The sequence below is a fragment of the Pipistrellus hanaki genome, assembly GCF_964339955.1.
Source record: "Pipistrellus hanaki genome assembly, chromosome: 7".
NCBI classification, from domain to species: Eukaryota; Metazoa; Chordata; class Mammalia; order Chiroptera; family Vespertilionidae; genus Pipistrellus; species Pipistrellus hanaki.
This window is the reverse complement of record NC_140509.1, coordinates 7,172,060-7,315,806: the sequence shown is the minus strand read 5'-3', so window position 1 is coordinate 7,315,806 and position 143,747 is coordinate 7,172,060. Positions and strand designations below refer to the sequence as shown.

Here is a 143,747-nt window from a genome sequence, read left to right as displayed (position 1 = left end):
TGAAGACTGCCTGTCCAATTACAGCTGCCTATTAGATCCCAGCTACAGAAAGTCTTAAATCCAATTTTTTGCCAGTTTTGTTTCCACAATATTCAATGTCACACTTTAGCTGGGCAGAAGGTAAGAGGTTTATTATCAGTCTATGCAAGACTGAAGTTCAAAGCAAATTCAATTTTGCTTAAGGGAACATTGTAAAGTAACAATTCTTGATATTACATGCCTCATATGATCCATTTCAAACCATAGAGAATTACATCTTTATGTGTCACTGTTCCAAGACAAACAAATGTGAACAGCTAAAACATCTTAAAAATGCACCAAGCTTATGAAGTCTCAAACAAAACTTGAATTTTCTGTACATACTCCTGTCAAATGAAGTTATTTCCTGTACACCACTCATCTTGCAAACTGGTCTTCTATTTCCTCTCATTTGACCTAGATCGGCTAAAAAAAAAAAAAAGGCAGAAAAACAGGTTCCATATGTAACTTGGGGGCAGTGACAAAACAGCAAAAGATTTTTATGATATAAAATTATAAAATTATATCAAAATGGCTTAATTAGACCTATTTCTGGTTTTAGTACACTAACTAGTTAGACAAGGTCTTAAATAGCTCATCATTAAAGATCTTACCTACGAGACCTAGAGAAGGAACGAGACGGCTTGTGATTTCTCTCCCGAGACAGTGATCTCTCTCTTCTTCTATCTCTAGAAAGGGACCTAAGGACAGAGGAAAAGAAAAACAGGACCATTCAGGACTATAAACAATAAATATTTCCATAAGTCTGAAAACAAAGAGTTAGTTAATTCTAACTTAATACTGATTCCATGTAACACTTTACCCATTACTAAGAATTCATTACCATTAACAAAGTCATTTAGAAAACAGCACAGGCAAATAACACTGCCATTTCTGAGATTGTGGCCAAGTCATTTACCTGCTCCGGCTGCGGGAGAAGCTTCTCCGTCTTGGAGATCTAAAAGCAGAAACAAGAAAGTTAGGCTAACTGTCAATTAGTATTAATGGCGTGAGGCATTTCCCAACTTTTCAATCTCACTGTTGGGCCCAGTGATGTGCCGAAGAACTGGCACCCATCGTCAAAAAGAAAAAAAAAAAAGAAAAGAAAAAAAGGCACAGAAGGATTAAGGAACCAAAAGCTCAAGTGAAAAGCAGGTATTCCAACCATGGACTCACTTTAACAAAGAATGCTTCACAGCAGATCTGTCCAATGCAAAACTTCATGTCAAACTAACTTCACTACCCAAACACCACACCAAAATGTAGTCCCACAAGTAGTTCCAAAAACAGTACCATAAACCAGTATTTGGAACCCATGCAAACCTATAAGTCCATGACAAGACTTAGGTACCAGGTGGATAGTGTAATTGTGAAAACGCGCTAGGTGTAAATATTGATGCCATTAAGTGCTACATTAGAACTGCATTTGTGATTGTCACATTTAAGGGTGTGTTTAGACTTATCAAAATTACCTTAGCTCTTGGCCCACTTCACCCCCAAATTTTTAAAATTTTGAAAACTGTTAGTAAAACCATTTAAAGGTGATAGGAGTCAAATTTTTGCTAGAAAGGAAAGCTAAATCTGTTAGTAATTTAAATTTTTAGTTTGGCATCTCACACATGCAAATAAGTTTCACTTGAAGGTCTAGTTACATTATGAGTTCCCTATCACCCTTAAAAGTTTTATTCAAGCAATATATATGTACATTACCATTCAATTATGCACAGCCAGCCTTTGATCCAGAAAAAAAGAATTACTTTAAGCCGCTTACTCCTTATTTTAACCAGCAGTAAACTGTATAAGCAGGAAAAACTTACTAGTTTTGGGTTTCAACAAGCTAGAAATGGTGAGGTGAGGCTGCCGGACTGACGGCCAGGAAGAATTTGCTGAAAAGGTTTTGCCAGATGTTGCGTTGGATTTAGTTGGTTGGCGAAGGGGGTGTTGTGGATTTTTCCTGCTTTTTTGTTAGCCGAAGGCTGCTGCTGTAGTTGTTGTGAAGACATTTGGTAAATAAACAGCTGAGCTGATTGGCCAGGAATGTGTGGGCGGTCGAGGTGGCTGCTGCCGATTTGGTTAAGGTTGGAGAGAAGGCTGAGAGAAAACAGCATGCTCGGGAACCAAAGGGCGGTGCAACCTGGCGACTGGCCATGCCTGGGTCATGTGAAACGACACCAGCCAAGCTGAATGGGGCGCGCTGGTCACATGACGCTGAAAGGGCTAGTTGACTGGCTAATGCAGACTCAGAGGGTGGTGAGAAGAGACATGATGGTGACTCTGTAACGGGGTTCATTTTTATTAATAGATGGACCAAAAAGCACAAAAAAATGAAGAAAAAAAAACAAGCCATCAGTACAACCATCTATTAGCTAACAAATACTCTATTATGATGGGCAACAGTGTGTTGTTTTTCAAAACAGCAAAAGGGGCAAGATTTTGAACTCCTATCTCCTAGGACTTCACTCACCTTTAAGAGGTAAATTCAGTCCTTCAGAAACTATTTTGGAGATTTGAGGAGATGTGGACTTAGCATCCAGACAACACTGCCTGGTCCAAGAATGATGCCATTGTCAATTATAAAAAAACCGATCTCTCTCCTATTTGGGTATGAAGAATAGATGACTGGGATTACTTTTTTAGCCCCCTTTATTGGTCAGCGACATTAGTTTCAGAAAAAATCTTCAGAAAGATTTCTATTTTACCAGTTGTAACATTACTAAAACAGCTGCCTGATTGGTAAATATTACAATCGTGCTAATAGAAAACACAATTTTTTTGGTGAAGAGCTAGAGTTGAATGTAATGTTTTGTCATTATGGAGTCAAGAAATGGAAAAAGGCCTAATTGAAGTATAAGGGAAGACTTGGAAAGATGCACTAGAAGATGAACTAGAAGATAGATCCAAGATAGAAGTTACTGACTACCAACATGAACCTAAAGACAAAAGCCAACACTCAGCACAACTCACATACCCCAAACTACACCCAGCAAATGCTTCATAAAAACCTCCGGTCTTCACAATAAATTTAAAACCCACCAACAAACTTTTGAGAGAAATAACTGCTCCTATTACCTACTCCATCACACCAATACCTCTAGTCACGCTCTCTCTCAAGTACCTGCGGCGAGGTGGAGGACTCCTTCGCCGATAATCATCTCGAGGGCGACGACCCCAAGAGGGAGGTGGGCCTCGATTTCGACTTCTCTTTTCACCATTCGACAGTTCCACTCTGACTCGGCAGCCACATAGCGTTCTAGGAAGATAAAAATGTTATTACATTTAAAGCAGGCAAACAGACTTTCTGAAAGATATTAAAGCAAAAAATACTTCTAGCCAAAACTGATTTGGCTCCGTGGGTAGAGCGTCAGCATGGGGACGCCATGGGGACTGAGAGGCCCCAGGTTCGATATCGGTCAAGTGCATGTACACTGGTTGTGGGCACATCCCCAGTAGGAGGTGTGCAGAGGCAGCTGATTCTCATCAATGTTTCTAACTCTATCCCTCTTTCAATCAATAAAACATATATTTTTTTAAAAAGCACTTCTAGTTAGGAACACATTTGAATGCCTGCAGAATCTTTAACACCAAAACAGGTTTTAGTTCCCTTATTTTTTTCCTTAAAGGAAACCAACTTCTTTACATTTTATTGCTTTGTTAAGAGTCAAGTCTGATCATTGGGCTCAATGTTAATTTGTTAAGTGTGAAAACACATAGAATAGTCCTTAAAGAACTAGTTCATCTATACATCCTGTGTGATGTCTTCCTCTGAGGTCTGTCGCATCACTTGTTTATGAATCTCACCCTATATTTGCTCGTCTCTCCACTCCATCCCTGTCCATGTAAACAGCAATAGACGGGAGACGTTTGTACATTTTATTTTACATCACCCCTCTCCCCCAATTATCACAATAGTTGACATAAAAAGTTCCAACAGCCCTTACATTCCGATAAGCCAAAGACTGGGAAGAGGCGCAACCCTGGAAACTTGTTTCTGCAATCCGCTTGAGTAAACAAGCTTTTCTACAGCCAGCCTACTGAACATTTAACTTTAGGGTGGAAATCCAATGGTTTCAAATGCCAACCACATGAAGGGGGGAGGGTAACACCTGCTCCTATTAAAACTCGGACATGAGCAGCCAGCTAAGGGAAATTGCTATATAAGCCAGACTTCCTAAAAGAAGCACTCCAAGCACGCAAAGATAATGGTGCAGCAAACCCCATGTAAGCATCATCCAGCTCCAATCATCAACACAGGGCCATTCTTACTTCAAGTATGATTCCACAGCCGTTTTAGAATTAATTCAAAGGCGACAACAGTTGACTGAGAAGAATTTAGATTAAAATGTTTTGACAATTTTTTGGATGCAGCTATACACCCACTAAGAAGTGACCATTAAACTAAGGTGACCAGATGTCCCACTTTAACAATTTGTCCTGCAGCGTTTTAAAAAAAGGTCCTGATTTTTTAAAAAATTCTTTTAAATCTTTTGGACTTTTTTTTTTAAACGAAGCGGGACATCTGGTCACCTTACATTAAACTTCATTATATTCTTCAATGGCAACTGAATAAAAAGAATCCTCCTTATCTCCACTAAAACTGTTCGGTCCTTTTTTTATTGCCAAAAAAGGTGTACACAAATTTCCAGTAACATCAATTTCAGATAGCCAAGAAGCCACTCAGAATCATTATCCTAGAGATTTTTAAACGTTAAAAACATAAGCGATATATTTAAATCAAAGATCAAATTACCTCCCATCTAGCTCTCGGACAGCATCGGCTGCGTCTCGGGGATCTTCAAACTCAACAAAAGCAAAGCCAGGAGGGTTTCTGGCAACCCACACACTTCTGAGCGGTCCATAATAGCCAAAGGCTCGTTCCAATTCCGTCTTGTTACCGTTGTTTCCAAGATTACCCACATACACCTTACAATCCAATGGACAGGAATCGCGATGCATTTCTGTAAAATTAAAAAACGAAAACCAAAACATTGAAGATTTAATCAAATAATCTACACACAGCGAAACACAGACCCTTAGGAAAGACTGCCAAAATACTAAAAAAAAAAAAAAAAAACCACACCTAATTAAGTAAAATCACCACCCTCGAAACACCCATTTCTCCGTTAAATGCTGAGTTACAGAGGCCTGAGACAGAAGTGCACGGACCACGATCCCATCTATTATGAAATGTCCCAAAGAGGCGAACCCAGAGTCACGTTAGACGGGAATTAACGGCACTTCCAGTCGCCGGGGCAGCGACCCCAATCACCCCGGAGGCCGGTTCCGGATTAGGGGCTACCCCGACACCCCGGTTCTTCTCTTCTCCCCTTGGGCTTGCCAATTAAAAAACCAGCCCAGACACATCCTATTTGCGTGACTCCACCCTATGCCCAGGAGCTGAGAACAAACCACTGCTGGAGACTTTTAAAAAAAGAAAAGAAATTCTCTGAAGCCAGTTTCGGGCCTACGGGCTACCGGGCAGCAGCTGCAGAAACAATGCTGCCCCCGGAAGACGGGTTTACAAGACGGACTGGGTTCAAGGAGTAAAAAGTGGAGTCAAATTAAAATAACATGAGCATGTGAGTGCAGAAATAGCTTCCTGTGAATAGAATAAATTTCCAGCCTTTTCCCAGATTAAATCTTTATTATTGAAAATATTACATTATGCTCCCTTTTTTTCCTCCATTGACCCCTTCCAGCCCGCCCAGACCAACATTCCCGTCTTAACGAAAGCCCAGTGACAAAAAGCCTGGGAGCTTAAGAAAACGTGGGGCGGAAGAAAAAAAAGGCGCCATAAATTGAAAGGCCGCGCGGCCTGCAGGACGATTCCGGTTACCGGCTCCCCCGCTGCCTTAATCCTCGGGCAACCTCACCCGCCTGCGCATCTCCCCGCAAAGGCCCGCGAACCCCTTCCCTCCGGGCCGGGCCCCGCCGGGTGGGCTCCTGGCCCGCCGCCGCCCGCGCTGAACGTCACAAAATGGCGGCGGCCCTTTGTCTCCATCTGGCGCCGCCATTGAGCCCGGCCCCACCTCGGCGCTGTTCCGTCTCACTCCCCACTTCACTCCTCAGGACCCGGGCCCTTACCGAGATCTTGGGTGAGAAACGCGGCGGCTGAGCTCCACACACCCTCGGACGGCTCTTCGGCTCCCCTCCGCCCGGCTCCACAGGTCCCCTCTCCTCCCCGGCGTCCACGAAATGGCGGACCACCGCCTTCTCCTCGCCCTTATTTATACGCCATGCCGTAGTCACGTGATTGGACAGGCTCGCCCAATGAGAGGCCGAGGAGGCCGTGACGCAGCGGCAGCGAACGCGACAGGCCGCGCGGGAGTTGGGAGCGCGCTCGGGCCGCGCCGCGGGGTCTGCGGGGTCTGCGGGCCCCGCGCCCGGCGCTCCCGCGGGGCTCCTCCTCCGTCCCCCCAACCTCGGCTCCCGGAGCTCCTCCGCCCCCTCCATGCTCGTCCCCGAACGGGCCGGAGCTGTGGGCGCCGCTGCCGCCGCTCTCCTGAGCGGGCAGAGCCGGCGGCTCCGATACGATTGAGGTCCTGTCTGGATTCCATGCTTGACCCTCGCCCGCCGTTTGGCCGGGACGGAGACCATCGCGCTTTCAAACGTGCTTCCGAGTCGCTCCCAAGGTCACGGAGCTGTGGCCGCCGAGCCCCACACTGGTGGGCAGGCCCGGTCCTGCAGAGCCTGCCCTCGGGCCGGTTTCCCGCCTTTCGCCCCGGGCTTCGGCCGCGCCGGCGGCGTCCCGGCTGCTGGACTCCCCCGTGTGTGATGGGAACTCCGCGGCCGAGGAGCCCGGCAGGCCCTCGGGAGCTGCCACTGGAGCGAATAACAATAGGAGGAAGTTGCTGGGGATGACGGATTAAATCCTGAGCCCCCACACTAATGCCAGGAAGGGCGCCTCTGGCCTTCCCCCTGGAACGGGGGTGGGGGTGGGGGTGGGGGTGCTCCGCGGGCCGCTCCCGCTTCCCGCCCTGCACCCCGCCGAGCGGACAGAGCCGCGGGAGTGGTGAGCTATTGGGAGAAACGGGGCGATTGTGTTAGAAAACCGCCCAGATCTCTCCGGAGCCCTGCCCTCGGCTGGGGAGCGCGGTTCCCGCTACCGCCTTGCAGCAGAGCCTGACTTAACCTACAGCTAACCTGTATTTAAATATGCTCTGGAGAGAAAAACAACAGAAATAACCTGTGTTTGAAGTCACTAGCTGAAAGTTATGCTAATTATTTTCTTGTCTTATCTCTCCCAGACGTTTTCCTAGGAAGCCTTATCTCTCAGTGTGGCCCTAAAAGGATTTTCCTTAGTGGGGAGGGGAAAAACGAAGATTTAATCTCCCTGAGCCTTCGTTTTCTCTGGTGTGAAAGGGGGATTTCACGGCGAGGGGAGTAGGGGCAGGGGAACTCCATGGTGGAGCAGGCCCTGTGCCGGCCTCTCCTGGGAGGGGGATTCTGGCAAACCCTGGCTCTTCCTTCTGGCTTTTCTTTCATCCTCTCAGTGTTTTTCTCTCCTGGCTCCCCTAGGTTTGTCCTCACTTGCTCCTCTCGCCCGTGTAAGCTTTTCTCTTCATAATTTTTTCTTCTGCCAAAGCAAAGTCAGATAGTCCTGGATTGGGACCCCAGCCCCATTGCTAATTACAGCTAAAGTGCCTCAGCCCAGCCTGTGTGGCTCAGTGGTTGACCAGGAGGTCACGGTTGGATTCCAGTCAGGGCACCTCCCCGGGTTTCAGGCTCAATCTCTAGTGTGGGGGAGGCAGCCAGTCACTAATTCTCGCTCATCACTGATGTTTCTGTCTCTCTCTACCTCTCCCTTCCACTCTGAAATCAATAAAAATATATATTTAAAAATGAAAAAAAAATGAAGTGTCTTGAAAAGAATCTACCCATCTCAGAATTAATTTCCACCTCCCTTTCACTCTCTCTTAAAAAAAAAAAAAAAAAAAAATCAATGGGAAAAATATCCTAGGCTGAGGATTTACAAAACAAACAAAAAAAAACTCTTTAAAGATTTTTTTATTTTTTATCTTTATTGTTGATAGAAAATGCTGCCTCTTTTTAAATATCCCTTTCACATCTCAGTACGCATCTTTCCGTATTGCCCCTGTTTTTGTTGTGTGTGTGATGCTAGCTAGTCTAGCATGCATCTTTCAGTGGGGCGCTCTAAATTACTGTGCTCATGAGGACATTTTGAATCGCCTCTGGCTTGCCACACACGCTTTCCATCTCCGGTGACTGCAGCTAAATGAATTAGCCATTTAAACTCTGGAATATTTGAATGTTGCTTTGATTTTATTGGATCACCAACCATTCTTGTCTGAACCCTAAAAAACCAGATGCATTATCAGAATTTCTTAGTGGGACAGGGAATGGAGCTGTGGATTGTAGGGAAGGTCTCTTGGTTTTTCTTGGGGAAACTACCTTTCTCACAAGTAGACCATGTTACTGATGCAGGTGTGACTGGGCCCTACAACCCACTTTTTCCTGGGTAGGGAACTGGCCACTGCTGGTTAAATATGCCATTCCAGTTCGTAGCCCCCCATCCTCACCCCATTAGACATGATGAAAAATCCGATCAGAACAGTGACCAATTCCAGCATTGCTGCGAGGCCAGCCAGAGAGGCGTGCTCCTTTCCTCTGGGACCTGAGCCAGGGCAGCCAACCCGTTTCCAACAGGAAGCAGCAGCCTGCCATAGACCCAACCTAAGGCAGAGCGAGCTGAGAGATGGTAACAAGGAGCCCAGGAATTCCGCCTTTGGAATTCCCAGTTATTTGAACATTCGAGCTCTCTACCTCTTTCCCCAACTTGCCTAAGCCACTTTGACTTTACTTGCACACAGAAAGATTCCAAATACAGAAATTACTCTGACACACCTCTCCACCTCAAGTTGAGAACCGTGGCATTAAGTAATCTAATTCTAAAAAATTCATCCGTTACCAATAAACTAAATAGTTGTGTTTTTTTAATATAAGGGAAAAAAGTTACTGATGGCCAGGCATTAAGACCTATGTATAAGAATTAAAACTTTACTGTAGTTGACTTCAAGGAAAATCTAATAAGAGCTTAGACCATAACAATAGTTCCTTCGCTACTTGGCTCAATGTCCTGGAAAGAGCACAGTCAGCAGAGGGTTATCTGAGAGGCCTGGGCACGGGGAAGGAGCCGCACTGCGAAGGCAGGACTCCCAGAGGCAGCTCTTAGGCCCACCAGGGCAAGAACGGCCAGGGTTTCCGGGACCAGCAGGCGCTGTAGCTATGAAGAGAGGCCACCACGGCCTTACCTAGAGGAACTGCAGCACCCAGTGGTGGGGGTTTGCTTTGTTTTTTTGAAAGGATGATGGTCCCAGTTGGAAGAATGGACTACATTCTCTTCCCGTAGTCCCATCTTTTTAAAACAAGTATGTTTTTATTGATTTCAGAGAGAGAAACATCAAGGCCTGGGGGATCGAGCCAAAAACCTGGTCCTGGACCGGCAATCAAAGCGGTAATCTCTTGGTGCACAGGATGATGCCCAGCTGACTGAGCCACACTGGCCAGGCAGTCCCATCTTTTTTTTTCTTTTTTCTTTTTAATATTTTATTGATTTTCCTCAGAGAGGAAGGGAGAGGGATAGAGAGCTAGAAACGTCAATGAGAGAGAAACATCAACCAGCTGCCTCCTGCACACCCCCTAATGAGGATGCGCCCGAAAACAATATGCCCTTGACCGGAATCGAACCTGGGACCTTTCAGTCCGCAGGCCGATGCTCTATCCACTGAGCCAAACCGGTTTCAGCCAGTCCCATCTTTCAATGGTACCTTCTGCAGCCAAAGCCGTTTGGAGACCTGAGGGAAAGACACCTAGGGTGGTGCAACCCAAGAAGTCAGCTTCCCAGGGCACAGAGCAGAGAAGCTGGGGGAAAGACAATCAATGGCTACGCTGTTTAATACAGCAATCATCAGCATACGTCACCATTTCAGTCCAAACTGAGATGTGTTGTAAATGGAACACATATGCTGGATTTCAAACAGTATAAAAAGAAAAAAAATGTAAAATATCTCATAAAATTTTATATTCATTACATATAAAGATGATAACATTTTTTTATGTATTGGGTTAAAAACTACATTATTAAAATTAACTTCATCTATGTTTTTATATTTTTTTTACCTGTGGCTAGTAGAATACTTAAAATTATATGTGTGGCTTGCATTATATTTCTACTGGGCAGTGTTGATCTATCAGGGCAAATGGAAAATAACCATATTTTTTTCACACAATTACAACAAATAATCACTTAAAATCTAATTTTGGCCCTGGCTGGTATGACTCCAAAGGGTCTCAGGTTTGGTGTGATTCCTGGTCAGGGCACATGCCCAGGTTGCAGGTTCAATGCTAGGTTTGGGGTGTGTGCGGGAGGTAACCAATGTTTCTCATTTCTCTCTCTCTCTCCCTCTCTCTCTCTCTCTCTCTCTCCCCCCCCCCCCACCCCAACCCCTTACTTTTAAGATCAATTTAAAAAATTTAAAAATACTCATTTTAGCCATACAGTTTAACTTATATGTAGAATGTAAAAACAACAACAAAAGAACGAACAAAATGAAAATAGATTCATAGAAACAGAGATGGTTACAGAAGGAAGATGTGAGGGGATGGGTGAAAAGGTGAAGAGAAATAAAGTCAATAATATTGTGATAAACTTGCATGTTGACGATGATTACTAGAATTTGTGGAGTGATCACGTAAGTAAAGTATAGAAATGTTGAATGACTGTATTGTATACCTGAAACTAATATAACTAATATAATATTATATATAAACTAATAATATTTTAAAAATCAACAGGACTTTAATAAAATAAATTCTCAGGAGAAAATAAATAAATAAAGTTCCATATTCTGGAAGATTATGTGAAATAGTGTTTCTGCAAATTACATAGTGTTAAGCTTTAAAAAAATATTTTGATATTTTGAGATATCATCCTTCTATGTATTTTTATATGATTCCTTGAAAAAGTTTTTTTGATCATATTACATAATTAACATTCATTCATTCAAGAAGTATTTGTAAGTACCATCTATATTCCAAACACTGAGATGGGTTTAGAAGAAAAAGTAATAAGCCAAAAGAGAGCCTCAGGCTGCCAGTATAGGTCTAAGTTCCAATATAGAAGAAAATTAGAGAAAGAATCACACAGGTAGTTGTGAGATTATTTATGGTCTGGAGAGGGAAAAGGTGCCTTAAGAACATATCATAAGAGAGATTGGCCTGATTATATGAACCAAAGAAGGCTTCCCAGAGGAAGTGGTGATTGAAGCTTGTGAGAGGAGTGAGGTAATGTTCCTGAAAGAGGGTACAAAAATGTATAAAGTTTCTATAGTAAGTTAAAGGGATTAAAAAAGAAAGTGTGGCTGAGCACAAAAGGGAGGGAGAGACTTAAAATTTTATTAATACTAGAGGTCTGGTACACAAATTCGTGCATGGGGGGAGTGAGTCCCCTCAGCCTGGCCTGCACCCTCTTGCAAGCTAGGACCCCTCAGGGGATGTCCAACTGCCAGTTTAGGCCTATGTGATTGGGCCTAAACTGGCAGTCTGACATCTCTCTCAAGATTCAAGATTACCTGCTCCTAACCATTCATCTGCCTGCCTGCCTGATCACCCCTAACCACTTGCCTACCTGCTTGATCACCCCTAACCACTTACCTGCCTGCCAGCTCACCCCTAACTGCCTCTGTCTGCCTGCTTGATTCCTAACTGCTCATCTGCCTGCCTTATCACCCCTAACTGCTCACCTACCGCCTGATTGCCCCTAACCGCCTCTTCCTTGGCCCCTGTGGCAACTTTGTCTGGAAGGATATCTGGAATGACATCTGGAATGACATCTGGAAGGTCATTTGGCTGTCTGGTCTAATTAGCATATTACAGTTTTATTATTATAGATGTAAAATGTTCATTTTATACATGTATTTATTCATATATCAACAACTACTTACCAAGTGCCTATTAAATGCTTTCAATAAAGCAAAGAGAAGCCTGGCTGGTATGGCTCAGTGGTTGAGCATTGACCTATGAACCAGGAAGTCATAGTTTGATTCCTGGTCAGGACACATGCTTGGGTTTAGGTCTCAATCCCCAATAGGGGGCATGCAGGAGGCATCCAATCAATTATTCTCTCTCATTATTGATATTTCTATCTCTTCCCTTTTCCTTCTTCTCTGAAATCAATAAATATATAGATATTTTAAAAGCAAAGATGAATCAATCACAATCATTGTCAACAAACATTTATTGAGTATTATATTTCTTTCTGGAAGGCACAGAGAGATGCTATAACGGTATATTAGAAGTATGTGTACCAAGGAGACTTTCTCCCTCCTCCAATAGAAGATTCCAGGTGACAAATGGACTTTTTATTTAAGGAGGGGGGCTCTTTTATCTGGAAAGGCATAATGATTGATTTTGGTGTTTAATATTAAATTTATCAAAGTTTCAAATCTTCAATCCAATTTCTTTCAATAGTTAAAACAACCCTCCAATCATTGTGATTTTATTTTATGAAAATCTAATGTGTCCTTTAAATATATATATATTTTTTATTGATTTCAGAAAAGAAGGGAGAGGGAGAGAGAGATAGAAACATCAATGACAAGAGAATCATCGGCTGATCCTGCATGCCCCCTACTGGAGATGGAGCCTGCAGCCTGCAACCTGGGCATGTGCCCTTACTTGGAATCAAACTGTGACCTCCTGGTTCATAGGTCAAAGCTCAACCACTGAGCCATGCTGGCTGGGCTAATGTTTGTTAATAACATCAAAAATAACCATTGTCCTTAATAAAGTTTTAATTGAATCAGAAGTTAAGCAAAACTGCCCTAAAGCCAAAACCGGTTTGGCTCAGCGGTAGAGCGTCGGTCTGCAGACTGAAAGGTCCCAGGTTTGATTCCGGTCAGGGGCATGTACCTTGGTTGCGGGCACATTCCCAGTAAGGGGGTGTACAAGAGGCAGCTGGTCAATGTTTCTCTCTCATCGACGTTTCTAGCTCTCTATCTCTCTCCCTTCCTCTCTGTAAAAAATCAATAAAATATATTTAAAAATAAAAAAACTTCCCTAAATAACTAGCCTTACTACACACTTAATGAATGTAATTACTTTAAATATATCAAGCAATATTTGTAAATTTAATTTTCTGAAACATTTCAAAGGCCTATCATGGCTTACTTAAAATTCTAACAAGGAATATATACCATGTTCATTGGAAGACTTACTAGTAATATTGTTAAGATGACAATACTACCCAAAGCAATCTACAGATGCAGTGCAATCCCTATCAAAATTCTACAGGCTTTTTTTTTTTTCTTTCCAGAAATGGAAAAGCCAATACTCAAATTCATATGGATTTTAAAGGGGCCAAAAGTAGCCAAAAGTAATATTTAAAAATAAGAACAAATTTGGAGGACTTACACTTCACAATTTCAAAACTTACTACAAAGCTATATAATCAATATATCGTAGTACTAGCATAAGGGTAGATATATATAGACCAATGGAATGGAAGTGAAGGTACAGAAATAAACATATATAAAAGCCTAAGCCACCGAACAACAGAATAACTGATCAACCCATCACTATGATACGCACTGACCATAGGGGGAGCTGCCCCCTGGTGATTAGTGCACTCCCACAGCCAACCTCTCATGGCCCCTCCTCGACCCCCCTGCTGGCCAGCCAACCTCGTGCAGCCTCCCCATCTCCCCACCCAGCGGGCCTCCCGTAGTCCCTCCCCCCACCAGACTTCCCCCAATTGGCCCTGATTAGGAGGGCCAGCTGGCCAGCTTCCCAGGGTCCCTCCCACTGACCAGCCAGCCCCCCAATAGGCCTTGATCACTGGCCAGGCCAAGGGACCCCACCCATGCACGAATTCATGCACTGGGCCTTTAATATATCTATATAAGTAAACCCATAGCTAACTGATTTTTGATAAGTGCCAAGACTATTCAATATGGAAAGAATAGTTTCTTCAACAAATGGGGCTTGTACAACTGGATTTCCACATGCAAAAAAGAAAAAAATGAAGTTGGAACCCTTCTTTATACCATACACAAAAATTAACTGCAAAGGGATCAATGACCTAAGAATTAGATCTAAAACCTTAAGGTCTTATAAGAAAACATAGGAGTAAATCTTCCTGACCTTGGATTTGGTGATGGATTCCTAGATATGACAAGCACAGGCAACAAAAGCATAAGCAACAAAAGAAAAAAAATAGTTAAAATGTCTTCATCAAAATTAAAAATGTTTGTGAATTAAAGGGCATTAAACTGAAAAGGCAACTGTTGTGCAATAAAGAATGTGTCTGGTCTTTGTCCCAGGTTCCTGGCATTGAGCTTCTAAAACCCTTGGAATTTCCGGAGCAAACACATGATTAGGAGGTTGGGACTTCGTGCCAGCTCTACTTCTGTGGGGAGAAATGGGGGTTGGGGACTGAGTTCAGTCATTAGCCAATGAGTTATTCAGTCACGCCTTTGTAATGACACTCCCGTTAAAAACTGTGAACTGAAGTTCTGTGAAGCTTCCTGGTGGGTGAACACATGGGTGTGCGGGGAGGGTGATGTACCTGATTCTGTGAGGAAGGGCACAGGAGCTCTGCCTTGGGGACCCTTCCAGCCCTTGCCTCTGCATTTCTCTGCTTGGCTATTCCTGAACTTTTATAATATAAGTGGAACAGCAAGTCCAGTGGTTTCTCACCAATTATCAAACCTGAGTGGGAACCCCTATATTTTTAATGGCATGTTCAGAAGTGCTGGTGGTCTGGAGACCCCAGAAATTGAGGCTGGTGTCTGAAGTGGAGGTAGCCTTATGGAAACTGGGCCCTTAACACTATGGTGTCTGATGCTAACCCTGGTGGCTAATGCCAGAATTCAATTGCAGTACACCAGTTTGTGTTGCAACAGTTGGCATTGAAATAACAACCTACAGGATGAGAGAAAATATTAGCAAATCATGCATCTGATAAGGGTCTAGTATCCGGAACTAGTATAAAACACTTATAACTCAACAACAACAAAATCAAACAATCCGGTTAAAATGGGCAAACTACTTGATTAGACAATTTTCTGAAGAAGATGTATCAATGGCCAACAAGCACACGAAAAGATACTCATCATCATTAGTCATTACGAAAATGCAAGTAAAAAACACAGTGAGATACAACTTCACACCCTTTAGGATGGCTATAATAATAATTTTCTTAAAAGGGAAAATAATAAATGTTGGTGAGGATGTGGAGAAACTAGAACCCTCATGTGTAGCTGGTAGGAATGTAAAATAGCGCGGCTGCTGTGGAGTTAGCAGTTCCTCACAAAAGTAAACACAGGACAAAATGCTTATGACCTAGTGTTCCCACTTCTGGGTGTATAATGCAAAGAATTAAAAACTGACACACACACAAGTACATGTGCATGCATGTTATAGCAGCATCTAGATAGCAGCACCCATTGTAGAATATACATAAAATGGAATATTATTCAGCTTTCAAAGTCGCTAGCCCTCTTTCAGTCATGTGAGGGTACATGGAGAAGTTGGCTGTGTAAATGCTTGGACTGATGGTGGACTTCCCACCTCTAGAACTATGAGAAGTACACTTGTGTTTTATATAAGCCACCAAGTCTATGGTACTTGGTTATACCAGCCCAAACTAAGACATCTCACAAGTCAAATCTGTAGATAGGACACATCAGAGTTTCAACTCTGGACCAGGATATAGAACCTAAGCACTGACTAAATATTTGATGATATTAAGGAATTATTATTAACTCTAAAGGAATTATAATAAGATCATCTTTATGATTTTAGAGACGCATGCGGAAGTACCTATACAGGAAATGGTAAGATGTTCTGAATTTGCTTCTAAATAATAGGGGAATGGGGGAAGTGGATTGAGGATAAAACAAGGTTGACGGTGGATTCTTTTTTTTTGACTGTGGATTGAGGGAGAAAATGGCAGTCGAATAGCAGACCTTTCTTGCACCTCCTTCCAGGGCCAGACTGGAAATACAACTAAAACTGGGGAACATTCACCTGGAATTACCAACTGAGATCTGGCTGAGGAGGAGACATGAAGGAAGGGCAGAAAACACTGGAGACGGGTAGGAATGGCAAGGTCACCAGAGGGACTGACGCAGCTTCCACAGGCAGCAGGCAGAGCGTGAACAGGGATCTCTCAGCTATTGGAGCGTCATTTCCCTGAGAAGATCCAGGCCCCGAGCCCAGGCTGGGCTCCACACCGGAGCCCAGAGCTGAGACCAGCAGCCCACTCACAGCCAGTGTGAAGAGCGGCCTTGCTCCTGGCTGCTTGGGAGCCTGCAGTGGGTTGGAGGTAAAACCAGTTTCTTTTGTTTGTTTGCTTTTGTTCTTTAACCCCAGAGCACAGGAGTTTGCAGCCACTCACCTGAGGTTTCAGTGGAGGGAGGGTAGTGCAGACTGAAGGTGCCTGAGGAGAGGCTGGGGCAGAAAGCTTTTGGGGGGAGACCTGGGAAAGAGGCAGCCAGGAGATCTGCAGTCAGTCAGACACCCCAAAACAGAAAAGGGCCAATTTTTCCTGCGAGATACTGACCCTTTCCAGAAGCCACAGCTCAGGAAAAGGAAAAAATCCTGCCCTAGGTGATACAGCCCACCCCCACCCCCAGCACCGGCCTTCAGCCCCTGCTGGCTGTGTCCATTGGTTATGCTCACATGCATGCATACAAGTCCTTAGGTTGGTCTCTTACACTACCCCCTCCCTTTCACCTTCCCCCAAACCTGCCACTTCCCCTGCCTTCCCTCTGAGGTTTGATATTCTGTTCGATGCTTCTCTGTCTCTGGATCTATTTTTGTTCATCAGTCTATGTTGTTCATTATATGAGTGAGATCATGTGATACTTATCTTTCTCCAAATGGCTTATTTGCTCAGCATAATGCTCTCCACATCCATAAAGGCTGTTACAAATGGTAAGAATCCCTTCCTTTTTATAGCAGTGTAGTATTCCTTAATGTTGATGAACCATCATTTTTTAATCCACCCATCTGCTGATGGGCACTTAGGCTGTTTCCAAATCTCAGCTATGGTGAATTGTGCTGTTATGAATATAGGGGTGCATATATCCTTTCTGATTGGTGTTTCTGATTTGTTGGGATATATTCCTAAGAGTGGGATCACTAGGTCAAATGGGAATTCCATTTTTAGTTTTTTGAGGAAACTCCATGCTGTTCTCCACAGTGGCTGCACCAGCCTGCATTCCCACCAGCAGTGCACGAGGGTTCCTTTTTCTCCGCCTCCTCGCCAGTACTTGTTGTTTGTTGATTTGTTGATGGTAGCCATTCTGACAGGTGTGATGTGATACTTCATTGTTGTTTTGATTTGCATCTCTCAGATGATTAGTGACTTTGAGCATTTTTTCATATGCCTCTTGGCCTTCTCTATGTCCTCTTTCTTTTTCATATATTTTATTGATTTTTTTACAGAGAGGAAGGGAGAGGAATAGAGACTCAAAAACATCAATGAGAAACATCCATCAGCCTCCTCCTGCACCCTCCACTGGGGATGTGCCTGAAACCAAGGCACCAGCCCTTGACCAGAATTGAACCCAGGACCCCTCAGTCCGCAGGCTGACGCTCTTTCCACTGAGCCAAACCGGTTTTGGCATCTATATCCTCTTTCAAAAAGTGTCCATTTAGGTGCTTTGTCCACTTTTTGATTGGGTTGTTTATCTTCCTTTTGTTAAGTTGTATGAGTTCCCTATAAATTTTGGAGATTAAACCCTTATCAGATGTAACATTAGCAAATATGTTATCCCATGCAGTGGGCTCTCTTGTTGTTTTGTTGATGGTTTCTTGACTCTACATAGAGTCATAGAAACTTCTCCAAAGAGGACATTCAAATGGCCAAGAGACATTTGAAAAAAAAAAATGCTCAACGTGACTATCAGAGAGAAGCAAGTTAAAACAATAATGAGGTACTACCTCACACCTGTCAAAATGGCTACCATCAATAAATCAATAAACAAGTGCTGGCGAGGATGTGGAGAAAAGGGAACCCTTGTACACTGTGGTGGGAATGCAGACTAGTGCAGTCACTTATTCTTAACTCTTCCCCTCCCAAAAATAACACACTCGCAAAACCCCACACAGGTAACAGAGAAATGCCAAAATGACCCATTTTGCAAACATACAAGGTACAGCCATTACAGAAAACAATATGGAGTTTCCTCAAAAAATTAAAAATGGGCCGAAACCGGTTTGGCTCAGTGGATAGAGCGTCGGCCTGCGGACTGAAAGGTCCCAGGATCGATTCCGGTCAAGGGCATGTACATTGGTTGCGGGCACATCCCCAGTAGGGGGTGTGCAAGAGGCAGCTGATCGATGTTTCTCTCTCATCGATGTTTCTAATTCTCTATCCCTCTCTCTTTCTCTCTGTAAAAAAATCAATAAAATATATTTTAAAAAATTAAAAATGGAACTGTCATTTGACCTGGTGATCCCACTTCTCGGATTATATCCTAAAAAGCCTGAAACAACAGTCAGAAAGAATATATGCACCCCATGTTCATAGCAGCATTATTTACTACTACAATAGCTAAGATCTGGAAACAGCCCATGTGCCCATTACTAGATGAATGGGTTAAAAAACAATGGCACATTTACAACATGGAATACTATGAAGTTGTAAAAAAGAAGCATCTCTTACCCTTTGAGGCAGCATGGAGGGCTCTGCAGAGTATCATGCTAAGTGAACTAAGCCAGTCAGAGAGAGACAAGTACCACATGATTTCACTTAGATGTGAAATATAATAAACAAAATAAACTGATGAACAAAATAGATCCAGTGACACTGAAGCATGCAATAGACTGACATATTTCAGAGGGAAGGGATGGGTAGGGTGAGATTAATCAAGGAACTTATATGCATCCCCATGGACGCAGACAATACTGCAATGAAGGCCTGAGGATGGGAGGGGGACGGGATGGAGTGGGGAGGGGAAAGAGGACATTTGTAATACTTTCAACAATAAAAATAAATTAAAAAAAATAAAAATAAGCCCTCGCCAGTTTGGCTCAATGGATAGAGTGTCGGCCTATGGACTGAAGGGTCCCAGTTTGATTCTGGTCAAGGGCTCATGCCTGGATTGCGGGCTGGATCCCTAGTGTTGGGTGTGGGGGAGGCAACCAATCAATGATTCTCTCTCATCATGGATGTTTCTATCTCTTTCCCTCTCCCTTCCTCTCTGAAATCAATTAAAAAAATGTTTTTAATAAAAATAAAATAAAAACAAGATTGACTGTGAGCTGAGAATTGTTGAAGCTGGTAATGGGAATACAGGGCTCATTGTACTCTCCTGTCTATTTTTGTTTAATGTTTAAAATTTTCTCATAATTAAAAAATCAAGACAAGTTGGGAAAGGATGGAGGAAAGAAGCCGCAAGAGAAGAGCAGGAAGAAAAGAAGAAAAAGAATAATCATGCTGCTGATGTCATAATGGTGGGTATTTTATAGGTTACTGGGCATTTACCCTCAGGAGCTCAGCAGAGACAGGCTAGCTTCTAGCTTCTTCCCTTACCCCTTTCCTGCCAGCCACAGATCCCTGCTGCCTGGAGGGGGAGGCCCCGCTGACACTCACAAGACAACACATGTTCCTGGGAGCTCTCATTCCCAGCCCTGCCCACACTCGCCAGAAGCTCTGCAGCCACGTCTCCACTTTGGACTGAGAGCTGAGAGAGGCTGCGCTCCGTGGAGCCTGCTGGCCACGGCACCCGGTCTCTCCCCAGCCCACCCCAGCAGGTCCTGATTGCTGCTGAATGCTTGCCACGGATTAAAGAGTAAAATATGCCCAGATAAAGCCTTATTCTCTAGACCACATGTGTCAAACACAAGGCCCGCGGGCCAAATCCAGCCCGCCAGGCCTTGCAATGTGGCCCGCACAGCGCTGTCATCACTGCACTCCGCTGTCAGTTTATGACATTGTCAGTTTATGACTGTTCAGTAAACCATTCGGCCCGCGATTTAGGCTGGATTTTAGATTTTGGCCCCTTCTCTGATTGAGTTCGACACCCCTACTCTAGACAATGCCCTTCATGAGTTTTTGTTGTTTGTTTTTGTTTAAGGGGCAGGACCAGCAAAGGAGCGCCTGTTCATGCTGGTGTAGTTTACGGTTCTGTCAGGTTATTTATTCCCTCGCACTCACCACGCTGTGTGCTGGAAAAGTTGCCTCCTCTCGGAGCGTGCCACAGAGTCAGAAAGGCCGGGGAACACTGTGTACCTGAGGAACACTGGTAATGCTGTTGGCCATTTTGTTAAAACACAGCTATTCTTAACTCTGCCCCTCCCCAAAAAACACACTCACAAAACCCCACACAAGTAACAGAGCAATGCCAAAATGACCCATTTTACAAACATGAAAGTAAGAAATAGTATATATCCATAATAATAAAAGCATAATAAGCAAATTGACCGAATGGCCGAACAGCAGAATGACCATCCGGGCGACCTTCCAGACGAAGCCCGGACTCTGAGGGCCCAGCTGCCTCGGCCCTCGCAGCCCCGGCTGCCGCCACCCTCTGTGGGGCAATCGATGGAGGGCGGGGACCTCCATGATCAATCACCCCACAGAAGGTGGAGGCAGCCGGGACTGTGAGGGCCAAGCCCCTCATACAAATTTCGTGCATTGGGCCTCTACAGAGGTCTTTACTCAAACTTCTTCAGAACAGACTCGCCCAGGCCGTGGCATTTTGTGGAAGAGCCACATTCAAGGGGCCAAAGAGCCTCATGTGGTTCACGAGCCGCCGTTTGCCAACCACTGAGCTAGCCCGGTGCTGGACTGGACCCGGCTCCAACATGGAAAGAGAACTCTGGACACTGCTCTGATCTGAGCTCTACTAAAGCCCTAGTTACACTTCCTCCATGGCTGGACCAATGGAAATGGGACTTTGGAAACCGAGGGGTGAAATGCCACCGAAATAAAGCTTTTTACTATATTTCATCTCTCATGAGGACCTCCAGAAATTCTTATTCCAGTGGTATCTCCAAGAGCCCCACTTCCATGAGCAACCGGGGAGACAAGGCCATCACCTATCCTGAAACAACATGACCCTGACGTTGGTCATTTAGCTGAGAGCACTTGAGAAATTCTGTTTCCCTGACACTGCCCCCAACCAAATCCCTTTCTCCACATGCATCAACTCCCGCCACCCCCACCACACACAATAATTGCCCCCTGTGGTGTCCTCCGGGATGGTCCTGATTTATAAAATGTCATTGTAGCACTTGAAACAAGTGGAAACTGGGGTCCAGAGAGGTTAAGTAAACTGCTCAAGGTCACACTGTAAGGGATGGAGGTGGGATTCACACCCTCCTCTGGCTCTGAAGCCTGTGAGAACTTGAGGTTTGGAAAGCCACGATGCCCAGAAACTGTGGCCACTGGAAAGGCTGTGCTCAGATCTCCGGGGTGTGTGTCTGCTTCTCCAGTTTCCCACCCTCCTCCGGGAACCCCACGGAACTACATGTTATGTGAACAGATGTCCTTCCTCGCTGGGCCCGGCTCTCTGAGGTTCAAGTGCTTGGGCCTCCTTTTTTGACTTCAGCTTTGCCCATCTCCCCCGCAGTGGCCCTGAACTTTAATACCTTCCTCCGTGTGTTACCTTATTTGGTTCTCAGAGCCACAAAGAGGTCTGGAAAAGGATCCCGGCCAGAATTAAAAAAAAAAAAAATTGCTTGTGCAGTGACTCAGGCTCACGCTCTGAAAATCACAAACACAGGAAAACAAATTTGGCCTCAAAAGCAACGACCAGAAGCCGCTGAAGTGGGCAGAGTGGAGGCGCCAAGATGTCACAATGTTTAGTTTGTGCTTAATTCTGTGTTTTGAAATGAGTTTGTCTTTATTCAGCTCCCCCATGGCTGGCTGGCCTTCTTTCTTTCTTCCTTTCTTTCTTTCCTCAGTTTCTAGAGTTTACACACCAATCCCAAAAATTATAGATTGCTGGTGCCAGAGCTACACCTATGTTTAGATGTAGCTATTACAATCTCTTAAAGCCAATTCAGTGTCTCTCTTCTCTTCCTCCTCCTTCTCCTTTCTCCCTCCACGCCCCTCCTCCTCCTTCTCTTCCTCTCTTCCTCCTCTTCCTCTGTCTTTAATACTGAAACTCTACAAGGTAGATGTTCTTATTATCTCCATTTTATGGGGGAAAAGAGGAGCATAGGAGGTGAAGTCACTTGTCCAAGGTTCCAGAGCTCAGGATTTCCAGAGCCAGGGTAGCCCCTTGCAGTCAGGACACTGGCCACAGGCCATGCAGCTGCTGAGCCCCGGTCCTTAGCGCTTGCCCTACCCTTCCTCTGGCAGACCCCTTCCTCTTGCATTTCAGTTCTCTCCCTCCCAGTGTTGGAGTTCCCAGCTCTGGCTCCTCCTCCTCAGCGCCCTTCAGAGTGCTTCTCTGTACTGCTCGCTGCTGGGGGAGGCCTCAGAATCCCTCCTGCTCTCCGCCTGGCTCCCAGTGTCTCTCTCTCCATGAGGGACAGGTTCTTTGCTTTACCTCTCACGCGGTGCTGATTCTTGCACGCCTGAGCCATACGCCCCCATACCGCCCCTTTGCCTGGGGTGCCCTGGCCTGGGTTTCTCAACTTTTGATCCCAGCCATAAGAAATACATGTGACATCACGAACCAGTGCCCACGGGTACGTGATCCAACGCCAGGCAGTGTCTAGGCTGTTGCAACAGTGGTGGACAACACCACATTCGTGTTCAAGGTAGAATGCAGGTGCCAGGTCACCCCAGTTAGAATTCCAATCCAGTTTGTGTTCACACCCAGAATAGAGTTATTCCAAATATTCAGCCGTAGTTCAGCCTGGACCCTAGGAAGTCAAAACAGCCAGGGGAAGGCGGCAAGAGAGGAGACGGGGCGCTGTGGGCGGGCGGGAGGCAGGCACAGGGGGTGGTTCTCAGAGCAGCAGTTATTTACCAGGGAACACAGCAGTGTTAGAACATGTAACAGCTGCTGCCTCTGCTCTAAAGCCTTCCACCACCAGCTCTGTCCACTTCTTGCAGTGTCCCTCACCCACGCCACCATCTGAAATAAGCCTGCTCTCAGGTTCCTGGCTTTTCTGCCACTTGCTACTTTCTGCCCCCTCCTTGTTTGGAAAAGATCCCAAAGGTCACCCTAATTAATCCTGATTTCTGAAGGAAAAGCAGCCTGCTCAGACAAGCCAATGAGGGGGCTCGCGTGGCAAAGGCGTGCATTGTAGGGCTGTTGGTCCGCTTCCGCTCTGCACCAGCAGGGCTGGGCGCAGCACAGCAGCCTGAGACCCTGGTCCCAGGGCCTCGCTGCAGAGGAGGGCGTTGGTGGTGGGGCCAGGACACGTTTCTCAGCAGGCTCTGACCGTGGTACTGGGAAGCGGGCGCCCAGCACAGGCATATCGGGATACATCTTCAGAGTATCTTGGCAACCGAATCCATTTGTTTTAGAAGCAAACTCTTATCAGGTTTCTTGATTGTTGACTCAGATTAAGACCTTGAACAACTTCCTCAAGTTTCACTGTCATACCTTTCATATTGCAAAATGGGAAAACAAGAATGACCTTCCTGAAGCAAAAAGGTGTGTGAGGATTAAAACACCCCCCCCCCCTTTTAAAGTGGCAGTTAAAGGGAAAGAATTTTTATTTAATTCTCACCCGAGAATATGTGTGTGTTTAAAGTGATTGATTTTTAGAGAGAAAGAAAGGGGAGTGTGATGTGTGTGTGTTGTGTGTGTGTGTGTGTGTGTATGTTGTGTGTGTGTGTTGTGTGTGTGTGCAGACATGTGCGCACGAGAGAGAGAGAGAGAGAGAGAGAGAGAGAGAGAGAGAGAGAGAGAGAGAGAAATTTGTTGTTCCATTAATTTTTGGGAAACACTGGTTGATTCTTATTTAAAAAATATATTTTGTTGATTTTTTACAGAGAGAAAGGGAGAGGGATAGAGAGCTAGAAACATTGATGAGAGAAACATAGATCAGCTGCTTCCTGCACACTTCATACTGGGAATTGCCCACAATCAAGGTACATGCCCTTGACAGGAATCAAACCTGAGACTCTTCAATCCACAGGCCGACACTCTATCCACTGAGCCATACTGGTTAGGGCAACACTGGTTGATTCTTGAAATCTGGACCTTTGGATCCTAACTGCTCACCTACCTGCCAGCCTGATCATCCCTAACTGCCCTCCCCTGCCAGCCTGATCTTGCCCCCAACTGCCCTCCTCTGCTGGCCAATTTGGTTCTGATTGGTCAGGTTCTATGCCAGTCAGTGTCAAAAGCTCCACCTCCTAGGCAGCCATTGGCTCCCCACAACACCCACATTTGGTTCTGACTGGTCAGTTACTATGCCAGGCAGCATCTCTGGGCCTATCAACGGAGCCTGATCAGAAAGGCGGGGATGATCAGCAGCCCGGGTGGAGGACTGGAGAGAAATGGAAGCCCACTGCTGGCCAGACTAGGAGAGAAAGAGAGAGGCAAGTGCTGATCAAAAGCTGCCACAGAGGCAACAGATCAGTCCCTGCTTCTCTCTTCAGGCCTCTCTCTGGCCCTGATTTGCAGCCCCCTCAGAAATCAGTGCTGGGGCACCCCACCTGCAGCAGAAGCAGGCTAACTTCAAGTTGGTGGAGTGGCGGTAACTGATCGATATATTAGGGGATATATATATTTAATATTTAATATATTTAATATTTATGTAATATATTTTATATATTAGGATTCTCACACATTTCTTTCTTTCTTTTTTAAAATATATTTTATTGATTTTTTACAGAGAGGAAGGGAGAGAGATAGAGAGCTAGAAACGTCGATGAGAGAGAAACACCAACCCAGCTGCCTCTTGCACACCCCCCACAGGGGATGTGCCCGCAACCAACGCACATGCCCCTGACCGGAATCGAACCTGGGACCCCTTAGTCCGCAGACCGACGCTCTACCACTGAGCCAAACCGGTTTCGGCAGGATTCTCACACATTTCTAATTTAGATTATTTCAATGATGAGAGTTAGATGAGATTTTGGACTTTGAGCTAATGCTCTAATGGGTTGAGACTTTTTAGGACCTTGGAGAAAGGCAAACATATTTTGCGTATTAGGATGTACATAAATCTTTGAAGATCCCAGAATAGAATGTGGTAGACAGAATAATGGTCCCCCAAAGATTTCCACATCCTAATTCCTCGAACCTATGAACCTGTATATGTTACGTGGCAAAATGAAATCAAGGTAGTAGATGGAATGAGTGGAGCCCCCAAGGACACAGCCGAAACCCTCAGGAGTATCAGCTTCCTTCCTTCACTCCCGGGGCACCAGAACCCCTTTTTTACAGGAGGAAGAGAACACAGATGACCTTAAAAAAGAGACATTATCCTTGATTATAAGGGTGGGCCCAAAGTAATACAGGGGCCCTTAAAAGTGAAGCAGAGAGTCAGATGACTATGAAGAATGGCCAGAGCCCTGGCCAGGTAGTTCAGTTGATTAGAGCATCATCCCAATAAGCCAAGATTGCAGATTTGATCCCTGGTCATGGCACATACAAGAATCAACCAATATATGCAAAAATAAGTGGAACAACAAGTCTCTCTCTCTCTCACCAATAATAATAATAATAACAATAATAATAAGCTCTAACTGGTTTGGCTCAGTGGATAGAGTGTCAGCTTGCAGACTGAAGGGTCCCAGGTTTGATTCCAGTCAAGGGCATGTATCTTGGTTGTGGGCATACCCCCAGTAGGGGGTATGCAGGAGGCAGCTGATGCATGTTTCTCTCTCATTGATGTTTCTAGTTCTGTATCCCTCTCCTTTCCTCTCTGTAAAAAAATCAATAAAATATATTTAAATAATAATAATAAAGAAACAGAAAATGGAACATTCTGACAGTTGGCCTGATCTCTCTGAAAGTCAATGTCATGAGAAAAAGGATGAAAAGACATTCAGGGCCATAACAACCAGCTCAATGAGCAGTCCTGCACCAACATTAGTCTCAACAAATCTGCTATAAAGGACATTTATAGTGCAATTTGAGTATGGTCTGGATATTAGATAAAATGAAAGTTTACAAGAATAAAAAGAAAGAGATTGTGGACTAAAAAAGGGTTATAAAATAATATGAAGGATCTGATGTGATTTGAGTTAAAAAGTATGTGAATAGAAAAAGACTCAAATTGATATATACTATAATCAGATATTAACAGTGGTAATTTTTGGTAAGGGGACGATGATATTTTATTTTTGCCTTCTTGGATTTTCTCCCTTTCTACTCTGCACATGCATTATTTTATAATAACAAAACATTGTTCTATAAACATATAAGGATAGCCGTGGCTGCTGTGGCTTAGTAGGTTGAAGTGTTGTCCCATGTACTGAAAGGTTTCAAATTTGCTTCCTGGCCAGGACACATACCTAGGTTGCAGGTTCGGTTCCCAGTTGGGGCACATACAAGAGGCAACTAAGCAATGTTTCTCTCTCACATTAATGTTTCCCTCTCTCTCTCTCTCTCTCTCTCTCTCTCTCTCTCTCTCTCAAATCAATAAACATATCCTCGGTTGAAGGTGTTTTAGAAAGCATCCTATATAATAAAGAGGGAATATGCAAACAGATGCAGTGTTCACTGGGTAGGTACTCAACAAGTGATTGCTAGTTATTATTATAACTAAAGGCCCAGTGCACCCCTATTAGGCTGATCAGGCTGGGCCGGGCACAGGCAGTTGGTGGGCCAGTCCTGCCCCCTGATTGAACTCCCAAACTCCCGTTGAGGACACAATTTGCATGTTAGCCTTTTATTATATAGGATAATGATTTTAAAACAGAGCATTTTGCCTGGTTGGTGTGATTAGTGGTTGTGTGTTGACATGTGAGCTAGGGGGTTACTGTTTGATTCCCAGTCAGGACACATGTCCAGGTTATGGACTCTATCCCCAGTGAGGGATGTGCAGAACATGGGGGTGTGCAGGAGGTAGCTGATCAATGATTTTCTCTCATCATTGATCTCTCTGTCTCTCCTTCCCTCTCCCTTCCTCTCTGCAATCAATAAAAATATATTTTAAAACAATAACAACAACAAAAACACAGGGCATCAATTAGAAGCCAGTTTTTAAGCAGGTTTTGAAATAAGAACATGATGTGGAGAAATATAATTTTGTCAGTTAATTTAAGCCTCAGCTCTACAACTCAGCTCTCCCTGGAGTTCAATTATTTTGGTTTCTCCACAGAGAAGTCTAAGTAAGGGTGAGAAAGCAGAGCATCCACAAACAAGAGCAGATGAAGAGCGTATCATGGGAGAGCCATCTGTGGGATCCCCGAAGGCCCTATTTCCATTGTGTGGACATCAACAAGAAGAAAAGATATGTAACCGTTTTAAGTTTTCCTCAACCAGCCAAAGGAAGGTGGGTCTCAAGGTGCATTTTGGTGTTGAGAGAGAAGACAACCAGGTGACTCCATCCAGGAAGTGTCACGTTGGCGTCCCCTGCAGGCAGACCATCTGTGCCTGGCTCTGCGGTGTCCTGGGGGATTATAAAAAAGCAGAGGCCTCTGGAGTCTTCCTGCCCCTGAAGAGCCAGCCGTGTTTGCAGAAAAGCATGAGGTCACTCCTTCCACTTGCATCTTACAGACTCCCCCGAGGGACTGAGCTTCTAGAAAAGGAGGTATATGGATGCAGAGTTCCTTGAAAATATTGTAGGATGGAATCTTTCTCACAAGCATCTTCTCTTGGTTCTCTGTGGGCTTTTTGTTTGGGGCTATGGCGTTGTTTTATTTAGATAACAAACAATATTTGGGCACATGTGGGAAGAGAAAGGTCGAAAGATGGTAGGAGGAACTGGATTAATTGGGTAATTAGGCAGCGATGTGGGTGATTGTTAACTTTCCTGCTAGCTACGTTCAGGCACAAGGACACGGTTTATTTTTCTTAGTATTCACAAGTGACTCAGACCTTTTGCTATTCAGCAGTCACAGGATCTTCACATTTCCCCCCACAAATTCCTCTGGGCAATGCCTTCTTTTCTGTCTCTCTGGCAAAATGGATTTTTTCCTTCTGCTGTTCCTCTTTATCTACTAAGACCATCAGGTGGTTCCGATTCATCGGTAACCTCCAAACCCATCTTTCCCAGATCCCCTACCCACAGTGCTGTGTCAGGAGGCTGCTTTGGAATAGCAGCTGAGGGCTTTGTCCCCCGGATGTTCTCTTCTCAGTGGCCTTTCCTCTGTTCTTTGTCAAACCTTTGTTGTCTCCACTCAGGGAGGGTGGCGGCAACTGAAAGGGAAAGGATCCTTCCTGGCTGGGAGCCAGGCCCCTGTGGGAAACAGTAAGGACTTAGCTGCAAGGCCTACTCTCAAGGCTTGAAAAGTCCCTCCCACCCCTACCCCAACCCCCAACCCCACCTCCGGATGAGGTCAGGGTCCCTGGGCTGAGAAGGACCCTGACAACTCAGGCCCAGTGTATCCAGGCCTGGAGCTGTGCATGCTGGGAGTTAGTCCCCGGAGGGGAGGAATGCCTTGTAACTGTTCAGGGGCCTTCAGTGGTTGTTCAGTGAGATATCATACAAACAGGCTGTGTGGCCATTACCGGGCCACCCTCGGGGAATGCTGTTTTAATTATTCCCAGTAATCCCTTTGGATAGAGTGAGCAACAACGAAAGTAAGAGTCATCATGTGCGGAGAATGGAGGGGCACCAGGACTGTGAGCCCCCAGCACTTTCCAGCCGGACCAGCATAACAGGCGATATTCAGGAGCAGAGAGCCACCTTCCCGCATCCTGGCAGCACAGAAGTCCTGGAAACTAGATACAGGCAGGAGGAAGGCCGGGTATAGGATGGCCAGAGCACAGCTAATTGCAGCCTGTGGTAATTGCCACCTACATTAAGCACAGGAAGCCGTGTGGACTGGTCTGAGGGGCCCTGAAGGGCAGGTCAGAGATAACGAGGTGTTTGTGAAGGAAGAAGGAAATTACATCCCTGGGCTGGCAATTCCCCGGGCCACCGAACCACTTATGAAGTCTTGTCCCGGGGAAGACAGCAAGGAAACAAGGAGAGGAGAAGGCACTGGTGATAGCAACAAATAGCTCAAGCAATGTGAAGACCATTGGACTAAACCCACGGTCGGCAAACTCATTAGTCAACAGAGCCAAATATCAACAGTACAACGATTGACATTTCTTTTGAGAGCCAAAATTTTTAAACTTAAACTATATAGGTAGGTACATTGTTATTAACTTAATCAGGGTACTCCTAAGCTGGCCTTTGCTAAAAACTCAAGGGGCCCAAGAGCCGAATGTGGCTCGAGAGCCGCGGTTTGCTGACCATTGTTTAATCACTAAACAATACGGAAATCACTGGTGCTGTCCTTGCTGAGAATGGCTTCAGCAGAGTGTGGGGAGAAAGCACAACTGCAGGAGGCTGGGGTGTCCGCAAAGACAGTAAACAGACAACTGGTACCTGACATCGGCCTGCGAAGGGCAGTAGCAGGATCTGGACATGGGGTCCAAGGAGGAGGCTTTGACCTTGGGGAGCCTTCGAATATGCACCAACATTGACAGGAAGCAGCAAGTGGAGAGAGCGCTTAGAAGAGAGAGGACAGGCAGGGGGCGCACTCGGTAGCGAGGACCCTGAGAAGCTAGGAGAGGACCCAAGCCACAGCCCAGATAGGAACCTGCCTGAGGAGGAGGAGGAAAGGCTGAGGACGCAGGTGTCTGCAGAGGAGGTGGTTAGGGCGCTAACGCCTCTGTGAAGTGGGCGGGGCAGGGTCTGCTCATTGGGGTGGGTCGATGGGTGGGAAAGGTTAGCAAACTCAAACAATTGAAATGGCTACTAGCGTGGGTACACATTCTAGTCGTGCAAGAAAAACCTTGTATTTCAGCCCTTTTCTTCCTTGCTTTCTTTTTTTCTTCCTTCTTTCATTTCTTACTTTTTCTCTCCCTCTTTGTACAAAATTACTTTATCTGAAGGAATGGTACAAAGGAAAGTAGATGTTTTGAGACAATTGCTTATTTTGATTTTCAGCTCTTCTTCCTGTAGGGGGCAGATGCTTCATCTAAGTCAACTCGAGAAGAGATGGCAGGCAGGACGGGGGAGCTCCGGAGCTCTGAGGAGGGCGATGGGCTGCAAACACCAACGTGGAGGTCTCCAGCGGCAGTGACATGCCTCCGGGAGAGAGATGAGGATGAAAACCCAAATCTGAAATCCCAAAAATTAGAGGCCCAGCAAAGGAAGAAGAATCAGGAAATAGAATTGAGAAGAGAAAGAAAAGCAGGAGAATGTCATATCACAGAACTAAGGGAAGGGAATATTTTAAGTAAAATAAGAGGCCAATTAGAATTAGTACTATAAAACATCTGAGGCTGTCACATCTGGGGCATAAAAACAGTGTCCAGTTATAATCATAATCATCGTAATACCTACTATTTATTCATAGTGCCTGATTTGGTCATTCAACCAAGCCATCAATCAATCATATGTTGACACCGCCGAAGCCGGTTTGGCTCAGTGGTAGAGCATTGGTCTGTGGACTGAAAGGTCCCAGGTTCGATTCTGGTCAAGGGCATGTGCATTGGTTGCGGGCACATCCCCGGTTGGGGGTGTGCAGGAGGCAGCTGGTCGATGTTTCTCTCTCATCGACGTTTCGAGCTCTCTATCTCTCTCCCTTCCTCTCTGTAAAAAAATCAATGAAATGTATTAAAAAAATATGTTGACACCGTGTGCCAAACTCTGAGCCAGGAATCGTGCTTCCTCTCCTGGCGCTCATTGGGCTCCTCAACCTTCCTCCCTGTCACACATGGAAACACGGTGGTGGGTGTCCGTCCCCTGGGGTGAATGGGGATGAGGCTCCTAGGGTGCTGCAGCCCCCAGGCAACACTGATGGCTGGGAGGTCAGCACCTCGTTCCCCGCTGCCTCTGATCCAAGCTCTTTCTATGCCGTCGGTGCTCTGACTGCACCGCAGCTTCATCGCTACCAGGGCAGAGCGGGGACCACCCAGGTAAGAGCTGCTCATGGTCTCCGGGGGCTAGTCAGAGCCTTGGAGAATGAGACGGGTTTCAAAAGCTTGGTGCTGAAACAGAAAGCTAAATTAGACTGTTCGGTTTCCAGTAATGAGAAGGGGGGCAGGAAAGAGGAAATGAGGGAGAGAGAGAAAAGGGAGGAGAGAGAGAGAGAGAGAGAGAGAGAGAGAGAGAGAGAGAGAGAGAGAGAGAGAGGAAGAAGCTGGTTCCAAAATGAGGAAGATGAAGCTCTGAGGACCGTGGAGCAGCCTGAGACTCAGCCTTAGTATCAGGAGGTGAAAACATCGTTTGTCTGGCACACGCGGGTCGGAGGCGCTGATGCCAGCCCTGCCTGCTCAGAGGGAAACACCCGGTGAGAAAATTGTTTCCTGCCGCCGAGCTCAAGGAAAGCAGGACTTCTGGGATCACCGCCAACGGGATAAAGGAGCTCACTATTAAAAAGAAAGCCTTTGAGATTAATTCAACCCTTAAAAAAAAGAAGAAGAAGAAAAAAAAAAGAACAAGGCAGTTCTATTTGTCCTAATACGGAAGGATTTCCAACGTGTTTTTTATTTATTTTTTTATTTTATTTAATTGATTTTTTACAGAGAGGAAGGGAGAGACAGAGAGCTAGAAACATCGATGAGAGAGTCATCGATCAGCTGCCTCTTGCACACCCCCTACTGGGGATATGCCCACAACCAAGGTACATGCCCTTGACTGGAATCGAACCTGGGACCCCTCAGTCCGCAGACCAATGCTCTACCACTGAGCCAAACCGGCTTCGGCTCCAACGTGTTTTTAAAAAATATATTTTTATTGATTTCAGAGAGGGAGATAGAAACATCAATGATGAGAGAGAATCATTGATCGGCTGCCTCCTGCACACCCCCCACTGTGGATCGAGCCTGAAACCTGAGCATGTGCCCTCGACTGGAATCACACCTGGGACCCTCTGGTCCTCAGGCCGACGCTCTATCCACTGAACCCAACCAGCTAGGGCTCCCACAGAGTTCTTTCAGTGGAAAGTGCAGCAGTGTTTAGAGCTATTTTGGAGCGCCATGGATGTTTGCGTATTCAAAGACTGGGGAAGGGTATGCGAGGAACTGATGGCAAAGGTGACCTGGGATCAAGGTGGAGCCTTTGCTTTATGCTCTTTTGAATTTTGTACCAAGCACGAGCATACAAACAGCCACTCCCCAATTTGCTTTGGAAACGTTGACATTTGTATACTGGGTTTTCTTAAAGCACGAAATGCCAGAGTCTACAAACCACACCCTGAGTGCTCTCCATGTGAGGTTACTGGCCAAACCAGCCCCGCAAGTGTGACTTTCCAAAAGGCCAGACACTGTCAAGAGAGACGGGGTGAGTGGTGGGGGCTTGGGGTAATCGCAGCCCCTGAGGTCAGGGAGACGAGACCCTGGAGAGAGCTGGCCTCTTTATAAACGAGGAAACCAAAGGCCTAAAGAGGAAGGGACTTACCTGCCTAATAAAGAGCCTGCCATGTGTGTAAATAAGGGAGAACAGTAAGTCTCTGTATCCATGTTTGTATAATGAACTCTTCGAAGATGTACAAAACATTCATACGAATGGCTGTGTGCAGAAGGAAGGCGGGAAGTGGGAGACAGAGATAGGAAGGAGATTTTCACTTTGAACCTTTTGTAATCCTTGATCTATTTTGCTTTAATCCTCACTGGAGGATATTTTTTCCATTGATTTTTATTTTATTATTTTTTAAAAAATTCTTTCTTGTTTAAAGTATTACATATGTCTCCCTTTTCTCCATTGACCTCCCCGGTCCCCCCCACCCCCAGCACATGTTTTTACTGCCCTTTCCCTAGTGTCTGTGTCCATTGGTTATGCTCATATGCATGCATACAAGTCCTTTGGTTCATCTCTTACCTCCCTCCCCCCCCCCACCCCGCCCCTGCCTTCTATTTGATGCTTCTCTATCTCTGGATCTATTTTTGTTCATCAGTTTATGTTGTTAATTTTTCCATTGATTTTTTAAAGAAACTGGGAGCACTGGAACCGGTTTGGCTCAATGGATAGAGCATCGGCTTGGGGACTGAAGGGTCCCGGGTTCAATTCCGGTCTAGGGCATGTACCTTGGTTGCAGGCATATCCCCGGTAGGGGGTGTGCAAGAGTCAGCTGATTGATGTTTCTAACTCTCTATCTCTCTCCCTTCCTCTCTGTACAAAATCAATAAAATATATTAAAAAAGAAAAAAAATAAAAAGAAGAAGAAAGTGGGAGGGAGGGAGGAGAGAGGAGAGAAAAATATTGTGTAAGAGAGACATATCGATTGGTTGCTTCCCACAAGTGCCTGGCAATTGAACCTGCAACCCAGGTACGTTCCTCCAACTGGGAATCCAACCTTCAACCCTTAGGTGTGCAGGCTTGTGCTCTAACTACTGAGAAACACTGGCCAGGGAAATCCTTGATCTATTTACTGAACAGTACAAACCTATTTTAAAACTTTAAAAAAATATGTTTTTATTGATTTCAGAGAGAGGAAGGGAGAGGGAGTGAGAGATAGGAACATCAATGATGAGAGATCAATAATTGGCTGCCTCCTGCAAGCCCCCCACTCCGGGGGCGGGGGTCAAGCCTGCAACCCAGGCATGTGGCTGACTGGGAATCGAACCATGAGCTCCTGGTTCATAGGTCGATGCTCAATCACTGAGCCATGCCAGTCAGGCTTAAGAACTTTTGAAATAGAGGTGGTCCATGACATCTGCATGAGTTACAAATCAGATTTCAAGGATGACATCATGGCGCTGTGGGCCTAGAGACAGCTGAAGGACCCGATGTTGAAAGCACAGGTCAAATCCAGCTGCTTCAAATGCCACTGGCCGAATTATTTCGTCATATTAAAATGTGCTTGAAATGACATGGGCTATGAGCTGGGCTTGGATCTCGTTTTTGATTATGGGTAGATTTGTCAAAATCATGCAGTAACAGCCAAAACCGGTTTGGCTCAGTGGATAGAGCGTCAGCCTGCAGACTGAAGGGTCCTGGGTTTGATTCCGGTCAAGGGCATGTACCTTGATTGTGGGCACATCCCCAGTAGGGGGCGTGCAAGAGGCAGCTGATGTGAGAGTCTCTCATGGCTCTCATTGATATTTCTAACTCTATTTCTCTCCCTTCCTCTCTGTTAAAAAAATCAATAAAACATATTTTTTAGCCGAAACCGGTTTTGCTCAGTGGATAGAGCGTCGGCTTGGGGACTGAAGGGACCCGGGTTCGATTCCGGTCAAGGGCATGTACCTTGGTTGCGGGCACATCCCCAGTAGGGGGTGTGCAAGAGGCAGCTGATCGATGACTCTCTCATCGATGTTTCTAACTCTCTATCTCTCTCCCTTCCTCTCTGTAAAAAATCAATAAAATATATTTAAAAAAAAAACATTTAAAAAAATATATTTTATTGATTTTTTACAGAGAGGAAGAGAGAGGGATAGAGAGTTAGAAACATCGATGAGAGAGATACATCGACCAGCTGCCTCTTGCACACCCCCTACTGGGGATGTGCCCGCAACCAAGGTACATGCCCTTGACCGGAATCGAACCTGGGACCTTTCAGTCCGCAGACCGAAGTTCTATTCACTGAGCCAAACCGGTTTTGGCAATAAAACATATTTTTTAAAAATCATGCAGTAACAGCCCATTGCTAGCCTGCAAATTCAGTCATGTGGAGAGGTGCCACTGGGCAGGGGAAAGGTTAGTGTCCGAGAAGTCAGGGAAGCCTGGTTCTCACCAAGCATAGCAACTGAATTCCCCTGTGACTTTGGGCGACCTAATTCCTCTCCTTAGGTCAGTTTTCACCCCCGTAAAACTGAAGGATTCCATGAAGTGGTCTCTAGGTTCTCTTTCAGCTCTGATGTTGCTGGATTTTGAAACAGTTATTAGCCATTTAGAACTAAAGGGGAATTTATGAGATCATTTTTCTTTTCTTTCTTTTTTTTAAACGATGAGCTTTTATTTATTAACTAGAGGCCCAATGCATGAAAGTCATGCAAGAGTAGGTCTTCCTTCCCCGGGAGCTGGCCCTGGCTTCCCTCCAGCCGCTGACAGGCACTAAGGACCCAGGCTTCCCTCACAGCCCCAGCTTCATCCAGAAGGATGTCTGGTCTAATTAGCATATTATGCTTTTATTACTGTAGATTACAATTTTTTTTTAATTTTTAAAACATTATGAATTTTTTATTTTTTATTTTTTTTAATAAATTTTTATTGTTCATATTATTACAAGTGTTCCTTTCCCCCCCTTCCCACCCCACCCTCTGCCCTTTCCCCACTCCCCATTGTACTCATCCATAGATGCACAGTTTATGTTCAGTCTCTTCCCACATCCCCCTCTCCCCTTTTCCCCAAGAATCATCAGTTCACTCCCCTTCCATACCTCTGATTCTATTATATTCAACAGTTAATATTGTTCATCAGATTTTTTTTTTAATTTCCTTGGTTTTTAGATTCACTTGTTGATAGTTACGTATTTGTTGTTCATAATTTTTATCTTTATTTACTTTCTCTTCTGAAAGAACCCCCTTCAGCAATTCATATAATTCTGGTTTGGTGGTGATGAACTCCTTTAGCTTTTTTTTATTAGTGAAGCTCTTTATCTGACCTTCGATTCTGAGTGATAGCTTTGCTGGGTAGAGTATTTTTGGCTGTAGGTTCTTGCTGTTCATCACCTTGAATATTTCTTGCCATTCCCGTCTGGCCTGCATGGTTTCTGTTGAGAAATCAGCTGACAATCGTATAGGTGCTCCTTTATAGGTAACCACCTGCTTAGCTCTTGCTGCTTTTAATATTCTCTCTTTGTCCTTTGCTCTTGGAATCTTAATTATGATTTGTCTTGGTGTGGTCCTCTTTGGATTCCTCTTATTTGGAGTTCTGTGTGCTTCCTGGACTTGTAAGTCCAATTCTTTCACCAGGTGGGGGAAGTTTTCTGTCACTATTTCTTTCAGTATGTTTTCGATATCTTGCTCTCTCTCATCTTCTGGGACCCCCATGATTCTGATGTTGCATCGTTTGAAGTTGTCCCAGAGGTTTCTTACATTATCTTCAATTTTCTGGATTCTCTTGCCTTCTAGCTTCTGCAGAGGAGTGTCTTCTGGCTCTTTATGTTCCAAATCTTTGACTTGATTCTTGCGATCTTCTATTCTGTTTTTAGGACTCTGTATAATATTTTTTATCTCAGACAATGTATTCTTTATTTCTTGTTGATCCCTTATCATTTCTTGTTGATCCCTTTTCATATCCTCATAGGTCTCATTTATTTTATCGGCCTTTTCTAGGAGTCTCTTGAAAAACCTTATAAGTGTGGTTTTGAACTCTATATCCAGTCGCTTTTTGTCCTCCATTTCTTTCGTTTGTGATCTATTTGGTTTAGGCATTTTCACAGGCAGCTTTTCTGATGGGGCGGGGTTTCAGGGTGGAGCCTACAGCCTCGGCTTCCGTCAGCCCCGCCCTATGCGACTCCTGAGACTCAGGGTCCTTCAGTACTTGTTGCGAGCACCTCTGAGAGAAAGGTGCCCTCGATTTTTGCCTACTACCAAACAGTAGGCTCTCCCCCAATGAGCCCGAAACTGGGGTTCAGTTCAGTTGGAAGTGGAGTTGGAGGTGGTGTTCAGAGCAGTCTGGAGCCCCTGCCTCCTTCCCGCCAGGGCAGTCCTACGGCACAGCAGGCCGTCCCTTCTCTGCTCGCTGTGTGCGCGCCTCTGGGACCTCCTTTCGCCGCTTCCCCGGGTACCGCCTTACAGCCCAGCTCCCTCTGGATGAGCCTGGGTCCCTGGGGTCTGGCCTAGAACGAGGGTTCAGAGCAGTCGGGGGCCCAGCACAGTCGGAGTGTTTATCTCCTTCCCGCTAGGGAACGCCAGCCAGGCACTCGGCCTCCCTCCACTCCGGCTCCGTCCTCTCCGCACGCGCGCCGCCTGTCTCCATACCTTGGGCTTTTATAGCTCCTCCGTGCTTTCTTTTGGTTTTCTCCTTGCTTCTCGTTGTAGAATTTCCAGTCAGTTGACTTTCCTGTAGTTCTGGGTAATGTCCATTTTATATTTTAGTTGTATTTTATTGAAATTGTTGTGTGCGGCTGCGGCTAGGTGCCTACCCGAGCAGCCATCTTGGATTCTCCAGATTACAATTTTTTTCCTTTATTTTATTTTATTCTTTTTTTTTTTTTTTCATCATTTCAACATTTGCCTTCCCCAGCCCTCCCCCATGCCCTTTTTTACTCCCTGTGAGATCATTTTTCAAAGCCAGAGAGGGTAACTGGCGGTTGGGTCTCCTTTTGCTTATTTGACTTGAAGCTACACAAGAACTATCAAGTGATTTTTGGGGGGCGCCTTTCTCCTACTATCTAGATCTGTGTTCCTCAGAGCTAGTTTAGGTAAACGTTAATCAATGCTCCATGAAATATCTCTAATACATTTGGGAAATCCTATATAATAAATATACTAGAAGCTTGGTGCACAAATTTGTGCACTGTTGGGGTCCAGCCAGCCCCACCCCTGATCAGGATGGGGTGGGGCTGATCAGGGATGAAGCTGGCCAAAGGGAGGGGCTATGGGCAGTTGATCAGCCGGCCCCACCATCTGGTTGAGAGCCGCTAGCAGGGTCATCTAAGACCATCGAAAAACAGATATTTACATTACCATTCATAACAGTAGCAAAATTACAGTTATGAAGTAGCAATGAAAATAATTTTATGGTTGGGGGTCACCACAACATGAGAAATTGTATTAAAGGGTTGTGGCATTAGAAAAGTTGAGAACCACTGAACTAGGAAGTCACAGTTCGATTCCTGGTCAGGGCATATGCCTGGGTTACAGGCTCAATCCCCAGTAGGGGGCAGGCAGAAGGCAGTAGATCAATGATTCTCTCTCATCATTGATGTTTCTATCTCTCTCTCCCTTCTCTCTGAAATCAATAAAAACATTTTTTAATTGAAAAAACTCACATAACTTTAACTCAGCATCTTCCAAAATTGTGAATATGGAACACTTTGGTGTGTCCTGTTACCTCTACTTGGAACAAATGGGATTCGCATGCCTTCATTTTTAGGGAATTTATGAGATCAGCTCTCGGCTGGCAGTTAGGATATTTCTGGGGCCTCTGCAAATATGGGAAGATTTAGCACATTCCTAAGGGAGCCCGAGAATCCTGTGACTCATATGCTCTCCACCCCACCAGCTGAAAGACACCCTCCAGCAGCCGGAGCCTCGGAAATGCCCTGGTTCCCCAGAAGGGCCCCTCCCAGCACCGAGAGGCAGTGGGCATTGCCTTCCGCTCGCTTCTGGCTTTCAGATTCATTTTTGCTTTGAGAACTTTTTTCACTCTTTTTGCTCAGAAATTATAGTTCTCTTTCTCTCCTTGCTCCGTGAGGTTTGTATGATTTCCTGCCTCCTAGAATTTTCATTCCCAAAGAGGTGGGTGGGAAAAGTTTACGTGTGATTTGGGCGCTGGACCTGCCCTGCTTCCCATCCTCCATCAGTCTGAGGTCTTTCTCCCTCTGCTCCCAAAGAAACACTGACTCATCTCCCCCCCCACCCCCCCCACACACACACACTCATTTGGGAAAAATTTAATTTAAAATCTGCATTTCTTAAGACTTCTCTCGATGATTCTCTCTCATCGATGTTTCTAACTCTCTCTCTCTCTCTCTCTTCCTCTCTGTGAAAAAATCAATAAAATATATTTTTTAAAAAAGACTTCTCAATTATTTTGGCCCCTCCACTAAGCCTTTCGTTTAAGGAAAATAAAAATCTCTAAGCAGGCAAAATCGTGTGCTCACCCATCGTCGTGATATGTGCTGTCCTATCTGCCAGTCTGAAACCAAGAAACAATATGCAAAGCTACTTTTGCATTTCGTCTTTCTTTTCTTTTCTTTGAGGTTTTCAGGTTTGTAGCCGAAGCATTAGGACAAAAATGACCAGAGAGCTGCTGCAGACCCAGCTAATTACACAAATGTTTCCCTGAATAAGCATTGAACCCCCAACCCAGGTGCACTGGGCCTCTTTCTCCTGGCCAGCCTTGTGATTGACAGTTACCGACAGCGTGTGCGGTCTGAGCCCCCAGGCCCTGGGAAAGAAGTGGAGGTGAGGAGGCTGCTGGAGGAGGTGGGGGAGGCACCCACTCACTCTCCTGTACACTCTGTCTACTCCACCACAGTTTTCTGCCAGGTTAATTCTCCGGGGAGCTATTTCCTGAAAGCTATGGTTGCTGTTTGAAGGGAGGGCCGTGAAATTGAGTGGGAGTGGGTCACCAAAGAGAAAGAAACAAAATAAAACACAGAGGCTCTGGCCAGGGAGCTCACTTGGTGAGAGCGTTGCCTCCCATAACCAGGCTGTGGTTCGCTCTCTGGTCAGGGCATATGCCCGAAGCAACCAATGAATGCATCTGTGGGTGGAACAACAGATCAATGTCTCCATCTCTCTCTCAACATCAATCAAGATAAAAAGCATGGAAAGGAAGGAGTATTTAGGAGGATGAAAAATGTGATGGTTAATTTCATGTGTCAACTGGGCTAGGCTATGGTGTCCCATTGGGTCAAAAACTAGTCTAGATGCGGCAGTGAAGGTATATTTCAGGTGTGGTTAACATTTACAATCACTTGACTTAATTAAGCAGCCTAGCCTTTATAATGTCGCTGGGCCTCATTCAATCCGCTGAAGGCCTTACGAGCAAAGGCTGAGTTTCCCAAGGAAGAAGGAATTCTGCCTCAGGATGACACCATGGAAACCTGCCTGAGTTCCCTGCCTGCTGGCCTAGGGTGTGGATTTCAGACTCAGGACTGAGATTCCAGCCGGCTGCCTGCTTTTGGCTTTCCCAGCCCCCACAATCCTGTGAGCCAGTTCCTTAAAACAAGCCAATGTTGTGGGGGTGGAAAAACACACACACCAACTTCTCTTCCTATTGGTTTTGTTTCTCTGGAGAACCCGAACACAGAAAGCTCCAGAAGGATGACCTAGAGAGAAAAAATGGAGCTGGTAGATGTGTTTGACCATAATCTGAAAGATGGTTTCTAGTGTTGGCAGATAAATCAGGGAGAGATACTTTAAAACAAAACTGTGCAAAGGGCAAAAAAATCAAAGGAATTGTTAACTCCGGGGAAAACAAAAAGTTGTACAAGAAGAAATGGTCATTTTCCACCCTGCCTTTCTCAGTTGTAAACACTGAATATTGACTTCAGGAGAATGGTGGTGAGAGAAGTTATGTGCGAGTTGTGGTATGAGTTAAGTCCTCATCTGCAGGGAGGAAATTAAAAAATATCTAAAACTGAAAACTTAAAAAAACTTAGCATGTTATTTAGAAACAAGGAGGTAAATAGCAGAAGAAACAATGAAAAGCATGGACCTTAGCTGCTTCTGCTGAGTGAATCGGAGGGATGGGTGGGCAGGGAAACTGCGGTTTATCACTACGACTTGTAGGCGGGCTGGTCTTTCACAAGTCCATGCATGTGTCACTTTGATAACAAACAATAACTTCAAAGTTATGTGGGCTTGTGCCCTGGGCCATCCTGTGTACAAAAGGTCACCAGTTTGATTCCTGGTCAGGGCACAGGTTCAGGTTGTGGGGTTCAGTCCCTGGTCAGAATGTGTACAGGAGGCAACCAATTGATGTTTCTCTCTCACATTGATATTTCTCTCTCATCAATAAAAACATATTAAAAGTAAAAGTTACGTGGGTTCTGCCTTGCTGGTGTGGCTCAGTGGTTGAGCATCGGCCCAGGAAGCAAGAGGTCACTGGTTCCCAGACAGGACACATATCTGGATTATAGGCTTGATGACCAGTGGGAGACATGGGAGAGGCAGCCAATCGATGATGTTTCTCTTTCATTGATGTTTCTATCTCTCAATCCCTTTCCCTTACTCTCTCTCTAAAAATAAATAAATAAATAAATAAATAAATAAATAAAATCAATAAAAAATCAAAACATAGAATTTAAAAAAAAAGTTATGTGGTTCAATATGGAACATTTGGAAAGTACAGAAAAGTATAAAGAAGAAAATAATAACTGCTCATAATCTTCTACTCAGAGAAAGCAGCTATGTACATATGAGAGGAACAGGATTATTAAAGGAATTTGTTGAGATAAAATTGTCAGATCTTGGAATTTAAAATAGTATAACTTAGATATAAACTATAACACATGAGTATATGGTAGGTATCTCTCTCTCTCTCTCTCTCTCTCTCTCTCTCTCTATATATATATATATATATATATTGTATATAAAAGCCTAATCGACCATTCATCTGTTTGACTATTTGACGGTAGCTATGATACACACTGACCTCCAGGAGGCAGATGCTCAATTCACAGGCATGGAAACATGGAATAGACTGATGAAACTCAGAAGGGGGAAGGGAGGGTGAGAAGAGATTAACCAAAGTTCTTATATGCACACTAAAGGCCCGGTGCACCGGTGGGTCCCTTGGCCTGGCCTGTGCGGATCGGGCTGAAACTGGCAGGCTGACATCTCCCGAGGGGTTCTGGATTGTGACAGGATGCAGGACAGGCCGAGGGACACCAATGGTGCACAAATCCGTGCACCGGGCCTCTAGAACTTATATATGCTATGACCACATACAGTATGATTCCATATGTGTTCATGTGTGTATTAGAAAATAGTATGGAGAGATACTGACCAAAATGTTCCTTAGTAGTGACCAGCACAGGCACAGGGGTGGCTAAATGAGGTGCCTGGATGCACAATGTGAGGTGTTCACTCACAGGGTTGTGCACATGCAGGGGATGCACCACCGAGCTTAACTGCCTCTTTCCTCCTCCTCCTTTTTTTTTTTAATGTTATCTTTTTAAAAAATATATCTTATTAATATTTTACAGAGAGGAAGGGAGAGGGATAGAGAGTTAGAAACATTGATGAGAGAGAAACATCGATCAGCTGCCTCCTGCACACTCCCCACTGGGAATGTGCCCACAACCAAGGTACATGCCCTTAATAGGGATCGAATCTGAGACCCTTCAGTCTGCAGGCCGACGCTCTATCCACTGAGCCAAACCGGTTAGGGCTTGACTGCCTCTTTCAATGCTGTGTCCTTCCTCACCAGAGGGTAGGGGCTGAGGGCTGTTAGATCAAGGACACTTTCCCCTTCTTGTTCTACACGTACATTTGTGTTCAAGATCTGTGCTCTTCCAAGTGTGGTACATGGACCAGCAGCATTAGCCTCGCCTGGGAGCTTGTTGGATGTGCAGAATCTCAGCTCTGCCCAGACCTTCTGAATTAGATCCTGTATTTTCACTGAATCCCAGAGAATCTGTGTTCACATTAAAGACAATGATGTCATTGCCCCCAGTGGGTGGGGCACAAACGGCCTGTCCGTTAGAGGTTTGTGGGCTTTGCTGAGAGATGGAGCTTCCAGCTGGTGAAGCCACCAAAGGTCAGCCTGGTGGAGGGGAAGCCGGTGATTCCCTTGGGACAAAGGACAACTCGGGGCGATGTTTAAAGGGAAGGGAAAGGTAGTGGGTCTGACACTGGGAAAAGAGCAAGACAATACATACCAACTGTAATTTTAAAATAAAATTTAAAAATTGAATGTAAAAAACCAATCACCTAAAAAACTCATCTGTGTACCTGCCCAAGAGCTGTGAGGATCAACTAAGATGAAAATGAGTGAAAGCCGTTTGTACACGCCAAAGCTCTCCGCAAACATCCTGCACTGTAATTAAGTCGTTAAGGATGTCTAGAACTTTGACAAAAGGCATTGAGGGAGAAGGGCCTCGGGGCAGAGAGAATGAAAGGTGAGGTAATTTTTGTATAGACTAGACAAAAGGAAACGGGGCTTTGAAGTTTAGAAAGATCAAAGCAGCTCTGGCCAGGTGGTTCAGTTGGTTAGAGGAGCATTGACTGAATACAACAAATTGATGTTTCTCTCTCTCTAGAATCAATTAAAAAAAAAAAAAAAGAAAAGATGAAAGTAGTCAAGGAAGGCCTATGTTTTTAAGACCATTAAGGAAACAAAGCCTGGGATCCCAAGCTTGAAGGATAAAACCAAGACCTATGGTCTTACAGTTGAGAGAGAGAAAAAGAGCCATAAAATCACAAAACACCCTAATGAATGATTTGCACACAGAATTCTTACACTCCCCAGATTCCCTCTTTGAAGGCCAGCAGAGACCATCTTTGTTTGCAGGAGCCTGACACTGGTTTAGGACAGCTCCTTTCTCAAGGAATGAGTACCCAAAGACTAGGCAAACTTGGGACCTCTTAACCCCAAAGGGTGGTACAGACTAAGTGGTTGAGTAGCCTTAAAAAGCAAGCTCTCCTGTCCGCACTAGGTCGCCCTCCCTGCAGCCCTGTGAGAGCCGCCTGACCCCCCAATATGGCATGTTAATCACCTGACCCCCCAATATGGCATGTTAATCATTACTTGAAGGAAGAGCAGATGGGGTCAATGGCTCCAGCAGACCTTGCTCAGTGTGCGAAAAATCAGGGAGGGGCGAGGTACAGACTACACAGGTTTTAAAATGTCACAGAACTACAGTTGGGCCCTAACGGTTTGGCTCAGTGGATAGAGAGATGGCCTGCAGACTGAGGGTCCGGGTTCAATTCAGGTCAAGGGCATGTACCTTGGTTTCGGGCACATCCCCAGTAGGGGGTGGGCAGGGGGCAGCTGATCAATGTTTCTCTCTATCCCTCTCCCTTCCTCTCTATAAAAAATTAATAAAATACATTAACAAAAACAAAAACAAAAAACTACAGTTGGACGCAGGCATGTACACATATACTCGCAGAAATGAGTGCATGCCCTACTGGCTAAATTAGAATAAGGGCTGTAATCCAGATAATTGTATTGTGCCAATGTCAATTTCCTGGTTTTGATAGTATAGTCTAGTTATGTAAGATGTTGAAGGAAGTTGGGGTAGGTGATGGGTATATTAAGGGATCTCTTTTTAATCAATTTTGCAACTTTTCGTGGGTCTAATTATTTAAAAAGTCAAAACACAAAACACAAAGGGATCCCCCGCCTCCCCCAACGTCCCAGCCACCCCGGGAGCGCCCTCCCATGCACACTTGAGTCCGCACAGACGCGCCTGCACCCGCGGGCGGGGAGGGCGTGGGCGGATGGGGCTGCGCACGCGCAGTCCCGAATCCCCGCCGCGTCTCCGGGAAGTCGCGCGTGCGCAGTCTCGGCCGCGGGCCGCTCCCCCTGACCCCGTCGGTGCCGGGACTGGCCGCCTTGGCCCCTCCGCGCTGCCGTCCTTTCCGGCAGTTGGGGCGCTTCCTGTTGTTCTCACCCGCAACCGGCCCTGGTTCTCTACCACAGAGCGCCTCCGCCGTCCCCTCCCCTCCGCGGGCCGGCTGGCTGCAGCCCTGTCCGCGCGTCCGGACCTCGGCCGGCCGGCGTCTGCGGCCGTCCGTCCGCCGCCAGCCCGGCCTCCCTCGGGGCTCTGGTGAGTGTCCTGCCGCCGCCGCCTCAGCCCTGCCCGGGCTTTCCGTCACCCCTTCTTCCCCTGCTCTCCGGGACGCCCCGCTTTCCCGTCACCCCTTCCCGGTTCTCCGGGACGCCCCGCTCCCCGCCCGCGCCCTCCTCCCAGCCCGGGCCCCGCCGCCGGCCCCCGTCGGTCCTCTCCGCGGGTCCGGGTCCGGCTCCCGCCCGTCGTCCTCTCCGCCTCCGGGCGCAGTCGGGGCGGGAGCCAGGCGCTCCTTTCCGCGTTGCCAGCTTTGTCTGCCCGCTGCCATCTGTCCGGTCCGGGTCTCGCTCATTCCCGTCCTCTCCGTCTCTCTTCCCCGAGGGCTGTGGCGCCAGGCCGGGATGTGAGAGCCCACCGTGGGGTGCGGTGCCCCCGAGCCCGCGCCTTCCCCGCGGCCAGCCTCGGGGCGCCGGGCTCAGACTGCCTCACGTAGCGGGGAAACAGCGAGGAGGCTTCTGTGCAGAGGAGAGAGAGAAAGGAGAGTTGGTGAGGACTCAGAGGGGAGTCTTTGTCAGAGAGAGAACGGCCCATAGGCAGACCCATCTCCCAGCTGCACTTTGAGTCCGTTACAGGAGGCAAAGGGAAGCTTGTTCTTTGGGAATGTGCAGAGGAAGGCTGGGGTGAGGCAGACCCTGCGCCCCTCTCCCTTCAGTTCACCTTGGCTCTGAGTTAGAACAGCCAGGCAGGAGATGTCGTTTCCCCGAACCCGAAACAACCGTCACAATTCCAGGCATTGGCTGTCAGCTGGCTCGGAGAGAGGATGGGAGCTCCCTCCTCCAGCCCCGGAGGGGAAACCGTTCCCCACCACGCATACTAGTCCGACTCCTGGTAATGGACATAGACGATGACTGTTTTCCTAGTAAACTTTTTAAAAATATATATTTTTAATTAATTTCAGAGAGGAAGGGAGAGGGAGAGACAGAAACACCAGTGATGAGAGAACCACGGACTGGCCGCCTCTGGCACACCCTCCCACTGGGAATCCAACTGCCACTTCCTGGTTCACAGGCGGGCCCTCAACCACGGAGCCCCACCAGCCGGGCTCCTGGAAAACTTTTTGTAAGGTGCTCACCAAGTGCATAGTATGGCACATCAGATGGCAGGAGATACTAAAAGTAGTAGAGGACAGGATGCTTGCTTTCCAGTTTAGTAAGAGAAATTAGGTGACTCTTAAGGAATGGTCTTAGCCCCAGTGTTGTATTTATAGAGATAGCTCTACCATTGTAAAGTCAATCAGGTATAAGTCTCTCATTGAGTCAAACAATGGTTTTCATTTGATCTCCATTCATTCATTCATATCCTCACCGAGGATATTTTTTCCATTGATTTTTTTTTTCTTTAGAGAGAGTGGAGGGGAGGGGAGAAGGGAGGGAGATAGAGAGACATAGATCTGAGAGAGACATATCAATTGGTCGCCTCCTCCATGTGCTCTGACCAGGGTCCGGAATGGAACCTGAAACCCTGGTAGGTGCCCTTGACAGGGAACTGAGCCTGAGACCCTTCAGCGCATGGCGGAAGCTCTAACCACTGACAACACTGGCCAGGGCAGGAGAAAGTTTTGAAGAAAGATCAAAGGGAAGGCCAGTGCAACCTTTGCCTTACATTAGAGACTGTATGTGAAGGTCGAAGCCATTCTGCTGGAAAATTTGTTGGCCCTACAGGTTTTAAAATTTAAAACATCGCTTTTAGTACATAAACATCCTTGAGTGAATTTAATCTGTTTGATCTTTTAAGAAGTTTAGTAAGTTATGACATCCACTTAAATGAGTCAAACACCCCCCCCCCCAGTTTTTATATACTCATCAATGTAAATGTAATTTTGTTCTTTTACTTTATTGACAACTGAAAAATCACTAACTTAGTTGCTCAACTGACATGTATTAGGTAGATTCCACCTGTTATATGGAAGGTAACTGTTTGTCTCAGGCTTAAATGCTCTCTAGTTGTTGTTTTTTAAGTTTGTGTAATTTCAGTTGTTAAAATATATAAAGGGTCTCCAGAAGTTTACAGTCAAGGAAGGAGTGGGGGAGGAGTGGAGTACAAAGTGCTCACTTGCTTCAGACTTGTTTTTAAATCTGGTTTCTAAATTTCTTCACCAAACTTAAAGTGCATGTGGTTTTCATTGTGGGTGGAGAGAGGATAGGGGCTGACAAATAAGGAACCACACCCAAAACCAAACAGTTTTTTTTTTTTTAATCCTCACCCAAGGACATTTTTCACTGATTTTGACAGAGGGGAAGAGAGAGAGAGAGAGAGAGAGAGAGAGAGAAACATTGATGTGAGAGAAATATAAATCCGTTGCCTCTCCCACTTAAGTGCCCTGAGCGGCGAGGGAAGGAACCTGCAATCCAGATACATTCCCTGATGCAGAATCAAACCCGAGACCTTGCTAGTGAATTACTAACTGAGCCACACTGGCCAGGGCCAAACACAGCTGTTTGTGTGTGTGTGTTTTTAAAAATATATTTTTTTATTGATTATTATTTTTTTTTTAGAGAGAGAGGAAGGGAAAAGAAAAGAAAGATAGAAACATCGATGAGAGAGGAAGTCATTGATTGGCTGCCTCCTGCACGTTTCCCTCTGGGGATTGACCCTGACTGGGAATAGAATCGGTGACCTCTTGGTTCCTGGATCGATGCTGAACCATTGAGCCACACCAGCCAGGTTTTTGTGTGTTTTTAATTCTGATATCCTATAAACATTTGAGTTTGCTTTGGTATTAACAGAAACGTCCCATAAAAAAATTTAATATTTATATATATAAAAGCCTAAGCGACCATTACAACAGAACAACCAGAATGACCAGTTAACCAGTCGCTATGATGTGCACTGACCACCAGGAGGCAGATGCTCAACACAGGAGCTGCCCCCTGGTGGTCAATGTGCTCCCAAAGCCAACCTCCTTTGGGACCCCCCCTCCCCCCCAGCTGGCCAAACTCCCACGGCCCTTACCCCTGGCCGGCCACCACTCTGTTCCCCTCCCCCATAGACCCCAGTCGGGACCACCTGGCCAACCTCCTAGTGTCCCTTCCCCCCCTCCCCAGCTAGCTGGCCCCTTGGTAGGCCTCGATCACTGGCCAGGCCGAGGGACCCTACCCGTGCAGGAATTCATGCACTGGGCCTCTAGTTTTACAGTAAGGTAGAGCTGAGTTCAGTGTCTGAAAACTGATCATTTTGGCACATCATGAATCAAAATGTTTGACTCTGAATTGAGCCTTGATTTTGAACCTCTTTGCTCTGAAGGGATTATTCTTTGTTTTTTCCCCCCTGAGTATATTTTATAAACTGTTTAATGTTGCCTTTTTTCTTAGTAATAACATTCCTTAAAAGCCTTAATTTGATTTACAAAGCAAAAACCTACTGAGTATTAAGGGGAGAACCTTGAGAAAATTTTTCATCAAATGCGATACCTTTAAAAATGGACCTTAGGCCGAAACCGGTTTTGCTCAGTGGATAGAGTGTTGGCCTGCTGGTCAAGGGCATGTACCTTGGTTGTGGGCACATCCCGAGTAGGGGGTGTGCAAGAGGCAGTTGATCGATGTTACTTTCTCATCAATGTTTCTAACTCTCTATCCCTCTCTCTTCCTCTCTGTAAAAAATCAATAAAATATATTTTAAATAAAAGAGAGAATTGATATCTTTAAAAAAAAATAAAAATAAAAATAAAAGTGGACCTTAGCCTCTCCTTATTTTTTAGTCAGCTTTATTTTGGGATGAAAACACAGGCTTAAGAGAGTCAGGTTGCATGGGAGGAAGACATGATAAGGATAAAATATAACATCATTGCCAGTGCTGGAGCAAGTCAAGGTTGGCGAGCATTCTGGCTAAGTGTGACAATATAGGTTGGCAAAACTTTCTGGGGGGAAATGAGATTTAAATTTAGGGGAAAATGTTCTATCAGCTATTTAAACTGTTAGTATTGACTTTGTCATATGTAAAACTATGAACTTATGGTGCCTTTTTTTTTTTTTTTTTTGGTATTTTCCAGTCACTAAAATTATGGTTTAGTTTTTTTCTTTGTAATATTGTTTCCATCATAGATCTTTGTTTTAACTAGAAAATTCAAGTATATAACAAATATTTATCAAATAGACACATCAGAGTACATACTAGTACATACCTATAGATGAGCATTTTAGTCAGATTTTTTAAAACTAGAAATTTTAAATTTAAAAGTTATTGGTAACTTAATCGTAACAGTACATAGTCATTGAAGAAAATATGGAAAGCATAAATAATAAAAGATCTATTATATTGAGATCATGGAAAAATTCTGTTTTGTAACATATTCTTTTCACCTGGATTGAAAACATTTCCCCTCACATTAAACATTTGAACATATTTATTTTAAATATGTTTTTATTGATTTTAGAGACAGGGGCGGGGAGGGGGAAAGATAGAAACATCAATGATGAGACTCATTGATCCTCTGCCTCCTGCATGCTCCCTATTGGGGATTGAGCCACAAACTGAGCATGTGCCCTGACGGAATCAAACCGTGACCTCCTGGTTCATGGGTAGATGCTGAACCACTGAGCCACGCTGCTGGGCTGAACATATTTTAATTATCTGCATATTATTTTATTATATGACATCATAATGTAATCATTTCTGTTGTTGTATATTCAAGTTATCAGTATTTCTAGTTTTCCTTTGTTTACAATGTTGCCTTAAACTCTCTTATATATGAATGTTATGGGTCTTGATTTCTCCAAGGTAGCTTCCTAGATGGCAAAGAATTATACTGTCTATAGTATATATTCTTAATTTACACATATGGTATCGTGATCATGTTTTCTTTTTAAAAATGCAAAACTGTTTTAAAGATACATTGATGCCACTTTTTGGTACCAATGGTGGCACATGAACATCCTCTGTAATGTACATCCTTATGGATGCTACCTTAAGAGCTTCTGTGACAATTTCTCTAGGTCTTTTACCTAGGGATGGTATTATATTTCTGGGTCATGGGACATTAGTATATACTTATTTTCACCAAGTATTTGTCTGGCTTTTGTTATTTACTTGTTTGTAAAAGTATGAATTTACATTTCTACTTATAAGGTAGGAAAGCACATAATTGGTAGGTTCTAATTCCAAGATTAAAAACTCCTCTTTTCTTTGTTTCTAGCAGCCATGGCAATGACCGGCTCAACACCTTGCTCGTCCATGAGTAATCACACAAAAGAAAGGGTGACAATGACCAAAGTGACACTGGAGAATTTTTATAGCAATCTTATCGCTCAACATGAAGAACGAGAAATGAGGTAAAGAATTTAAAGAAAATTGTGTTATGTTTTTGGCATTTATGTCTGGTATCATAAAGCACCTTCATGATATTGTTGAAAGGAGACAAGAATAACAGCAGCCATGTTTATTGCCTATCCCATTACAGTAGAATGACAGTGCCATTGATTTCCAAAGCCCTTGCTATTATAACCCACTCATTTCTACTACTAAGTCAGTAACTCAGTATTCCATGGTAGGATAAAACAGTTAATTGGGCCAAATCCGTGGAGTTCATTAAGGCAGCGTGATGTAATGGAAAGAGCAGCTCTTACGTAGTCAGACTTGGGATTATAATCCTGCCGTTACCATGTATGAGGTTGGAACAAGTTCCTTAGTCTGTGTATCATTTTCCCCATTTGGAAAATGGGGATTAGACTTAACATATGTGAGTACCTGCCTTAATGCTTACACATAATAATCACTTAGTTAATGGTGGTAGTAGCAGCTATTGTTACTGATCTGGTGTATATTATTCATGTAGTAACTCATAATTACAGTTTATTCCCAGTATTTTATTATGAAAATATTTGAAAGTGTAGATAAGTTGAAAGAATTGTACAGTGGATACCCATAAATATTTCATCTAGATTCTGCAATTAATAGTTTAAAAAAATAATTTGTTGTTTTATCATAAATTCATGTATCCGTTCCTCTATCCATTTTATCTTTTAATTTTTTTGCTATACATGTTTCAGATGTCAGTATATTTTACTTCTGTATGTTTCTGCTTGTATAGGAACTAAAGTTCAATATTTTAAGGAAATAAAATTTGTATGCAATGAAATGTACAATCTTAAGGGTTGCCATTCAATGAGTTTTGACAAATGCATAGTAGTACACCTGTATGACTTAAACCTCTGTCAAGACATAAACCATTGTCCCTGAAAGTTCATTCACTCCTGGGATATTCCTTCACCCCCAGGAACCATTGCTATGACTTTGTTTCTACCACTGATGGTCTTGCCTGTTCCATCAAATGGAACATGTTAATAGGTCCATAGAATAATGCTCATTTGAGTAAGGCATCCTTCGCTCATCCTGATGCCTACAAGTACATTCATGTTGCTGTTGTGTCAGTAGTTTGTTCCTTTATATTGCTGAGTACTGTTCTGTTTTTTTACTATACCTCAGTTTGCTTATACATTCTGTTGATAAACACCTGGGCTCCTCTCAGTTTTTTGCTATTTTGAGTAAGTTTCTATGCACATTTGTTATAGATCTTTTTGCGAACATTTGTTTTTAGTTCCTGGGTAAATTTAGGAGTGGAATTGCTGAGTCATAAACATATGTAGGCACATGTTTAGTTTTATAAAAAATTGCTAGACCTTTTTCCAAAATATTACCAACAGTGTATGAGAATTCTAGTTGCTTTACATTTTTGCTAACATTTGTGTTGTCAGTCTTTTATCTTACACCTGCTCTCGTGGATGTTTAGTGGTATCTTACTGTTGTTTTAATTGCATTTCCCTGGTGATTAATTATACTGAACATTTTTCAGTGTGCTTTTGGTCATTTGTATATTTTCTTGTGAAGTGTTTATTCATATATTTTTTTAAAAAATATATTTTATTGATTTTGTACAGAGAGGAAGGGAGAGAGATAGAGAGTTAGAAACATCGATGAGAGAGAGTCATCGATCAGCTGCCTCTTGCACACCCCCTACTGGGGATATGCCCGCAACCAAGGTACATGCCCTTGACCGGAATCGAACCCGGGACCCTTCAGTCCCCAAGCCGACGCTCTATCCATTGAGCCAAATCGGTCTCGGCTATTCATATTTTTGACCACAGAGTTGCAAGGGGTTCTTTATATATCCTAGATACTGCCCCTTGGTTATATATAAGTTTTGCAAATAGTTTCTTCCAGTCTCTGACTTTCCAGTTCATTTTCTTAATGATATCTTTAGGTGAGCAGAAGTTTTCAATATTGGCATTTTTTTCTTTTGTAGTTAATACATTTTGTGACCTTTAAGAAACCTATGCCTACCCCCAAGTCTAAGGATGTCCTATGTTTTCTTCTGGAAGTTTTGTGGATTTAGTTTTTATATTTAGTGCTATGATCCCTCTTGAATTAATAAGCGTGTGATATGAAATAGGAATTGAGATGAATTTTTTCCCATATGGACATCCAGTTATTTTAGTACTATTGGTTGCAAAGATTATTTTTCTCCCCATTAGATTGCTTTGACACTTGTTGAAAATTAAAACCGTATAAGTGTGTATCTATTTCTAGGCTCTCTATTCTGTTTCATTGTTCTGTTTACCCCTATGCCAGTATCACACGGTCTTGATTACTATAACCTTGTGGTAAGTTTTGAAGTCAGTAGTGTAAGTCCTCAACTTAGTTTTTTTTTTTTTTTTTTCTTTATTTCAAGATTGCATTGGATATTTTAGTTTTTTTATATTCCCTTATAAATTTTAGAATCATTCATTTGAGAGAGAGAAAGAAACATTGACTTGTTGTTCCACTTATTTATGAATTCCTTGGTTGAATCTTGTATGTGTCTTGACCTAGGATCAAAACCGAAACCTTGGCATATCAGGATGAAGCTTTAACCAACTGAGTCACCCAGCCAGGTGACTCATAAGCCCTAGCCAGTTTGGTACTGTGGCTAGAGCGTTGGCCTGAGGACTGAAAGGTCCTGGGTTCAATTCTGGTCAGGAGCATGTACTTCTGTTGTAGGTTCCATTCCTGGCCCTGGTGGGGTGTGTTGAGGAAGCAAACAATCGATGTATGTCTCTCACTAGATGTTTCTCTTTCTCTGTCTCTCCCCCTTCCTTCCACTCTCTCTAAAATCAATGGACGAGACCGGTTTGGCTCAGTGAATAGAGCGTCGGCCTGTGGACTGAAAGGTCCCGGGTTCAATTCCGGTCAAGGGCATGTACCTTGGTTGTGGGCACATCCCCAGTAGGGAGTGTGCAAGAGGCAGCTGGTCGATGTTTCTCTTTCATCGACGTTTCTAACTCTCTATCCCTCTCAATTCCTTTCTGTATAAAATCAATAAAATATATATTAAAATAAAATAAAATAAAATAAAATCAATGGAAAAATATCCTTGGATGAGAATTAAACAAAACAAAAAAATACACACATAGATAGAAAGACTAATACAGTGAACCACCATATAGTCATCCTCAGATTCAATAATTATCAAGACTTCACTAAATTTGTTCAATTTTATTTTTTCTTGTTATTGTGTTTTATAGCAAATTTCAAACATCTACCATTTCAATCCTGTGTACTTCAGTATACATCTTGAAAAATATGGCCATTTTCTTGTATCACAATGACACTACGAATCTAACAAAGTCCGGTAATTCCATGGTATCATCTCACAGAGGATGTCAAGCCTCCTTTCAGGCTGTGCTTGTCATTTTGTTGTCTTCAAGGTTTTTGTTGACTTGGCCCCAGTAAATCATTACCAGGGATTATTCTGTATGATAGGCCTTTTCTGGATATACTAGGGGCCCAGTGCACGAATTCATGTTCCTTAAAAGGAACTGTATGCTGTGAGGCTGTGGTGGACCCAAGGGCAGGTATTGGCCCATCCTCTGCACCCCTGCCTGGCCCTTCCCACCTCGGTCCCTGGTCTCCTGTCTGCCGGCAGTCCCACTCGAGCCACCTGGTATCAGCCCCACTTGTACCCACTATGGCCAGGACCAGCAATGGATGCAAGTGGGCCATCGCTGGCAGCAGGTGCAAGAGGTGGCTGCTGGCCCTGATTGCCCCTCAGAAGCAGGAGAAACCCTGAGGGGTGATTGGAGCCAGCAGCTGCTGCTCGTACCCGCTGACAGCACCAAGCAATCAGGCCAGTATCGGGCACCAGCAGTGGGTGTGAGCGGTGGGTGGTACTGTGGTGCACAGGAGTAAAGAATTTTCAGTAACCACCAGAGGCTTGCCCCAGTGACAGCAACTGGTACCCTGCCTTGGTCTGGCACCCCCGCTCACCTGCACCATCATCCTGCCACGGCCAAGTGCCATGTTTCATGCTCTGCCGCCTGCTGTCAACCCCCGCCATGTTTTGCGCATACCCCCTGGTGGTCAGCACATGTGATAGCAATTGGTTGTTCCACCATTCGATCTATTTGCATATTAGGGTTTTATATATATACTAGAGGCCTGTTGCACAAAATTCATGTACGTGTGTGTGTGTGTGTGTGTGTCTCTGTCTGTGTCTCCCTCCTTCAGTCCAGCCTGCACGCTCTCCAGTCTGGGACTGCTGGCTCCCAACTGCTTGCCTGTTTCAGTGCCCCTAATCACTTCTGCCTACCAGCCTGATCACCCCCTAACCACTCCCCTGCCAGCCTGATCAATGCCTAACTGCCCTCCCCTGCCAGCCTGGTCTCCCAAAACTGCCCTCCTCTACAGGCCTGGTCCTTCTAAACTGCCCTCCCCTGCAGGCCTGATCATCCCTAACTGCCCTCCCTTGCAAGCCTGGTCCCTTCCAACTGTCCTCCCCTACCGGCCATTTTGTGGCAGCCATCTTGTGTCCAGGGGGTAGTCATCTTTGACCACATGGGGGCGACCGTCATGTGTGTTGGAGTGATGGTCAGTTTGCATATTACTCTTATTAGATTAGGATAGATTCTTTAATGAAAGAATCTGATTGTGTTCAAGGGATTGATTCTGACAACTTTACTCTCAGTCAGGTGTTCTGAAACCAATTTAATTACACTTGCAATAAAGCTGTGGAAAACATCTCAGCTTGAATTTAGATTTAAAATATAGTCAGACCTTGTATGCATATCCCATGGACACAGACAATAGGGTGCTGAAGGCCTGGGGCGGGGGCAGGCTGGAGGGGATCAGTGGGGGGAAAAAGGGACATATGTAATACTTTCAACAATAAAGAAGTATTTAAAAAAAAAACAGGGAAAAAAATATCCAAAGAAGGCCCTGGCTGGGGAGCTCATCATCCCAGTTTGTTAAGATTGAGGGCTCGATCCCTAGTCAGTGCACATACAAGAATCAACCAATGAATGCATAAATAAGTGGAACAACAAATTAATGTTTCCCCTTCTCTCTCTCCCCTCCTTTCTTCTCTCCCTACCTCCCTCCTTTTCTCTCTTGCTGTCTATTTTATTTTTTTGCTTCTCTATCTTATTTTCTGGTTAATCTCACCCGAGGATATTTTTCTATTGATTTTTTTTTTTTTTAAGAGAATGGAAGGGAGGGGGAGAGACGCACAGAGAGAAACATCAATATGAGACAGAGTGGTCGCCTCCTTCATGCATCCTGACTAGGGCCAGGGTCCTCTCTCTCTCGCAATAAATGTTTTAAAAATTAAAAATAAACAGTAGTCAGAAGGAGCTGTCTTTGTGACACACATTGTGTGGTTACACTTTTGACTTCTAGCCCAGTCTGGTGTGGTCATTCAGAAAACATGTAGTTTTGGAAGATATGATAATATTTGACTCTCAAGGCACAAAAAGAGCTGAACATGGTTGAGTTCTTATAGTTCTTTTTATTGATTGTTTGATTCTTATTCTTCTCTACTTCAACTATTTAGCCACTGAAATGCAATTAAGTTACAGTCCTGAAACTACCAGTAGTGCAGCCTTCTCACTCTATAGGGGTGTCGAACTCAATCAGAGAAGGGGCCAAAATCTAAAATCCAGCCTAAATTGCGGGCCGAATGGTTTACTGAACAGTCATAAACTGACAATGTCATAAACTGACAGCGGAGTGCAGTGATGACAGCGCTGTGCGGGCCACATTGCAAGGCCTGGCGGGCTGGATTTGGCCCGCGGGCCTTGTGTTTGACACATGTGCTCTAATACATGAGCACACACAGGTACATATCCCCGATGTCCTGGGAACGAGAAGCAGATTCTTACTTCTTCCCATGGGGGCAGAGGAGATCTTTTTACGTCCTGAGTGTTTAGACACAAATTCTTACTCATCATCTGATCCTGTGGACTTGTAATATGATTTCTAACAATTTATTCATTTACACTAAACATTATTATTGTAATACACATCCATTGTCTGTCCATGTTCCTCTTCTGGGTTTCTTATCTTGGTTAGTGGCATTGTCCTCCCACACAAGTACTTCTAAGACTTTTCCCTTGACCTCTATTGCCTGTTAGTCAACTTTGCAATAGCTCTGTTCTCTTCATTCTAGGTTTCCACTCCTAGTTCCAGATCCTTACTGCACAGCTGAATCCTTACAATAGCTTTTAATTGCCTGTCAGTGTTTTTCCTGCTAGTCCATTAGCTCATTACTGCTGGTTGCCATTCTAAAATAGAAATCTCATCACATCCTTTGTGCGCAAGCCTCTGTCAATTCTTAGTCGTTTGCAGACTAAGAGCCAGGCACGCAGGAGTGCTGTGTGCCTCAGCCACGCTAGACTACATGCTGTTACTTCATGTACCCTGTACTCTTCCTCTTCTTTGCCCTGCCCTCATTGCCTGTCTTCTGGAATGCTAAGCGGTGGAGGGGAGATCCCAGCCCATGTGCTTTCATTGATTATGCTGAGTAAGGAAAGGTTATAGGGAATTGGTTATAAAGAAGTTTTAATTGTTTCTTTTGGTTTTATCAAATCAGTATTAAAATAGATAATAATATTCTTGAATACAATTTCCAAATATAGTACTCCAATGATTTAGAATTCTTAAGGTTTTTCCTCCCTTTTAGTTGAATTTATTGGGGTGACATTAACAAAATTATACAGGTTTCAGGTGCACAGCTCCACAACTCATCATCTGTACACTATGTGTGTTTACCACCCAAGTCAAGTCTCTGCCCATCTCCATTTATCCTCCCCATACCCTGCTCTGCCTTCCTCCATTCCCCCTTCCCCCCAGCAGTCACCACCCTGTTGTTGTCTTCATGAGTTTTTTTCTCTCCTTTGTGAGTTTTTTTTGCTCAATCTCTCCCCCCCCCTCACCTCTCAACATCCTTTTCCACCCTCCCACCCGCCACCAATTACCTTCCTTGAATATCCAAATTCTGCATTTCACCTTTGTTGTTTATTATTCTTTGTGGCAAGGAGGAGGAAGAAGATGTGAAAATAAAGGAAGTAAATATCTGGGGGGGAGAGAGAAACACCCTGATATGAGGTTATCAAACACCAGCTGTTTGTGGTTTGTCAAGGAGGAAATACAGTTCTGACAGGAAAAGAAAAAAAAGAGAGAGAGAACTTTTCATTTCGAAATACGATTGTTGCATTAACATCTTATACAATCTGTTTCAAAATTGTGAACTAATGAGTGGGAATCTTTTCACTTGTCTTAGTAACTGTAATTTGTTACTTTAATGAGATCTTTTAAGATTTATCTGTTTTTGTCATCAAAAATAATTCTTAACGTTTGTATGGACTTTCCAGAAAACTACATTCAAATATTATTGCACATCTTTATTTTTAGGCAAAGGAAGTTAGAAAAAGTGATGGAAGAAGAAGGCCTAAAGGATGAAGAGGTAATTAAAGTCAGAATTTTTTTCTCTTGAAACTCAGCATGGCAGGTTATATCTTGTTCAGCAAATTGTTAGTCTTAGTGCACGGGGAAGGCTCCGGCTCAGCAACAGAACCTTAGGCGGCTGGTGTGCGTGGAGACGGAGGTGTTCATGCAGAGGGAGAAGTTAATTAGTAAGCAGACAGGAGAGGAACTTCTCCAGGTACAGTCATAGCAGATCAATTGGAATTAATTTAGAATTCCAAGAAAAGGAAGAGATGGAACCAAATTACAATGTTAAAAAGCAAAGTATAGCATACTTACAGAAATAACTAAAAAGACAACCCTTTCCTCTAATGCCTCAGATATGGTGGGGGGAAATACAGTTAACAACTGTGCAAGGAACTGAAATGGCAGTGGAAATGCTTTCAAAAGTAGGAATAAATTACGGAACCCAGGGAAATGGTGAAAAGTACCCCAGACTTATAGAGATAATAAAAAACTAGATCGTAAAATGAACTGCAATGTGTAAAAATCCTAGAGGGAAATTAAAAACATACACACTTTTATACAACGAAGGTTAAAGGAAATGTTGGCGATCCCTCCTTCATTAGAAAGGATAGAATAGCAGGTTCTGAGAGGTGGGTGTGAGTCCTGAGCGGAAGCACCCACTCCCTGTCCAGGGTGGTGTGGTTTGTGTCTGAAGGCCGGGGAGGGAGAAGGGAGCAGTGAGCATCCTCTGGTGCTTTGGTGGCTGAGGAGATCATGCTTAGTCTGGTGTGGTTCTGGTTTCCAGATGGGTAAAGTCACAAACATGACTTCTTTGCGGAATTTCAATTCCTCCCCTTCCAACCCTTCTCCCCCTTTATTTAAACATTAGAAACGACTCAGGCGATCAGCTCATGCTCGGAAGGAAACAGAGTTTCTTCGTTTGAAGAGAACAAGACTTGGATTGGAAGATTTTGAGTCCTTAAAAGTAATAGGCAGAGGAGCATTTGGTGAGGTAAAAACCCCTCAGCTACAGCTACTTATCCACTTAAAGCTTCTAATGTGCCATGAGCTCATAACTGTTGATAAAACTGAAATATGAGTAGGTGGGTTCAGCATGCCAGCCCCACACCCTCACGGCTCTGCCTGCCTCCTCTTCCCTTCCCCACTGTCCCAGCTCTCAGATTGTTCTCCTCTGGTGATGTTGATGTTTTAAATATTGATGTAGGAGAGTTGAAAGGTAGAAGAGAACCAATACTTATTATACTGTGGTTTTTCTCCTGTAATCATGACAGTAACTCATAGGTGACTCAGGGAGGATATATGTTGCAGTTCAAAGAGCCATTGACCCTGCAGTGTATATCCAGTGGTACCAGAAGTCAGTCCAAGTTTCCTGATCTTAAAGCTCTTGTTTTTCCCAGCATGTAACACATCACCTCTCCGGGAGTGAGCTAAACGTATATCTCCATCCTTTATTTTTTTCCTGCCAGACTGGTACAGCTCAAAAAAGATGGCCCTGAGGGACAGGATTTGTAGAAATGGGCTATATAGGGAGTGGTAGAGAGTTGAGAGGATTTGTAGCTTTGTCCAAGTTAGTCTTGCAGTTGCATCCTGCTTGGTCACAAGAGCAGTCTGGTGGGGAGGGTGTGCATGAGCCCATGCAACATCATTCCCATTAATGGAAAACATCCAGAGAGCCACAGTTTCATTATCTATAATATAATTAAAAAAAAAAAACACGTAATATGCTAATTAGACCAGACAGGCATTTTTCCTATGCATGAGCTTTTGCTATTGTTTTAAACGTTGCTGTAATCACTTACTTAGGTTTTCTGAGCTGAATGCATGACATGAGCCACGGGTTTAATGAGTCCTTAAGTTTTGAAAGTAAGGGTTCTGGGTTAGATTGCTTTGTTCTACTAGGAAGCCAAAGCAGATGTTTCTAGCACTGACTTCACTGGGTGTAAAATATCTATTTTGGAACTTCAAAAAGCATTTTATTTTGCTTTGTTCTTGCTAGTTGCTTAACTTAAAATTGTTATACTTTTTGCCCGACTGGCATGGCTCAGTGGTTGAGCGTCGACCTATGAGCCAGGAGATCATGGTTCGAGTCCCAGTCAGGGCACATGCATACCCAGGTGTGGGCTCAATCCCCAGTAGGGAGCATGCAGGAGGCAGCTAATCAATGATTCTCTCTCATCATTGATGTTTCTCTCTCATTCTCACTCTCTGAAATCAATGAAAATACATTTAAAAATATTTTTGTACTTTTTCAGTTTAGATATTGCTTCCTATAACACATGAAAGCATTAGCTTGGCATTGTGAACTTCTAACTTGGCATTCTTTTAATAACTTTTAGGTTCGGCTTGTTCAGAAGAAAGATACAGGGCATGTGTATGCAATGAAAATACTCCGTAAAGCAGATATGCTTGAAAAAGAGCAGGTAAAACACGATTGTAGTTGGGATTTTAGTTAGCTGGTGACCTTTTTGTCTCCTAAAACTGTTCTTTTTGCTTATTTGAAATGTATATTCTGATTACAGTTTTCTTTAGCTCTGTCATGTATGGATATATAGAGAGTATTACTTTTTTTAAATCAACAAAGAAGTAGTAGTTACATATATTTTAAAAGTACAAGTAATGTTTCTATGTTTATGCAATCTTTAAAAGTTGAAAGCCTATTAGAGAAGCCCCTGCTCTCTGAGTCCCTGTTGATCACAAGCTGTCTTTGTCAGGAGCCTGTTTTGAGGTTACCCTTGAATGTGGTGGCGTGTTTCCTACTGAAAGCTGAGAGAGAAACTGTATGTACACCTTGGACTGAGGCTTAGGCTGTAGAATTTGGGATTTGCCATCTCAGTGTGACTTAGTGAGCTTTATTCCGTACTGACACCAAAGTGGGGTCTTCTGAGTAGCTTATCACCTGAAAGAGCACAGTCTTCTTTCTGAATGAATTTCATAAAATAAGTAAATGGCAGAGCAGTGTAGATTCTTCATTCACGAATAAGAACACTTTCTAAAGCCTAAGCCTACTTTGCAAATAGATCTATAAGATACATAAATAGTTTATGCAAAATAAATTTTAAATATTGGTCAGTGTATTAAGAAGGAGATTGCAGACATTCTGTAAATCTAGTTTAAGTTAGCTGGTTGTTCAAGAACAGATTGTGGGGTGATGCCTGCAGATAGCCTGTAAAGACCCACTGCCACAGGAGGGCACGGAGAGCTCTGGACACAGAGCCCCGGGGCGGGGCTGGAGGCTGGCCCCCCTCAGCCCTTTCTGCCTCTTGAGAGAAGGTACAGTCAACGAGGCTTCATTTAAGTCCCAGCTCAACACTTGGAATTTATATTTTCTCTTTAATTTTCATGTCACCCAGAAGCTTTAGACTCCCAGGAATTTCGATAGAGAGTATCAAATACCCTGGCATAAGTCTTCAGACACTATAGTTTATGCTAACACCAACCTATTAAAAATGCACACACCCTATTTTACTATATTCCCTAGAAATTTGTTTGTGGTCTGGCTGGAGGCACCAAAAGAATTTCAGTTGATCCTGAAAAGGAAACTGTAAAACTCTATTGATCAGTCAATATATTTTGTATTTCACAAGTACATTTTATTTTTACCAGACATGTTTCCCATAGGTTTATCCAAGGCTCAAAACCCGTCTTTATTAAATAATTCACATTCAGTTAACATTGTAAAGAACGCACATCATATTCTCAGTTGTTAGTCCTTCATAGCATGTGCCAGTTCCCTAGCCTGGTGACAGAGATGATCTGGACACTGTAAACCATTTTCTCAAAGACTATACCTTCTTCAGAATTAATTCCTAAAGTGTTTCTACATGAAAGTAAAGAAAAGGTTGGTTATTATTGGGATTTGAGTCCATCTTGCCGTTGGACCTAGCTCCCTAAGGTTTGACCTCAGTGTGGTCAGTTAAAGTTACGAGCCCAGGCTCTCCCCGGCTAGCCATCCTGAAGGAGGAGCACCTGGTTGTGCTGGGTCGGAGTGGAAGCAGACCAGTGCAAGCCCATCACTTTTGAGTGTGGCTGACAGTGTAGGCTCAGAGCTAACTTTTTGCAGGCAGGTAGGTGCCTTATTTAGAGGAAAAGTTTTTGCTTGCTTTTACCAAACTGAGAAGAATTAAAGCTGCCCACTGAGCATTCAGGTTGTTGTTCTGTCCCACAGGAGGGACATTTTTGCTACCTGGGAAATAAATATTAAAGGATAAGAGACCAGCTTTTAGCTAGTTTCTTCATGTTTCTCTCCCAGCACCAAAGGAAATCCTCCAGTTGTGATGCCAATCTAGTGTTAGGATTGGACAAAAGACTGAGTTATATCTTTGCTTTCCTGGTGCCCAGGGTAGCATTTCATTAAATATTTAAGGAACAGGGGAAGGGGAACCTCTGGTGGGAGTTGTGCCTCTGGCTCTTCTGTCCCTTACCCTGTATTCACCTGACCCCACTCCTAGACCTTGAGGTTCTCAGCTGCTGATTCAGCCCCAGGAGAGAAGGGCGAGGTGAGCTCATAGTGACTGTAGCTTTCCCATGACAGCCAGGGGAGGTGTAGTCACCATCTGTCCTCCGAGGCGAGCGGCTCTCTGCAGGAGGGCAGCCTCGGCGGAGCCAGGGGAAGCAGAGGCAGGTGAGGGCCGCCTTGTGCTGTCTTTGTGTCTGGTAGTGACCGTGTCAGAGCACGCTGCCGTTCAGCAAGTGTTTTCTAAAAGCGCTGTCCTGTATGAAGGCTGAGTAAAGGCAGTAGCTTTCCTGGGCTTTGTCATGATTCACAGCACTGTTCCGTATCACCCTGTGTTCCATTTTTCCCACCTCATGCTGCAAGTGAGATGTAAAAATGTGTTTTCTGCTATTTAAAAATGTCTCGAACAATTTTAGTAGCAATGAAAACTCAGATAGTAAGTAAACTCAATTGCCTCAGGCCCCTGGGAGTGAGCAGGGAAGGAGGCAGGAGAGGTGTAAGACCTCAGAGAGGGTAGGATATGTGTCCACAGGGGAGAGTCCTGGCTTTGCTAACGACATTCCAGTAAAACAAACAAGCATGTAAGCATTGTACAAACAAAGCAGCACCCATGGGCTGAGTTTGCCAACAGGAGTGCGGTTTGTGAACCCTCATACATCTTAGCCTTTGAACATACTTCAACCCAAGCCCTGCTAAGACCAAAATGTCTCTTCAAGGATTGGACTGGGTTTAATAAATTTAAATCTTATTCAACACAACTTTGCATCTTGTGACACTTATATAAGAAGATAGGGTGTGGGGTTTGATAATATGCAACACTGTTTTAATTACTATTATATATTAAAATTAGATAAGGAAAATTTCATAATAAAACATTATTTTAATGAATTCCTGTTCTCCAAACCTTTGGCAATTAGTCTCCTTAGCTAGATATTTCAGTAAGAATAGAAAATGGGAAATGTCTTAAATTTGAACCTAAAACTTTTCCGAGGTATTCTCATATTTCAGTTCAATAAAAGTATTGAGCACACCCTCTGTGTATAGGAGTGAATTAAATGCTATGGTGTCGTAGTATTCTAGAATTGTTAGCCGGGGCACCATCATTGCAGATACCTTTGCACACCTGAGCCAGGACTTGTTTAGAGAGTCTCATCTTGAGACTTACCTTTGTCATAAAAGATTACATTAGTCTCCCCCTTGTCTGCAGTTTCACTTTCTGTGGTTTCAGTTACCTGTGGTCAACTGAGGTCTGAAAACATTAAATGGAAAATTCCAGAAATAGACACTTTATGCATTTTAAATTGAGCACTGTTGAGTAGTGTGATAAAATCTTGCACCATCCTGCTCCATCTGCCTGGGAGATGAATCATTCCTTTGCTCAGTGTATCTACGCTGTGCTGTTAGTCACCTAGTGGCCATCTCGGTGATCGGACTGACTGATGTGCATAGCAGGGCTTGTATAACGGCCCTAAAGCGTAAGAGTAGTGATGCTGGCAAGTCAGGTCTGCCAAAGAGAAGCCGAACAGCGCTTCCTTTAAGTGAAAAGGTGAGTACAGTACAATAGGATATTTGGTGAGAGAGACTGTATTCACACAAGTTTTATCACAGATATTGTTATAATTGTTCTCTTTTATGGTTAGTTATTGCTGTTAATCTCTTACTGTGCCTAATTTACAAATTAAGTTTTACCGTAAGTATGAAAGCATAGCATATATAAGGCTCCATGCTGTCCTGGTTTCAGGCATCCACGGGGGTCTGGGAAAGCATCCCTCTCCGGTAAGGAGGGACTACTGTATTAGAACAAAAAGATGCCAAAAAACAGTAATTTTAACTGATCAGAGGGTTAATTTTTAGCACTGTTAAAGTTGCCATTTGCATTATAGCCATTCATTTTGTCATTTTTAAAAACTTTCATCACTTAATTTTTTATTATTGAATATCTTGAAGACAAATGTTGTTAATTTTGAGTTAGTAATTTGCCTAAGTATAAATTAGATCTTTTGCATCCTCACAATTTAATACTCAAAATAGTATTTAAATTGTTTAAACAAATATACAGTCTAATAAAGCAGAGCAAGTCTTGTCATTAATCAAATGCATATACCTCCAGGTTGGCCACATTCGTGCGGAGCGTGACATTCTAGTGGAGGCAGACAGTTTGTGGGTTGTGAAAATGTTCTATAGTTTTCAGGATAAGCTAAACCTCTACCTAATCATGGAGTTCCTGCCTGGAGGTAATTACTTGACGATGAAAGGTCATTTTTCCTTTTTGTTCTGTGGTCTCTTTCTCACCTCAATTAACCCTACTTTCTAATCCGTGCTCACAAAGGTACTTTATCTTTTTTAGGCCTGTAAAGGAACTCATTAACCTGTCTTGTGCTGGGTGCCTTTCTACAATTCTTAGTGCCATAAAAGTAACCTCATTCATTCTCATGATTTCAGATGGACATTTCTTTCTTTTTCTTCTAAATATATAGGAATAAACTATGGACTCTGCCTGCTCTCCTGTCAATGGGAATCATGTATAATCAGTTACCTGACTGACAAAATTGAAACTATAACATTCTTTGCTTCAATTCTTTTGTTTCCTTTTCTATAACTTATATTAATAAGGAGTGAATTTCTCATTACTTGTATTAGTAGCCAGCATCGGTTTCTCATTTCTGAAGTTCTAAGTTTTATGTAACTCAGCATGAGTATCTCCTAAGGCAGCTCCAAACAAACCCAGAACAGGACATGCCATTTCTCCTGGAAACGCATCTGTTCCCAGAGAGCAGATGAGCTGTGAGCAGACGGGTGGGGAAAAAGAAAAGTTTTTCTTTTTTTGGTTCTACAGCAAAGCAACTATTGTGGCATAACATACTGATCTTATGACAGCCTTTAGTTAGAACCAGGGTCATCAGTAATTTTTCTTATTAGCAATTGGTGAAGATTAGAAAAGAGACTGATAGCATGAGGAGAAACTTTATTATTTAGATGCCCGTTGTTAAATAGTCACCAGCCCCTGGACATGTGCTCCTCAGGCCTTCCCTGCACCTTCTCCCTAGCCTCCCGTGTCTCCTGGACCCTGCCCTTTGCACTGGGTGGAGCTGGCCTGCAGAGCCATAGGCCATCTGGCCTGAGCTCTCTGTCTGGACAGGCTGGCCCAGGTGAGGCCATTGGCTTCTCTCCTGGGCCAGTGGAAGGCCTGCGGCTACTTAGAGCTGGCCTGAGGACGCTGTCCCTGTGCCACCAGTGTGTCCCCAGACTGAATGTGTGGCTGCCAGGAGTGAGTAGGGATTCACATTTTTCAAGTCTTGGGTCAAAAAAGAGCATTTTAATAAAAGGTTTAGCCGAAACCGGTTTGGCTCAGTGGATAGAGCGTCAGCCTGCAGACTCAAAGGTCCCAGGTTCAATTCCGGTCAAGGGCATGTACCTTGGTTGCAGGCACATCCCCAGTAGGGGGTGTGCAAGAGGCAGCTGATCGATGTTTCTCTGTCATCGATGTTTCTAACTCTCTTCCTCTAACTCTCTCTTCCTCTCTGTAAAAAAAAATCAATAAAATATATTAAAAAAATAAAAAATAAAAGGTTTGATTATTTTTGCCTGGGGGTAAAATATCCACTTTTCTTTAAGAATATAAAGTTCCCCAAAAGTTATAAATGAAATTAAATGTAAAAAGCAGCATGATGCTCTGTTAACATCAGGTTTCTTTCTCTTTTCCCTATTTTCTAACAGATGGCTTTTTATGAGATCTAAACTGAACCTATCCTGTTTCTCTAAGCTTTAGCTACTTATACACGTTTGCTTTGCTGTTGTCTAACTGTTGAGTTAGGATCAGATCTATGTTTTGCCATTTTATGTTGCTGGTATTGCAGAAAGAATTAAAATTTGACTGCAGAAAATAAGGATGTTACCTCTAATTGCTGAACTATTGATGCTGTGTTGTAAAAATTGCATAAAGTATATTAGTGTATATTTAACTACAATAAAACACTGGATGAAAAAAACCCACTTGTCTTGGGAGATGTTCAGTTGCACTTTGGGGAGGCAGCTCTCCCACGGTCTCTGGAGCATGGTCAGCTCACCTTAGCTCTGCGGACCAGCACTCTGCTTCCTGTGGAAGGAGAGAGGAGAGCTTGTTCTCAGCCTCCCCAGTGTTTACCTTGTTCGGCATTTCAGCGTGGAAATGCCATTTGGTCCCAGGTATAGAGAAGCTTGCAGATATTTGTGCAAAGTTAAAAGTGAAGTAGTTTCTATTCCCAGTTCAAAAATTTATCGTAAGCAAATTTACTTTTTTAATGTGAGAGAAATTTTCTTTCTCAAAGTAAAGTGGAAACCATAGCTCAGTTAGCTGAGGTGGAAGTGCTGTGCCCGTGGCTGTGAATTTTACCTTAGAAACTGCTTCCTATTTCTGCCCATAGTGGTAGTGTGTGTCAGGCTCTGGAACAAGGCAGAGGCCTTATGTTGGCAGATAGGGGGGCAGGCACACCTGAAAACTGGCTTACTCATGTGCTGTGTGTGTGGTGGTTTGTATCTCCTTGTTTACAGGGGACATGATGACCCTCCTGATGAAAAAAGATACTTTGACAGAGGAGGAGACTCAGTTTTATATCGCAGAGACAGTGCTAGCCATAGACTCCATTCACCAGCTTGGATTCATCCACAGAGATATCAAACCAGACAACCTTCTCCTGGACAGCAAGGTACCATGGGGGTGGGGCGGGTGGGTAGCAGCCAGATGTACTTACCAATCTGAGCAGCCTCTGCTCTAACACCTTCATTGTCCATGGCAGTCACTGTAGGGAAGCTGTGGAGCTGTGAACTACCTTATGCATTTCTCTTTTAAAATACATTTTTTATTTCAGAGAGGAAGGGGGAGAGAGAGGGAGAGAACAATGCTGAGAGAGAATCATTGATTGGCTGCTTCCTACACACCCCCTACTGGGGATCAAGCCCACAACCCAGACATGTGCCTGACTGGGAGTTGAACTATGGCCTCCTGGTTCATAGGTTGACGCTCAACCACTGAGCCACACCGTCTGGACCTCTCTTTTTTTAAAAACAAAACAAAACACAAAAAAACAAAAAACAACTGGTAAGTTTGTTGTTACCTCCTTTCTCTGAAAGGTTCATGATTCTGTAATTTTTAAAAAAAGCATATTATTTATTGATTTGAGAGAAACATGGATTTGTTGTCCCCCTTATTTATGCATTCATTGGTTGATTCTTGTATGTGCCTTGCCTGGGGATTGAACCCACAATCTTGGCATATTGGGATGATGCTTTAACCAACTGAGCTACTTGGCCAGGGCGTGATTCTGTTATTTGATTTAATGTTTGTTTGTTTGTTTGATTGTTTTTTGGTAGACACAAACTTCTTTTACTTGGGTGCAGGATAGTTGTTTTTTTTTTAAAAAAAAGGACATTTTGAAAATGATAGAGTAAAATTAATTCAGAACATTATTTTGTAATAAAGCCAAAGATCATCATCTTTCCTCAGCAGATATTTATATTGATGCATCACTTACTGAGAGCCCTCTGTTGGGCAGCCTCATCAGTTGGGGCACCCAGCCGCAAACCAGGAAGTAAGGCACAAGGGCAGCCACCACAGCACTTGGTCACAAAGTTTAGATTCCAGATCTTATGCCTCTGCTTAAAGAGGCTGCTCAGCCCCTATAATGGCCTTTTGATATTCATCCTTAGACATGCAAATGAACTTCATTGCTTGGTTCTTAAGCTCACAGCAAATCCCCAGAGAACCCCTGTGCTGGGTGGTTGCTGGGTCCTTCTTGGAAGTCTCTCCACCTCTGGGCCTCACTTCCCTGTAAAGTGAACATATTAATCAAGAGACACTCTTGAGTTCCTTCCATTCTGTTACATGTAATTGTTTCCTTTAAAAAAATAGTCAGCTGAAACCAGTTTGGCTCAGTGGATAGAGCGACGGCCTGTGGACTGAAAGGTCCTAGGTTTGATTCTGGTCAAGGGCATGTACCTTGGTTGCGGGCACATCCCCAGTAGGGGGTGTGCAAGAGGCAGCTGATCGATGATTCTCTCTCATTGATGTTTCTAACTCTCCCTCTCTCTTCCTCTCTGTAAAAAAATAAATAAAATATATTAAAAAATAAAATAAAAGGAGAAGAAAAAAAAGTCAATTTATAACTTCCTTGCTGTGCTAAAAAAAACCTGATTTTTTTTCCTTAAAAACCCTTATCTTTCTGTTTCAAGAGGGCAGGAGATTTGTCACATAATTTCTTCTGGTTAATAGCTCTTTCTTCATTATAAGAATAATGTACATACACAGTAGGAATTTGAGTAATACAGAGAGTTACAAAGAAGAAAAATACTAATAATCTCATCGTTCAAAGATAAACACTGTTTTGGTATATAGCATCAATATCTTTTCTGTTTGTGTCAATTGTTGTACAATTAGATCCTCAAAGTAAATAGCTTGATATTCTTGGTATTTAAAATGCTAATATATATGAGAATATTTTTCTGTGTCATTAAGCCCAGATATATTTTTAATAAGGCAGTGGCCCTACTTTGTTGGTCTTGGGTTCACAGGCACTGGTTCTGTACCCAGAGGCCTTAGTGCTGGCGTAGTTGTACCCTGCAGTCTAGGTTCAGGTTCAGCAAACAGTGAAGACTAACTCTTAGGGACTCCATGTGGCTGAGGAGGAATGGGGGACCCTGCTAGGGGCACATTTGCTCTCTGTAATATGCTAGCCCTGACTTGGAGAATAAATGTTCTCATAAGCAAGCTTATTTATGTGTTCAGCCATATAGTTTGTTGAAGTGAAAATGTAGCAGTTTTGAGTTTCTGCTCTATACTCAGAATAGCTACAGAATTCCCTGAAAATGTAGGCTTGCATAACATTTGCTCCAGGCACTACTCTTTAAGCCACACTCCTTTCTTAGAGGTGTCCAGGTAAAACATGTAATTATGAGAACTACTAATTAAACTCTGTTCCTTGACTTGTAGAACAAGTTATGTGCAGATCTGAAAACAAAGATATCAGGTTAATAAGCTCAAAGCTGTCTTTGTTTGGCAGTTTAACACACACACACACACACACACACACACACACACACGCACAGCCAAACCTAATGGGGTTTATTTCTACCCCCGCCAGTGATTTCAGAGAGGGAGGGAGAGGGAGAGAAAGACAGAAACATCAATGAAGAGAGAATCATTGACTGGGATCAAGTCAGCAACCCAGGCAAGTGTCCTGACGGAACTGAACGGTGACCTGATTCAAGGTGGACACCCAAACCCTGAGCCATGCCAGCCGGGCGCTAATGGGATTTCTTTAAAAACAAAACAAAATAGAACCTGACCCTCTGAGCAGGGCTGCCGTAGCCTTGTCCCCTGGGAAGTTTTACGTTAGGGCCTGAAGGAAGGTGGTATCAGTGACCACACATGTTGTCATCGGGGCTCAAACGGCCATGCTTCTAAGGGTGTGACCTTGAGCAGCACAGATCCCTGAGCATTAGGATTCCCTCCCCTGTTTTTGGTTTTACCTCCTCTACTTAACATTTAACCACTCTCAAGAACACGTACCTCTTTCTTAGGGCCAGTATGTGCCAGGCACCACGTTAGGAGCCTGGTGTGCGTTAATTCTCATTGTTCCTGCCAGGCAGATGTCATTGTCCCCCTTTCCGGATGGATCGGGGTTGACAGCGGTGAGCTGATCCTGGTCTGCGGAGAAAGAGCGTGTTGATTTCTGGTTTGGGTTCTGCCATGTTACCAGCAAGCCATTTAACAACTCTCAGTCTGAGAGTGTTGCCCTAGAGTTATGAATGAGACAGCGCCGGGGTGCTTGTAGTCCACATTGCAGTGAGAGGGAAGAATTGGGGGTGAAGTGAGCAACAGTATGAGGGGGACGTTAGGTAAGCAGTGATGTACTAAGTCATTTGAGTATTATCTGTAAACATTAAAAATGGTAATTTCTAAGACTATATATATATATATATATATATATATATGTATATATATATATGAAGTAAAATTATCTTTAGATGTTCTGGAGGGTTCAGCTATATTTAAAAGTACATATTTAGACAAAAATAAAGATAATATGCAAAATTGAAAATACTTTTATTAGTGTAATAGAACTTGGGGTGATCTTACGAAAATACTGCTGTGTTCCACATCCATGAATGCTCATCCTTTACCTGGTCTCTTCCTTCCCATAGGGCCATGTGAAACTTTCTGATTTTGGCCTTTGCACCGGCCTGAAGAAAGCACACAGGACAGAATTTTATAGGAATTTGAACCACAGCCTTCCCAGTGATTTCAGTAAGTGTTAACAGTGATTAGCCTTTTTATTCCTTAACTGGGCCTAGGAGAGCTGGTCCCCTGGTAAACAGAATATGCCGGACAGATTAGGAGAGTCTCCTTTTGAGTATTTTTTTTAATTTGTATTCTCACCTTGAGGATATTTTTCCATTGTTTTTAGGGAGAGTGGAAGAGAGAGGGAAAGACAGAGAGAAACATCGATGTGAGAGAAACACATCGATTGGTTGCCTCCTGTACATGTCCTGACCAGGGCCAAGACTGGTGAAGAGCCTGCACCTGAGGTACATGCCCTTGACCGGAATCAAACCCGGGACCCTTCAGGCCACAAGCCGATGCTCTATCCACTGAGTTAAATGATTTGCACTTGTATAGCAGTGCCCCCAAACGTGTTAAGATGAATGTCGTAAAGACCTTGCCTTGGAGCTCTACTGAGAAGGTTCCTGGGGAGGGATTGGGGGCAGTAGAGGAAAAAGTCCTGGGAAAACACACACACACACACACACACACACACACACACACACAGATTAGATTTACCCTACATGCTTCTTTCTTTCGTGGTGGAAAGAAATTTATCCTTATGAGTGTTACTTTCACTATCAATCAAACCACTGAAATTATATAGTAAAATTACAGTTCATCTTAGAGAGCTTATGTCAAATAATGTATTATAAACCTAGGAGTTTCTGATTAACAGTTACTGCTCTTGGAAATTTGATGGTAATTTTGAGAAATTATAAATGTTTTAGGTCCATTTTGGGACCTTTGCTCCTGACGAGACTGAATTTCCGGTAATTCTGATGAAATTCCCTGTAGTTCTGAGCAAGGCTTGCCTGTATTCTCTGTAGCCACATGATCCATATGGAAGTGCTGTTTGATCCCATTGTGTGATTCTTTGAACAAATGCTTGCTGGGAAATGTGTCATCCAAAGCTACTGATGTGTTGGCAGACTTTGGGGCTCATGTGGTTTGAACCAGAGCCTAAAAAAGTAGTAAACATTCCTGTCTGGACTTCGAATAGAACTTGTTTTCTCTACTTTTAGCTTTCCAGAACATGAATTCCAAAAGGAAAGCAGAAACCTGGAAAAGAAATAGACGTCAGCTAGTAAGTAATCTCTGTAGCTTCTTAAATGCTATAAGCCAAGTATGAATATATTGAAATATGCACATAAATTTGCATTTAATAAGTTTTTGCTGCATGCACATCTCTCCCATGCTTTTACGATGACTGTTATGTCGGTAGCACCAAAGTTGTGATTTGGAAGCAGGTAATACTAGGTCGTTTTGGTTGTCATTTTCAGTGGATGACCTCATTCTGACCTTTTACATTCGTGAAAACCCCTTTCTTTCCCACCATTTCCCTATTTTATGATGGCAAAGGGGTCATATTTAAGCTCCAGGTCTCTCAAAATGAAACTAAGCGTATACATCTACCCAGAGTTTTAAGACAATAATGGTTCACAAACTTCTAAAATTTTGATTCACTTCAGCAAGTCATTACTCCTCAATTTACCTGCCCCACCCTTTTGTATTTTGTGGTTGAAAAAAGAGCCAGGTGTTAAAAATTGGAGAGAAATTTAAGGGAAATGCTTATTCCTTTATAGATATTTGAGCAAATACACATAAAATGTGCCACAAGCTAAAAATTAACATTGGATTTATCTTGATAGTATGTAGGAAGTTATTTAAATAATAAAACTTCACCAGTGAAATGTTGCTATCTAGCAAGCTTTTATTCTGATTAATTGGTTTATACTTGAAATGTAATGTACATGTCTTACTGTCTAGTTATTGGGAATTAATAGAAATAGAAATGGGAATCACTGCATACTTAGGCTTTGCTAGAACTGCAGCAAATGAAGTTGGCGATGGCAGAGCTGAACTAATAGCTGATCTTTAGAAAGCAAGAGCAGCAGCATTGGAAAGCTGTGACTAGCTTGGAGTGAGGATCACACGCATATTACCTAGACATGGTGGCACTTCTGCTTGTGACAAATACAGATACAGTAGGTCACTTGGCAGGTGTGCTGAATACTAGTTTTCAGCCCCATTTCTTGGTAAAATACTGAATTGGAGTTCTCTATAGTGTTTTTAATGCCTTACTTAATAGGTCACTAGTAAGTAGCTATCCTATTCTGTGAAAATGGAAGCGTGTAGAATTGTTTAAGAAAGAATCAAAAGAAGGCTTGCTTTTTCTTTTCTTTTTTTTTTTTTAACTTACTTGAAGCCCATATGTGGGCTCAGACTATGCTGAGTATTATGATTTTTATGTTAAACCTGGGCCCTGGGAAAGGCAATAACTTAACCCAAACACTTTTGGAGATACTGTGACTGAAAATAATCTTTGATAATCAGGAATAGTTAGTGACATCGCAGTCCCCTTTGCTTAGGAACTCTGATGTTCTTTAAACGTCTGATCCTTTGTGGTTAAAAACGGTTCCCATAGCGTGGAGAGGGCTAGGGAATGTTGGGACAGCTCTGGCCGGTGCTTCTGAGTGGCTCTCCATAGAGCAGATCTAACTCGCTGCACATCAGGATCACTTGAACTTCAGAGCATACTGACGTCTGGGTGCACCCCCAGGGATACCATTGGCTTGGCTTCAGGTAGATAGTCTGGGTATCTGATTTTAAAAGGACTCGGGTGATTCTGTGCAGTGAAGGTTGAGACCCTCTAAGGAAGAGACTATTTCTTAACAATAGCTTCTGCATTATTGGGACATGGACATTTACCTATGTTTTGGAAGCTAACAAAAGGTTAGGAACCTTGTTTGGTTTTTAATTTTTTAAAATAAAAGCAAGCTAATATTTAACCTTTGGCCACTATACTAATACTTGTTTTGGGGGTAATTAAGCTTAAGTGCCTTATTCTTATACTTTGAGACAGGCATTATGCTCTTTGACACTCAAAAGGTCATGTCAGATTGCTAGGAACCACTTACAGGTCTATAAGGAAGGGGATCTCACTGTTGCTGTATTTGGAATTTACTGTCCTTTAATAGTTTAAAATGTTTTGTAGTTTTTTAAAATCTTAGTAAACTAAGGTTCTCATGCTGTGATTAATGTTTAGATCTTTTTATTTTATCTATGGTAGAAATGGAAATATATTAAAATCATCCTCATATTATCAATTTTGATAACTTAACCCTTTGCACTCCGCTGTCCCCTCTCAGGGGACATTGGAATTCTAGCATATCACTCGGATGTCCCCTCTCAGGGGGGACATTGCAGTTTATTAGTGATTACGGGGAATTGAGTTAATTCAACGCACGTTTCCGCCACATAGTAGCGTCGAGTAGCTGGCAGCCAATGTCCAGAATGGTTCGGAGTGCAAAGGGTTAAAATAAAACCACTTTTTAGTCTTCAAAAGGTCAATTAACCCTGTGCTTTTGACATTGCATAGGCGATCCCATCCAGCCAGAACCAAACAGGAAGTTAATACTAGCTAATGCTTAATGTAGATTTACTGCTCTAGGTAAAGCCTGTCATATTGTTCACCCACCCTCTTACTGTTCTTTCTTTTCCTTTTTAAAAATCTTTATTGTTGAAATATTACACATGTCTCCTTTCCCTCACTCCCACTGACCCTGTGTAGCCCGCTCCTGCCCCAGGCCTTAACCGCCTTACCTGAGTCCGAGGGTTATGCATATATGCAGACACGTTTCCACCCACCCTGCCTTCCATCTGGGATTTGTCAGTCTTGTTACCTTTCAGTCCATTGAGAATTACTGGATCAAGTAGAGGTTAAGGATCGCTCCTTGGCTGCTTAAATTGTATTGTAATATTTTAAACAGCTATGTGGGTAACCTTAGGCCTCGTAACTGATTAGGAAATAGGTCTGAGTCAGCTTTAAGTTATTAACCGCAGAGGTAAGAATTGAAGTGTATTTAGGCATCTGATCTTTGCCAACTTATTTATTTTTTTAGTGCAGAAGTTATCGAAGTGTTTGAGTAGGAAATGAAATTGCTTTATTTCCCCCAAAATCCTAAATGAAATAATAAGTTGGAACATGTCATGTTTGAAAATGATTATTAACAACCGACAAAGCTCTTAAAAGTGCAGCTCTAATTAACACTAAAGATATCCAGAGAACAAACAGAAAAAGGATATTGATTTGAGGTATTAAGAGCTTAGTATGGAAGGCAGACGAAAGTTTGGGAAATGGGCACTCCCTCGGCTAGTTTGTTAAAAGGAGGGTGAGCTCCTGAGGCCAGATTCCAGCCCATACGTCACAGGCTGTGCCTGCTGTGGGCTGTGTTTGTAACCCAGAAGTCTTTTAATGCCTTAGTACCTTGAAGTAATTCTTTTCCGGTGGCAGTAGATCTCTGGTTTCATAATAGAAATCTTGAACAGATAAGGTTTATTTAATATTCAGCTTTGCTGGAATAAATCTAGTCTCTGAATTGAAGGGCTTCTTCTTGGGCCCAATCCGTGTTTCAGACTTCAAGCTTTAAAACAAAATAAAACTGGCATTTATGTTATTTAAATGTGTAGTTAAAGAAAATACTATGCAATTATGTATATGGAAAAGGTGGATTTTTGTCTTACAGTATACACAAAATAAATTGTAGATAAAAAGTAAAACTTTGACCATTTTAGAAGCAAATACTTGTAATATCTTTAGAACCTCAGAATAAAGAAGGATTTCTCAAATGTCATAAAAGAAGTACAAATCATAAAAGTGTGTTTTATTTTACTTACTACTTATAAAAAACACACACAACTTTCTGTATGTTGAAAGATATAAATGGGAAGGTAAGTCCTGTGGTCCAACTCCTTTGGAATTGTATTGCAGTTCATGTGCATATCCTACAACCCAGCAATTCCACCCCCAGTCATGTGCCTTGGAGAAACTTGTCCCTGTCAACCAGGAGACACGCCAAAGAATGTTTATTGCATTTTCATAATAGCAAAAAGAAAACAAAACAGAAATTACTCAGTGGTTCCTGTCCATCTATAGGAAAATGGTTATATTTTGGAATAGAATATTTTACAGCAGTGAAAAAAATTGAACTACAGTTACATGTGACATCATGGATCAATTTTAGAAACAAAACATTCAGAGGACAAATCAAATAGTAGAGGCCACATGTAGAATGATGCTGTTTTTACAAAGCTCAGAAACAAAACTAAAAAAGATTTAGAGAGACCCGTGGCAAAATTAAATTGCTTTTTAAAAGCAGAAGAATGATAAACATAAAATTAAGCATATAAGGTTTGGGAGAGCCCAAGGACAGGGTGAAATGGGATGGGATGGGAGGAGTACATGTTTAGTTTTAATGGTATTGGTAATATTTTGGTTCTTTAGTTGAACTCTTATTTATTTTCATTATTATGCTTTATAATTTAATAATTACACCTTTTTGATATGTGACAAATATTGCTTCGTTTAAAAAAAATGATAAGCCTCCAACTGGGAGAAGATATTTGCAATATGTGAAACTACAAAGGATTAATGTCCTGAATCAGGATTAATGCCCTGGATTTATTTTTAAAATTCCTCTGAATCAATAAGAAAAAAGAAAATGCAACCAAAAAAAAAAAAAAAAGTACACTAATAGGCAAAGGATCTGAACTCCAAGGAATTTATAGAAAAAAAGACCTGAATGGCTAATTTACATAGGAATATGCATCAACCTTACTGAAAATAAGGAAAATGCAAATTAAAACAGTGTGATCCTATATCATATTCATCAGATTGGTAAAAATTAAAAAGTTCAACAGAGCCAAGTATGGGTGAGATGGAACATCAGGAGCTCCTCCCCTGGGGGCGGTTAAGTAGGCATAGCCGCCCGGAAGGACAATTGGAAGATGGCTTATTAAGTAGAAGACAGTGACGCTATTTCTCTTACATTTTCAAATGCCCAGGAAGTGGTACAAGAATGTTCATTCAGGTGTCTTTGTTATAGTGAAACACTGGAAGCAATATAAGTGTCCATTTACTGGAGAATGAATAAAAAAAATCCATTTGTGTAATGAAAAAGTATACAGTAGTAAAATGAAAGAGTTATGTGAATTAATCTCGTCTATAATTGAGTAAAACAAGCAAGCCTTGTAAAATAATACAGACCAGTGTGAACCCTTTAGATACAGGAAGTAGTATGTCAGTTACATGAATATTCACACCAGCATAGCAAGCAACTTCAGGCTGTCTTTAACTGCAGTGAGGGAGGGACCAGGGGTCTGGCTTTAGTCTATCTTTAGTTTCACTTTTTTAAAAAAAGACAAATGATCTACAACAAATATGGCAGATTATTTAACCTCTCTTTAATATGGGTAATGGTTACATGTGTATTGTTTTGTTTCTGTATGTTTTCAGTATTTCACAATAAATATTTAAAAAAAACACAGCTGTGCTTTTAATGTTGGAGGTTATATAATGGGAAGACCTCGAGTGGAGCCTTCGGCTGGTCCGCCTCCGGTGCGGAGCGGCCTCCGGGAGGCGCTGCGCTCCCCAGGGCTGCAGCCCGGGGCAGGAGACGGCGTCCTGCGTTTACAAGCAGCTCGTCGTATAAATAGTTCCGTTTGGCAAATAGACATTTATAAACCTTAGACCTATAGGATATATCTGTAGCTTTTAATAATAAACTTCTCTTTATGATTTTCTTAAAGAATGGATATAGTGGAAAGAGGGATGGTTTGGAGCAAGAGAATTTCCAAACTTCACTCTGCCACTTAACTCGTTCTGAGGCCTTGGGCAAAGCCATTTTGGGCATCAGATTTTTTTTTTTTTTTAATCTGCAGAGTTGGATTAATAAGGGCCTAAAGTCCCCTTTGCTAAGTTTTTTTCAGGACTAAACAGTCCCATAAGCATTAAGAAGTCCAGAGCCTGGCACTCCCCGGCTGCTCAGTAAACTGTGACGAGTTGTCCTGACAGGCACTCGTAGGCTTTGGGCCCCTCACCTCACTGACAGCTTTACTGTTCATCTTGGGAGTGCTCTGGCAAACCAGGCTTGCCGTTAGCAGCAGGCCTTCCTGCGTGTTTAGTTTGTGGGCAGCTGTAGACCGGGGTTGGGGAACTTTCTGCCAAGGGCCATTGGATGTTTATAACATCATTCACGGGCCATACAAAACGATCAGTTTAAAAACTGGCCTGCCGTATTTGGTCAGCATTTAATTAACTCACCCCTAATGCCTTGGCAGGCCCAGACCAAATGATTTCATGGGCCTTCTATGGCCTGTGGGCCGACGCTCCCCACCCCTGCCCTAGATGGTGCTGGGCCTCTGGTCTGTGGAACAGAACTCTGGCCCCTCCTGCCTGCTGGGCCTCCTGACGTGTGGTACGTGTTTCAGGCCTTCTCCACAGTAGGGACGCCTGACTACATTGCTCCTGAGGTGTTCATGCAGACCGGGTACAACAAGCTCTGTGACTGGTGGTCGCTTGGCGTGATCATGTATGAGATGCTCATTGGTAAGTTGTATGCTTTCCCTTGGCATTTTCTGTGTGGCCGGAGGAGTCCTACAGTGATAATAAACTCCCATTTCAGTGTGAGGCTGATCTGAGTGCTCTCCCCTCCCCATCTTTCAAAGTAGTTTCCTAAGTAGAAAACTCTTGGCCAAAAAATTGCAACCTGCTGTATTCGCTGGCACAGTGATACCCTGGGGTTGCTTTGCTGATCATTTATCATGTTTTTCTTCTGCTTTTTCTCCGTCTCCCTCCAGCAGCTCTTTCCGTCACTGGCATTTATTAAACATTCATTGCATGCCGAGAGATTTACCTGGGCAGTGCCTCATACACTCTTACTTCCTATTTGCTGTCCCCTTCATCTCTCAAGGTCTTCAAAGCATGGGACTCTCTGATCTCTCTCCCTCCTATTCAGATGGTATGTCTCCTTTAGGGACACCTCGGGGGTGGCTCCATGCCCCAGAGCATAGGAGAGTCAGTATGTCTGTGCGGCACTGTGTGTGTCTGTGGACAACAGGCATGGCCTCTGTCTGACTGTGATGTCTCTGGGAGCATTGGATGGAGGCCACTGGAGTGGATGTCACGTGTGGAGGCAGGTAGAGGAGTGTGTGTGTATTTATCTTCCTGCCTGTGGTTCTCAAAGAGGGATAGTGGTCTCCTTCAAAACCCACACTTTTTCCTTATTACTCTGCTTGTTTGGATGCTCTTAGAATGGAGTAGTTTCTTTTATTCTTTTTTTAAAATCCTCACCCAAGGATATGTTTATTGAGTTCAGAGAGAGGAACGGAGAGGGAGGGAGAGAAACATTGATGTGAGAGAGAAACATTGATTGGTTGCCTCCTGTACACTCCCTGACTGGGACAGAAACTGCACCCTAGGTATGTGCCCTGACTGGGAACGGAATCTGAAATCATTTGGTGTTTGGGGCGATGCTCCAACCAACTGAGCCACCAGCCAGGGTAAGGTGTTTCTTACTAACGTTCCATCCTCTCAGTTCTCCTTTGGCACAGTGGTTCCACTTCTGTAACTCTCCTTTCTTTTTCTGATCCAGTTATTAGCTGGCTCCCTGGAGGTTCCAAGAGCACAACTGCACTTTGGGTTTAGGAGCTCGGGGAAGATAAAGGCTGTTGAGGTGCTTTCTGGGATGAGTGAAATCCTGTCCATGTCATGGAGGGAAGGACATAACAAGATCATTAAAGACATGGAATTCTATTAAGGAGAATAATCTCATACTCAACACTCTGCAGTGTAAAAGCTCCAGGTTCCTTTTTATTGCAGGCTACCCACCTTTCTGTTCTGAGACCCCTCAGGAGACATATAAGAAGGTGATGAACTGGAAAGAAACTCTGACTTTCCCTCCAGAAGTTCCTATCTCTGAGAAAGCCAAGGATCTGATTTTGAGGTATCGGTCAGAGAACATCTCCCCCGCCCACGCAGGCTTTTTGACATCAGTGAACCCATTTTTTACATCTTTGGTGATTTCCTGGGTTTGCACCCTGCTTCCTCCTGTTTCTCCTTCTGAAAAGGGGAGGTTATCCCTTTTCTTTTTGAAAAGAAACCACATGAGGTATGCTGAAGGCCTCTGTCTCTTCCAGATTCTGCTGTGAATGGGAACATAGGATTGGAGCCCCTGGAGTGGAGGAAATCAAAAGTAATTCTTTTTTTGAAGGTGTTGACTGGGAACATATCAGGTATATCCATATAAAAACTTAAAGGATTATTTTAGAAATTTTGTAGTTAACTTAATACTAAGTTGGAAGCACTGTTGTTGGCAAACCAAGTCAGAGAAAAGATCATTTTAGAAATTCAGGATATTTTCCTGATTTAAGTTTTTGCTGAGGACTGGGAATTGGAGCTTCCTGTTAACCCTGAGTCATGGGATGTGTGAAAGCCAGCAGCTACTTCCAAAGTGGAGTGGACTTTGGGTCCCAAGGGGAAGGGAACATCTAAGAAGGGTGTTGTCCTTGCTTTTACCGGGAGCACTCCAACCTCTCCGGTGTTGGGGACCACCAGCCCGACTGTCCCTGCCCGAGGGAAGGGACTGCCTCCGGGAGGTGGAGGAGGAAGGAGGAGTGGAAGGACTGGGCAGGACGTGGCAAGAAGGGGTGGAGGGAGAGGGAGAGTGTCTGGTGTGGGGAGCACTCCCAGCCCAGCGGGAGGCTGCGCAGCCTGCCGTGGGCCCAGACCTGGGCCCAGGCCGCTCAGCGTTTGCGGTTGCTGAACAGAAGGTGAAGTTGTTCCCTGTTTGCTGACTGTGTTCTGACTTGCATCCTTGTGATTTTTACCGTTGCCTCCTTTGTGCCGCCTCCTCGTTGGCATCTCTGATGGATGGGCAGAGCCCTACCGAAGGGGGCTCTCTGAGGCCCAGGCGCCCTTTCTAGCAGGCAGGGCAAGTCATCAGGGGGAGCACATAGCTTGGACTTTAATTTCCCCTTAGTGTTCTTTCTAGCTATGAATAGTTGTTACAGTTTTCATTGTGATTTATTTTGTTTGGCTGTAGTCAGTTGGTGTGGTTGGTCCGTGGTCAGAAGCTTTTCAGAGAAAATGAGTGCTGCCGGATCCGGGTCTTCTCTGCGGAAGGCTGGTTAGTTATGACCCATCTGATTACTAACCGTAGTAATTTTGGCATGTCTGTTCTTGGCAGAGAGAGACCTGCTGCAATATCTATTGAAATCAAAAGCATTGACGATACCTCAAACTTCGATGAGTTTCCAGAATCTGATATTCTTAAGCCAACAGGTAATACCACCAATTCTCCCTACTGCTGCCTCACTAGTGCATTATTTCCCCCCAGTTTGGGGTGATGTTTACAGATCAGGGTAGAGGACATGGAGAGGACCTTCAGGTCTTCGGGCGCTTGGTAAGTATTTCCGGTGCTGTGCTGGGGAGCAGCGAGACCTTGTCACATGGAAGATGGTTACACGCTCCTGGGCTTAGCCTGCCCAGCGGGTGGGTCAGTCACAAGGGTCTGCTCTCTTGTTGCTGTTTATTACAGTAAAGGCTGGGTGACCTCGAATGACAGAAATGGGAAAATAAACCGCTTTAAATATATGTGGAAAAAATGAGGTTCAAGGAACATATTGGCAAGCAATGTAGAAAATTCACACTGAGTGAAAAATAGCTTTTCCCAGATGGAAAACTGGTATGTTCTTCAGAACGCCATGCCTTCAGTACCCAGCTGGCTGTTGGGGTAAGGCAGGGAGTCAACTCTCACATCTGTCTCTTTCCCAGTGGCAACCAGTAATCACCCTGAGACTGACTACAAGAACAAGGACTGGGTCTTCATCAATTACACCTACAAGCGCTTTGAGGGCCTGACTGCGCGGGGGGCAATCCCTTCCTACATGAAAGCAGCAAAATAGCGCCCTGGATGGCACCCCACGTGGAGCCGAGTTCTATGTGCAACACCGCGTGTTCCTCTCACACACTTCGAAAGCTTCCAAGAAGCTTATGGAACCCACCGTATGTCCCGGAAATTCGCCTGAAATGTGACAGTGAGGATTCTCTTCACAGCGCACCGAAGCTGGAGAACGGGGCCAGCAGTTCCACCCCTCGGCCATGCGCAGCTTCTTCAGACACTTCTAAGTGTCACGAGCCAATTTGATAGATGTTTAAAAAAATAAACACACACACAACACTTGAGTTTTCCTAAGTTCACAGAACAAAGGGGAAAAAACAGCCATCATCCAACATTATTGAAACTGTAACATATACTTACCGAATCTCCGCCAAGCCCCGTGGTTTTGTGATATGCTTTCTGCCAAGCCCACCGAGTATTTCCTTGTCCTTTACAGCTAAAGGTTCCGTAGTACTAAGGAAATAAAGCAATAAGGAAAGCCTGATGGGTGATGGTAGTTTCTCCCAGACGAGAGGCTCTTCAGCCTCCATTCGTGGTGCACTTTATTTATGGTACTAGGATACAGACTCCGTCCATTGCCGTGTATCCTCCGCCATCTGAAATACTCATGCTGCTTTTTGGAGTGCTGATGGGGGGGTACCAGCTTAATCCATTGTTGCTCTTCAAAGGCCCCAAAGCCATTGGGCATTGCCAGAGTCCGGATCACGTGGGAAACCTCATTTCTCTTCTCGGCTAGCTCGCAACATCCCTGAGTCGGATGTGGCTGTGGACCAGCAATACCCACAAGTGCTGCCAACAGGAACTTGGCTTATTCCTGGGAACACAGCAAGGAGAGCCAGGCACAGGCGGGAGCCTGGGACCCCCTTGGCTGAGGTGCTGCTCCCACGGGTCTCCAGAACCTGCTTGGAAGTGGGCAGGAGCCGGCCCAGTGGGAAGCGCAGAGCCAGCCTCAGCTCTTTGTCACGTCCACTCCTCAGTCCTTGGTGCAACTCAACTGTGTTTTGTCTTCTCTCTCTGTATTTCTTCTCTCCCATCTTTCAGAACCATTTTGCCTTGGAATCATGATTACAGATATTTCCTTTGCAGATGCCTTCCTGGGGGATGTTCCTCTCCACCCTGCAGGGTGGCCTGCAGCTGGGGCTGAGGCCCCTGCTGAGGATTCTCTCATGAGACACCCTCGGAACTTTAGCACAAAGTGCCTTCTCTTTTACAGCTGCCACCACCTTTACAGGAAGTTTGCTGTGTCAGAAAATTGTGGAGGCTCCATAGTAATGCATTATTACTTTTAAATTGTAATAACTCTGAACGCATCATTTGCACCTGGGTGGTAACTTACCTGTGCAGAGCGTCCTGGCCCAGCTGCAGCGGGGACTGCTCCTGCCAGTCTTGATGTTATTAAGATCAGCTTTGAGAGGAAAGTCTGTCCTGGCTTAGCCATTCGGAAAAGAAGAATGGAATTCAGTTACAGTAGTAAATGAAATTGCTTTGGGTTTCCATGTTTAGAGAAAGAAAAAAGATTTTTAAGGAAGTATTAACTGGATGAAGGTAATGTGTCTGCCCCAATCTTTCATTCATGGTCTGTTAGTGAAAAGGAAGTAAATGAGATTCTTTTGTGTAACTTTGTAGTTTCTTTGTATTACCAAATAGTTGGGGTGTTGACCCCCATGTGTTTTGCAAGAGTATGTGGTAAGCATGGGTAAGGAGTGGTGATTGTGTGTTGGGGAGTGGCGGGGGATAATTTGTTTTGGGGGTAAATGTCCACTTTTTAAACTTTTGAATAAACTGTGTGGAAAAAGCAGTGTACTGTGTTCTAATTCAGTATGGCTTCCAATTCAAAGAGGCAGAATGCTAACTGCATCGCCGTCTGCAGACCGGGTGCTTTTCTGTCTCGGGGAAGCTGCGGCTGTGTCTTCTGATTTGCTGTCCATACAAAGAGACTGTCTTCTCTCGGCCTCATGCATGTTCTTCCTACCTGATTCCGTGTCACAGAATTAAGGCCACGGGGAGACCTTTCTGACAGAGGGAAGCCTTTATACGGCTGTTTACAGCCCAGTCCGTTAATTTCCCCAGCCTGGCGCTGCCCAGGAGTCTCAAAAGCTCTCAGGGCAGGACTTCTCAGCCCCATGTCCCCCAGAGCAGGGTTCTGTTTCCAGATCGTGTGTATTTGGGTCCTGTTGAGTCCCACTTACCCCTTCTCTAGGTTAGAGAAGGAAGCCTGAGAAAGTGGCAGGAAGGAAGGGATCAAAATCAGGGTCAGACCCGCAGCGAGGGAAGCTGAATCGTTAGAATGTGGACTGTCTTTCCAAGGCTCGTCGCAGACATGTGGGAATTGGCTCAATATTGGTTCTAGTCACAGATTATTCTGTTTCCTACTTTATTTTTTAAAATATTTTTATTGATTTCAGAGAGGAAGAGCGATGGAGAGAAAGATACCTCAATGATGAGAGTCATTGGTCAGTTGTCTTTTGCATGCCCCAACACTGGAGATTGAGCCTCAACCTGGGCATGTGCCCCCACCAGGAATCAATCGTGACCTCCTGGTTCCTAGGTCGACACTCAAGCCAGGCACCTATTGCTTTGTAGAATTACTTTAGAAAATAACATACAGGCAAATTCCTTTGGGATTAATATTCAAGGTTTAAATAGTAGGTTGCTAATTTTAAAACATTTATATGGCATAATAGGATTCCTCTTCTACTTATTACTAATACTTTTTCTCTGAATTGTTTCCTTGAAAAGTATATTTCCTGGATCACCTTCTCCTGTCTCCTGAGCCTTTGTATATAACCTAATGGTGTTTTCAGAACTCAAAAGGACTCAGTGAATGCTCTTTTCCTTTGCTAGGTAGTATACATTTTCCCGGAATTATCTATCAAAGCCAATACTGACTTAAAACTAACCTTCACATGCTTGTTTGGGCATATTTTCAGAGAAAAACATCTTGCCCAAATAACACTTAAGCACCATAATATATGGAATTCAATACCAGGCGTTTGGACAAGGAGGTGAGGGCTGAGTGGTTCTGAACTGCATAGCAGTGTGGGGAGAATTCCCACCAAGGGGCTAACAACGCAGCATCGGCTATAAAGTTAGTATTTTAGTGGCGATGTAACAATACTCAAACCAACCCGAAGTTGCTGGGAAGCTTAGGGAAGCCCCCGGATATGTTTGCAAACAGCAGTGATTGGGCAGGGAGGAGTGAGCCACAGGATGCTGGCGGCAGGAAGGTATGGTCTGGTGCTGTGGTAGAGGCACGGAGTTGAGTAATAACTGCTTTATGAAGAACACTGCACTCACTTTATGTCATTTCCTTCACCCACTTCCACCCACTCCAGTCTGGTGCCTCTTCCTTGTGTGAAATGTTAGTAGTATCCCACGTATAAAGCATGCTAGTATTTTTATTATTCCTGTGGTCACTGGGTCCTGCCATACTCATTGGCTTCTTGACTCTTTAATCTTTTTTTTTTTTTTTTTAATTGATTTTAGAGAAGGAAGAGGGAGAGTTGAAAACATCAGTGATTAGAGGGAATCATTGATCAGCTGCCTCCTGCATGCCCCCCACTGGGGATTGAGCCCACAACTGAGGCATGTGCCCCTGGCTGGAATTGAACCTGGGACCCTTCATTCCACAGGCCGACACTCTATCCACTGAGCCACACCAGCAGGGCTTGACTCCTTAATCAGCCTGCTGTACTACACCGTTGACTTTAAAAATAGCTCCCACCTCTCCGACTTCTGTCTTGCAGTTACTCTGCCACCACTTAAATCCTGGTGCTTTTCAGAACAATCGCTTTTGCACTCTTTTCACTCGTGATCTTCAGGCCATCCGCCCCATACTGCGGCTTCAACTACCATGCTCTGGTGGTGAGGTCTTCGAAGTGACCAGCCTACCTAGACCACTCCCCAGATCGCCTGGTCTCATGGAGCCAAGTGCCTACTAGAAGTGACATTGGATGGCCTTCACCAGGCTCAGGCCAGGGCTGTCCAAGACTCCTTGCCTCCATAGCCTTTTTTCTAGCTCAGTCTACTCAGCTATCCAAACCACAAACTTCTTCCATGCCTCCCAAGTAAGCATGCCCAGGTCCGGAGCTTGGCCACTATCCTACCAGTGCCTTCCTCACTCGGTGCTGAACACATTGCAGTGATCTCAAAGTGACCTTTTCCGGTCCTTCGAAGCCTGTCATTCCCCCCTGCTGTCAAAGAAATTCTCCAAAATTTTAAGTCTGACTGTGTCTTTCTGCATAAAACCTTGAGGGCTCCCATCCCAGTACACCGTTGTCTGAGGCCATTCTTTACTCTGGCCTCTGCACCACCACACCCACTTCCCCGATGACAGTAATTATGTCATCTTTGCTTACAGTTGAGTTGGCCTAGGATACCTCCTCCCCTCATACTCATGGATCCAAAACAACTTGTATTCATCCTTCACAATTTGGTTCATGGTCACCTGTAGAATTCTCTTGTAACCTCTCCCCTCACAGTAAAAACTGGCTACTCCGTCTTTATGGGACTTCTGAGTGACCTGGACTGTCTACCGACGTGATCCCAACAGCTCCTTGGTGGGAGGAACCGTGTCCTAGTCAGGGTGTCCCCATGGCCCAGCAGTGGTTGGCACAGAACATACTCTGCAGGCCATGCTTATAGAGCATGTTCTTAACCTCAGGCCTGCGAGGAAGGCACAGGCTTGCTCTAGCACCCCTGAAAGTCAGTGTCACCAGCAGTAGGCTCCCAGGTTGAGCTAGGGGCCTCAGTAGACACCAGCCCCGAGTAGGGCTAAGGATGAGAAAGAGGCGCTACTACGATGTCTCCAAGGGACCTTTCACTGATGCCGTGGTTCCTAACTGGCTTAAACCTAAACTGGGACATCAAAGTTTTCGTCCTCTTTCAAACTTACGTTTGACACTGCGAGGTCCTACTTAGTTGTACTTGAGTTTGAGGGGTCTCGAATACAAGTTAACCAGGAACTAGAGAAGGGAGACCATTAGGGCTCTGGAACCTAGACGTACAAACAGCAGGGCGGGAAACACACAGGCCTGAGGCAAGCCCACAGCTGCTCCTTCCAGTCCCTTTTTAAACCTAGTTTTATTTTCTGCCAAAAGAACAACATGGACACAAATTATAATATTTTATTTTAAAAAAAAGCATCCCAAATATAGGGTTTCGTAAACACTGGTAGGTAAACATGTGCAACTTGAAATACAAAGTAAAGAGGCAAAACAAAGCATTTTGCCTTTAAGAGAAAATGTCCTGCAGTGGTGGTCCCACCCAGAGCATGACTGTGGCTCCATCTCCCACGAAGGCATCAGGTTTGCTTTCTGAACTCACTATGCCCGTTTAACAATTTCAAGATGACATTAAATAGATTCACCAGAGAAAGAAGGCTCCATGTCACACTTGGACTATGAATGAAGGCCCGTGTTCTGGTTGGTTTTACTTACACAAGGATCTGCTGGAACACTGCAAATACAGCTGTCCTTCCTGGGCTTATTCCACAGCATTTCCTTAGACTGTGTACATTACATTATCATGTTCCCTTGGGATTTAGTTGAGAATATTGGCTATTGTGTGCAGTAAACCCAGCTACTTTCCAGCTTCTTTACCTTTTGCTGTCATTCTTTCAGCCTGAGAAATCGCTAACATCACCACATTTAACACTGTTCCTTGCCCAGTACTCTCCAAGTCTCTATGGCAAATGTTTCCTACTCAACTATACGTGATCGGATGCAGGCAGGAACTGATTCTAAACTTCAAATTCAGGTTCATCTTGGCTTGCTGAGATAACTCTGAGTAAGACAGTCTGGCTAAAACTACCTCCTTATGAAAATGTTTCTGTATAAATCACCTGGCTTACTTATTTAGGCACTTAGAAGAAAATACCAAACCTGAGTCCTACCTTTAGTATTAGAAACACCTCTTGCCCAGGTGGCCAGTGACTGATTCTTAAGGGAAAGACTACAACCCAGCGTGTGTTGGCTGAGAGGTCCTGCCACAGCAGAATGTCCTGGCCCTGGAAACAGCAGCTCTGACTGAGGGGAACCACCAAATTACAATGGTGCCGAGCTCCCGGCTGGGAGGGCATGGAGTGCAGAAGCCTCCTGCTCAGCTTCCTCCTCAGTCACCACCACCTGGTGACACTGGCAGATTTCCCTCCCCAGATTTCCCATGGGGTTGGGGCCAAAAGCACATTAACCCAATTTGGGGAAAGAAGATATAGTTCTTACCAGTCAGAATAAATTAATCATTTATACAGAAAAAAGTGTTCACTACATGCCATACTTTCACACCTGGCTTTCCAGCTAAGCAAGGACTAGAGAGTGAGCGTGTTGACACTTACTAAACATAACCAACACATTAGCTGTGTAACGGAAGTTATACATATACCACAGACTGCACAGTCAATGTGATGACATGGAAGTCAACTGACAAGTAAAGGAAGCACCATTAAACAATACTGGGCTGGTCGACTACTAATGGGCACGAATGTATACTGGTGAGGTCATAGCCGAACCTGACCTCAAATATGAGCCAACAGTTTCACAGAAATAAAACCACCCACTGGCCATAAGCCTTACAAATGGGTGCCAATGGTAATCAGAACTCTGCAGGTGGGGGTGGTTCAGTTTAACCCCAATTACCTTTCAGAGGAAGAGCACTCATTTCCACTGTGATGCTGACCACATGCAGAGAATACCCTTACTAGAAGATACTTGCTCTTCCAGCCTGGAGAGCAGCTTTCAACGCCATCCGACCTCACCCTCGGAGGACTGGGACTAGCATGGTCAAACAGAATCAAGCAGCTGGCCCTAGAGCATCTATGGGAACGGAATTTAAGAAAGCCAGTCATGCTCTTAAAGAAAACTATGTGCCTCTTTGTAAGTTGTGATGAGTAAATACCCCGAGCAGGTGAATGGAAGGCCAGCCTGTAGCACAAAAGGGAAGATAATCCCATGACACACCTGGCTGTAGCCATGGGGACACTGGGGAAGGCGGTTCAGTGCTGGGAGGGTGAGCTGGGTGTCACACACTGTGCATTAACACATAGTGACAGAGCAAGCAATTACTAGTCTCATTTCCCTTCAACTCATCCTTGCTTTGGGGATGATATTAATGTGGTTTCTTACTCAGTGTGAGCAGCTGGTAGGCTATTTCAAAATGAAAATATCCTGGTATAAAAAATAAAAAAAATCCCTAAACATGAAAAGACCACACAAAGAAGAATCCTGAACTGGGACAAGGCCTTAGCAGGTAAAGCTTCCCCATCCAGCTTTCCCCTCACGGAGCTCTTACAAGGCTTCCTGCTGAGAAACAGCCCTTGTGAGAAATGTCTGCTCACATCTAGAGCCTTTAAGTTGTATCTCAGGTCGCCCACCCACACCCACAGCAACTGCTGCTCCTGGCGAAGACCTGTGGCTTCTCACCAATTCCAAGCCAGGACAATGCAAGTGGCCCCGTCGGGAGAGGTTCTTCTGGAGTTTGCTCCTAATGAACAAACACCATGACGCTAGGGTTCCATAAACACGGTTATGCCACTTTCCTTCCTGTCACGGAATCCATGTGGTTTTGGATTGTTCTTGCATTAATGAAAAAAAAACAAACTGAATTTTAGCGCCTAAGAATTTCCTTCTAAACATTTTGAATATGAGCCTACTTCTACCCTGATGCAATCTGGGCACAGATGCTACTAGGAATGGCATCTTCATCACTCTCTAATGAGTGTGCCATTAGTGCTATTGTAGGAGATAGGGACTGTCTCCTTTAGGTTTGGTCCCTTTGCTGCTAAGTGAGTGCTTGGTGTAAAACAAAACACACAAAAGCAAGACACAGCATGAAGAATCAGAACAGCTTTGCCAAATGAGGCAACAGGAGTCTTGACTTCCTTTTCTGCTTTGCAGTTATGCAAAGGCTCATTGAACAGCACCAGACCTAAAATTTCAAGTTACCAAGGCTGCTGCAAAGCTGGGAGCCATTACCAGTGAGGCTTTCTCATCCCCTGCGGAGGTGCAGATATACCGAAAAGGATGCAGGTGAATTATGGGAGATCGGAAAAGGATGGGAGAGCCGGCTTTCGGCAGCTCAGTCAGACAAACGCTTCGAAGAGAGGTGGACCCCCAGCTGGCCCTAATCCTGAAAGTCGTTAGAAGCCATCTGAGAAAGTGGGGCATTTAGCCGGTCAAGTTCATCCACTTGGGGCGGGTGATGCATCAGTATCTCCTGGTCCTCCAAGACGTCTTCTCCAGCGGCTACCAGATTAGTGAGGGACTTGCTCCGAACACATTGGAAGTCCACATGGCGACTCTTTCCTTCTTCCTTTTCCCATGACATCTGGATAAAAGGGCGCTGCACATAATTATAGATGACTTCAGATCGGCCACCAGGTCTTCTCTTAATCTTTTCTTTACAGGTAGGGTAACCTGAAACAGAAAAAGACGGTTCTCAGGACTTCAGCTTCCATACTTCTCACCACATCACTTTCCCCCCAAATGCAAAGACTATGCATGAAAATTACAGGGGAATCGACCAGCCTCTGACCATGTCCTCCCAGCCCCATCACTTACACACTGTTCCCTCCTGCTCAGTAGGTCCGTCTTATACCTAGAAGGGAAGTAACAAAAAATTCTACCCCTTCTAATGGAAGGGGAAGAGAAACTTCTTATTAATTTCAGATGCCTTTCGTTCAGGGGTGCGGAACGTCCTGCAAAATCATTTGGTTTGGTCCTGCCAAGGCAACCGCAGGCAGGAAGTGAAACTCAGTAAATCTAGGAGTTTTTTCATAGCAACATATATTTATATTAAGTGAATTATATTAAGTGAGTGATGTTACAAATGCCCAAATGGCCTTTGGCAGAAAAAAGGTTCACCACCCCGCTTTAGTTACTGGCAACAACACTACAGAACGAAACGCCTGCTAGGGCATGGCTACTCCGCCCTCTATTCTGTTGCTCAGAGGGCACTAGTTAAGGGAATGTGGAATGTTCAGCCTAAAGAAAAAACAGGTGCTGCCTAAGGTCTCTGAAAGGCTGTCACACGGAAGTGGAGAAATCGTACTCTGTGGAAGGATGTTCTGGTGGTAGAGCACCTGGGGCTGCTGTGGGAAATGGAGTGACCCCTGCCACCCTGTCCCCGAGGTTTCCAAAGAGACAAGGGAGGTACAAGAGGTTTAACTGATGGTCTCAAAAATGTCTTCCAACTTTAAATCCCCACCTAATTCACACTCAATGAAGGCCTGATGGGTTCTGTGGGCAAGACTGAGACAGTAAGAACAGCAAAACCTGAGTCCAAGTCCCGTGGAGGGAGACCAGGACGGCTTCAGCTAGAATCAGTCTGAGACCCTCCACGGAGGCCACAGGTCGGGAGGCTGTCACTGCTCAAGATCATTTGAAGCAATTCTGTCAACGTCCAGGCATTTCTCAAAGGTATGGAAGGGGACAAACTCGGAGCCTCCAAGAGTTTCCAGAAGGACCCTTCCAGACCCCAGAAAGATCCTCACCAAGACTGCTGACAGAACGCCTCTCCCCTTGGTGAGCCCCGAGACCGGCTCCAGTTACCCAGAGGCCTTTGCCCTCACTGCTCTCTGTATCCCAAGGCAGGCATTGGAACTTATTCCTGCAGCTGCTTGAAAGCATTTTCAACTGGACATAAAGTGAAAAGGAAACATAAGGACAAAAGGAAAATGAAGATCCTTGAAACCTGGGTAGAAATGCAGTTTTCATATGTCCACTGTGTAGGTCCTCTGGAAGTTTTAAGGACATAAGCTATGACCATAGTTGCAGGCTACCCCCGTAAGCTATGCAAGCTGAATTCTGATTGGAATGTTTTTACCTTCAATTCCAATGCGAATGTTTTTCAGGCCCCGTTCCTTTAATACTGTTTTAGCAACATCCCGATTCTCAATATACTTGAAGAATCTATAGAGCTTGGAACTATAAAGAACTGTGGGAAAAATGAAAAACAAAAGATCTGGAGTTAGTTATGAAGCAGACTCCATAAGAGGAAGGAGATGAGCTAACAGAATCAGACTAATGAAAGTTATATTTCTTTTGGCCCTGATACTAAAAAAATCCAGATGGATCACAGATAAATAGGATATAGAAGGCCTTTCTGGGTAGGACATAAAACCTAGAAGCCATAAAAGAAAAGCTGATACATTCAACTACATAAAAATACATCTCTACTTAGTTAAAACCACTTATTAAAGCTAAAAAGACCATCAACTGAAATATTTGCAACTCATATTACAAAGGGCTAACTTCCTTAATAAACAGAGGTCATAAATAGAGATAACACAAATCTCTAAGTAGAACACTAACAATCCAATTTTGTAATGGGCTAAAGGAAAAAATACAGTTTAACAGGAAAGGAAATTAAAATGGTTCTTTAAAATTAAGAGGGTCAGTCTCATTCATGAAATGAGAAATGAAAACCAAAATTCAAATAGCAAATATAAAACTTTAGTAAAACACTGCAGAAAACAAACCTTCATATATTTTGTGAGTGGAAATTGACTCAAACTTTATGGAGGATAATTTGCCAACATGTAACAAAATTATAAAAGCACAAAGCTTTTGACAGAAATTTTATTTCTAGAAATATTATTCTACAGAGGTATGCATGTATGAAATGATTGTTTTAGAAAAGATATTCATGGAGCATTTGCGATCTTGCTCCCTGGCATATGTCTTCAGTTTGACTCAAATAAACTCATAAAAATTCAAATAAATAAATAAATAAATAAATAAATAAATAAATAAATTAAAATACATAGCTATTCACTGCAGCATCATTTATAATTTATAGCTTAAATGTCCATCAACAGGGCTGGTTAAATCAACCATGGAACAATCATGCAATGGAATACTATACAGCTATAAAAAAGAGCATGGAGGCTTTTAATATAAGAAATTGTACAGAATAGTCTGTATTCTATACAGTGTCATTTGAAAGAAAGGAAAAACTGAGGAGAAAAACTGGATTGATGAGGCAGAGGTGGGAACAAGACTTCTCTACATACATCCTTCTGTACTTTTTGAATTCTGTATTATCAATTCAAAAGGATTTAAACATGAATGACACCACCATTTAACGTGGTACCTCAGCACTGACACAGTACCAGGCACAGCAGCAGCATGGAAGGTATAACATTCACCATGCTCCCCAGCATAACAGTTAGACCAGCATCACTACTCTGCACTGACCATCACTACTCAGCACTGGCTCAACAGTGATATTCACGCTGGTTCTAGCATCTAGCTGCTATTCTGGATAGCATGTTTCTTGCAAAAAACATCTGCATCATGCAGGTGGCGCCTACTTTGGGAATATTCCTCTCCCATGGGAGGGGGGTGGTCTTCATCCCAGTCCACAGAATCCTCATCTGTCAGCACAACGATGTGGCACTCTCGCTCCCCTTTCTTGGCACAGCCCACCATGATGGGCAGGATCAGTTCTTCGAGGTAGTGATCAAACTGCTTGTGAGCACCGTCATTAGATAGTTCATGCAGTAAAGCACCTAGGGAGAGAAACGGCAGGTGAGCATCCTCTCTGCCAGTGCATACCAGTATGTTACTGGAGTGAGAAAGATTATGGGGTAATAGCTGCTATCATTGATAGGGTCCAGAGAAGTGACCCATTTTAAGGCAGAGACTGCTTCCTGCTTCAAGATGGTAATTAAGCTGATTTTATTAGATGTATTTCACATTCCACCATCCTTCCCTTTATAATGCTTAATAATCCCTGAGCATTCTGATCAATGAAGGTATTGTTGAACATCAGTGCCATATCATAAAAATTATTTCTACAAGAGATAGAACCATGAATTGGGATGACTCTCTGTAGGACTGCTTCTGACGATCCTCTAGATCCCAATTTCATGGAGTTAAGAGTGCACAGAAGAAGAATCTGAAGCTGGGAGACACCAAGGGACTTGCTCTAAGTAAATACTAGACCCAGCAGAGAATCTACAAGTCCAGAGAACTTCATAGAGTCTGCAGGGAAATGTATCATGAACTTCATAGAATAATTTAAAAACAATTTCAGGCAGCCTAGTAGGTAATGATAAGAGCATGGAGTTTGTAGTTAATCAGTTCTAATTTCAGCTTTTAATGCTTAGAGCTTTGAACGAGCTAACTTCTCAGTCTCATTTGTTAAATGGGGTTATCACCCATCTTTTAGGATTATAGGATTTATACCAAGTTCACATCTCTAAAGCACTTAACAAATACTAAGTTAATGGTAATGATAAATATAATTGCTAAGAATCCAGCCAATTTATGCTGTTTAACTTTCCTAGTGAGACTTCCCACAGATGTGAGAATCAGTACCCTTATTTGTTAAAAAGATTGAGACACCAAGGTCTTAAGAGGGGAAGGAATTAGCTTAGTGACTCCTGGGCCAAGCTAGGTTTAGAGCCCACTACACATGCTCTTGTTTACTGCACATCCTCAAAGTGCTCTGAAGCGTGAGGGACAGCACCTCTCTGCCCCTGCAGATGACTCTGCACTCGTACCTGAGAATCTCTGGTTAGCAGTAAAAAAAGCAAATCAATTCCAGGCCAACTAAGTTCAGCTGCTCCTGTACTCACTCAGATCCTGACACCGGATAGTGTTGAAGTCAAAGTTAATGCAGAGATAATCACACGTATCTCTAAGGTCTGGGATAGAGATGCCATCAGGACAATTGATGATACCAGTTTTGTAATAATCCTGTAAATAGATCAGGAGGAAGAAATTAGGTAAAGAATAAGATGAAAAATTACCTCTTCAACACCTACTCATTGCTGGCTCTGTTAAAGTGATGGGTTACTTTACCAAGTTTACTGTTACCAAGTTGGTTGATTCACTAATGGCAAAGTGGCTGCTGGATGTCCTGACATGGTAAATCTCAACTTGACACCTGATTGAGCTCATACAGCAAGAATACTTAAGTTACAGGAATAAAAAGTAAAGCGGGAAAGCCAGTCACTGGAAACTAGAGACCGTAAAGTCAGTACCAGTCTGGCCTCTCAGGGCTTCTGACCACGGGGCCCAGGGAAGGGCCAGGGAAGAGGCGTAACAAAGAGGTCCTGCGCACCAGCACCGTTCGAAAGACAGTTGCGCTGATTCCTTCGGCGATCTCGTACTCCCCCTTCTCGTTGGGCCGTGTGAAGTTGTACTCTCTTCCGGGTCCAAACATCCTGAAAGACACCAGGCAACAGCGTGACCTCCTCCAGCAGGATTCCCCCTCTCCCAGCGTCAGTTAACAGCACCGGGACGCAGCCCCCAGGATGTACTGGGATCTCAGGAAACGCCCCTCGTACTGGAAAAGAAGGCAGTGCTGCTTTCAGCGGGGGCATGACGCAGCCCTGGGCAAGTGTCTGCAGCCTGTGAGGCCGCCCCTCCTGCGCTCCCACCGCCGGAACCTGCCTGTGTGTGCCCGCAGCTCAGAGACACAGGGCCTCACGCTCCTGCCTTTCCGATTCCCTTCCCTCTGTCAGCATTTGCCAATTCTCAATATTCCTGAGCTCTGCTTTTCAACCTCTCCTGTGACATGAACCTGTGTTAACAGGTACAGACATGTTAACGCTCCCCTTTCCTGGTACGTTTCCACGGCGGAGCTCTGGGAACACCCTTCTCCAACCCAAGGAGTCCCGCCAACTAAGGGACTTTCAGGTCCAGTGGACAAGGAGGGAGGTGCTAGGCTCAGCAGCTGGACGTATTCCAGAGAGGCAGGCCTGCTCTGGACATGAGCTCAGAGGTCATGAGGGTCTGAGGAGGAGATTGCTTTTCTCATTCCCCTTCCCCCATTCTTCCTCCTCCTCTCAGACACCCAGGAAAACTGGCCCCAGGACTCTGGCTCCTGCTGCCCCTGGGTGGGAGGGGAACACAGGGCGGGCAGAGTGCCAGCCGCAGCAGCCGGACCTGAGTGCTCAGGGGGACGCACTGCTGTTTCCTTCCTTACCCTGCTGGGAAGCTCTGCTGCTCAACTGCTCAGAACCGTTCGCCTCCCTCTGAATTGGCTACTTTTAAAGGCCTGAAAAGACTCCATTCCACACGCTTTCCAAATCACTAGACCAGTGGCCGGCAAACTCATTAGTCAACAGCCAAATATCAGCAGTACAACAATCGAAATTTCTTTTGAGAGCAGAAAACCGACTTCTGCGCATGGGCCACGAAGTTTCAGTCGCACTGTACGTGTGTGCCCGCACGTGGTATTTTGTGGAAGAGCCACACTCAAGGGGCCAAAGAGCTGCATGTGGCTCGCGAGCCGCAGTTTGCCAACCACTACACTAGACCATACGTAAGAAATCCATCCTGGTAAAAACGGTCTTCAAAGAATGCTAACATTTTTCTGGACCATTCTGGCTAAAGTCTAGCTGAGTCAGCTATGAATCAAAATAGTGAACAAATGCAGTATGAACCCCTTCCATCCGCAGGACCTAGTTCTCCAATAGTGGCATGGATCTGCATTAGTCCATCCTTGATCTCTCAACTTGTCCCCTCTGTGGCTAGTGAGTGGTCCACATCTGTAAGCACAATGGCTGGGCTTACGAATACTGCTATGTAGCCACAGGACAACAAACCTAAGTAACTCTCAGAATTCATGACCTTGGCACTCAAATGATGAACCATTTAGATAAAGAAATCTGACTCTCTTCTTGGGACAACCCATTCCTAGAACCAAAGAACCACTGCTGGCCAAGAATCTATTACCCAGATAATGCTGGCCGCCTTCTCCTCTTTATCACCACTTTCAGAGGAAGCCTACCTCAGCCAGCCCGCCCAGGGGAATTATACAGGAACACTGTCTCCCCCCCACTCCCCCCCAGGGGGGGAGGAGAGACATTAATGGTGGTGATACCAAGACTGAGCACAGGAAGTCAAGTCTGATAAAATACAGGGCCAATTTAGAAAATGATTTAATGTTCTCATTTAATCTTAATTCAGATGTTTGAGAAACATAGGTTTGGTTTTGGTTAAAAATGGCTCATCATAAATTTGTATGTATATGTTCAAGTAAACACATATTTGAATAGCTGGATCCCATTTGGCCTAAGATTCAGGAAAATTAGTGTAGTCACTCTGATTTCTAATTCAGTTCAAATTAGTTCAATATCCTGAGTGAAATTAAATCTTAAAATAACATCTACTTCTAAGTAGATAAAAATCCTTAAGAGTCAAATGTGTGTGTACACACACACACATACACATTATCATTTTACTCTTATCCCATGTGCTCCTCCTCACATTAAGGTCTATGACCGCCAGAAAGAGGGTCTCCTACTTCCAGCCCAGGCTCCAAGAGCTTGTGGACAGTGCTCCTGTGGGCAGGCTCTTTCCATTCGTGAGATTCTAACCCTGAAAAGCTGGGCAGTGAGAAGAGGATAGGACTATAGTCTGAATGTAACATGAAGAATAAAGAAACAACACAAAAACCAGATATAAAGATTCAGTTTCAGAAAACAAGTAGTGATGAAGGCATCAGAAAATGACAGTAAAACATCTATTTCCAATATAACTAGCAATAGAAGGCAGACAAAATACTGCTTTTCAGTGAAATGGCTTTGTTATGTCCTGTGAAACCTTTGTCTAATTCTATTTTTTTATTAAAAGGCAAAAGACGAAAGAAAGATGAACTCGATTTACAGCTCTCACTTTATCCCAGGATCTTTGACTCTGAGAACTCAGAGAACATTGCTTTTGGGAGGTTATACAAATTGTGAATAAGATAAATTAAGCATTGACTTCCGCTTTAGAGTGAGTTTATGGAGGAACAGGGAGTGAGATCTAACAGATTACTTCTCACAGTTCTGGCTGCACTCCCTTCTTTTGTTCACTATACCTTATAGACTATAAATAAGATACCCAGCCCCCTACATTACCAACACATGTACGTTTTGTAGCAGCTTGCCCTCCTCTCACCAAAGGAGGAAGGCAAGAAATCAGCAAACCTTTTCATTTTCACATCTAAAGCAAGATAAACAGCAGGCATTCCAGTCAGAGAGAAGAGTGCATTTTGAAGGGAAGTATCGTCAATTACCTTCCCAGCATGGTATCCGGGTGAGCAGTGAAAATCTGCGGATTCACCACAAAACGTGTGCCGTCTACAAGAAGAGTCACTTTCTCTGGCGCCTGGGCGTGCACGTTGCCGCCGAAGCCCGTAGTGCTGCTTCCAAACCGCTCTGCAGCGATGAAAGGTTCATAGCTCCGTCTGTTCCCGCTTGGGAAGCAGGAGCCTTTGCCGTCTTCAGGGTGTGGCATCATGTGAGGGAACTGGAGACTTGCTGGCTGAGGGGCATAGTCCAGTGAAAGGTCTAAAAGATACAAACCAACCAAAATAACTCAATCGCAAAAGCCTTGGGGGAAAATAAACCGTTCTCTTTAAAAAAACAATAAGAGATTAAACAAAACCCCCATACGTGTTTAGGGGCAAACAGGCAAAAACTCTTGCCTAGAGCAAGTAAAGAAAAAATATAACAAGAGACTTATATTGGATTCCCCTGAGCTTTTTTCCACTCATGCCAAGTGTGTGTGTGTAGAAGGGGGGATAAAGGTAATAATGTCCACATTTCAAAATAAAATGATTAAAAAATTTAAAAGTAAACTTCAATATGGCTTAAAAAAATTAAAACACTGGAGACAACTTTCTGTGGAAAACCAGCAATCCCCTGCACACCCCATGGCCGCCCCAGTATTGACAGTATTGTTACTTCTGTTTTCACTTCTCTAAATAATACTTACATTTCCTGTGTTGTATTTGTGCTACCTCTGGTGTGCCAAAACCATTTACTTTCTACATTTAAAAAAAATGTTTCCAAATTTTATTTTCCAGAAAGACAATGAGAGTCTATTGTCAATGCCTCACTTGTCCTAGAAGCCACAGAGAAATGCATGTTCACTGTGCAAAGGAGCATCCTAACGTCACCAACACCACTCTGAACAGGCAGGTCTTGCAATCAGCTGCAAAATCCCCATGCAAATGGCCTTGGATTAGCATTCATGCTCAGTTATTGTATCACCAAAAAGCTATTTTCTTTAAGTAATTTATTTTTCTAAACTTGTTTCATCATCTCTAGAATAGTTCATTCCACCTACCTCAAAGGATTGACTAGCAACCGAAACAATGTGAGAGCACTTAAAAACGAACAATATCACATCATGCAAGAGACTTAAGATGGAATAAATAACTCTGTTGTACACAGGAGATTGGGAATGAGACGTAACATATTATTTATCATAATTCTGGCTGCAGGGAGACAGTGTTTACAAAAGGATTCCCAGAGGATGCTCTTATTTTTTATTTATTTTCATTTTTTGTTAATCCTCACATGAGGATATTTTCCCCCCATTGCTTTTCAGACAGAGTGGAAGGGAAGGGGAGAGAGTGAATGAGAGGAGGGGAGGGGAAGACACACTGACTGGTTGACTCCTGCATGCAGCCCAACTGGGACGGGAAGCAAACCTGCAACCCAGGTACATGCCCTTGACTAGGAATTGAATCCTCAACCCTTCATTTTCCATGTCAGTACTCTACCCATTAAACAACACTGGCCAGGGCTCAGAGGATGCTTCAATAGGTAGTTTTCCTAATATATTTTATTTTAATAATAAAAAATATTTTTTAATAAAAAATTTCAAATATACCAAAGCATAGAGTTAATACCACAGGTATATGCCATAACTTCGATTTGACAAGCTCAGTTAACATTTCTCCTTTCTTCAAACCTTTTTTGGAAAGATATAAAATATTATATTGATAGATACAACTGAATTTCTCATTCCCACCTTTCCTATATTTTAAATTTGCATACAATATTTCATGAACGTGATTACTGCCCGTGACTTCTGGGGAATTAGTCTGATTAACACCCCCCTCTCCCCCTCCCACTTGTTTCTGGAGAAAAGGAACCCAAAATCTCCCGAAAACCAATTTAGGGTTTATATCCTACAGCTTCTGCAGGACCTAAATTTTCAATGTGGCCCTGATTTTTCATACCAAAGTCCCCACACAATCCACAGGCAGGCTTGTGTCAAGAAACACCTTAGTCACCAGACAGGCTTTCACACTGGCAGTGCCGTTCTTAGAAATGAAAGTAGGTATCTAAATCACTATTTCAATTCTCTAGAAATCTTGATTTGCCCCCAGCAATGAAGCAATTAAATTAGGTCGATTCCTGAAGGATGCCTCAGGTTCTATCCTTAAACAGGTGAACAGGAAAAGAGACTCACTGCACAACCTCTCTCTAATGGTGCACTCTAGGGGGCAGTGACTCCGCTCGTCTATCAGCTGATATATATACACATAATCAGGCGTGCTATTGTATGTATATATCACTGATAGACAGCTGATAGACACAGGCTCAACTCTCAGTCCCCCACATCCTAGCAGTGCGAATCCGAGCAAGTTACCCACATTTTGTCATTTTTTATTTTTTAAAATATATTTTATTGATTTTTTTACAGAGAGGAAGGGAGAGAGATAGAGAGCTAGAAATGTCAATGAGAGAAACATGGACCAGCTGCCTCTTGCACACCCCCTACCGGGGATGTGCCCGCAACCAACGTACATGCCCCTGACAGGAATCGAACCTGGGACCTTTCAGTCCGCAAACCAACGCTCAACCACTGAGCCAAACCGGTTTCGGCACATTTCGTCATTTTTAAAAGGAGAACTACTCTAAGCAGGGGTCGGCAAACTTTCTGTCAAGACCCAAAAAGTAAATATTTTAGGCTTAATGGGTCAGTCTCTACCATTGTAGCAAGAAAGCGGCCATAGACAGTATGTAAACAAATGGGCATGACGGCTGTATTTCAAAATTTTATCGAAAAAAGTAGGCAGCAGTCCAGATTTGACCACAGTCTGCCACTCTTGATCTAAAAGGATGTATGTACAGTTCCTAGCACAGTGAGCACTCAATAAGTGGTGATTGCTATTATTGTTGCTACTGTTTTTACAATATTTAAAAGTTAAAAAGAGCCCGGTCAGTATGAGCCAATGGTTGACCCGTGGACCAGGAGTTCCCCAGTTCCACTCCCAATGGAGCACAAGCCCAGGATGCAGGCTCCATCCCCAGTGGGGGACGTGCGGAAGGCAGCCAATCAGTTTCTCTCTCATCAATGTCCCTCTCTCTCTAAAAGAAAGTTTACAAGACCCTTCACATCCATTAACTCTAATATTCTAGCCGTGTGAAGTCAGAAGAATATTATACCCTTGTTTTCTAGATTAAGAAAGCAGGGCTCAGAAAGATTAGCATCTTTCCCATGGTTACAGCTGATAGGTAGCAGAGGTAGAATTTGAACCGGTCTTTTGCTTGCAAACCCATGACTGTTTTTCTCCCACCATTACGCCTAGGTTAGATGTTCTAGATTGACTGAATAAGTGGAGATTTTCTGTGATGGTTAGCTTTATGTAATTGTGAAAGGTAAGCTAAGCCAATTAACTGGATATGTTATTTATAAAGATTAAGAACATTTATGTCTTCTGGGCAGAGTGGATGCTCAGGTGTCAGAAAGCCCTCTACGTTAAGCCAATATCTAGTCTCCGTACCATCACTCCTGGGAGTTAGCGGATAAGCAAGACTTTGAAGACCAGAAGTCAGGCTATTAGCTTCCTTTTCTTGGGCTGCAGCTGAGGTTCCATCCATCAGGCAGCTGGCCTCCTGCAGCAATAACCTGTCACTCTCACTGCCACGATGAACATTCATCCTTGGGCTCTATGCTGATCTGTCCGCCTGAGCAGAAAAAAAACCTGCAAGACAGGAATACGCATGATTTAGAACTCTCTCAAAACAGGTTTCCAAGGACTTCCATGGCATGAAAGCCAAACTAGAGAACTAACAGGCAGCTCTCATTCTTGTTCTGAGAAGAAATGATGTCATAAACATCTCTGTGATTTATATTGAGAGGAATTGGCTGATTTAAATGGTCTCTTGAGAAACCTGTTATTAGAGAACTAGAGGCCCGGTGCACGAAAATTTGTGCACTGGGGGTGGGGGGGTGTCCCCTTAGCCCGGCCCTCTTGCAGTCCAGGACCCCTCAGGGGATGTCTACCTGCCAGCTTAGGCCCCCTCCCTAGGGGATTGGGCCTAAGTTGGTTGTCAGACATCTCTCTGGCAGCCTGGGAGCCCTTGGGGATTGTCTGGCTGAGGGCTTAGGCCTGCTCCCCACTGACATCTTTAGCACTGCCGCAGTGCTGGGAGGGGCTCCCGCCACGGCCTCTGTGCTCTTAGCCATCAGCCTAGCTTGTGGCTGAGCGGCGCTCCCCCTGTGGGAGTGCACTGACCACCAGGGGGCAGCTGATGCATTGAGCATCTGCCCCCTGGTGGTCAGTGCACATCATAGCAACCGGTTGTTCCACCATTAGGGTCAATTTTCATATTATCCTTTTATTATATAGGATAATGTTAAGCTTTATCCACAGACATTGAATGCACTCACTGACTGCCCACATTCATGATCAATTCTACATATTAAATGGTGGTATTTATACTACAGAGACACAGGAGAAGAGTGCAATTGATCACTTAAAGAAAACCTGCCATATATATATATTTTTAAAATAAATCTTTATTGTTCAGATTGCTACAAATGTTCCTCTTTTTTTTCTCCCTCATTGCTCCCCTCCACTAGGTCCCCACCCCACCCTCTACCCTTTCCCCACCCCCCATTGTCCTCATCCATAGGTGCACAGTTTGTCTTCAGTCTCTTCCCACCCACCCCCACTCCCCTTTTCCCTGAGAATCGTCAGTTTGCTCTCCTTCCATACCTCTGATTCTATTATTGTATATTCATCAGTTAATATTGTTCATCAGGTGTTTTTTTTTAATTCCCTTGGTTTTTAGATTCACTTGTTGATAGTTACGTATTTGTTCATAATTTTTCTCTTTATTTTCTTTCTCTTCCAAAAGAACCCCCTTCAGCAATTCATATAATTCTGGTTTGGTGGTGATGAACTAGTGAAGCTCTTTATCTGGCCTTCGATTCTGAGTGATAGCTTTGCTGGGTAGATTATCTTTGGCTGTAGGTTCTTACTATTCATCACCTTGAATATTTCTTGCCATTCCTGTCTGGCCTGCATGGTTTCTGTTGAGAAATCAGCTGACAATCGTATGAGTGCTCCTTTATAGGTAACTACCTGCTTTTCTCTTGCTGCTTTTAATATTCTCTCTTTGTCTTTTGCTCTTGGAATTTTAATTATGATGTGTCTTGGTGTGGTCCTCTTTGGATTCCTTTTGTTTGGGGTTCTGTGCGCTTCCTGGACTTGTAAGTCTAATTCTTTCACCAGGTGGGGGCAGTTTTCTGTCACTATTTCTTTCAGTATGTTTTCGATATCTTGCTCTCATCTTCTGGGACCCCCATAATTCTGATGTTGGTTTGCTTGAAGTTGTCCCAGAGGTTTCTTACATTATCTTCAACTTACTGGATTATCTTGTCTTCTTGCTTCTGCGGAGGAGTGTCTTCTGGCTCTTTATGTTCCAAATCTTTGACTTGATTCTTGTGATCTTCCATTCTGTTTTTAGGACTCTGTATAATATTTTTTATTTCAGACAATGTATTCTTTATTTCTTGTTGATCCCTTATTGCCATATATTTTTAAAAATTGAGACACACCTACTCCTGCAACAGTGAAGCAAAAAGAAATGCAAAGCAATCACAGCGATAATGCCAGCACAAGAGCCGAAACCAGAAGTCACCTGCACTTAAAAAAGTTCTCGCACTTTCTGTTAACCCTTTGCACTCCGCTGTCCCCTCTTAGGGGACATCGGAATTCTAGCATATCACTCGGATGTCCCCTCTCAGGGGACATTGCAGTTTATTAGTGATTACGGGGAATTGAGTTATTTCAACGCACGTTTCCGCCGCAAAGTAGCGTCGAGTAGCTGGTAGCCAATGTCCAGAATGGTTCGGAGTGCAAAGGGTTAATTATGCTCAATCCCCAAGACCTACCTCAAAATTACACCATGATGTCACTGGACACAGGCTAACTCCCCCTCAGCAGTGCACTATCATCATGAATAACACCTACTGGAAATGCCACGTGCAAGGTATTTGCCAATGAGGCAGGACAGAGACAGGAGGCGATATTCCTTTCCTCCAGGTCGTCATGCTGGCAGCCCTTCGCCTTGGGGGCTATCCAACTACTGAAAACATTCCTGAAGTTCAACCTACCCAGGACTTACACCACCAGCAATTTTTATGCATATGGATTGCAGGCTAACAACAATTTAGAAAGAAGTTTGGTCATGAAGGGCAGTAACATGTTTTAATACTTTTAATTTCCCTGACATGCAAGTATGTAGATGTGCCAATAAATATTTGTATTGTGAATTGAATTCTTCCTTTCATAGCTTGTATTGATACATTTTTTTAGCATAAAGCCGATTGATCAGTTAATCCTTGTTTTAACTTGGATAAAATATAAAAATGAACACGTTGGAAACATGAATCAATACATGTGCCTAAAAAGAAACTTTTTTAAAGAAGAGATACTTTCAGTTGATGAAATCTTTTCAGACCATGATTCTTATAAGCATTAGGCAAATTGAGCCAATAGATGAATGTTCTGACAGAAAACTTGGTATGTGGGTACAGCTTTTTTTAGGATTAACCTTTCTTAAAGAAAAAGCATATTTTAGTACACACAAAAAATGCAGCCACTTAAAATTTATCCTGGAGATTGGTAAAATCAAACAGAACCACTACTGCTCTCAAGTTCGCTTCAGAAGATGCCAGCATCAGGTCTACAGAACAGGATAAAGAATAGTCATGGAACTGGAAAGCACATTTCCTACCAATATTGAAAGATCAAAAAAGGATTTGCTTCTTTAAGCTTAACTGGTTTGAACTATAACGTTTCACTCAACCTATAGCTGCTGCTTCTCAACCCTTAACAAACAGCTCAAGAACCAAGTTCAAACTTCTCTTTGTTGCTCTCAAAAGATCTCTTGGACCAAAATATAAGCTTAAATAAGCCTATCTCTTGAAAATTTGCAGTGTAGACTGCTTGTATATGTTACTTCATTTATTCCTTATAATATGTGAAAAATAATTTCATTGTAATGGACTAGAAAAATACCGTACTTCCTTCCTATTTTATAGTACTGAAGCTCAAAACTCAGCCTAACTTGTATACAGTCAATTAATAAATATAAAGATACTCGAGGCCCGATGCACAAAATTCGTGCAAGAGTAGGCCTTTGCAGCCCCAGCTGCCTCGGCCCTCGCAGCCAGGCTGCTGCCCCAGCTTTGTCCGGAAGGGAAAAAATAAAAGAACTGAGCAAAGTACTTGAACAATATAGTTCTCTATTGCTACAACACTATTTCTGGCCAACAGTCCTAAAAGTCAAATACAAGAAGCAAAGGATCATGACATCCCTGGCACACCTAACAGTCACTGGAGAGACTGCTTCAGAACACAACTGGGAGTTAAAATGTATTAATGAAACTGTTCAGCTAAGAAGCAAACCAGCTCAAGATTCACCTCCACATCTCACATACAAGAATTTATACACTCCGAAGAGCTACACAAATATATTTATTATTTATTTCACAGGCCTCCTATGAGGGCCCACATTTTAAGTCTTGGTTTTGCTGACATTTAGCATCATAATCTCCCCATCTTGGAAAATTTACATAAAATTTTTGCTAGTGGAATTATCTCCACATATTCCTTGCACTTAGGACACACTGGTTTTTCTCTAGAACATTGTCATCTTGAGTATTAATTCAAAATAATCTCTAGATAACAAATTATTTTCTTTCTACTTGCAATTTCCTCTGATTATTTCTGAAGAAGAGAAGATAATCAGATCACTGCTCCATTAAGTTCAATATCTTGCCATTGAACTATTCAGATTTTAAAAATCCAGGTGGAATAGGGTTGGGGACAATTAAACTTAACATGGATGCATTTCAAAAGCATCATGCTTTCAGACTGTTAATGGTACAGCATCTGATCTTTTACTTCAGGGCCAAGTCCCCTCTCTGTCAGAGCTCGGTGGTGAGGATGTGGTAGAATGCCATAGAAATTGGTACATAAACAACTCCCTTCATCTATAATTCATAACTAAATTCAGAAAGTAATTATATCTTTGTCAGATCTTCATTTCAGATACAAATCCTAGTCCTTTTCCAGTCTGCTCTTATGTGAAAACACCTACATTTCCTTACTGCTCCAGTGGCCTATTGACTTTGGCCTAGTTCCATTATCAGAGCAATGAGAGCCCTGCTAATGCTTTCTATCAGAGGTGAACAGACTCCGTTTGCTTCTCATGTGCTCTCTGGCCATACCCAGGATTTCTGGTTAAAAGGGTTTGTGAAAATAGAGGGAGAGACAACAGAGGTGATAGAATACAATCTAAAATGTCTACATGATCACCTTCTAGGATATTACTGACTGATAGCTAAGAGGCTACCATCTTCAAAATGTACTCTGGGTGTGTGTGTTTAAATATTTATATCTACATAACTACATCTATCTCGCTATATGTAATTCATGTATTATTGTTATTTTTGTTAATCCTCACCAGAGGATATCTTCCCATTGATTTTTAGAGAGAGTGGCAGGCAGGAGGAGAGGCAAAGAGAAACATCAATGTGAAATGTTTTTAAACCAACTCCGCTGAAGCTTTTCTGTCACGTTTCTATTCTCTCCCTTTGCCTGTACAGCCCTAATGTTCCAGTCTCAGAAGAAATTGTCTTCTGACTATTTAAGGTCTTCTGATTTCCCTTTTTCCTTTTCCAGATTATTTCTAAAAATATTGAGTAAGACCACTCCAGGATTAAGCCCATATAAATTTTATTCTTAACATTTCTAAATCTTGGAACTTTCCTGTTTTATATCCCCAAACCCATAGTAATTTAGTTGTCTGACTCTGTAAAGAGAGAAACCCTTGTAAGTTATTCCACTTGGTCCTCCCTTCCCACATACTTGCCGTCTTCCTCAAAGAACTCTGGCAGCCGAAACCGGTTTGGCTCAGTGGTAGAGCGTCGGTCTGCATACTGAAAGGTACCAGGTTCGATTCCGGTCAGGGGCATGTACGTTGGTTTTGGGCACATCCCCGGTAGGGGGTGTGCAAGAGGCAGCTAGCTGGTTGATCTTTCTCTCTCATCGACGTTTCTGGCTCTCTATCTCTCTCCCTTCCTCTCTGTAAAAAATAAATAAAATATATATACTAAATAAAAATTTAAAAAAAGAACCCTGGCAGATGGTGAGACGTAACTAACTACTTTTTATAGATTTCTTGCTACATTTGCCCCCAAGTCTGATCTTCCATTATGGCTCTACCTTTTATACCTCTGGCCCTGGGCAGGTTCCTAAGTCTCTCTCCGTCTCAACTTGCTCACTTGTAAAAGAGGATAAACCACACCGATTGTTATAAGAATTAAATGAGTTAATACATTTGAAGTGCTCAGTATGATGCCTGCCATACAGCACTCAATAAATGTTGATTATTGTTATTATTTCTGAACCACAGAGTCTACAAAGATCTTACAAACCTAATAGTGTTTGTTATTAAAACTACCCCAGGAGATTTTCATTATCTTCACTTTACTGCTGGGGGGGGAGGGGGGGGGAGGCTGTAGAGAGGTTAGCAACTTGCCCCAAATCACACTTTAGCTAAGAGGCAAAGATAGATCCTTGGATTATTATATTCTTTCCAACCAATCCCACTGCTTCCCCCAAACCATGCTGGCTTATTGACTGTAGGAATTATTCCTTCTGTTACTTGTCAGAGGTGAAAGAAAAAAACAGTTTCCAGGGTCATTATTGCTGAAGTTCTTATCAAGTAGGAGTTATGGTAGTGATACAAGAATCCTGTGATAGATGGTTTTATTTTTCCATATATAAAAATAGCATTTTTTTTTTTTTACTGCTAATAAAAGTAATATGTGCTAACAGAAAAAAATTCAGTCAACATAGATATAAATACTTTAAAAATCAACAGCGCTGTGGTGAAACTTTTGCATGCATATTTTTGGGCATCTACCCTATTATATCCTTGGAATAAAACAGAATTAAAACTGCTATGGAGAAAGGTATTTATACTATCAGCTTATCCTTTATAAATATACCAATTTATACTTCTTCCAGCAGCATGGAGTATCCACTCTCCAGAATTCTTGCTAACATGTTCAGTCTTCCTTATTTTTGCTAATCTAATAAGTGAAATATTATCTCATTCTAATGTGGTCATTTAAAAAGCCATTCCTTTTCAGCAATACTTCCAAAATTTCACCTTTGAGAGCCTTAAAGGTTTTGAGTGGGTGGGAAAAAGCCCACGCCAGGTGGGTAGTAGGTAATAGCAGTGATTTATTCCCATCAAGTTTGTCAGGCTTGACTAGAATTACTCCATGTCTCCCAGGACATGCTCACATCTCCCTCAAAGGCTGTGAGATGACAAGATCTGATGACAGGGCCACCCAGTAGACTGAAGCAAAGCAGGTTCTGGCTTTGGCTTTGTCATTAACTAGCCATGTCACCAAGAAAATGTCCTTTACACTTCAGTGTTTTAAGCATAAAAATGGGATATCTACCACTACAAAGTTAGACAATCCTTTCTCAAATAGAATATATGGAAAAGCCCTCAAAAAGCTATAAAAGACATGAGATGAATGTGGGTATGTGAATCTCCCTTGTATGATTACTTAGCATTCATCTGACTCTTTAAATTCATCACACTCCTCCTCCACTTTTAAATATATTCTTAAGGTTCTGATTATTGTATGGTTTTCCTGATTTCAGCTATCTTTCTCATTCTGATTTGGTGAAATTATACACTGCATTGCTTTTGGAGTTCTTTGAGTTATTTTTTGCCTCAGTTGCCTAACTTTTCATTTGCACCTGACTTTCTGCGTCTTTCCATTCTTCCCTCTGGAAAATGCCATATTCTTTCTCTTCTTCTACCAAATGGTCTATTCTTTTAGCTTTTTTACTGCTGTCAAATTTTAAACAACAAAGAAATGAAAATCCTGCACTGGGTGGTAACATGGTTACTGTTCCTGGCAGAAAACACTGAAAAGACAAAAATCAATCATAGCTCCTCTTCCTTACTTTCTAAATATAAATAAACACATATTTATTTTTAGTTTTGCAATTTGAAATTCTGCTGTAAATACTAGTATCCCAGCATACAATGAACATGGTTGTATGTCAATAATCACAGTCTTACATCCTTTTCAATGGTACATACTATTCCACTGTATGGTTATATCAAATTTAACTCAATCCACTTCATAGTTACTTTTTCAAAATTTAAACTTTAACCCACATAGAGTTTATTTTGGCATTTAGCATGAGGTAAAGATCTAACAAAATTAAAACGGTTAACCAACTGCTTTAACAATATATTCTGCAGAGTCCATTCCCCCCAACATAGTGGTTGAGATGTCAATTTTCTCAAATAGTAACTTATAATATATGCTTACTCTGGTTTTTAAACTGTTCCACTGAGCCATCTATTTCTGTGTCAATGTCATGCATCACTGTAATTTGACATATTCCCATTGTTTTTCTATGTCACTTATCTAGAAGTTCTATGTGGTAAGTTGCCAATAGAGAAATTTCCTTTTAATCTTTAAAGTTGTCTAAATACTCATTTATACTTTTCTTTTGCAATGAATAACACCAGCTTTATCAGTTTTGGAATTCTTGTGATGACTCTCACAGAACATTAAATTTAATGAAGATGGCAACTGCACACACTCAGGTTCCATGTACTAGCTTATGACCCAGAATGCAGTTCTGTTTGTTCCAACTCTTACTATACAGAAGTAAAAATTTGCTTTACTTAAAAATATTACTGTCATAACTCATTCCAGTGAAATGCTAACAAAAATATGTGTGGATAATTTAAACTATTAATACTAAAGAAATTTTGATATTTACTGTTAAGACAGCATTTAATCAAAATTTTAATTCATGAAGTAAAATGTAAATTTACTTCACCTATATTAATCACTTACATACATTATATAAAGTATACATTATATACTTTAAAAATAAATTATATGTCTAGTTTAATATAGCAGCTATGCAGAAGACATTTTTTCTGTGCAGAAAAAGAACTCATGGTATTGCATTTCTTGAATACTGGTCAAGGTCACCACACATGCCTTCCATACATACTCTCCCTGTGAGCTTAAGCATCTGTATAATTAACCCCGAGGAAAGATCAATCTCCTTCTCCTACACCCTTTCTCTTTTGTTTCTTTTTCTTTTCAAACAACTGATGCTATAAATGTTTTTCCATTTGTGTTACTAGAAGGGAAGCTATATTTAACCATAAGCTACCCTGCCTCCCATATTTACCAGCAAATGCTCTGGGACCAATCAGTAGTTGGTTCTTAATTCCACTACTTTCTAGCGTGTTAACCTGGGCACATGACTAACTTCTCTGAGCCTCAATGTTCTTACCTGTAAATTAAGAATAATAATAGTATCTATTTGAGAGAACTATTTTAAAAATTACAGACTTCACATAAAGCAGTCTTTGGCATATGTCTCCAACAGATACCTACTAACTTTGGTAAGGACAAAGTATAGTTATGTGACGTCAAAAGATTCTGGACATTGCTTCAACATCTAATATAATAAAAGTTCACCAATGTACTTATCCTAACCTTTACTGAATCTTTAAAAAGAAATCTTTTGGGATTACAAAATAACTACCGATTTGCTCTTATTTTTCCTTTTACTACTTTTTTCAAGCTTCAGAGTTCCTTATTTTAGTACTCCCACTCTTCATGATTTACATGGCTCCATTTTTTCCCAAATAAAATTGCTTTTGCAGACATGTGGAAGTCTTTCCATTTTCCTCATCTCTTTATAACTTAAATTCCTGGACCTTTTCATTTTTTGAAGAATTTTTCTGGAGATGAATTAGTGGAAAGAACAGTGGGCTAGGAGCCAGGAGTTCTCACTGCCATCTCTGTCCTCTCTCAGACTCTTCTGAAAGACTAGAGCATTGCACTGGATACATCTGTAATAGGTTTCTCTTAGTCTCATCTTTCCATGACTCTGGGTATCCCAACTAGAAATCATTCATTTTCCAACAACTTCCCTAAACTTTCTACTCCGGTTAGGCAAGGAGGCGGGGGCATGTTCAGACTTGGGCACAGAGAATGACGCAACAACCAGGAAGCCCAGGACCATGGAAGGCGACACATGATGCTTTGTGTATCAATAGAAAAAGACGGATTAATAAGAGAACTCAGACACTACAAAGACAGGAAATTGGTCAGAAACACGCAGCCTAGTACCTTTAACCTCCTCCCAACACACCTATTTGAGGAGGGACTAAGAAACAGCAAGAGCTTTCGGCAGCAGAGGCGATCCTCAGGGGAGCCTGTACCGCGCCATCTTTGCAATGCTGAGGCTGCAATGGCCCGCCACAGCGCTCTGCACAAAACAGGCTTTACTGGAAGTATGTGATGACTGCACGGAAAGCCCTTATAAGTGCTCCTGCCGCTGCTACATACCAGGAATCTGAGAGCTCAAGGCCATGGGAATTAGATGGCACTGGCTGCCCTGGTTCTAAGGGAAGGAGACTGGGCTAGCTGAAAGGGAGTCCGGGGGCGAGGATGGTAGCAAGGGGGTGTGTGGATTCTGAATAGCCTCCAGAAGGAAAACGGACTGGTCTGTGGGCACTGGCTACCTCTCAACTACCAAGGCAATATTAGAAACATGTATGGAAGTCATTTCCTACCCAGGTGTCAGAGTCCAAGAAAACACTCTCTTTTTTGAAGTTTCCTTCCGGTCGGAGCTTCCAGGCTGGTTAGGGGGCAGGAGAGAGGAAATCAACAAAGGGGTAAGGGAGCTGGGCGGCCCCAAGCATCCCCAGGCCGGCCCTCCGGCGGCGTTTCTCCAAGAGGGGTCCCTGGACCACCAGGACCTGACCAAGGGGCTGCTTGCGGAAAGGCATACTCGGGACCCATCCCAGATCTCTAGCCGGATTGCTGGGAGCGGTGCTGGCATTCTTAAGGAGCAACTTTATGTTTGAGAAGCTCTGCGCCAGGATTTGGGGGTTGGGGGGCAGTTGAGAGGGAAGCTCTTTGATTCTGGATTCATCATATTCCACTAATACAACACTTTGTTTGGGGAACCATTAAAAAACCCTCCATTTCTCAGGTAGCAGCCAACAGAGGCACAATTAGAGGGCTTGGAACACGCATTTTCACAAACTGGCCAACAGTTCCTCCGCAGCCTTCTTTATCCTGTTATTCTGCTGGCTGGTTTGTTTATAAACAAAACGTTTCAATCCAGAAAATTTCAGAAAGAATCAACGAACTCCAAAACAGAAGAGGTTTTTTGTTTGTTTGTTTTTTTATGGTGTAAACCCGAAGACACTGCCTGCTGTAGAAAGTGAGGTTTGTGTAAAAGGAAATGACCGGTTAGGCTCCTCTGCAGGCGGAGCCCGGGAAGCCGGCGCCTGCGGTGACAGGGAAGGCGGAAGCCGGGGGAGGGCGGGCAGAAGGCGCTCCGCTCCAGTTTGGGAGGGAGACCGACCGGATACGTGATTCTTAACGAATTCAGTTAATTGCCAGAAAGAAATCGTGTCTGCAAACGCTCTATCCATAAACACCGCCAAGTTCCCGTCCTTCCCGGCGGGACGGAAACACCGAAGGCCCGCGGGAGACACACCAGTCACACTTCCCGGCCCCCACGACCCAGCTTCCATTCCCCGCCGTGACCCCTCCCGGCGGCCAGCCTCGCCCTGGGCACCAGGACGGCGCCGGAACCCGTCTTCCCGGCGAGGGTTTCGGTGCCGCGTGGGGTCGGACCAGGCGGACTTCCGCCCAGCGGCGCCCCAAGGTGACGCCCTCCACCCCCCACCCACCCAGGCACCCCGCCACCCGGACACAAAGGCAAGTCTCTGGCCGCCGCCACTCACCTGCCGCTCCCGCCTCGCCCCGGCGCCGGCCCGAATCCGCCCGGGAGGCGAGGCGCGCTGTCCGCGCCGCGAGGAGCTCCGCGGGGACCGCCGTGCCCAGGGCGCGCGCCCCCTGCCCGGCCGGCGCGCCCACGCGGCTGAGTCACCGGCGCTTCACGTTAAGAGTCCCCGCGGCGCGCGGGGCACGCCGGGAAGGCGGGGCGCGGGCGCGGGCCCGGGCCCCGGCCCCACGCGGGGGCGGCCCTTCCCTTCCCCGCACGCCAGCCGGCCCGAGCGGGGCCGCTCCGCCCGCACGGCCGGGTGGACGCCGTTCCTGACTGACTCCGGGGAGCTTCTCCCGATGAGAGATGTAAAGCGGAAAGGGCGGTAGTTACCTGAGCTGTAAAGTAAAGTCGCGCCGCCCCAGGACAGCAGTGCTTCTAGAACGCGGTGGAGCCCTAATCTCTCCTTTTGAGGGAAGGAGGTGGTAAGAACAAAGGAATTGTTCCAACACGTTCTGCTTGGAAACCCCATCCTGAGTACGCATTCTGACCAAAAGAAGGGGTAAAGACATTTTTCCCCCGAAACCTGAGTGTAATGAAACTTCATGTTATAGCAAAGTTGGATTACAAATTTTAAATGAACTGGAAGCAAATTATTGGAAAACTGGTTGTTACGAGAAAAACATTTTAACATTCAAAAACATCTAGGTATGGCCCTATAAAACTAATGCTAGAAAACATGAAAGGGAAGAAATAGCAGCAATCCCTCGTCTGATCTTAGAGGTCTAGAGGTCATTCCCCATTTCTACTCTCATTTCTCTTTAAATGACTGTAAAGAATCCAGTATTGTGTTTGAGTCTGGATGGGTAGCTTATGCTGCTGATTAGTAAAATAAACAATTGGAGTGTTAATAGGATTCACACTTCACACCCGAAGTAAAAACGGAGGATTATTCAAACAAATGCCTTTATTTCCATTTCTCTAATGTACACAGTGTTATGCCCTTCAGATAAAAAGGAAGAAAACAACAACAACCCCTTCTAATGTTCTTGCAAGAATACTTGCACCAAAACCTTTTCTGGAAAAGTTGCACTCTTCAGATTTGTAATATACAAAAATCTGACCCAAAGGTTGGAGAACCAGGAGAACTACTCTCTTTTAGTTAATAGTTAAGACTTTTATCTGTAATCTTATATAGTGAATTTTATATAGTGAATGAATAGCATACCAGACCTGATTTTTTTTTTTTTGAGTAGACATCAAGGAGATGGAGTATAACGTATATTCACAGAAAGCACATGTGTATGCTGATTTTTATCATTTTATTTCTACATTAGTGCATCTCCAAAACCTGAATCTCTCAGATGTACTTATATCTGAAACTGAAACCCTTCCTAAAGTCAGTTGTCTTAATGGCCAATCCATCTCATTAACTTATTTAAGTCTCCTTAAATATAACACCTTTTAACAGTAATCATTACAAAGTACTTTCCCCAATATTTTACATCACTTAAATTTCTCAACAACTCAGGGAGATGGAATTGATCACTCAGATTCACAAATGAGGAAGGCAAGACATGAAGTATCCGAGCTCATTAACTACTAAGTGGTGCTGAAGAACTGAGAACCCAAACCTTCTGACCCCCTTCCCGCCCCCCCAGGTGTGGCCTCCCACCTAACCGCATCCAGGTGAGCTCCTTTGCACTCCAGGAGGCATCTTAAATGTCTTCAGTTGTTAAGCCAAATAAGTAATTTTAGGTTGACTCTAAGAATGGAAATGTTTTTAAAACAATAGCTTTATCAAGGATCTAATAAACTAATTATTCTTCCTACGTACTACAGCATATGTGCAATAGTAAGCAACCCAAAAATCCCAATGTTTTTAAGCTCTCAAAGTAATTACACTTGCAATTTTTAAACTAAATGTTTGGCTAAGTTGTATGATCTCTAGATCCCTGCAGACAAATCAGATGAGACTGTTTGAAAGAATAATCACTTTCCTTTGAAATCCAAGTTGTGCTCAGATATAGATGGAAATAATTATTTAATTTCTAACTTTCTAGAGGGAAGCCGGCCAGAACCCTGCATACTGAACCCAAATAGATTCAGAAGAATCCCTTCTCACTTCCATCAGTTCATCTGTGTTAACAATTTCTTCATGAAAGCCACAAAGGCTTGCTACCAGCAGCAAACACACTGGACCTTGAATACATGTTCAACCAGAGAATCAAGAATTTTAAGTTTCTTAGTGGCTTGAATTTACTATGGTATCTTCATTAATACACATCTGCCTTACAAACAACTTCAGTGTGCCTCTTAGTCTCATTTATAGGGAATGTCTCATATGCAAATTAGTAGCCACAGTTCAATGGTTTAGGAACCCAAGAGAACTACGTAGATGATGATGCTGGGATCTCTCCTCTAAAGGAACTTTAAAAAGTTAAGTTTGGTTATGTGGGTAACGAAATACGAGATAAAGGGAAGTGAATCTACGTAAAAGCGTACCACTATGATGTGAAAGAGAAATAATGGAAGATCCCAGTTTTGCAGCCCCCGTGAATCAGTAGATGTAGGCATTGTACATCAATGTTTTCAAAGATCAGAGAGAGAACTGGACATTCTTTACCTCTTGAGGGACAGCCATGCCACCACCTAAAATACCGCTGATGGAATCAAACCTCAATCTCACTGAGACTTGTGTGTAGGAAACACAGAGAGAGAGGAACATGCTGAACTGCACCATGAACATGCAGTTTGCAAAGTCCAGCCTATGGAAGACTGCTGGTCTACAGGCCTCTTCTCTTTAAAAGACAAACTGTAAATTTAAAAAAACAAACACAAAAAACAAAGAACAAACAACAACAAAAAACAACACCTTAAGAGCTTTATAAAAAATTTTAAGTGTGTGTATGTGTGTGGGGGTCAGGGACTCTACTGTCCTGGGGTGAGCATTTGGGAGGTAAAACCATTAAAGAAAAAGCGAAGAGAAAGGAATTGCAGCGCTATGAGCGTTAGGTAGTGGTTACGTATTAGGTGGCAGTGGTAGGGAAGCAGTTGTGAGTGAGAAGGGACACGTGGAAGGGACTTCTAAGGAAGGGAAATGAAGTTTTGTTTCTTGACCTGGTGGTGGTTACAAGGGTGTTTGCCTTTAAAAAGTTCATTAAGGCAAACATTTCCTTTGTTTTATTTTATAATAAAAAGATTTCAAAGAAAAAAGTTTGGAGGGTGAGGTCAGTCCTACCTAAGAGTGTAAAAATATTTTCTTCACACAGAGCTATTTGCAAATATATCCATTTGGTTTCCTGGGGCAATATTAAGGTTAAATTAATTTATTGATTTTTCTACAGAGAGGAAGGAAGAGAGATAGAGAGCTAGAAATGTGGATGAGAGAGAGACATCGACCAGCTGCCTCTTGCACACCCCCTACCAGGGATGTGCCCGCAACCAATGTACATGCCCTTGACTGGAATCGAACCCGGGATCTTTCAGTCCCCAGACCGACGCTCTATCCACTGAGCCAAACCGGTTTCGGCAAGGTTAAATTACTTTAAAAAGAAAAAAATAAATGCTTTAAAAAGAACAAATCCTTTGAAAGATATTCCACATTGTAATACAATTTTGGAATTTTGTTCAGCTACTAGAGGCCCGATGCACGAAATTCATGCAAGAGGCTCGGCCCTCACAGCCCCAGCTTCTTCTGGAAAGTGGTTCAGAAGGTCGTTTGGCTGTCCGGCCTAATGAGCATATTACGCTCTTATTATTATAGATTTAGTCTGCTTTTTAGAAGCTAAGGAACAGGTAGGTAGTAGAGAGGAAAGCTAAAATGGAATGATGAAAGATAAGGGGACAAGAATAGTTACTTGGAGCTCAATGGTTAAATTTCAGTAGCGAGCAGAAAAGTAACCCATAAACTTTTCCCATTGAGACTTTGATGAGATCATGAGCTCCCCGGCTTTCCCCACCTGCATGCCAGGACAATGTCTCAGGATGGAATGGCTTTTTACAAGTACATAGAATGCTTAGCTTGGAATTCAAGAATCAAACACATCTCTGTAAATGGTGGTCCTGGGGGCAGTGAGCCTGGGAGAGTCAGGAAAGGTGGAAGTATGCTGCCACAGGCTGCGGCAGCGAGCGCGGGTGTAAACTGATAATATGTTTATCTCCGCTCCTCCTGTTACCAGCTTACACACAGACTCTGACCTTCCCAGCCCGCCCCCAGCGCTGCCGGCTCATGTTGCCTGTTTGTGAACACACAAGTCTCAATTTTGAACCCAATGCCGGAAAGTTTTACTAAGAATTCTGGGAAGCCTTTAATGATATATTTTTATTGATTTCAGAGAGAAAGGGAGAGGGAGCGAGAGATAGAAACATCAATGATGACTGAGATCATTGATTGGCTGCCTCCTGCACACCCCTCCACCCCGCAACCTAGGCAAGTGTACTGGCCAGGCATCAAACTGTGACACTCAACCACTGAGCCACACTGGCCAGGCTGGGAAGTTTTTTTAATATATGAATTTAAAATAAACTGCACTTGAAAAAAGTATATAAATAGACAAGCCCCAAAATATGTATTCTTCATACTAGGATTTCAACAGCGGACTTGGGGCTTATGATGAAACGGGCTGCAGTCACCCTGAGCCGCCGCAGACAGCCATGAGATTCCTTTACCTTGTTCGCATCACACCTCCTCCTCTCCCCAAACTTCCAATAACCGAGAAAAGCCAAATCTGTTTACCAAAGCATGCGGCCTGACCCCTTACATCCAGACGTTTTATAATGAAAAGCAGAGAATGGGAACTAGCAAGTCCAGAAAGGTTTTTCTGAGGAGCCAGTGTTCTTGTTCATTTGGAGCTGCATTGCCTTCTTGGAAATAAGTCAACATCTGCAAATGTAAAGGCACCTGGAAAGGAAATATAAAAGCATGAAGTGGTATTACATTCATTCGGCAGTGTGATGTAGTGAGAAAAAGTTGGAAAAAGAGCCAAATGACCTCAGTGTAAGGTCATTTCACCACTTACTGACAGAGCAAGCCATGAGTAAGCTTGGGTTTCTTAATCTGTAAGATAATAACTAACCTATCTTTGCTATGAGGTTGTTATGAGGAAGAAAACATAATCAAAATTATGTAAAAGCATTTTCTAACCTCAAAGCACTAGAGAAATGTAAGGTGCCGTTAGCGTTAATGTTATAATCACACTCCGTGCAAACCGATATTATCTTTAAAAGGAATACCCAAAGACTTTTTTATGAGATAAAAATGCCCTCTTAATGTCATCTATAAGTTGTATGTTAAAGTATACTAGTTCCTTTAACATTTATTAATATTTTTTCTTTTTATCCATAATCACTGATAACAATAGAGTTACTATGTTAGAGAGAATTTGACATCTTTAAAAAAAAAAAAAAATATATATATATATATATATATATATATATATTTTTTTTTTTTTTTTTATTGATTTTTTTACAGAGAGGAAGGGAGAGAGAGAGCTAGAAACGTCGATGAGAGAGAAACACTGACCAGCTGCCTCTTGCACATCCCCTACCAGGAATGTGCCCGCAACCAATGTACATGCCCTTGACCAGAATCGAACCTGGGACCTTTCAGTCCGCAGACCGACGCTCTACCATTGAGCCAAACCGGTTTCGGCTTGACATCTTTTCTTAAGGGGACATTTGGTTCTCTATTAAATGTGTTCTTTTTAGTGATTTTAAAAAATGGTACTGTAAGTAATTGCCCTCAAAGATTCTTATTCTTAAAAGGTTGCCAAACACACACACACACACACACACACACACACACACACACACACCTAGGCTAGATCTGGAAGGAATTGCTAACAGTCCTTCCTTAATCGCTCTTTGATTTTAAATCATATGAGAGCAACATCTGAACAAGGTTGAAGAAAGCAATTCCGGGAAGTTCCGCTTCTTGCTCTGAATCTCTATAGCACGTAACACCTAAGTTTCACTAGTAATTGGGTTGTTCTCTTTTTTTTTCTTTTTTCTTTTTTTTTTAATTTTGGGTTGTTCTCTCTTGCTTTTAATTTATTACTAGAGGCCTGGTGCACAAAATTCATGGATGGAGGTGGTGTTTCTCAGCCCAGCCTGCACCCTCACCAATCTGGGAACCCTTGAGGGATGTCCGACTGCCTGTTCAGGCCCGATCCTACAGGGCAGTTGGACATCCCTCTCACAATCCAGGACTGCTGGCTCCCAACTGCTCGCCTGCCTGCCTTCCTGATTTCCCTTACCACTTCTGCCTGCCAGCCTGATCACCCCCTAACCACTCCCCTTCCTGCCAGCCTGATTGATGCCTAACTGCTCCCTTGCCAGCCCGATTGCCCCTAACTGCCCTCCCCTGCCAGCCTGGTCACCCCTAACTGCCCTCCCCTGCTGGCCTGGTCACCCCCAACTGCCCTCCCTTGCCAACCCGGTCACCCCTAATTGCCCTCTCCTGACAGCCTCATCGCCCCTAACTGCTTTCCCTTGCTGGTCTGGCCCCCCCAATCCCCCTCCCCTATAGGCCTGGTCCCCCTTAACTGCCTTGTTCTGCAGGCGTGGTCCCCCCATCTGCTCTCCCCTAAAGGCTTGGGTCCCCCCAACCCCCCAAGCTGCCCTTCCCTGTAGGTTTAATTGCTCCCAACTGCCCTCCCTTGCAGGCCTGGTCCCTCCCAACTGCCCTCCCCTGCTGGCCATCTTGTGGCAGCCATCTTGTATCCATATGTGGGCAGCCATCTTTGATCACTTGGGGCAGTCATCTTGTGTGTTGGAGTGACAGTCAATTTGCATATTACTATTTTATTAGATAGGCCTAGAGGCCCGGTGCACAAAATTTGTACATTGGGAGGTGGGGGTCCCTCAGCCCAACCTGCATCCTCTTACAATCTGGGAGCCCTTGGGGGATGTCGGACTGACAGTGGGACATCCTTAGCGCTGCCAGAGGTGGGAGAGGCTCCCACCACTGCCGCTGCGCTCGCCAGCTGCGAGCCGGGCTCAGGGCTTCTGGCTGAGCGCGCTCCCCCTGTGGGAGCACACTGCGCACCAGGGGCAGCTCTTGTGTTGAGCATCTGCCCCCTGGTGGTCACTGCATGTCACAGTAATTGGTTGTCCTGCTGTTCAGTCGATTTGCACGTTATCTTTTTATTATATAGGATCTTTTATTTCCAGAAGTTTCGATTTGCTTTTTAAAAAAAACTTTATATTTTTATTTCAGAGAGAAAGGAGGGGGACAGAGAGATAGAAGCATCAATAATGAGGGAGAATCATTGATTGACTGCCTCCTGAATGCCCCCACTGGGGATCAAGCCAGCAACCCAGGCATATGCCTTTGACTAGAATTGAACCTGGGATCCTTCAGTCCCCGGGCCGACTCTTTATCCAGTGAGCCAAACCAGCGAAGGCATACTTTGTTCTTTTCTACATCTTCTATTTATCTTCTTATTATGTTCATGCTTTCCTTTAAGTTCCTCAACATGTTTATAATAGCTGTCTAAAATTCTTGTCTGTTTTCGATCATTATTGTGTTTTTTAGTCTATATTTCCTGATTTTGATTCCCACTTTCCTGTTTTTCCCCAGTAATTGCTAAGTGTCTACATTTTTTGTTTTTTTAAAGAGCAGCTTTACTTGGAAGATGGTTAAATTGCCCACAGCTCTGTTGGTATAAACTTATGGTGGCCTTTAATCTAGGATTATTTAGCCTTAATATCAAGGCATGGCCCTCCTGGGTTCTGTATTAACTGCACCAGATGTTCAAAAAGGCCTCATTACTGTGTGGGATCAGAACTCTACCACCTCTCAGTTCTTTGTTAGTGCTGGGATTTGTTCAGCCTACAGCTTCTTAGTAGTTTGTTCTGTTCTCAGTAATTATTCTTTGACCAACCACTTGAAATCTCATTGTAGGCATGCAGGGCACAGTGTTCAGCTAGAGACTCAATGAGACCCCATGCAGATGTTCGGGGCTCTTTATCTGGGCAATGCCCTTCTCTCTGATACACTGGCCCACGAAGTCCCACCACGGCAGCCTCCCTGATCCCCGATCTGTTTCCCCAATTCAGTGAGACCACCATGCTCTGTTTAGAATCCCCTTCCACGTACTGTGTATGTCCCAGAAAGTTTCTCCAGGCAGAAAATCAGAGACATACATATTAGGGCTCTCTCCCTTTCTTTCCTTTCTCTCAATGATCAAAATTCTGCATTGCCAGTTGTCAATGTTTGCAAACAGATGTTTTACAGACTTTGTCCAGTTCTTTCTTTATTTGCAATGAAGACAGGCTCCTGGAACCCTGGCTTGTCTCACAGCCCCGGCTTCGTTCGGAAGGATGTCCAGAAGGACGTCTGGTCTAATTAGTATATTACACTTTTATTATTGTAGATCAATGGAGGTGGCCCCTACAATGCTGAAATTAGTAGATGTTCTGCCGTGGGGTAGAAATCATATACTTAGAAGTTGCCTTTGAGAAGGAGTCAGGTGGGAGAAGGCTGGACAGGGATTAAGGAGGTCTGGCATCAGACCAGCCTGGCCACCTTTGGGTCAATTATTAATTACCTTTCTGTCTCATTTTTTTTTTTAATCTAAAAATTAGGAAGTTTGCCAAAGCCGGTTTGGCTCAGTGGATAGAGTGTCGCCTGCAGACTGAGGGGTCCCAGGTTTGATTCTGGTCAGGAGCATGTACATTGGATTCGGGCACATCCCCGGTGGGAGGTGTGCAGGAGGCAGCTGGTCGATATTTCTAGCTCTCTATTCCTCTCCCTTCCTCTCTGTAGAGGATCAATAAAATATATTTAAAAAATAAAATAAAATAAAATAAAAATTAGGAAGTTTGTACCAAATGATAGCTGTCATTTGTTAACTGCCTTCTGTATGGTAGTGTTGAAAGAGAAACTGAGGCATATTAAATATATTAAAAGTTTATTTGAGCAAAAGTCAATTTGAGTAGGGCGGCATCCAATCTAGCAGAAAGAAAGATCTGAGGAGCTGTACAGAATGAAAGACTTTTATAGGCAGAAGGGAGGGCGAACAGGGAAGTTATCCTGGCAAAAAAGCCGGTTGGTTATTGCAGTTACTTTTTCCTATAGGGATGGCAGGGTCTCTGTCAGATCACCGAACTCGTGCTCACCAGGTGGCCAGGCCGATTGGTTTAAGATTCTGTCTCTGGGAGAGTCCAAACAGTAGTTAGTGTCTGTTTGCTGACGTGGCCTAAGCAGAAGCGCCATCATTTTGGGCCTCTTGTCTTATTTTTAACGGTAGGCAGGTGCTAGCTCTACTTCTCCTGGTAGCCTGGCAAGATAGGCCGTGTTAGTCCCGTATTACAGATACAGAAATTGACTCATATAGGTAAAGCTATCATTTTAGGTCACAGTAAGTGAACGCCATAGAACCATTTCAGTGTTACAATTCTAGGATTCCATAGAGAGGAAATCCACCCTTTGGGTTTATGTTTCTCTTTTAGAAGTTATGTTTAGGATTCACTTATAAAGTCCAATTGTGGAAAGAGCCTTCAAGATCATTAGTGTCAAGGTTTTTTTGTTTTTGTTTTTCAATATATTTTATTGATTTTTTACAGGGAGGAAGGGAAAATTAGAAACTTTTTTTTTTACAGGGAGAAGGGAGAGTTAGAAACTTTGATGAGAGAGAAACATCCATATGCTGCCTCCTGAATACGTCCTACTGGGGATGTGCCCGCAACCAAAGTACATGCTCTTGACCGGTATCGAACCTGGGACCCTTGAGTCTAAACGCCAACGCTCTATCCACTGAGCCAAACCAGTTAGGGCCAAGGTTTTCACTTATGAAGGGATCTAAGATCCAAATAGGATAAATGACCAGCCCACGGCTGCGATATAGTTTCTCTCACAGTATTGCCCAAAATGCTCATTGTAACCGGATTCTACCTGCATAGAATCATACATAGAAGTTGGGTCAAGAAGTGGTATTTGGCCTGGGCCCCAAAAGCTTCCTACTGATGACCTTGGTTCTGTGAGCAAATACTGTCCATCCAGATAAGTGGAATGTCCCAAACTAGAAGGCCACAGGAGGACCTTCCTTTTCTTTGGAAGGTGTAAAATAGGGTGGTGAAACACTGAAAAGTCAAAGGAGATTCACACATAATTAAAAAGCAACTTAATTTAGCTTTTAATGTGTTATTAAAATAGTTCTTTAAAATTAAGCACAAATATAAGTACATTTTTACATTTTAAAATTATTTAAACACTAAAAATGGGCAATTTCTGTAAACAATAAACTTTCAATGAACATAATACGTTTTTATTATGGCTAGCGAAGGGGGAGATCCCATGGAAGGAGAAGGGGACAGGAGAGAAGAAAGGAAGGGGGAAACAATACCAAATTAAAGGGAAAACAGGAGATGAAAAAAGGGAGAGAAACATGGGAAGAAAGATGTTAGAGTTGGGGAGAAGGAAAAGAAAAGAGATCACAGGAAGAGTCGTGGGGGGAGGAGTTGGAGGGAGAGAAACCGGGTGTGGTCAAGTACAGTTGGAAACTGGTCTTAGAAGTGAGAGGAACACTGTGAACGAAGGAGAATCACAGTGAAATCCTGGAGAGATGAGGTAAGGGGGCTTATTTTTTCATTCAACAAACATTTATTCCTCACCCACTGCTGCAAGGCACTCTGATAAATTAAGGTCCTGGGAGAAAAAGATATGCTGCAAGAAGAGTTAATGATTTAATTTCTTTAGATTCCTTAAAAATGAGAATGAAAAGTATTTTATGCTCATTTAGGAACTTTGAAAAGTAGTGGAATAAAGGATCTCTAATGCTCTTCCTCTGGGTGAAAGGATAGGCTAAAAGGATCTCTAATTCAGGTGATTGACATGTCACTGCTCTTGCTGGTGCCAGTTTAAAGTGTGCAGCTACCCAGGGATCCCCTTCTCCTGGGATGCGGGTGTAAAGGGGCAAACAGAACCCACCAACCTCCTCGGGCCTCAGCTTGGAACTTGCACCGCCATTCCTGTCCCAGCTCCTGGCGCCACTGCAGAGCTGTGGGTGCAGGTGAGGAACTGGCCACCAACCGTGCCCCTAATTGTGTGTCAGATAAAAAGTATAACTGTCCAAGCATAACATAAATTTAAATCCGTATTTTTACCTCTTCTGGGACAGTGCAAGAACCTTAAACACTTGGAAAGTCACTTTTTAAAACAAATATATTGCCACACCTCTTCTATCCTGGAATGACATGCATGGTTAATAGGAACCACATACAAATTCAGTTTAAAAATCTGTATAATGCCCTTCTCATAGAGGAGAATGAAAAGGAAGGGGGTTTATAATAGTTACCACGAAACAATATGTGTCTCAGCATGCTAAAACTCAGGCATCATACAAAGTGATGACAATTAAGTAGTCATCTGCTCGCACCTCCACGTGGGCCACTGTGACTGAAGGCCACAAATACTGCGTGGTAAGGCATGTTAAAGCAGTTTTCTGATATAACAAACAAATCTTGGTAGAGTTTAGAAAAACAACAATAAAAAGTATAAGTTTCTCTCAATTTACACTGTAGATGAATTCCTAGAAAATCCAGTGTATATATTGTAAAACCCATAAAAAATTTTTTTTGTGTTTATACATGTGAAACAAACTTAAAGTCTACACTCAATTTCCCCCCCCCCCCAATTTTTATTTATGGATTTGAGAGAGAGACATTGATTGACATGTTGTTCAACATATTCTTGAATTCACTTGATTCTTGTATGTGCCTTGACTGGGGATTGAACCCACTCTCACTAACTGAGCTACCTGGCCAGGGAGGATTAAAAAAAATTATATATATATATATATATATATATATATATATATATATTATATCTTTATTGATTTCAGAGAGGAAGGGAGAGGGAGATAGAAACATCACTGATGAGAGAATCATTGACTAGCTGTCTCCTGCACACCCCACACTGGGGAATGAATCTGCAATCCGGGCATGTGCCCTGACTGGGAACGGAACCGTGACCTTCTGGTTCATAGGTCAACACTCAGCAACTGAGCCATGCCAGCCAGACCAGATTTTTTTCCTACATGAATATTCAGAGGAACGGCACAGAGTTACATAGGATGTAGTACAATTTGGGGGGAGGGGAGGAGAACCTTGTCAGGTATACCTTGCCATAGGAGTAGGTCTAGGTTACCTGTTCTACCCATTCAATCTGAAGATGACCCCCTATTAATATCACTGTACAAATGCAATATTAATATCACTATACAATGTTTTCAACAACACCTCTGCTATCCAACAGCACTGAGTCCTGTCACCACCCGCAGGGAAGCTCACTTACATGTCCTGTACCAACAAGTTTTTGCTTGTATTATAACCTAGCACCTAGCACGGTGCCTGGCACACAGTAGGAACTTAATAAAGATGTCTTCAGTGAGTGAACGCAAGGCTGTGCTTCGTACTTACACATCTTTCATCTTCTGTACGATAATGACTCACAAATTTAAATTTCCAGCCCTGATCTCTCTGCTGAGCTCCAGCTGTGTTCTGGCAAATGCTCACTTGTCATCTCCACTGGAATATATCCAACTCCTCATCTTCTGCCACCACACTGCTCTCCCAAGTAAAAGCCACTGCCGTTATTTTCTGGTTCAGTTAATGCCACAGTAATCCACTAATTGCTCATAAAACCTGGGTATTATCCATGATCATTTCCTGTTATCATCCCCTTTTCTAATCAATCAATTCTAGTTCTTCAGTCTTTTCAAATTTACACACTTTTCTCCATCTCCGGTGCTACCACCCCAGCGGACCGCTAAATTACTATAATGGCCTCTTGCTTCCAAACCATCTTCCATCATCCAAAGGGATCTTTTTCAACAGCATGAAAAAGGACATAGAAAATATATATAAAAAAAGGACCATTTAGAAGTGAAGAACACCATTATCAGAGTAATCTTTTAAAATAGAAATCTTGCCGAAACCGGTTTGGCTCAGTGGATAAAGCGTCGGTCTGCAGACCGAAGGGTCCCAGGTTCGATTCCGGTCAAGGGCATGTACATTGGTTGCGGGCACATCCCTGGCGGGGGGTGTGCAGGAGGCAGCTGGTCGATGTTTCTCTCTCATCGATGTTTCTAGCTCACTATCCCTCTTCCTTTCTGTCTGTGGAAAATCAATAAAATATATTTAAAAAAAAATAAAATAAAATAGAAATCTCATCATGTCACTCTCTTGTTTAAACCTCTTAAATGATTTGTCACATCTTTTAGGATAAAATGTAAAACCCTCATCAGGGCATACATATAACCTCCTGTATGATTTGGCCCCTGCCTATGCACCTTTTCTTAGTTTGCACTTACCCACTCTTCTCCAATCACACTGGCTTTCTTTTTATTTAAATTAATTTTTATTTTTTAAAAACTGATGTAAACACATAATTTAGAAGCCAATCATTGCTAAATAGTTTGTCACAAAAACTCCCCTCCCTCACCCACATCCCTGCCTTCATCTCTGTTGGTTCACTCTTCTCGGTAGAGTCCCTCCCCTCTCCAGGAGTTTCATGAGAAAGGGGGCTAGTTTTTTGAGATGTTGCAGGAATATGGGGCTTATCCTAGTCCCACTTTTGATTTAAATAGCTGTGTAGTCCTAGATTAGAAGACATTGTCTCTCAAGAATTCAAAGGTTCTTCTAGCAGCAGTAGTTCTGCTGAGTCTGTTTTAATTCATTTTCTTTTTTCAATCTGGAAGTTTTTAGGTTTGAAATTTTATTGATGTTCGAAATTTCAAGACGTGTGTGAACCTTGGCATAGTTCTTTTCATTTGTCATTCTGGGAATTCAGTGGCCTTTTCATTCTGGAGACATGTTTTTTATTTTAGTAAGTTTTCTCTCATTTATTTATATGGCAATTTCTTTTCTAAAACTTGTGATTTTTTTCTTTTCTTCCCCTCCTGGACTTACTATTATTTAGGCATTCTGCCTTCTATATCTTCTCATCTTATCCTTTTCTTCTGTTCTCCCATGTTTGTCTTCTTCACATGAGTTTTTGTTTTATTTTATTTTAAAAAATATATTTTGTTGATTTTTTACAGAGAAGAAGGGAGAGGGATAGAAAGATAGAAACATCGATGAGAGAGAAACATTGATCAGCTGCCTCCTGCATGCGTCCTATTGTGCCCACAACCAATGTACATGCCCTTGACCGGAATTGAACCTGGGACCTTTCAGTCCACAGGCTGATGCTCTATCCACTGAGCCAAACCGGTTAGGGATACACATGAGTTTTTAAAAACATATTCAGGGGTGGTTTTCAACCGCATAAAAGTTCCATTCAAAAGTTAATCTTTCTAAGCTGTTAAAAAAAAAAAGAATAAAGAGAAAATTATAACAATTATTTATTTTTAATCCTCTCTCAAGGATATTTTTACCATTAATTTTCAGAGAGAGTGAAAGGGAAGGAGAGAGAGAGGAAGAGAGGAAGGGAAATAAGGAGGAAGGGTAAGAGAGGAAGAAAGGGAGGAAGAAGAGGGAGGGAGAGAGAGAGAGAGAGAGGAGGGGGGGAGAGAGAGAGAAACTTTGATGTGAGAGGGACACATGGATTGGTTGCCTCCCAAATGTGCCCCAACTGAAGCTGGGGATAGAAGCTGCAACACAGGTATGTGCCCTTGACCAGAATCGAACAGGAGACCCATTGGTGTGCGAGTCGATGCTCTGAACACTATGCCACACTGGACAAGAAAATTGTAAGATTTTCACTGATACATTTTGTTGTTGTTGTTATTATTATTATTATTATTTATTTTTGTTAAAAGTAGCACATTTTAGCCCTGACCATGGTGCTCAATTGGTTGGAGCATCATCCTATAAATCAAAAGGTCACGGTTCAATTCCTGGTTAGGAAGCAACCGATGGATATTTCTCTCTCTTCCTCTCCCTCCCTTTCTCTCTAAAACAAGCAAGCAGATAAACAAACATATCCTGGGTGAGGATTTTTATAAAAAGCAAATTTTAGAAATTAATTGAAAAGGTGCCTTTGCCATGTAACTAAATACAAATCTTTTCAAACCAAAATATTTTATTTCTCTTTTACATACTGTCATTGTCCAACTGACAAACCTTTTCAAGTAGATATTTATAATAAGCCTAATAAACTTATAAATACTAGTGATTATTAATTCTCTTCTGTAAAATTCTCTTGGATTTTACTTGACCTTTATGCACTCAAATCACTCCACCAAAACTAAGGAGGATTTCAGTTATTCCATTAATTAATTTTCCTATTGGATTAGAGCCTGTAATAGCTACCTCACTTGATTAGATTTAACCAATTTATTTACTTCTTCATTCCATTTTGAATTTTTTTCAAAACAGGCCACAATTCTTGTAGACATTAACATTGAATCCTATAAAATCTTAGATATATCTCATTATTTCCCCACCCCAAGTTTTAATTATAAAAAATTTCAAACAAAGAAAAGTTGAAGGTATAGTATATTCAACATTAGTATACCCACTACTAAGATGCAATAATAACCAACATTTTGACATATTTTCTTTTTGTAGCTTTTTATTATGAACTATTTCAAATATAAAGTAAAGTTGAGAGAAATACTATAATCAAAACTATTAATTTAGCCCTGGCCGGTTAGAGTGTCATCCCAATACCCCAAGGTTGGGGTTTGATCCCTGGTCAGGAAACATACAAGAATCAATTAATGCCGAGACCGGTTTGGTTCAATGGATAGAGCGTCGGCTTGGGGATTGAAGGGTCCCAGGTTCAATTCCGGTCAAGGGCATGTACCTTGGTTTTGGGCATAACCCCAGTAGGGGGTGTGCAAGAGGCAGCTGATCGATGACTCTCTCATCGATGTTTCTCTCTGTCTCTCTACCTTCCTCTCTGTACAAAATCAATAAAATATATTTAAAAAAAGAATCAATTAATGAATGCATGAATAAGCAGAACAACAAACTGATGTGTTTCTCTCAAAATCAATTTTATTTATTTATTTATTTATTTATTTATTAAAATATATTTTATTGATTTTGTACAGAGAGGAAGGGAGATAGAGAGTTAGAAACATCGATGTGAGAGTCATCGATCAGCCGCCTCTTGCACACCCCCTACTGGGGATATGCCCGCAACCAAGGTACATGCCCTTGACCGGAATCGAACCCGGGACCTTTCAGTCCCCAAGCCGACGCTCTATCCATTGAGCCAAACCGGTTTCGGCTTATAATCAATTTTATTTAAACACTATTTAGATCAAACACTTTAAAGTTGTGATCATTTTCCTGTTTGCTTTATTTATTTAACTATTTGCTTCCCTATTTGAAACTAAGTGATGGACAACATGACATTTTATCCCAACATACTTCAAAAAATAAAGCCCTAAAAATTAGGATATTCCTGTATGCCTATAATAATAGCATTATTAGCTTAGAAAAGGTAACAATAATTCCTTAATCCCATTTTCTTAGAGTGCTTTTCCCCCCACCCCCAACATTCCTTAAAAAAACGAAAACAGAATCCAAAGTTGACTAATTGGATTTGGTTGTTCTATTTCTTTAGCTTCTTTAATTCTAGAGCAATCTCCCCATCTGCCCACCAGTCCATTCCCCTATAGCACTAAATTTTTAAAGAGATCAGGCCAGTTATCTTATAGAATGTTCTCATGACTTTTTCTGACTTAAAACAATTCCAAGTTTATTTTTGGAGGATTTCATTGTCTTTATCTTTCAATATATAATTTTTTTTTTTTTTTTTACTGAATTTTAATTATACTATTTGTACTTTCTAACTGCTCTTTCTTGCTGTTAGGTTTTTCCTTCTTTTAGCATCTTGATCTTGTTTCATAGATACAGTATTTCTCTGATGATACTTTTGTTTTGTTTTTTAATTATTTTTATGCTCCCTTCATTATTTCTGTTTCCTATGATTCCTTCCTCCCACCTCCATTCTTACATGTTGGAGTGTGTGTGTGTGTGTGTGTGTGTGTATAATTTTTTCATTTTGAAGGTTTTCCATCAATATCGGGTGATTTTTGTTCATTCATATTTTCAGAGCCTAGGAAAAGCTCGGAGTGAGTTTGAATATTGTCAATGGAAGGTATTCGCTGCAGGCTTTTCCTACGGGGGACTCCTAAATGTCAGTATCTGCGGCTCTTTTTCTGGCATGGTTCATTTTCTCCTGAGAAGTGCCCCCGATTTTCTGCTAGAGAGCAGACTGGGCTTCGGCGTTCTGTAACTGAGCAGCAGAAGAGGCCTGGGGGGTGGGGGGATGCATTTTCCATTTTAGATTTATTCTCTTTTCAATAAGAAATCTCACTCCCACTCTGATCTACGCCTGGCGTCGCCACATCTAGAACTCCTTTGATTTACTTTCTCCAGAGGTGACTTTTCCTATTTCCGATGGAGGGAGATGTAGTAGCCTGATCAGGTGGGGTGAGGAGGGGAGGATCTGACCACTTAATAAGCAGCTTTTCAAACAAACCCCCCTATTCAATGCACGCCTCGCATCCCACTGCTCCTGCTTTCCTCTGTGCTGCACCTGCTCCGGAGTCCCCGGTGTGACTGCCTTGCTTCTCCGTGGCTTCTCCTCTGCGCACTTAGGCTTGGCCTTCCTGTGTCTCCTGAGCTCTTTACCATCCTCCATCATTTCCTATTTTCGTGCATTGTGGTCTGGAGGGACTCCTAGTGCAGTAAAGATGGAATCTGTGTTTCTTGTTTTTCTTTTCCTGCTTGTTATTTATTTATTTATTTTTGACATAAAATCTCAGCTGTCTTGAATTAGAAGGCCCCGGCTGTTATTTTTGTTCTTCAAATGCCTTGAATTCCATACTGAGTTGAGCTTTTTTACTCAGTGTTCCAGCTCTGAGATGCTCTTTCACTTCCTCGACTTCCCTCCCGGCCAATTCCAAGTCATCCTAATGTCTCAGCTTAAACATCATTTCTAGATGAGCCCTTCATACTACCTAGCCCAGTGAGGTCCACTCCCCATGATATATTCTCATAACACCCACCACCCCTCTAACTAAGTCTATATGCCTATTTCCCCTGTAGACTGTCACCTCCGTGAGGGAAGGGACTATTTCTATCTTGTTGACTGCTAGAGCCCAGTGTCTAGTGCAATGCCTGGTATTCAGTAGAGTAGAGATGGGGAACCTTTTTTCTGCCAAGGGCCATGTAGATATTTATAATATCACCCGTGGGCCATACAAAATTATCACTTTAAAAATTAGCCTGGTATTTTGGCCAAATATTTAATTATCTCACCTCTAATGCCTTGGCAGGGTCAGACCAAGTGACTTCCCATGGCCTGCAGGCTGGATGTTCCCCACCCCTTCAGTAGAGAGTCAATATATATTTCTCATTGTTAATCAATATGTATTGCTCACTAGGAAGATTTATACCTTAGAATATAGTTGCTACCACCAATAAGTAGTTATTTAGAATTCAACAATTCTAGTTACTATTATTGTCTAGTTATTGTTATGAATACATTACCTATATAAAACCCTAATATGCAAATAGACTGAACAGCAGAACAACCAGTTGCTATGACATGCACTGACCACCAGAGGGCAGATGTTCAACACAGGAGCTGCCCCTTGGTGGTCAGTGTGTTCCCACAGGGGGAGCACCTCTCAGCCATAAGCCAGGCTCACAGCTGGTGAGCACACAGCTGGCGAGCGCAGTGGTGGCGGTGGGAGCCTCTCCTGCCTCTGCAGCAGCGCTAAGGAGCAGCAAGCCAAGCAGTAAGGAGCGAGCAGGCAGGTGGTTAGAAGCGAGGGGTCCCAGATTGTGAGAGGGCACAGGTCGGGCTGAGGGACCCCCACCCCCATGAATTTCGTGCACCAGGCCTCTAGTACAATAATATGGATTCTTATCTATCTACAAATTTATTTTACAGTGAACACATTTACGTACTCAGATTAATATAGTGTATAGATTTTCTATTATTGCTGTAACAAATTACAACAGACTGAGGAACCTAAAACAACCCAAATATATTATTATACAGTTCTGGAGGTCAGAAGTCTAAAATGGGTTGGCAGGGTTGCATCCCTCAGTTTCCTTGCCTTTTCTGGCTTCAGGTTGCCCACATTCCTTGGCTCTAGAGCCTTTCTCATATCACTTTGATCTTTACTTCCCCTGTTACACTCTGTCTGAGTCTGACCCTCTTGCCTCCCTCTTCTAAGGACCCATATGATGAGGTTGGGCCCAGATAATCCAGGAGAAGCTCTGCTTCCACAGCCTTAACTTAATCACATCTGCACGCCTATTTTGCCCCACAAGGTAAAATATTCTTAAATCCTGGGATTAGGATGTGGACATCTTTGGAAGGCCAATATTCAGCAGTTCACATAGACAGTGCAATAGCGTCTATAGATTAATTGCTGAAAGAAATGATAAAAACTTCACTCAAATATTATAAACTTTATATGAGAGGAACCTCCAAACAAATAGATAAAAATAACTTTGTTAAGTGAAAAATACCGTCTATATATTGAAACAATAAGACAAGATAACAGTCCTTGTCAGTTTTCTCAGTGGTTAGACTCTAACCGTTAGAGCATCCGCCTGTGGACTGAAAGGTCTTGGGTTCAGTTTCGGTCAAGGGCACGCACCTGAGTTGCAGGTTCCATTCCTGGCCCCAGGTGGGGCGCACCTGGGAGTAGCTAGTCGATGTGTTTCTCTCACATCGATGTTTCTCTCCCCACCCCCTTCCACTCTTTCTAAAAAATCAGTGGGAAAAATATCCTCAGGTAAGGGTTAACAACAACAAAAAGACAGGATAACCAATGGAAACCAATGATTGTTAAATAGACCATGGCTCAATGGTTGCTTAGGCTTCCAGTTGCAAACCCATTATCATTTTCCCTGACCCTCTGGTTTCCTGGTGTTTTCAGGTAGCTTCACCATTTCCTAAAGGCAATTATCCAATAATACTAGCAATTAACAATTACATAAAGAAATATTTTAGTACATATATTTAAAAATAAATTTTAGGTGGCTGTGGGAATGCAGACTGGTGCAGCCTCTGTGGAAAACAGTATGAAATTTCCTATAAAAAATTAAAAATGGAACTGCCATTTGACCCAGTGATCTCACTCCTAGGAATATATCTTAAGAAACCAGAAACACCAATCAGAAAGAACGTATGCACCCCTAGGTTTATAGCAGCACAATTTACAATAGCTAAGATCTGGAAAGTGCCCAGGTGCCCATCAGTAGATGAGTGGATAAAAAAGGTGTGGTATATTTACACCAATGAATATTATGTAGCAGTAAAAAGAAGGATCTCTTACTCTCAGAGACAGCATGGATGGACCTGGAGAGTATTATGCTAAGTGAAATAAGCCAGTCAGAGAAAAACAAGTATCACATGATCTCACTCATATGTGAAACCTAATGAAAAAATAAACTGAATAATATACAAATAAACAAAATAGATCTAGAGACATATAAGCATAGGAAAGACTTTCAAACCTTAGAGAGAAGGCAGCAGAGGGTAGGTGGGTGGGAAGAGATCAACTAAAAACTTGCATGCATATATGCAAACCCATGGACAGAGACAATAGGGTGGCGAGGGCCTGAGGTCAATGTGGGAAAAAGGGAACATATGTAATACTTCCTTTAAAAAAAAAATATGTGTGTATGTATATATATATATATATTTATTTATTGATTTCAGAGAGGAAGAGAGAGGGAGAGAGAGATAGAAAAATCAATACTTTCAACAATAAAGATTAAAAAACAAAAATGAATTTTAGGTGAAAAATATAATTAGCATTGATTATTTTTTCAATAAATACCTCTTAACATTTGGCAGAATTGTTTGGGAAAATTATAAAACCTATTTGGGAAAAATCAAGTCCAACCTTCTTGATCATTTATTTTAAAAGGCCGTGGTTAGCTATTTTCTATTCTGTTATCTAGCAATGCCATCTGGATAGTACAAAGTGACAGTTTCATATGGGCTGATGGGTAAAGCTGTCAGCTGACTCTTTTAGATAAGAACTTCACCTGGTAATTGCATTTTAATTATCACCTTTGCCCACTTAGTAATTTAATAATTTTTTCAGGGCTGATCTGGCTCCGATGCATTAGCTGGAGAGCATCCCCTTTTCCTAATGGAAAGTTTGCTTGAAAAATCAAATTAAGGCCAGAAAGGTGCCTGATGAGTATAGTTAAAATCCAGGTTGTCCAAGGCACCAACAGTGCCAAGAAACTCACAACCCTTCATCCCAGTTCCCTCTTTCCCCTAATCTGGCCCAAATTGCAACAATCAAAATGTTGAAGTAGCATACTGCACTGGAAAATGTGGCACATTTGAAAAATGATGAGTCAGAATTCTATCTGAGGATTTTCCTTGTCTTGGCTTGTATAGCTGAGGATAGCTGCTTATTGCCTTTCTCTCAATCTTTTTAATTCTTGCTTCTTCCTCCAAAGCTGAGGTGCAGCCTTACCGTATACACTATCGAATACAGCAGTCACTAGCCACAGGTAGCTACTGAGCATCTGAAATGTGGCCAATCCAAATGGAGATGTAGTGTAAGTGTAAAGGACACATGAGAATTTGCAGACTTACTTTAATGAGAATATAAGGTATTTCATTAATAATGTTTATATTGATTACCTGTTGAAATGACTTTTGGGTTGATTTTGGGATATATTTGGGTAAAACACTATATTATTAAAATGAATGATGCCTTTCTTTTGCTTTTTAAAATGTAACTACTAGAAAAGTTAAAATTACACATTTGCTTTTGTAAAAAATATATCTTTATTGATTTCAGAGCAAAAGGGAGAGGGGAGAGAGAGACAGAAAAATCAATGATGAGAGATAATCATTGATCGGCTGCCTCCTGCACACCCCTTCTCTGGGATTGAGCCTGTAAACCTGGCAAATGTCCTTGACCAGAATCAAACCTGGGACCCTTCAGTCCACAGGCCAAGGTTCTATCCACCCAGCCAAACCAGCTAGGACTGATTCATGTATTTTTATTGGCCAGCACTGATCTGAGGCTCCCAAAACCCGCCCCTGCTACCTTCTTCAGTTGTTCTTTATGGTCTGGCCTCGCATCCATTTCTTTTATTTCCAGTAACTGCATACGGTAGATTTAGAATAAGGTGAGACAGTCCCGATTTTTAACAATTTGTTCCGCGTCTGGCGGCGTTTTTAAAAAAGTCCCGATTTTGGGAAAGATTAGTCCCGATTTTGGGAAAGATCTTTAAAACGCCGCGGGACGCGGGACAAATCGTAAAAAATCGGGACTATCCCGCCAAAAGCGGGACGTCTGGTCACCTTAATTTAGAAGGTAAAATATAAAAGTTGAACTCTGCGGCAAAGCCTAAAGTCAAGAGAATTAGGGGCCCTGGAAGGGTAGATCAGTTGATGAGGGCGTCCTCCAGATAACGCCATTTCGGGTTCTCTTTATGTTTATGGATGTAGACTTCCGGCGAGGGAACGTGGCTTTTGAAAGATGAAGAAAAGCTGCTGGGAGATGAGGATGTGGGATGGTGTTGCAGCTCTAAAGGCCTAGCAGCACAGAGAGATGTTTATCTAGGCTGAAAAAGACCTCAGAGATCACCCTGTTCCGTCTTTCACCCAAATCCATAGCCCTTTTATACATGGAACACAGCTGCTTGTATTGTTAGAACGTCAATATTCATATAACATACCAAATGTATTCTGAGAAGTGGGAGAAATCCTCTGAAAATCTATTTTCCAACAGGGGAGAAACATGAAGAAGAAAAAAATTAATGCCATTGTTTGTGAATCTAAAGAACCGAATCCCTCTCCCAAAGTAACAAATTGTTGCAAATCGCCGCGTGTGAAATACAGTTTTCAGAAGGAATGCGTGACCAGACTTGCCAGCAGCCAGCCACTTGCAGCCATGTCACGGAACCCAGGTAAGATATTTATATTAAACCCAAAGAAATATTCTACTTAGCATGCATTTTTCTTGGTATTGAGGACACAAATTGGGGCGTTAAATAGATCGCTTAAACATTAACTGTAAGAAGACAGTGGTAAACCTATTCATCAAAGTTCTATGTGCTAAACTGCCTTCGCTCTTTGCTCCATGGTATTGATTTTTTAAGTTTCTGTTAGCCCTGAATCATTGAGGTGACAACAACTTAATTAAGCAATTTAATTAATTAAATTGCTTAGGGGTCATCTAATTAAGATGACCCCAAAGCAATTTAAATAGATCGTTTATCTTTTTAGAAAAACTTGTCTTTAAACTTGACCTGCTGATGTCTGCATTGTTAAGGTAGGAAAAATTCAGATTAGATGCCTTCTTGATTTGCCAGGACAGGAAAGAATTGAAGGAAAGATAAACTTGAAATTTTGTCTTCGAAAAATGTATAATTCCTAAATGTCTCAGACTGGTGGCAAACTAAGTCTTATGTTTTGAACAGCATTCAAGTGTTGGTGTCAAATGTATGGGTTTTTAGACTTTTGGATTAAATTATGCTAGGCACATGAAACGTATTAAAACTAATCCACGTCAAATACGGAGTCCATTTCCCAGAAAGAACTCAATGGACCTAAATGCTGAACTTTCATCTGCGCAGGTGACGATTCTCAAAGTCCGAGGCTCTGTCGCCAGTCAACATGTTTTTAATTGAGATGTAATTCATCCACGATAAAACGTGCAGCCTTTTAAAGCGCACGACTCAATAGTTTTTAGTATATTCACAAAGTTGTGCAGTCACTCCTATTCTAGAACACAATTTATTGTAAGCCTTTCCCGGGGTCTCACCCTCACTACACCGCTGATCCTCAGGTTCCTGCAAAGCTGATGGAACCTCTCGAGGGGCCGGGGGCGGTTGCCACGTTTACCCCAAACGCTCTCCTCATTAGTTCACTCAGAAGGAGAAACCGGGTGAAGAAGTGACCGTTGGCTTATGTTAAGGTGACCAGACGTCCCGATTTTTAACAATTTGTCCCGCGGCGTTTAAAAAAAGTCCCGATTTAAGAATCTTTCCAAAAATCGGGACTTTTTTAAAACGCCGCGGGACGCGGGACAAATTGTTGAAAATCGGGACGCCTGGTCACCTTACTTATGCAGCTGCACCTGCAGCCTAAGCCACGCGTGCGTTTTCGTGCCTAGAACTCCTTGTGCTGCGCGGGTCCCATCTTTCCTGTGTGAATCTTAGTCTGGCGGGTCCCCAGCCTCCCATTCCTGCCCCGGAGGCCGCCGCGCGTTTCTCGCTCGCGTTTCCCGATCTCCCCGAAAAAAGGGGGGTGTGCAGGCTGAAAGGGGGGGCATGAGCGGGGCACGGGGTTATTTAGGCGTCGGGAACGCCAAAGCTGGGGAACAGGAGGCGCCCGGCGGTGCATTCCGTAATCGGGGTCCCCGGTCCCTTGGAGGGTCCCCCGTCTTCCTTGGGGGGGGGGGGGGGGGGGGAGGGTCTCACGCTCCCTTCCGGGTCTCGCAGGAGCCCGGAGCGCCCGGGCAGCGCCCGAGACCACCGCCGGCCGTGCTCGCTCCCCATTGGCCACAGCCGGCCCACGTGACCGCTAGGCCCGGCGCCCGGCGCCGCGCGCGCCTTCCCGCCGGGAGCCCAGGGCTGGGGGCGTGAGGCTGTGGGGTGCGGGGCCCCTCAGAGGGCCGGGGCGCTCCCCTCCCGGCGACCTTAAAACCGAAGCCCCCCAGACTGCCCCAAATGAGTGAGAGACTGAGTATCCGCCTCAGTGGCTTTGCCGCAGGGACTGACAATGGAAGTCACAAGCCATGAAATCAGACTGTGCCTGACGCTTTGGGGAAGTCGACACGACTGAGCGAGTCTTGGGGAAAGAAGGCAGAATGTTTGTATGAGGAACTTAGAGCCACGGTTTCTTAGAAAAGTCCAGGGAAGTCCAGAGAAACCATCTTGATTTAAGGGAAGTAAGAAACTCTTGGGAAAATGAAAATGAGAGAAAGCAAAAAGAGACCTCACCCACCGATAAAAATGTAATAATTCGTGTGAAAGGGAAGAATTTTAAAAAGCCGCATCTATACTTACAGGTGCACGTATGCACGTGCACAACTAGTGTGGAAGGGTGTGATGTAGAATCAGCGGAGTCCGCCACTCAGCGGCTTTCCTCTGGAGAGGCTCCCTGTGCCGCCTCCTCCTCCTAAGGCTCACCACCTTCTGCCTCTCCAGGAAGCATTCTCTTTTCATCCATTCAGAAGCGCACTGGGGCCTCCTCTGTTCCAGGCACTGTGCTGGCTTCTGGGGCGACAACCTGAGCCACGTCACAGCCCTTTCCCTCCCTGGAGCTGCAGGCTGGACCAGGAGGCAGGCCGCTCCTGGCACAGACCCAGGTCCAAGAGGTCCAATGCTGTCCGGAGGTTTGACCAGCAGGGAGATCAGAGAGGGCTTCCCCGACCCACACCTGGAGGGGCGGACGGAGGGGGAGTTGCCGGCAGAGGGGACAGCTTGGGCAGAGGCCAGGCGAGCTGGTGCCGCTCCCTTCCCGTCCACCGCCTGTCTCAGCCATCCCTGCTGAGCACACATCAGCCTGCCCCTTGGTTTCAGAGCACACATTTTCCTCTCCCAACCCACGTTCTCAGGAAGAACCTTGTTTTTTGTTTTTTTAAAAAATATATTTTATTGATTTTGTACAGAGAGGAAGAGAGAGAGAGAGTTAGAAACATCGATGAGAGAGAGTCATCGATCTGCTGCCTCCTGCACACCCCCTACTGGGGATATGCCTGCAACCAAGGTACATGCCCTTGACCGGAATCGAACCCGGGACCTTTCAGTCCCCAAGCCGACGCTCTCCACATGTGTCAAACACAAGGCCCGCGGGCCAAATCCAGCCCGCCAGGCCTTGCAATGTGGCCCGCACCGCGCTGTCATCACTGCACTCCGCTGTCAGTTTATGACATTGTCAGTTTATGACTGTTCAGTAAACCATTCGGCCCGCGATTTAGGCTGGATTTTAGATTTTGGCCCCTTCTCTGATTGAGTTCGACACCCCTCCATTGAGGTTTCGGCTCAGGAAGAACCTTGTAACCTGTCATTATCGCTATAGACAATGTTTTATCCAGGAGGTAAGTATACTTACATATACATCTAATATGCATTATCATTTATGTTTTACATATTAAAAACATGCAGCGATTATAACAAAATCTAGAATGTGATGTAGCTCATAGAAGTCAAAGAAAATAGATATTCAAAGTGCCGAGAGATCACATTATTTTGGAAGACTCAAAAAGGCATCTAAGAGACAGCAATTATAATGAATGAGTTACTACTTCTAAATGGCTTGCAACAGTGGCTGCCAAAGAGCTGTCTAAGTGTTTGCTTAAAAATCCATTCTCGCCGAGACCGGTTTGGCTCAATGGATAGAGCGTCGGCTTGGGGACTGAAAGGTCCCAGGTTCGATTTCGGTCAAGGGCATGTACCTTGGTTGCGGGCATATCCCCAGTAGGGGGTGTGCAAGAGGCAGCTGATCGATGATTCTCTCTCATCGATGTTTCTAACTCTCTATCTCTCTCCCTTCCTCTCTGTACAAAATCAATAAAATATATTAAAAAAAAAATCCATTCTCATGGTTGGAAAACTAAAGATTATGAAAAAGCATTAGTGAAAACTCTCTCCGGCATTTTTGTCTCCCATTTGCTCAGTTCCCACCATCATCACTCCCTATCATAGGCAACCATTGTCCTTACATCCTTGGATATCCTTCTGGAGGATTTTGTTTTGTGTTTTTTTAATTCAATTTTAACAACTGTGAATATAGATTTTTATACTCGCACTTTTTAGTAGACTATTAGTACCTTGTTCTTGCTTGCTTTCTCACTTAACAGTATGATTTGGAGATCTTTCGACATTAATTTTTAGAGAGCTTCCTCATTCTTACTTTTTAAAAGCATTTTAGTTGATTTTTAGGGAGAGGCAGGGGGAAAGAGAAACATGGATGGTTGCCTCCCTTAGGAACCCTAACCTGGACGGGAATCCAAAGCCTAAATATGTGCTCCGACCCGGGATCGAACCCGACACCTTTTAGTGTCTGGGACAACGCTCCAGCCAACCCAGGCAGCCATGTTTCACTGTGTGGATACACCATCACTTATTTAAAGAGTTGCCTATTGATGTATATTTGGGTTGTTTACAACAAAGACCCTGCCTGTATTTGCATCTGTAAAATTGGGTAAAAACATACCTTGCCCCCTAGAGAGATTGTACCAATTTGCGTGTTCCAGGCTCTGTGCCAAGACTTTAAAACACGGGAATGTGCATTATTGTTGCCATTTCACAACTTTAAGTGAAAGGAGAGCTGTTTTCAAAACAAACTAAAAGGTGGGGCTGTCCTTAGGTGAACTTACAGAGTAGCCAACTCTCACCCAACTGCTACTCTCTTCTCTGCAGCTGCTTGTTTACAATCACAGACATACAGGGCACTGAGTGGGGCTCCAGAGTTCTGAAATAGATACACGTCCTCCCGGGTTTCATCCTTGGCTTGGTCAGACGTGCACAAACTACAAATAGTTATTATGTTGAGTTCCAGAAAGCAAAACACACCAATTGCGTGGGGCACCTTCAGTCCCTTGTTGCACCCCAGCTCCAGCTCCTCCCTGCTCTGCCCTTCCCCCGCCTCCCCTCTCCTGTAGTCCATCTTCCTAATGCAAATAATGCACCAGGCTTGCATTTCCCAGGCGACTGTTAGTTCATCACTTAACTGGTTGCAAATCCTTATTGGTTTGCTGGGCACGAGCAGGGCTGGCCCTAAACTCCTTTTGAATTAGGTGACGTTTGTGTGGAGGGTCTCCCCACTTGCTTCTCTCTTCTTCTCTCCGGCACCTTCTCTCCTGGGTGAGTTCTCAGCCCTCACTGGTGCCTCACCTTTTCTCAGGTAACTGTCAAATAATCCTTGCTGGGGTGTTAAGTAATCGTTAATGTGTCATTTCAAAATGGCTTGAGGTGAGAGAGTATGTGTCTGTTTCAAGGTCCTCTTGAAAACAAGGATAGACCCTGCAATGACAGGCAGTAAATCAGGTTGCAATATTGGTCACAGGCCATATATCTCACCTACTAGTTAAGCCGCCTATTTAGGGGCTTACCCTCGGCTGGGGTGGGTTAATGCATGGAGACCTCGTTCCTTCCTGTCCTCTCCTTCCTACTCTTTACTCTGTTGTAGGGTCCGGGAGCTCGGGGACCACCGCCCTCAGAGTTAACTTTCAAACTCAGCAGGCAGCCTGGCTCGGTGGCATCTGGTGGGGGGAGAGGGGGTGCTATGACTTAGCCACTCTTCCCATTGTCTTCTCCCAGTCAGCTTGCAACCCGGCTGTCCTGGCCCCCTCCCCCAGTGTACAAGTTTGTTTTTCTCCCAACTGTATCAACTGTATCAACTCGCATAAGTGGCTGCCCTTTCCTCTCAGGTTGCAGTGGTTCTTGCTAGTTGCTCAGTGTATTTAAAAGCGTGGATTCAGGTAATGATGCTGCGTTTGTGTTGCATTAAAAAATGTAATCAAAACAACTTACATGTTCCTGGAAACATGAACTGGAGAGCTTATGATGAAAAGGCCTAAAGCGCCTGGCACATACAAGGGCTTCTGTAAATATTTGTTGAATGAATGAATGCATGATTGCATGATTGTGTGAATGCAAGGTCAGTATTTGGCCTCTCCCTTTCACCCCACCCCATCCCACTGTCCCATTCCTAGGAGGGCAGCTCTTTAATTGGCTGCTTTCCAGCTTTCTGGGGCAGTGGTTCTCAGCCTGGCTGTGTGTTAGAAGCACCTGGGGAGCTTTTAAAAAATAGCTCCATGTTGTTTGATTTCCAGACAACAAGATTGTCTTCTTAAATTTATTTTTATTTTTAGGTCTCTAAGCTGATAGTCATGTGCAGCAGTGTTGGGAACAACTGTTTTATTCCTCTGTCTCTTCATTTATTTAAAAAAATATATTTTATTGATTTTAGAGAGGAAGGGAGAGGGAGAGACAGATAGAAACATCAATGATGAGAGAGAATCATTGATTGGCTGCTTCTTGCATACCCCTTACTGGGGATTGAGCCCACAACTCAGGCATGTGCTCTTGGCCGGAATCAACCTAGGACTCTTCAGTCCGCAGGCCGACAGTCCTACCAGCTAAGGCTGTCTCTTCACTTATTGATGCCACCCATCGTTTCCTTGGCATGACAGTGAAGTTCAGCTTATACCCTCTATTTCATGTTTGATAGTTAAATTATTCTTTTTAATATTTCTGTTTTTTGTCTTAGATTAAATAATTTAAACTTCTATTTTTTTATTTCATATATTTTCAGCAATATCACAGGACCCAGCGTTTTATACAGTGGAGATCCTAGCGTCCCTGCTTTCTTCTCACTCAGCCTACCACAGCCTGCTGTTGGTCTTGTTTACCTTTTAATTTTCTGTGGCCACAGTTGTTAATATTTTCATTCTGCCCTCCAGTCACAACCAGCTCTCCCATACTTTGCCCATCAGTTGATTCTAAAGTTAAAAACCAATAACCCTGGCTTACATTGCTGTATCTATGTAAATATTCCTAACACCAAGTCCAGTAGTAGTAGCTGAGACATATAATGTAAGGCTTTTTGTAAATCCAGGCGCTTTCTGAATACCACTGTTGAATAGTTATAAGAATATTAAATTCCCCTTTAACAAATGAGGAAACGGAGGCACAAAGAAGTGAAGTAACTTGCCCAAGAACAGGCAGTTAGGAGGACACGGAGCAAGGCTCGACTTCCCCTTGTGGGAGGATACGGTACATTTTCTTTTTCTTCAGGTCCTAAGTTTAGTCCCCTTGCCAGCTGAAGAGATGGTGCTCATCAAGGTCAAATACATTGCTTCCCCTCCTTTTTTGAGGGGTGATGGTTGTCTTTAGCTCCTATTATACAACTCGCATCGTTTTCTTTCTTCCACTCCTGTTAGTGACTAATTTCAGCCTCTTCGGCATCCCCCTCTGTCTCAGCAGAGGCCTCGTTTTCTGCTCCATGTATGGAGTTGCTGTCATCATGGGCAACATGTGCCTCTCCTTCCCCTTCGCTCCAGACTTCCTATGTGAGCATCACGCCTTGTCTCCTATCCTGTCACAGCTCATTCTTCCACGTGTTTTCATTCTTTCATTTCCTCAGCAGAGGAACGTTTTTATTGATTTTTAGAGGGAGAAGAAGGGAGAGAGAGAGTGGTACAGACAGAGATAGATAGATCGATAAAAGATAGATTAATAGATAGATAGATAGAGATGTGAGAGAGAAACATCCATACATTGCCTCCCGTCCATGCCCTGACAGGGTGGAAGTGTTGTCAGTGATCAGTGGAAGTGGCTTCGGGATGTGCCGCTGGGATGAGAATTTCCGGAGGGCCTCCTCCTCGCCCCGCCGGGAGAGGAGGTGTTGGAGAAAGCTCTGTTTCTGTGGCATTGCCCCTGAGTGTCCAAGGCCCCATTTCCCTGGGTCCCACCGAGGAGGAGGCTCCTTTGCCTTCGGCGGGGCTAAGATCAGAGCCAGCGTCCAGAGTCCCCGCTCCACGTTAGGGCGGAGTCCAGCCAGCACCAGGCTGGCCTGGTTTGCGTTTCCCACTGCAGTTCATCAGTTTGTTGCGTGTGGGGTCCACAGGGCCGTGGGCCATGAGCTGTGGAGGGAACACGGGCAGAAGCAAAACCAAAGGGACCAGAGAGACAAGAGCGAGAGAGAACAAACCCACAACCCAGGTACGTGCCTGACCGGGAATCGAATCTGAAACCTTTTGGTGTATGAGATACTCCAGCCAACTGGGCCTCCCAGCGAGGGCTGTTCTCATTCTTGTTCCTCCTAAACCTCTGAGACTTTGACCTACACTGTCTTCTACTCTTTATTCCTGCTCTAATTTCGCTCAACCTACAAGCCTGCTCAAGGCTCTCAACTTGGGAAGTTCCTGCCACACACCTCTTCCTGCTACAGCCTTTCTCTCTCATGCCTTCCTCGGAGGAGGAGTCTCCACTGTGCTGCCACACCTGGCCTGGCAGCTCAAACCCACACTTCACTGCCCTGCACACCTCCCTTTACCCTTCCAGCACCGAATTCAATCCCCGCTACGCCAGCAATCTCCTTTAATCCGTTTGTCCCAGCTAAGAGACTTGGGTCTTGAATTAATAATATTTGATTATGAGAGGGCATCTCCTTAGAGATGTGCCACTACGGTTGATTTTGTATTTGAAAGATTTAATATTCAGAGTGATTGAATTGGAAGCACCAGTTAATGCCCCGAAGCCCTGCTAACAGAAGCCTCTTTCCTCAGCCACAAGCAGAGGCCCTCCTGCCGCCTGGAGGGCTGGGAGGTGGTTTGTCTCCAAAAAAGGGAGGCAGCGTTTCCAGTCTGGAAGCGGAGGGTCCCGCGTGTGCGAGGCGGGGACTTCTAGGACGCTTGTGCTCAGTTCTGTCCACCTGTGGCATCATGTTCCAAAAGTAAAAGGTCCTGCACACTCCCTAACGCCCCGGACCAGGGGTGGTGGCTACCAGCAATACAGACTGTGTGTCTCGGAATGTTTTTCCCTGAGAATAATCATCTCCCCGTAAACAGGGGACCTACGCTGCGATTGCTTAGATTATGCCCAGTCGTATAGGTCAAATGCCGCGAGATTTAACACAGTATCGTTTTAGAAAAAAAACACGTAAAAACAATTTCTTCAGTTTAAACGTAAGCCACATTTTAATTTGCTTCACACATGGACCATAAACTTCCTGTGTGACCTTTTATTGATTCCTGGACTGTCTCTTTGCCTTTGTAGTTTCCCCAAATTTTCAACCACACCGTCTCTTCTATCAAATCTCCGTCCCTGGGGCTTCCAGCCACAGCTGCTCTGCGCTCCCGTCCAGCTGCTCTCTAGGCCTATTGCACCGTTACCACCTTGGGACTTCCCTTCACGTGGGCTGGATCCACCTTTTGCTAAATCTCCCGTCTTTTTTTCTTGGCTTAGTCATCCTCTGTTTACTATGTTTTACCGGAATGCTTCCTCAAAAGACTTCCTAAGAAACTGTGTGTGGGAGAAAAGCGTTCAGAGTCTGTGCATATCTGCAAATGTCTTTATTCACATCTCTCATGCTATTGAGAGTGCAGCTGGGCATAGAATTCTAGTTTGAAAATAATTTTAGAGGCTATTCATTCTTTTAGTATTACTGTCTTTCTAGTATCCACTGTTGATGGGAAGTCAACGCCCAACTAATCTGTGCTCTTCTTTGGAGATATTTAGCATCTCCTTATGCTTGGAGTTTTGATATTTCAGTAAGTTCTAAAGGTGAAGTTTTTATTTCCCTGTTTGTTGTCCTAAAACATTGTTGGGGATTTTTTTTTTTTTTTTTTTTTAATGGGACTTTTTAATTTGAAGTTTGGT

At 43.5% G+C, this 143,747-nt stretch overlaps 4 protein-coding genes and 1 long non-coding RNA gene across 9 annotated transcripts in view; 3 read left to right on the top strand and 2 right to left on the bottom strand.

Moving 5' to 3' along the window:
- Nucleotides 1-6,251, bottom strand: part of SRSF3 (serine and arginine rich splicing factor 3) — a 6,621-nt gene extending 370 nt beyond the window's left edge. The window contains exons 1-6 of the mRNA XM_084890076.1: nt 6,100-6,251; nt 4,766-4,973; nt 3,134-3,268; nt 938-976; nt 633-719; nt 1-444 (exon numbers count right to left, since the gene is read on the bottom strand). The exon at nt 1-444 is cut by the window's left edge and continues 370 nt beyond it. Of these exons, the coding sequence (XP_084746202.1) occupies nt 417-444; nt 633-719; nt 938-976; nt 3,134-3,268; nt 4,766-4,971 (495 nt within the window). The 5' untranslated portion in view covers nt 4,972-4,973; nt 6,100-6,251 and the 3' untranslated portion in view covers nt 1-416. The remainder of the gene's footprint in view (nt 445-632; nt 720-937; nt 977-3,133; nt 3,269-4,765; nt 4,974-6,099) is intronic.
- Nucleotides 6,252-44,133: 37,882 nt separating this feature from the next.
- Nucleotides 44,134-82,407, top strand: STK38 (serine/threonine kinase 38). 2 transcript variants are annotated; one of them, XM_084890067.1, is made up of 14 exons: nt 44,134-44,401; nt 49,554-49,689; nt 57,080-57,131; nt 57,987-58,109; nt 59,455-59,538; nt 63,682-63,805; nt 66,102-66,256; nt 69,750-69,852; nt 70,893-70,954; nt 77,140-77,257; nt 78,530-78,653; nt 78,847-78,942; nt 79,896-79,990; nt 80,483-82,407. In XM_084890067.1, the coding sequence occupies exons 2-14, from the start codon at nt 49,559-49,561 to the stop codon at nt 80,611-80,613; spliced, it is 1,398 nt and encodes a 465-aa protein (XP_084746193.1). In that variant the 5' UTR covers nt 44,134-44,401; nt 49,554-49,558; the 3' UTR covers nt 80,614-82,407. The 2 variants fall into 2 exon arrangements, with proteins under 2 accessions (XP_084746193.1, XP_084746192.1); XM_084890066.1 differs by having other exon boundaries at nt 44,219-44,401; nt 49,557-49,689.
- A 3,312-nt stretch (nt 82,408-85,719) lies between these two features.
- KCTD20 (potassium channel tetramerization domain containing 20) lies at nt 85,720-111,606 on the bottom strand. 3 transcript variants are annotated; one of them, XM_084890068.1, is made up of 8 exons: nt 111,472-111,606; nt 100,128-100,328; nt 96,621-96,894; nt 93,675-93,777; nt 93,187-93,307; nt 91,918-92,115; nt 90,429-90,539; nt 85,720-89,020 (listed from the first exon to the last, which is right to left on the bottom strand). In XM_084890068.1, the coding sequence occupies exons 2-8, from the start codon at nt 100,282-100,284 to the stop codon at nt 88,728-88,730; spliced, it is 1,257 nt and encodes a 418-aa protein (XP_084746194.1). In that variant the 5' UTR covers nt 100,285-100,328; nt 111,472-111,606; the 3' UTR covers nt 85,720-88,727. The 3 variants fall into 3 exon arrangements, with proteins under 3 accessions (XP_084746194.1, XP_084746195.1, XP_084746196.1); XM_084890069.1 differs by lacking the exon at nt 111,472-111,606 and adding an exon at nt 105,510-105,621; XM_084890070.1 differs by lacking the exon at nt 100,128-100,328 and having other exon boundaries at nt 111,472-111,590.
- A 49-nt stretch (nt 111,607-111,655) lies between these two features.
- Nucleotides 111,656-113,748, top strand: LOC311625595. Of its 2 annotated transcripts, none has more exons than XR_014795534.1 (3): nt 111,656-111,989; nt 112,984-113,141; nt 113,516-113,748. It is a non-coding gene; the product is annotated as an uncharacterized lncRNA (long non-coding RNA). The 2 variants fall into 2 exon arrangements; XR_014795535.1 differs by having other exon boundaries at nt 111,792-111,937.
- A 20,401-nt stretch (nt 113,749-134,149) lies between these two features.
- The window catches only part of PXT1 (peroxisomal testis enriched protein 1), a 22,184-nt gene continuing 12,586 nt past the window's right edge, over nt 134,150-143,747 (top strand). Inside the window, exon 1 of the mRNA XM_084890078.1 lies at nt 134,150-134,321. Coding sequence (XP_084746204.1) covers nt 134,153-134,321 — 169 coding nt within the window. The 5' untranslated portion in view covers nt 134,150-134,152. The remainder of the gene's footprint in view (nt 134,322-143,747) is intronic.

Bases quoted from the DNA above. Each gene is read 5' to 3' on its own strand.
- STK38 (XM_084890067.1), top strand. From the start codon at position 49,559: ATGGCAATGACCGGCTCAACACCTTGCTCGTCCATGAGTAATCACACA. The intron at 66,257-69,749 runs GTACCATGGGGG...TCCTTCCCATAG, and splicing joins ACCTTCTCCTGGACAGCAAG to GGCCATGTGAAACTTTCTGA. The intron at 69,853-70,892 runs GTAAGTGTTAAC...CTCTACTTTTAG, and splicing joins CAGCCTTCCCAGTGATTTCA to CTTTCCAGAACATGAATTCC.
- KCTD20 (XM_084890068.1), bottom strand. From the start codon at position 100,284: ATGAATGTTCATCGTGGCAGTGAGAGTGACAGGTTATTGCTGCAGGAG. The intron at 93,778-96,620 runs GTAATTGACGAT...GGTGTCTTTCAG, and splicing joins CCGGATACCATGCTGGGAAG to GATGTTTGGACCCGGAAGAG. The intron at 93,308-93,674 runs GTGCGCAGGACC...ATCTATTTACAG, and splicing joins CTGTCTTTCGAACGGTGCTG to GATTATTACAAAACTGGTAT.